At 35.2% G+C, this 144,179-nt stretch overlaps 11 protein-coding genes and 1 long non-coding RNA gene across 17 annotated transcripts; 10 read left to right on the forward strand and 2 right to left on the reverse strand.

Moving 5' to 3' along the window:
• Positions 1-17,763: 17,763 nt before the first annotated feature.
• LOC105218021 (nose resistant to fluoxetine protein 6) lies at positions 17,764-30,986 on the reverse strand. The gene is made up of 8 exons (XM_011193347.3): positions 30,475-30,986; positions 30,092-30,330; positions 29,811-30,004; positions 26,763-27,218; positions 22,985-23,104; positions 22,794-22,904; positions 18,976-19,206; positions 17,764-18,775 (listed from the first exon to the last, which is right to left on the reverse strand). Exons 1-8 carry the CDS (start codon positions 30,707-30,709, stop codon positions 18,052-18,054), a joined length of 2,310 nt encoding a protein of 769 aa, XP_011191649.1. The 5' UTR covers positions 30,710-30,986; the 3' UTR covers positions 17,764-18,051.
• Positions 30,987-39,147: 8,161 nt separating this feature from the next.
• Positions 39,148-42,087, forward strand: LOC105218022 (aquaporin AQPAn.G). The gene is made up of 3 exons (XM_029043908.2): positions 39,148-39,395; positions 40,981-41,539; positions 41,610-42,087. The coding sequence occupies exons 1-3, from the start codon at positions 39,328-39,330 to the stop codon at positions 41,793-41,795; spliced, it is 813 nt and encodes a 270-aa protein (XP_028899741.1). The 5' UTR covers positions 39,148-39,327; the 3' UTR covers positions 41,796-42,087.
• A 61-nt stretch (positions 42,088-42,148) lies between these two features.
• LOC105218034 (lens fiber major intrinsic protein-like) lies at positions 42,149-45,536 on the forward strand. Its single transcript, XM_011193370.3, has 2 exons — positions 42,149-42,667; positions 45,204-45,536. Exons 1-2 carry the CDS (start codon positions 42,149-42,151, stop codon positions 45,375-45,377), a joined length of 693 nt encoding a protein of 230 aa, XP_011191672.1. The 3' UTR covers positions 45,378-45,536.
• A 30-nt stretch (positions 45,537-45,566) lies between these two features.
• Positions 45,567-46,961, forward strand: LOC114803489 (aquaporin-like). The gene is made up of 3 exons (XM_029043909.2): positions 45,567-46,124; positions 46,177-46,430; positions 46,523-46,961. The coding sequence occupies exons 1-2, from the start codon at positions 45,597-45,599 to the stop codon at positions 46,363-46,365; spliced, it is 717 nt and encodes a 238-aa protein (XP_028899742.1). The 5' UTR covers positions 45,567-45,596; the 3' UTR covers positions 46,366-46,430; positions 46,523-46,961.
• A 24,564-nt stretch (positions 46,962-71,525) lies between these two features.
• On the forward strand, positions 71,526-73,266 carry LOC105218023 (solute carrier family 25 member 35). Its single transcript, XM_011193351.3, has 4 exons — positions 71,526-71,825; positions 71,907-72,082; positions 72,151-72,286; positions 72,549-73,266. Exons 1-4 carry the CDS (start codon positions 71,745-71,747, stop codon positions 73,071-73,073), a joined length of 918 nt encoding a protein of 305 aa, XP_011191653.1. The 5' UTR covers positions 71,526-71,744; the 3' UTR covers positions 73,074-73,266.
• Positions 73,267-73,913: 647 nt separating this feature from the next.
• On the forward strand, positions 73,914-76,352 carry LOC105218024 (solute carrier family 25 member 35). The gene is made up of 4 exons (XM_011193352.3): positions 73,914-74,259; positions 74,321-74,496; positions 74,555-74,690; positions 74,845-76,352. The coding sequence occupies exons 1-4, from the start codon at positions 74,194-74,196 to the stop codon at positions 75,373-75,375; spliced, it is 909 nt and encodes a 302-aa protein (XP_011191654.1). The 5' UTR covers positions 73,914-74,193; the 3' UTR covers positions 75,376-76,352.
• A 291-nt stretch (positions 76,353-76,643) lies between these two features.
• Positions 76,644-78,524, forward strand: LOC105218027 (solute carrier family 25 member 35). The gene is made up of 4 exons (XM_011193354.3): positions 76,644-76,831; positions 76,895-77,070; positions 77,142-77,277; positions 77,340-78,524. The coding sequence occupies exons 1-4, from the start codon at positions 76,760-76,762 to the stop codon at positions 77,856-77,858; spliced, it is 903 nt and encodes a 300-aa protein (XP_011191656.1). The 5' UTR covers positions 76,644-76,759; the 3' UTR covers positions 77,859-78,524.
• A 1,512-nt stretch (positions 78,525-80,036) lies between these two features.
• Positions 80,037-81,493, forward strand: LOC105218026 (solute carrier family 25 member 35). Its single transcript, XM_011193353.3, has 4 exons — positions 80,037-80,259; positions 80,393-80,568; positions 80,666-80,801; positions 80,853-81,493. Exons 1-4 carry the CDS (start codon positions 80,188-80,190, stop codon positions 81,378-81,380), a joined length of 912 nt encoding a protein of 303 aa, XP_011191655.1. The 5' UTR covers positions 80,037-80,187; the 3' UTR covers positions 81,381-81,493.
• Positions 81,412-82,678, reverse strand: LOC105218025 (uncharacterized). Its single transcript, XR_852031.3, has 2 exons — positions 82,214-82,678; positions 81,412-82,155 (listed from the first exon to the last, which is right to left on the reverse strand). It is a non-coding gene; the product is annotated as an uncharacterized LOC105218025 (long non-coding RNA).
• Positions 82,679-82,939: 261 nt separating this feature from the next.
• At1g61610 (uncharacterized) lies at positions 82,940-85,363 on the forward strand. Its single transcript, XM_011193355.3, has 3 exons — positions 82,940-83,163; positions 83,230-84,008; positions 84,118-85,363. Exons 1-3 carry the CDS (start codon positions 83,079-83,081, stop codon positions 84,265-84,267), a joined length of 1,014 nt encoding a protein of 337 aa, XP_011191657.1. The 5' UTR covers positions 82,940-83,078; the 3' UTR covers positions 84,268-85,363.
• Positions 85,364-92,773: 7,410 nt separating this feature from the next.
• On the forward strand, positions 92,774-105,001 carry Muc2_2 (Mucin-2 (Fragments)). 6 transcript variants are annotated; one of them, XM_011193358.3, is made up of 4 exons: positions 92,774-92,907; positions 94,161-94,405; positions 101,265-101,471; positions 103,945-105,001. In XM_011193358.3, exons 2-4 carry the CDS (start codon positions 94,354-94,356, stop codon positions 104,364-104,366), a joined length of 681 nt encoding a protein of 226 aa, XP_011191660.1. In that variant the 5' UTR covers positions 92,774-92,907; positions 94,161-94,353; the 3' UTR covers positions 104,367-105,001. The 6 variants fall into 6 exon arrangements, with proteins under 6 accessions (XP_011191660.1, XP_011191664.1, XP_011191659.1 ...); XM_011193362.3 differs by having other exon boundaries at positions 92,786-92,907; positions 94,177-94,405; XM_011193357.3 differs by having other exon boundaries at positions 92,795-92,929.
• Positions 105,002-118,381: 13,380 nt separating this feature from the next.
• On the forward strand, positions 118,382-123,067 carry LOC105218031 (U-scoloptoxin(19)-Sm1a). The gene is made up of 3 exons (XM_011193365.3): positions 118,382-119,075; positions 121,797-121,946; positions 122,433-123,067. Exons 1-3 carry the CDS (start codon positions 118,958-118,960, stop codon positions 122,552-122,554), a joined length of 390 nt encoding a protein of 129 aa, XP_011191667.1. The 5' UTR covers positions 118,382-118,957; the 3' UTR covers positions 122,555-123,067.
• The last annotated feature ends 21,112 nt before the right edge of the window (positions 123,068-144,179 follow it).

The following is a 144,179-nucleotide window of genomic DNA, read 5'->3' on the forward strand; positions in this document are numbered from 1 at the left end:
AGCAAACCCCTAAAGAAGTCAGAAAGGCTCGTATCAGCAATAATTATTCATATATGTACATCATAGCTTGCTGCTGAGGGTAGTAAAAAACTATTTTAATTATATTGAAAAACATCAGTAGAAATTAAGAAATCTATTCCTCAGTGTTTTGTTGACTTTCGCCTACCAAAATAAAAAAAGCATACATAACTGTACAGTGAAACCAAAACTAATAATATACGAGTCATCTCAATCCATTAAATAACTGTGATTACATTTACTTGGGGTTCTAGAATCAAAATATAATACTATTTTTTAGACTCTTCAACAGACCTAAATGCATTATAACATATGTATGTACATACATATATGTGAGTAAGGTGCACTCGTAATTTTAATCATCATCGGATTAGCATCCACTTTTTCGTTTAGCACTTAGATTATTTTAGAAAACATACAATTTTTCAAAAAGCTGTAAAATATAGATTTATATACAGTTTTATATACAGTGCAACCAACTTCCATAACTCGAAGATCTCCATAACTCAAACTTTTGTATTGGCAATAGCGTTTAGAAATCAAATTTCATACAAATTTCCTTCCACAACTAAAACTTCTTTAACTCGAAGTCCTCTATAACTCGAACTCTTGAATTGGCAATATAAGTAAAATTTCCTAAATCGAACTTTTCGACCAGGGTATAGGTTAGGTTAAGTGGCTGTCTAACAACGCACCTAGGCTTTTGGTAGGCCCATTATGATACCACTGGGACTGAGATCCTTCACACTATCGAGTCCTCATTGAACCACCTTGTGGTCCTGATAAATTGAAAAAGCTCACCCAATTTGACAACTCTTTGAGCAACTTCGCCCACATCCTCGAGAAAACCGCGTCCAATAGTTGCGATTCTTTTCCTGTACAGAGCATGTTTATCGATTAAGTATTTGCAGGTTGCCAAAGGTTATATTTCCTCTTTATCGGCCTCCAACTGCAGTGTGGTGCACAATCTGACTAGCTCATCTGCCACACAGTTCCCAGGGATGTCGCTATGTCCTGGGACCCATTGCAGGTGTATCGTGAAATATGACATCATTGTCAATAATAAATCCAAGCATTATTTCACTATCTTAGAAGATATTCTATGAGACTTTAATGATTTTAAAGCCGCTTGACTATCCGAGAATATGAATATTTGTCTGGTGGCTAACACTCTTTTTGACAGAACGAGAAGGCTTTCGTTAATTGCAGTGATTTCTGCTTGGAACACACTGCAATGATTCGGTAACCGGAAGGCGATTCTGGTATCTAGTTTTTCTGAGAATACCCACCTCCAACTCGTTTGTCTAGTTTTTTTAGTCTTTGTCCACTTTTCCCATATCCCCCTGCTCTCTAGAGGGGAATGATATATGTAGTTCAGATTTTAGATTCATTTCTATGGGATTGCGAAAATCCTCCTATTTGGTAGAAATGGGAACTTGCCGAGTATACTAGAATATCCCCTATTGCAGTTTTGCAGTAGTGAAGATTCTCTCAGTCGAAGTGCCGGTTTCGCAGCCTGCTGCTTACAGAATATGTCTATAGCCAGTAAGTACAGAATAACATCTAATACCTGGCTCGGCGTTGTACTGAGAGCTCCACTGATACATATACATGCCGCTCTTTGTAGACTCCCCATGCTCTTTACAACATACTTATTGTCGATTATTGGCCACCAGACCAATATATCGTATGTCATAATCGGTCTTACAACAGCTGTATAGAGCCAATGCGATACGCGGGGTGTTAGTCCCCATTTTGGTCCGACCATCCTTTTACAGGTGTATAAGGCCAAAGCCGCCTTTCTTACCCTGGCTTCTAAGTTTGGTTTCCATGATAGCTTCCTGTCTAAAATTAGTCCCAGATAGCTTGCTTTCTCACTTATTGTTAGTGTTGTGTCATTTATTGAAGGTGGTGTGAACTCTGGAATCTTATGCTTCCTAGTAAACAGCACTGTCTCAGTTTTACTTGCGTTTAGGCTTAATCCACACAATTTAGCCCATCGATTTAATTCATTTAACCTTGTTTGCATAAGGTCCGCGGGGATACTTGGGAATTTTCTTCTAATTGAAACCGCCACATCATCAGCGTAGGTCACAACATGTACTCCCCCTTTCTCTAGATGTAACAACATACTATTCATTGTTAAGCTCCATAGAAGGGGGGATAGCACGCCACCTTGAGGTGTGCCCCTACGGACAGATCTGCACATCGTTGAAACCCCCAGCGTTGAAGTTATGAACCTGCATAGAAGCATCTGTTCTATAAGCTTCGTGAGTGATTCCGACACATGCAGATCTTTAAGCGCGCTGATAATGGCCTTAGGCTGGATGTTGTTAAAAGCTCCTTCTAGGGTATAATACAAAATTAAAAATTTTACTATCAAGGGACAATTTTAAAGAGTCCCTATATTCGTATGGAGGCGAACAAGAAAAATGATATTACACTTATAGATTTCATAAATCGTGTAAGAAAGGCATGACACACAGACGTCAAGAGCCAAAGTGCAACATTCAAAATTACAGAAATACATGATTTAATGGATTTAAATAAAACTTTTTGCGAAGTAAATAACTAAAACTGTGGTGTAAAATATATACAGCTTTTTGAAAAATGTACAGTGGGAAGCTAAACTGTCCGAATGTTTTGCACTAAGAAAGTAAGGTAATGAAAATAATACAAATATAGGTGTACTATCAGAGATATGTATTTTTTTTATTTAATTGAACATTATTCTAAATTATAAAGCACAAAAACTCATATAAACTGCTTCAAATTTGTTCTATTGAAAATTTCTATAACTCGAAATTTCTCTAACTCGAAGTGTTTTTTATGGATTATTGTGATTCGAGTTAGATAAGTTTAACTGTATTTGTTTCGCATATAGTTTTATGAACATACATTAAAATAGGTATTCTGTAATTTTGTTTTTTGCAGTTTGCTATTGTTTGGCTGTTGCCGTCTATATCCAATGCCTTTGAGACTTGATTTACGCAATCCATAAGGGTGATATTATATTTCTTACACTCCTCCATACGATATAGAAGGACTCTTTTAAAATTTTTCCTCGATACTAGAATTTTAAATTTGATTTCTGGTTTGATTTCTATTTTAAATAAAAATATTTTACGATATGTCTCCATAAATCCAAAAAATCGATACACTAATTTCATTTTTCTATGTAATGTGATATTAGAATTAAATTTAAAAATGTCCTACTCAATATTTATTTACTGAATTTTCTTTCGTAATAATTTGTTATTCCAGATACCCACTGCAGAGAGCATCATGTCGAGCTACCCAGGAATACTCTTTGATATGAAGCACTTACGTCAGCGCTTCCTTCGATCGTCGGAACACTTCTAAAATCGATTTTTGGACTCTTCCAAACCGTGATATTTAAATGTTACTGTTGCATTAATTTTAAAATGAAATGAAGCTTCAACCAATTATTGTCGATTGGCCTACTATGAACTTTGTTTGAAAAGACGGGTTTCGGACTTTGCTTTATTTTTGCTTTATTATTAGCCAATACTTCATATTTAGCTTAAGGGGGTATTCTGGTCTAGGATTTTGAAAAAATCGATTTTTTTTTTGGAATATTCTGAAAGTTTAGACTTTCAAAAATATGACCTTGGCAGGATTTTGCAAAATTCGACTTATTTTCGGAGATACAGCCGATTTTGGGACATGGCGTCCGAGCCGGCCGAGCGGTCTCCTAAACTTTAAACACTTTTTTTCGAAACTACTTTTCTGAGGTGGTTGACATGATATCTCAAGTTCTACTGAACCGATTCCTTTGAAATTTAGTATATATCTTCTTTATATAATGCTCTATCGTGTCTGCCTTGGATTTCCAAAAAATTTGATTTGAAGTATTTTAAAAAAATTCAAAAAGGAAATCACGTCAACCAGGACGCACCGTTTTGTTTGAAGGCCCCATTCCACCGGCCCGTATCTCGACGAATTTTGGTTTTTTTATATTATTAAAATATCAATAAAAAACATATAATAAAATGGATAGTAAAAATGTTTTTCATTTTTTATCTTAGTTTAAAAAATGCCTAAAATTCATGCGTCTAAACCAGAATACCCCTTGCAAACCAATAGAGCTATATAAACCGAACTTTCTGCAGTCGGTTTTTTTAGCCACTTCCTAATACAGCCAAAAAATGAAAGAAATCGAATCATAACCACGCCCACCTCCCATACAAAAGTTAGGTTGAAAATTACAAAAAGTGGGTTAACTCACTAACGAAAAACGTCAGAAACACTAAATTTCACATAATAAATGGCAGATGTAAGCTGCTCTCAGATTTTTTTACAAAATGAAAAATGGGCGTGGCGTCGCCCACTTATGGGTCAAACACCATATCTCAGGAACTACTCGACCGAATTCAATGAAACTTGGTTTGTAATAGTTTCCTTACATCCCAATGAGGTGTTGTGAAAATAGGCCAAATCGCTTCACAACCACGCCTACTTCCTATATACCAGAACTTTGCAGACGATCTGAATCGGTTACTTTACAATATATAAAGTAAGTACTAGTGAAGATATCGATGCAGAACTTTGCACAAATATTATGTTAATAGTGTGGCAGCCCCGTTCTAAAAATTGCCGAAATCGGACCATAGGTTTTTAAGGCCCCATATATCGAACACGAGGATCTCGGTGCTTCTAACCTAATATTATGGTTTCCAACTTTCAATGGACTTTATACAATATATATGACGAATATGTGGGTCAAATTGTGTATTATATAATATAAATAAAGTTAAATAAATAAATTGCGAGAGTATAAAATGTTCGGTTACACCCGAACTTAGCCCTTCCTTACTTGTTATTAATTTTTTTTGGAAAATATTAAACATTTCGCACATCAAAAAGCTAATAACTCAACTAACATAGGTATGTGCAAGCACATACTGCCTTCTGCTTTTTATTTTAATTATATCTGTTATGTAAATATAGATGCGAATACAAAGCCAAAAATAATCGTAATCGAATTCCTTTTGGAAAGTAATTTAAAGCAATGCCAGACAATAGACGGACTTGCGAATACAGTTGATGCGCCCCGTTAGCAATTATGCAGCAGGTACCTCAACCTCAGACACTCCCGTCAGCGAATCAATGCATGACACTGACGCAGTCCAAAAGGCACGAGAAAGGAATCAAGTGTAGGTATGCGTGTTGATACTAGTACAAGTCGGCGGTGGTCTACTAAACACTATTGCTGTACATCACAAATACAGTCACACGCACATGTGCATATATGAGTGCCAGACCGTCTTCGTGTATTGCGTGTACCTTATTTCCAAGAAACACAAACAAAGTTGCCGCGCCAGCCAAAAGCAACACAGCTCCGGTCAGGCAATGCTCCGGTGCTGAGTAACCTTTTGTTTACCTTGCCATATTATTAACGTGCATATGGTTGAGTCTTTTGTTGCTCTTGCGAATGCTATAATCTGACATGTATTGTTGTTGTGCAAAGTTGTTGCTTCGATGTATTATATGCGAGCTGAGGATCCTTTTTTCTACGGCAACTATGTTCTTATAATATGCTCTTCTGCTATTCGGTTGAAACCGAGGATTTCTATCCCAATCAAATATAATTTTTATAATACACACGCTTACAAGGGTAACCTTCGGCTTAGAAATAGTGGTGAGCTCGTATTTTCAAATACAAAAATCTCTCAGAAATGCTCGCCCTCTTTGCGCCGCTGCTTATGGTTATAGGAAACAAAAAATCTCGTAAAACCAACAGAGACGACCTAACGGAAAATCTACCTGTTCGAGTTTGCTCAGTCACTCACTCCGACCGTCGTACCCGCCTTTGGCTCAGCACTGCTACCTTCGGGGGAAAAATGTGTAAAGTCGCTGATTTATGTACGATTTCCATCGACACTTTTGGTCCCTTCCTTTTCAGCATCCTTCGTCATGCCAACGCACTTTGTTCGGCGTGTGTGTTTCAACCAAAATACTAAAGAAATGCAATTGTTGAATCATCTTCTTTCTCCGCTTTCAGTGTGCGAACGTAAAATCACTGCCGATCATTGCTTCGCATAATAATGAATTCTACCTGCCTGGCATGCCGCTGTGCAGCGTTTCGAAACAGGTTTCTCCCCACATCGCCGGCACACACACATCTCTCTGATCACATATTGGGGTAAATAATAAAAGATTTTGAGCTCGAAAAATAATCTTTTCGCTGAAAACACACACGGGGAGCTGCTCAACGATCGACGTTAACAAATATCGGCGGTGCATGCAGACGATGCACAAAAGCCAATACACAGGAACAAACATGAGAAAACACCTGAAAGTGCACGCCGATAATAATCGATTGCATTACGCTTAACCTGATATTAAGTATGTGTGGCGAGCGGTGTGGTGGCGGGGTGAACAGCGAGCCCCATATGACGAGAAACAGTAGTGTGTCAGATTGACAGTGCAAGAAGCTCGGCGAATTGAACAGCACAGAAGCGCATATGCGTTTGTAATTGCCATCGATCGTCATGGTGTAATACACCGAAGGTTCAACTCTGCCACTGATATAGTGAAAGTATAGCCAACCACAATGAATGCAAATTTTCAGATCGTAATTAGCATAGCTGGCCGCGAATTGAGAACTGTCTGATAACCCATAATCATTTTTACACATTTCGAATATTTGAATGTAGATGACTGAATCGATAAAGGTTTTTCCCATTTTGGAAGAACCGACTTTGAGTCTTGAGTAAAGGTAAAAAGGCACTTGGTGGTGATGTCGATTTTTCAGAGATGGTGTATTCTGGAATTTTTGCACCGACACAATGGAGACCACGTTTAAAAAAAAAACGTCTATAAAGCTAAAACTGTTTAATTCATAATTTCATGTTGTCTTCTTTTAATTAAAATCATGAACAACTCATATTTATTATATCACTAAAAACACGATCTCGAAACATATTTATAGAAAATTGAACACAAGTTTTTATTCCATTGAGAACCTCATTAAGTACCTCGCATCTCAATATATTTTTTATAAAACCGTTTTCAGGCTACAATTGTGTAAGCGGGATGACATGAACTCCTATTTCCTGAGCTCATCCAAACTAGATATCAGCAACTAGATATACATACATGTGTTTTTAGCAATATATTCGATAGAAATGCAAAATTTTATAAGCGGCTATCTTGAAAGATCTGGGCTTTGACAAAAGGCCGAGTTTGTTTTATGGTAAATTTTAAATTTTGTTTTGAAAAATATTATTATAATTTGCCAGGTCACTTTTAATTGGATTGTCCAAATTAATCTTGTAACTGAGAGTTTCAGAGATATACTGTTGGATTCCATAACAAAATCTCAGAATATTCAGTTTAGTGTTATCTTACCCAAATAACTATTTAATGATTTTTCGATTTTCAATTGTTACCACTTTTTTTACTCACGCTCTCTGCAACACGTCAAAAAATCATCACAATAAAATGCTGTGGGCGTTTTACAGCATTCTCAAAAATGCTATAAAATAGCAACAACAACGTAGATTGTGATTGGCACACATTGACAGTATTGCTGCACCCAACAGATGCCACTTTCGCATTAATGCGCAACGCTACAGAACAAAGTACGCGCACGCATGCGCAGAGTTGCTGAAGTGGTTTCATACACACAAGTATATGGGACTTATGTACACATATTTATATCTGTCTGTATATTTATTGGTTACAACCGAGATAAAAGTGAAATCGGCACAATCACAAGTTTGGATCTAAAGCTTGTTTACTAAGCCTCCAATCTGGAGTTAGCCATATATGTATATATATATAAACTTATATTATATATATACATATGTAAGTGGGTAGGTGATGTACATATATGTGGGAGGTGTCTTCCACAACTAAAGTGCGAATTAAAGTTCCCCAACGCAAATCTATAGAGCCCCTGCATATATGTAATATATGAACTATTCGTATACGAGTCAAATACATAATAAATATAGTCCAAACTTCTTGGATAACATTCCCCTGTAGAGAATATATTAGGTTTTCAAATACCTCCGCCTTTTTGTCTTTGGCTATGTATACATAGCTCGTATCTGACAATACTATACATCTTTGAAAGGTTTAGATATTGCGTTCAACAGTTATAGACATTTAAACATGGAGTTCACTAACCTCGAAATTAGAGGCGATCGACCAGAAGCGTTCAGAATTGGCCAAACGGAAGGGTGTAGTGTTCCACCAGGACAACGCCAGATCACACAATTCGTTGATTACTCGCCAGCAGCTACGGGAACTCGTATGGGAGGTTTTATCGGATCCATCATGTAGCCCGGACATAGCGCCAAGTGGTGCCCGGACATAGCACCACCTGTTCCTTGTAAAACGTGGCTGTCCGCGTTCTTCGCAAATAAGGAGGAAAGGAATAAAGACCAAAAAAGCGAAATAGAGGTATTTGATAAAAGTCGTAAGTTTTTCTTCTCTAGCTGCGAATCTTATTTTAGATTTGAAAATTGGGGTCTAAACCGGCTGAAAGCAAGGTATTTTTCTAACATTTCCTCATCCACTGGAGATAACATTTCTTATATAAATTTTTTTATAGCAGGAACCATTTGGTATCTCCACCATAAATACTACCCGGTACATCGTTCTCTTGCAACCTAGAGCTGGATCTATGTACACTCACCACTTCGCTAGAGCAAATGGGACCATTCGTGACTTTTGGGGTGGGATCAGCTCGCAACGCAACCTAACTAAATAATACATATTTTACGGATCGGAATTTTAAAATTTTCGTTAAAGACCAACAAGTTATCAAGTGGATAATTAATCACGTATTCATATTAGACCTCTAAATATGCATTCCCTTCAAACAGCTACTACAGCCCTTATGGGTTTTCCTACAGGAGATGTCCATATACATATGTACATACATAAGTACTCATATGAGCCAATGTAGCTCACTCACACACGAGTATTTTGTGAGCTCAGGTGCGCAGACTAAACTCAACTATTCCTCAGCCCCACTGCCTTTAAACAGCCATCCGCCACACAGTCTGTTAGTCAGCAATTAAGTGCTATTGCTATTTTTAAACAATTGTTGTTGTTGCAGTTGTTGCGATGTGGAAAAATTTGCATGCGATGACGGTTGTTTGTATGCTTTTGTCGCGCATACTTGAGCCATAAAATGCGCGCTGTCAAGCGACTAACCGGTCGTGACAACTGTTAATGTATAACGACTGCGGCAACAACAACACAGCGATGAGAGAACGCGCAAATAAGAAATCCAGAACTACTCATACTCGAAGCAACAAGTTGCTGACCACAATAAACAGCAGCAGAATCGCCAGCATCAGCAGCATTTCAAAGGCACAGCAGCCCACCAATCGTCCATCGCTGGAACTGAGTGTGGACCGAGACTAGCTAAGCAACTAACCAATGTAAAACTCCATTTTTATGTGAAAATGGAAACAATAAAATGAAAATTACGACAACAACAAAAACAGTCAAACAGCAAAAGCAGTAAAACGAGCAATGAATGAATCAGCAACAACAAATGTTATGTAGAATAACAACAAAAACCAAGTGGGTTCACATCAGCTGGGCGACATGGTCTACACATGTACGTATGTTTGTGTGTTTGAGAATGTAAATACGATTTGTAAATTTGTTGGTCATCCGCCACGGTTGCCTGGCGTTTGTCGGCCACTGGTTGAAACTGCTCACTCGTCCGTTCGTCAGCCTCATAAAACGGCAATAAAATTGATTGGCAATGTTAGGGGCGTCATAATAAAGCAGCCAAATGATGATGCCAATAGACAGACATTCAAACTGTATTGCTCAGCTGGTTAGCCTCTCGTTTTGAATTTTGTACTTTGAGCGCTGCATTCACTAATACAACAGCTAATACAAACTCGAGCATAAACTTAAAAGTGAAATTAGTTATTCTTTCGCCTTGCGTGAAACCCCATTATTTTATAAGATCTCGGTAAAACCAAAAGTGAAATGAAATGGGGAGTTAGGCATTGCCATTGATCGTGTTGTTAACTTAATAAAAAACCAGAAGTGTGAGTATATACTTATATTATACTCTCGCAATTTATATATTTAATTTTTTTAAGATAAAACACTATTATACGCATATATTTGATATAGAGTCCGCTAGAATATGGAAGATCATTATATATACTAATTCATGAACCGATTTCACAATTTCTTGGCAAGAAGCTACAAGCAAGACTATGTATGTATGTGATTGGCGTTGCTACCATTTAGCCGGTTATAGCCGAATCGACGATAGTGCTCTCTCTCTCTCCTTCGCAGTTCGGCGTCAGTTGGAGATCCCAAGTTTAACCAGGTCGCTCTCCACCTGGTCCCTCCAACGGAGTGGAGGCCTTCCCCTTCCTCGGCTTCCTCCGGCGGCTTCCACTTCCAGTGCTGGAGTGTTTTCGTCCATTCGGACAACATGACCTAGCCAGCGTAGCCGCTGTCTTTTTATTCGCTGAACTATGTCAATGTCATCGTATAAATCGTACAGCTCATCGTTCCATCGTCTGCGGTATTCGCCGTTGCCAATGTTCTGAGGACCATAAATCTTGCGCAAAATTTTCCTCCCGAAAACTCCTAGTGTCGTCTCATCTGATGTTGACATCGTCCAAGCTTCTGCACCGTAGAGCAGGACGGGAATGATAAGCGACTTGTAGAGCTTGATTTTGGTTCGTCGAGAGAGGACTTTACTGTTCAATTGCCTACTCAGTCCAAAGTAGCACCTGTTGGCAAGAGTTATTCTGCGCTGGATTTCGAGGCTGACATTGTTCGTGTTGTTGATGCTGGTTCCCAGGTATACGAAATTATCTACGACCTCGAAGTTATGACTGTCAACAGTGACGTGGGAGCCAAGACGCGAATGCGCCGACTGTTTGCTTGATGACAGGAGATATTTCGTCTTGTCCTCATTCACCTCCAGACCCATTCGCTTCGCCTCCTTATCCATGCGGGAAAAAGCAGAACAAACGGCGCGGTTGTTGCTTCCGATGATATCAATATCATCGGCGTACGCCAGGAGCTGTACACTCTTGTAGAAGATTGTACCTTCTCGGTTTAGCTCTGCAGCTCTTATAATTTTTTCCAGCATCAGGTTAAAGAAGTCGCACGATAGTGAGTCACCTTGTCTGAAACCTCGTTTGGTATCGAACGGCTCGGAGAGGTCCTTCCCAATCATGACGGAGCTTTTGCTGTTGCTCAGCGTCAATTTACACAGCCGTATTAGTTTTGCGGGGATACCAAATTCAGACATCGCGGCGTAAAGGCAGCTCCTTTTCGTGCTGTCGAAAGCAGCTTTAAAATCGACAAAAACAAGCAAGACTATACATTCACTTAATTTTGGTAAGATATCTTACATACTATATGCGGTATAAGGGCCAATTATTGGAAGAAATGAATTTGCTCGGAATTTCTATAAAATATCTCAGAGATTTACAGCCATATATTTTCGGTCAGAAAGGAACTGAGGGTCTTCATGTTTGGTATCTGTAGCCTTGGAAAATTAATTTTCGTTATTATGTGTACTTCCTGCCGAATATATGGATAAAAGTGTTTGTATTCTTAATCAAATTAAATAATTGCGAGATTTATATTTGGTTAAACTCAATGGTCCGATTTCGGCCATCTACAATAACAATCTCCTCAGGGTGCTAAGGAACACATGTACTAAGATAAAGATATTTAAATTTTTACTCAAGTTATTGCTTGCGCGGCGAACGAACAAACAGATATTCGGTTTTCAACTGCTCTCCTCATCTTGAACACTTTGATATAATTCTGTACCTAACTCCGTTATGTCATCAAAACTATTATACTCTGTGCAGCATGTTGCGAAAGTATTTATTATTATGAGATACTATTGAAGTTAAATGTTCATATGACAGTTCATCGTTCTTCAAAAATTCAAAAACATAACAGTTCAATCATCATTAATGATATTTATAACAGTTAAATAGCCCTCCTTTTAGTTGAACTTCATCTCTTATGTTGTTAAAATTCGATCGCTCAAAGTTTTTAATAATAAACAGGGGAGCATATTTTGGATGCCGCTGAACATTGTGTATTAGGAAAATTTGTAAGAATCAAAAGAGTGGAAATATTTTAATGTGCTAACGATATTATGAATCATTTAAAATCAATCAAAAGTTCGGTAATCATGTCCAGGAACATGTTCTCTTCATTTTAACAGAATGAAATATTTAGTTACATGGGAAGTAGGAGTGGTTGTATCGATTTTCACTCTTTATCATAAATCCAGATGTCTGAATTTTTCTCAAATAATCGCTTGTTCGAACAGGCGGAAGAACAAAAGGATAAACCGGCATCTTATCATTTGATTATTCATACAGAAATAAGTATAACTCAGGTTTGGGTTTTAATTGGATGTTACAAAGAACCGTTAGACAACCTAATGTCAACCCAACAGCACATTTGCAGACTGCCGATATATTACTTTATATCTGGTTATCTATTATCAAATCTTTTCTATGAAACGATAAGTATGTACGATAGTGAATCATGAGATTTGGAGTTATTATAAAAACCTCATGTATAAAACTAATAAAACTCGGCATGCTCAAATCGGCATATGATCGCATCTAGATCATCACTAATGCTACCCGAAATGTATTTATTGGTTTCCAAAATATTAATGATCAACACTTTTGTATTAAATTAAAACAATTTTGGAAGCACATCGCTTACGACGTCAATCAAAATTTCCCATAAAAAAATCCCAGGCTCTTGTGTAATTATTCACCTATCTAAATGCTTTACACACGATTTTTTTTATACTCTCGCAACAAAAGTTGCTAAAGAGAGTATTATAGTTTTGTTCACATAACGGTTGTTTGTAACACCTAAAACTAAAAGAGTTAGATATAGAGTCATATATACCAAAGTGATCAGGGTGACGAGTGGATTTGAAATCCGGATGTCTGTCCGTTCGTCCGTCTGTCCGTCTGTCCGTCTGTGGAAGCTGTAACTTGAGTAAAAATTAAGATATCGGACCATTGCCAAGCCCACAAAATGGCGAAAACCAAAAACACATAAAGTGACATAACTAAGCCATAAATAAAGATATAAAAGTAAAATTTGGAATAAAGTTTTGGGGAAGTGGGCGTGGCCCCGCCCACAAATCGGTTATTTGTATTTAACTCGCAAACTAATAAAGCTATGTCAACCAAACTTTCTGCTGTCGGTTCTCTTACATACCCCACCACACACCATGCAAATAGTTGAAATCGGATCATAACCACTCCCACCTCCCATACAAAGGTTAGGTTGAAAATTACTAAAAATGGGTTAACTAACTAACGAAAAACGTCAGAAACACTAAATTTTGCACAAGAAATAGCAGAAGGGAGATGTACTCAGATTTTTGTACAAAATGGAAAATGGGCGTGGCATCACCCACTTATGGGTATGGACACCCTGATAACACGGACAAAAAATGGGCGAAATCGGTTCACAACCACTACTACTTTCCTTATAACTTAATTTTGAAATCCATCTTATTCCTTTACTTTATAATGTAAACATAAGGAACCAATGAAGATAACGGAATAAAACTTTACACAATTAGTGCATATCATCTCTGGCTTCACTTGTGAAAAAATTGTTGAAAACGAACCATAACTTTTCAAGGCCCCAGATATCGAACATGTTGAACTCAGCGCCTAAGGATAAATTTTAACCGAAAATATGGGTAAATCTCTCAGATATCTCAATTAAATTCAGAGGAAATTGTTTTCTTCTAATAGTGTGCCTCTGTTCCAAAAATTATTAAAATCGGGTCATAACATTTCCATATACCTCATTGTAGGTTTTTCAAAAGTATCTTCTCCTAGCTCCCATATACCTAATTAAAGGTTTTTCAAAAATAGGGTGAGCTTTATTCCGCATATATGTATTGGTTAAATTTCTTCAAAAAATTGCGAGAGTATAAAATGTTCGGTTGCACCCGAACTTAGCCTTTCCTTACTTGTTTTTTTATTAATATTTTTATATTAAAGAATGATATTATTTGTACGATAATAAACTCATTTAGTTTTCATTTACCGTACTTACATACTGCATTACCATTTTAATTCCATAAATTTCAACGATCTTTCATTGGTCGATCACTAAAATGTAATTTCAATCTGTATATTAGAATAAAGAATCGGTTAAGCGTACTTGAAACGAATGTTCAACTCAAATGTTTATGTTTAGTTTTGTTTACTGTTTTAGTGTTTTTAGTGATTTTTGTCGAGACTATTCATATGAAAGTAGTTGATATTGCTTGCAAGTTCACTTCGGTTATTTGGATTTTTATTAACTACGGTAAAACTCTTCGTTGCCTTGAACCCGAAAACGCCTCAAATACATTTCACTAATATTTGCTAAATATCTCTTATTGCCTTTATTTTCACCAAATTTAGTTTGAGTCTTTATGCACATTCTGGGCTCAGCAATTTACCCACTTCTTTAGTAACCAATTATGCTCGTTTGTGTTCGCAGGAGGAGGATACTTTTTTATTTTCAGTCATGACAATACAACAACCTCAGCGGTCTATAGAATGCAAATTGAAGGGGCGGCACGCTTGTACAGTATATAATTTTCAGGCGTTTGTTTCAATATATTTTTTTATTTTCTTGCCTACATTTGTATGTGGTATTGGTCTTCCGGAATTTTCTGTTATATAGAAATATTAGAGGAGTGAATATGATAGCAGCCATATGTAAAATTATAATATTTTTGAAAGGGTACTCTAAGTCGTTTTCTTCTTAACATTTAAAACTTTACTTCCAGCGAATAATTCAAGGTTAACAGGGCGTTTATCCCTGCTGTCCTTCGAAGATGAAAAGAACTAACAGGTAAAAATAAAAACATACATTAAAATGCAAATTTAAAAGCACCACCACATAATTCAACACACTACCTAGATACATAACATTTCTCTTTCGATTAAAGTAATAATACTGTATATCAGGTATTTGTGTAGATTAGAAAAAAATTACATTTAGTATTTGGATTATTTCTATGTTTTATGGAAGTTGGTATTTTATTAAAGCCAGTTGATTATTATCTACCTGACACACGCCCTTTATCGATAACAAAAAGAATTTCAGAAAGTTGTGGAACCGATGTGCAGTGTTTATAAAAATCATCTACAGTTCCGAAACCAGAAATTCATTAAATACAAATTTTAAGCTTAAGGAGAGGTTTTAGAATACTATTAGTATTACAATTATATATTTGATTATATGGAATAGAGTTCGTTATTTGATAATTACAACCATCGATATTGAGCGATAGTATGATCACTTACCATCGATAGCATTCTTTCTTCTTCTTACAATGGAAATCAATGAAATTAAGAAATATGTTATTAAGCATATTATAGCAAAAAATATTATTTGTTTTTGATCCAATCCAATGGTTGCCGTTACAAAGAATTACCATATTAAAATTTTCAGCTGTCTGTAATCAGCCTTCCACCCATGCTAAACCTTCGCTCCGATTTTACAGATGTTGCTGGGATACATAACGTCTCTTCGGAAAATAAAACAAAAGGTTGTTTCAATGATAACTTGATCTACTTCAACAAAAAATGCAAATGAATTAGTGAAAATATAAACTATTACTATTACTCAATATCGAATGTACGAAAATGAATAAAATTTATTAATGAATGAAATTGATATACATATAATCCAACTTGTTTAATTTTAGGTGTTACAATCAACCGTTATGCGAACAAAATTATAAGAGAGTATAATAGTGCAATATGTTGCGAGAGTATAAAAAGGAAACGCGAATTCATTCAAGAGAAATGGCTATATCGATCAGATCAATGGCAATTTCCAGCAAGATTCTGTTCCAGCACATACGGCAAAAAGATTCATATTTGTAGATGATTAACTGGCTATTTGGTAGTCTAGATGTGAATCCATTGGACTACAGTTTGTGGAAATAAGAGATACTGTAAATGGTTAAATCGTTTGAGGACTTCTGTGAAAGCAAAAGGTGACCATGTCGAATAAAAATTCTGCATCCCTCACTTAATATATGCATTATTAAATGCAATTAACCTTATTAAATGTATTATAGTTTAATTTTTATAACGGCCTGACCTTGTAACAGAACTTATGGCGGGACTAAGTTGAAAAGTTTTGGAAAAGTTTTGGAAAAGTAACAAAATAGGGGTACGTAGTTTATTCTACTATGGAATTGTGAAGTTAGAAGATATACCTAAGTACTTTCGAATCTTATTTGAAAAATTGATTTTCTAGATCGTCTCCTAGCTCGTTGACTGAAGCTATCTCATGCCACGTAATATGCTATCCTAACATAGATCAAATTTGAACAAAACTAACAAATGTCTAAATATCCCAACCGCAGCGGCACGATCAGAAACCGAAATACACAAACAGATAGTATTAGGTTAGGATTAGTGGTTATCTGTAGACAACACAAAACACAATTTATTTTATCTTTATACTTTCTCAACAAAAGGTGCTAAGAGAGTATTATAGTTTTGTTCACATAGCGGTTGTTTGTAAGTCATAAAACTCAACGAGTTAGATATAGTGTTATATATATCAAAATGATCAGGATGACCAAATCCGAATGTCTGTCTGTCCGTCCGTGCAACGGATAACTTGAGTAAAAATTGAGATATCTTAACAAAACTTGGAACACGTATTCCTCGGCAAGATGGGCGAAATCGGACCATTACCACGCCCACAAAATGGCGAAAACCAAAAACCTATAAAGTGTCATAACTAAGCCATAAATAAAGTTCTTTCTATATATCTCGCAAATCAATGAAGCTATATAAACCAAACGCAGTTTCCGCAGTCGGTTCTCTTACGTAACCCACCACACACCATGAAAATAGTTGAAATCGGATAATAACCACAACCACTTCCCACACAAAGGTTAGGTTGAAAATTACTAAAAATGGGTTAACTCACTAACCTAAAACGTCAGAAACACTAAATTTTACAGATGAAATAGCAGAAGGAAGCTTCAATCAGATTTTTTACAAAATGTAAAATGGGCGTGGCATCGCCCACTTATGGGTCAAAAACCATATCTCAGGAACTACTCGACCAATTTCAATGAAATTCGGTATATAATATTTTCTTGACACCCTGACAACACGGATAAAAATGGACGAAATCGGTTCACAACCACGTCTACTTTCCTTATAACTCAATTTTGAATTCCATCTGATTCCTTCACTTTATAATGTATACATAAGGAACCACTGAAGATAACGAAATGAAACTTTGCACTGATAGTGCATATCATCTCTGGCTTCACTTGTGAAAAAATTTTCGAAAACGGACTATAACTTTTCAAGGCCCCAGATATCGAACATGTTGAACTCAGCGCCTAAGGATTACATTTAAATTGTTTTCTTCCAATAGTGTGTCTCTGTTTCAAAAATTATTAAAATCGGGTCATAACATCCCCTAGCTCCCATATTCCTAATTATGGGTTTTTTAAAAATACGTTGGGCTTTATTCCGCATATATGTATTGGTTAAATTAAGTGAACGTATAGTCTTGGATATAGTGTACCTTGCTGGTGAAATTTAATGAAATCGTTATTCTATTAAACTTTATGCCGAATTTATGAGTATATATGTGTGTTATATTAATAAAATTTCTTCAATAAATTGCGAGAGTATAAAATGTTCAATTTCACCCGAAGTTATCTTTCCTTACTTGTTTTGTTTTTTTAATTTTTAATGGATAGTTTGTGATGAAATGGAAATACAAAAAAATACTTGTGAAAACTTAGACATATGTACATATACAATGGTACGAAAATAAAAAAAGTTTTTTTACAAATCTTATTTTATATAATATACAAACATGAAATGAAATATATTGAAGTACATGAAATACAATATATTAAATGATGCATAGAAGAACAAATTCTTATATAGTACATATATGTATCATGGTGGTGCTTCCAGGACTATCGTGTGTGTGTCACACATATCAATGAGTCTATTTTCGTTTATACAACAATTTGTTGCACACTCTTTGCACGGGCAACTCCACCAGCACATAGGCCAAAAACGAAGACACCACAGCCAACACATTCACCGCAATAAAGTCCGTGCCGGAGGAGGTCTCATTGAAGCTGGTCGGTTCATTGCGCAGACCATAGGCGACCAATGTAATTACGGGCGTTAGCAAATAAATACTGAAGCAGAATTTATTCAGCAGTAGAAAGGGGCGCGCGCTCAGCAGCGCATTCAAGCGGCCACCGTGCCCACAGGCGCACATCAGAATGCCGCCACCGATGCAGAGTGCGAAAAGCAATTTGCCAAAGGACATAATTGTCGCCACCAGCCATGTGGGTGTGCTACGCCAGTAGCTCATGAAATTCGCTACCGCATAGACGATGCCGATGAAAAGCCAAAAAGCCGCACGCCACCAACTAATATTATTGCCTGCCGCCAATGAATCGGCTGTTGCAGTTGCTGCCGATGACTCGCATGGCTGACGATGTGATGATTGCTGTTGTTGTTGCGTTTGCACGTGCGATTCCGATTGCGGCTGTTGTTGTTGCTGCTGACTTCGCTGTTGATGATTACGGTGTCGGTGTCGCCGCTGCTGGGCGAGATGGTGCAGCAGCCAGCCGCAAAGGGCGCCGCCGAGATATGGATTGATGCGCACCCATGGCTTCACGTACAGCTGAGTCAGCGTGGAATGTAGTTTATCAATGCTGTGCGTCAATAGAGTTCGACAATGTGAGTATTTATAGGTGAACTATGTATATGATTCTAGGGAAATAAGGACGATGCAAATTTGTGTGTGTGCATGTTTGTTGTTGCAGTGGGTGTAATAATTGTATCACTTTACCGCATTGTGGAACTCATGCAGCTACATACAGACATACATGTTTGCAAATTAGCTCATACTTACTCAAATGTGATGCCATTGTAGTAATTACACCACCAGCCGACCACCGGAAATCCCAACGCCAATGTGACGAAGACGACTTTGGCAAACCGTTCTTTTTTAACATACAAAAAGAGCAAAGCGGTTATGAGCACATTGAACTGCATTTCGCAGGCCAAATACCAAGTCCATGAGCAGCAGATATCTTTCATTTCCAAGAAGTTTTGTATATAGAGTACATTGTGCCACCAACTCCTAATAAAAAGCGAAAAAATCATACAGATATTAATTTGTTAGAGATTTGGTACACCGACAGTAGCGACATACAATTATAAAACATTTCCCAAACAAAGTTTCCCAAAACAATTTAAATACTTTTAGACGGTTTCTATACAACAACAATGCCGCCATCTATTTTCGGAAAATATAAATCAAAAAACTTTAAATTTAGAATAAATTAAATGCACTATTTAAATTGGACTGAGTGGTCACTACAAACCATTCTCGAATCCAGCTAAAAAGACCCAAAAATTTCATTCAAATCGGTCCAACTATTTGGAAGAAGTTCAGTGACATACACATGCTCAGAAGAATTTTATGTATAAAGATAACAAGGAGCTTGTATTTTGGGTTTTAAGATGATATTGAGGGTTTAATGCCACCCTCAACGACTAATTATTTTTTAAAAGGAGCTACTCCTAAATTATTTCAGTCATTAAAAAACTCTTCATATAATTCAAATATAATATTCTACTCTCAAATATCTTTCTATATTCTATCGAAAATGTCTTGTTATCTTAGAAATTTTTGATATTAAATTTCCCAATATAAAGGATACATTTTCTATCTAGTTTCAATAGGACTGCATAGGGATGGCCATTAAAAAAAGGTAAATGTTTTATTCGACATAATGCATCGAAACTCGACATGATGAAAAACATCGATGCATCGAAAAATTATCACTTTTATCGAAAGTTGTTAAAAATTGCTTTCACAGCAGTAAAACTGAAAATTAAGTTCTGAAATAATACTATTGAAGAAAACTTTGCTAAATATATTTCAAGTATAACAAGTTTTATTAAGGAATTTAAAAATTATGTTATTCAATAGTGTAAGTCTATAAAAATAATCTAATACAAAGTAAAACAAAACTAATTTTATATAGATTTTAGTTAGTTTCTACAACCCCCAATATTCTTTCCTAGGCGTACCTAATTAACCTTTCATGTTTTATTCTATTCCTCTGATTGCTTACTGTTTGACGAGCTTTCGAAAATAAACGTTCGGATGGAACTGGTGTAGCGACAATTGTTGATTATTTAAAAGCTACTTTATATGATTATGGACAGTGTGTTTGTAAATCTTTCCCAACATCCAGTTGGACTCCAAATACTAAAGGAGTTTTCAGCTTTATCAGAACTATCTGAAGAGTCCATGGCCATCATTTCGGCTTCTGCAATAGCATTAACCCTATTATCAATGGAGGTACACAATTTCATAAATCTTTCTAGCATATGAATTCAAGAGGTCGGTCAAAACATCTTGTATTAGTTTTTCATCGCTGGTATATGCCCGCAATTCATCACTTGTCACAATACTTTGTTTGAACCATTAACCGTTGTTAAAGTTTTTGATTACAACCGTCTGCATTTTTAAGGAAAATTCCCATCGAGAGAAATCCAATAAAAACATTGATGCATCGAAAATATCTACCACCATTCGATGCAACAAAATTAAGTAATGTATCACATCAAAAAACATCGATGTTTCGGCCATCACTAGGACTGCATAGGCTAGAATGGCACGAAAATATTATGTACAAAATATTGTTCAAAAGGGACATCTGTTTTTAAAGAAAAGGGCTTCAAAAAGAGTGACAAGCATTACTGGATAGTGATTTTCAGCTTCTTTAGTGGCTTTGAACCAATTTAGTTGAGTTATACTCCCGACAGACGGCGACGTTAATTAACTGCTTTAATCGAGATTAATTCTGGAATTATCTCAGTTAACTCCGTTTGCTAACTCCCATTTCATCCTCAAAATATTTGAGAGTTAGTGAGACTTAGTGGCATTTTCGTTGGCAACATTGTTAAACATGGCCTCTTTTAATCTATTGTGAATGGAAACAAGCAATAGTGACAGTTGTTTTTCAATTAAATGTAACCAAAAACATACACATGCAATGAAATAGTTTTTTTTTTCTAAAATGGAAGTTCTAATAATAACGTATTTATGTATATTTTTTTAATAATTAGTGATTTTATACTAATTGTGCGACTAACAACCGCAATACTTGCCCTCTATCCAATTTTATTTTACCAAACTGAAAATGTTATTGCCAATCAGCTGTTTATGGGAGTTTATAACTCGATTTCCTGCCGTCTGTCACCTACAAATTTGGAACTGATTAAAAGCGCAGTTAATCGGGGTTAACTCTCCCATCTGTCTAGACTATTAGGCGTGGTTATCGCCGTACTTTATTAATTTTTTGGCTAACATGCATATTACACTAATGTGTTGTGCATTTAAAGAACTGGGGATATGCCGAATTTATGTTCTATGAACATATGATTATAGGCTCTTTAAGATGTATAAATTACATTGTTTCCTAATTTAAAAGACTTAACCCTTTCATGCCCAATGTTGCATATAGGAAACATTGTACTTACCGGTTTCTAATTCTCGTTATTCAAATATTTTTGACCAGCGGTGTTTTCAATTTTGTAAACTTATGTGTTGTGCAAGCCAACAGTTACTTTTTCTGATACGAGCTGTGCACGTGTTCATTCAGTAAGAGTTCACCGCAGAGAGAAACCGCAAAAATCGTTTCGCGAAAAAAGTTATACAAAAGTGGTGATACAAAAAGTGTTTAAAACATAAAAATAATTTTTTTTTATTTTCACACAAAGTGAACTATATAAATAAGTATAGATAAGAGAGTTATTTAAAAAAAATGCATTACAAAAGTGTTTAGTTTATTTATAATAATTAAATTTGTGCCTATAAGCAACTTCCTGTAACTTATGAACTAGGATATGTCCTAAAAAAATGCTAGCTCCGCCCTTTTTTATTCGGGCATGAGAGGGTTAATTGTGTTTGTATATTCAGATTTCTACATAAAATAGCTGCATAATTACTGAAGCATTTTAATCAGAGCTTCTAAAATCAATCGATAATTATGAAACTGATGAATTTAACTTAAATACGTTCATTTCAATTTGCCTATTTTACCACAGTTTATAAAAAAATCCACACTAATAATCAACTAAAAAATAAAATCATTTATGCTTGATTGCATCGAGGTAATTGAATTTCAAATTCGATTACATAACCGTTACATGTGATGGAGCAGCGGTTGGCTTACAACGAGTGACAGGCGTTCAACAAATAGTTTATATAAGTGTATCTACAAGGATTACATCCATCTAAAATATGTATATACATAAGTATGTAGGTGAATGTTGAGTATAACGCAGCGGACAGAACATTTCCGTATAAAATAAATTTGACACTGTGGCTGCTATACCCTTTTTTTCGATACTGAATCGCCTTTAATTGAAAATCATTTCATTAATCAATATATATTTGATTAAATCATATGCACGCGTAACCAAATCCGATTTAAATTAATTCGGGCTGTGTGTAATACTTCCCACATGAAATTCATATGTACATACATACATATCTACTTGCAATTAACATGCATTTTCCTATTTTGTAACAATTTGAATAAATTAACGAACAAATCACCCTCAGAATTCGCCTTAAATAATCAACAAAAAATAATTAATTAATGAAAAATATATATAAAATATATAATAGATATGTATATGTATACTCACTGCTTGCAATAAAACCCGCTGTTCACTCCCAAGTAAAAGGGTGAATATGTGTTGGTCAAATCGTAGAACACATCGCTAAGAAGCATTGTAATAATGAGCATCGGCGTGAGTCTGGTGATGAAAGCAAGAAGCAATTAAAATACAATATGCAGTTTCAATTAGTACTTCGAAATGGATTGCCGCATACCCACCGCAAATACCGATGCAACAGAAGTTTTCCAAATAATTTCGAATTCTGTACGAAATCATTTTGTCTAATCTTCTCCAATCTCGACTCAGAAGAGAGGAAATTGTAGACGAGCAGTATCGCGCTGAAATTGAATAAAAGGGAATGTAATAATTATTATTTATAGCTATTTACAAAGATTTGGCGCACTTTATGATAGTGAAATGCAATGATTAATAACGTTAACTTTAAAGAAAGTAAGCCCGTTATAAAGAGTTTTTCAATAGGGACACTACAAAAGTAGATGGTTAGGGACAGCAGACGATGCCATATTTTTTCCGCGCTTTCTACATTTCTCTTCAGTAATGTTTGCAACCGAAATTCGGAGTCAGTGGCCTAGTGGCAAAATTTGAATCCACAGGCACAGTACAAAATGTTCCCGTACAAAGAAGTGTCCGTAGTGTTGCCGCTAGCGCATCAATTGAGGAAGAACCAAATCAATCTCTCACACGTCGTTCTCAAGCGTTGGGCAACGTTGTGGCGAATTTTGCGAAAAGATCTTGGCCTACATCCTTATAAGATCAAATTAACGCAAGAAGTGACCAAAATCGTCGCATGTTTGTGTTGATCACAGCTTGAAAATGATTCAGATTTTCATCGAAAAATCATCTTCAGCGATGAGGCTAATTTCTGGCTGAGTGGCTTCGTCAATAAACAAAATATAGGCAGCAATCCACACGTACTCCATGAGTCACCACTACATCCCGAAAAAATAAGGTTTGGTGCGGTTTATGGCTGGCGGCGTCATTGGGCTGTACTTCTTCCGTGATCGCTACCGCTTTTTGGCCCAAATTGGATGATATGGATTTGGACTATATGTGGTTCCAACAGGACGGCGCCACAAGCCACACAGCGAATGTCACAATCGATTTATTGAAAACCATGTTTGGTGAATGTGTTATCTCACGAAATGGCCCAGTCGATGGGCCGCCTCCATCGTATGATTTGAAGCCGTTAGACTATTTCCTGTGGGGCTACGTCAAAGCAATGGTATATACCAACAAGCCAGTGACGATTGATGAACTTCCTCCAAATATCGAACGTGAAAATGCAGCAGTATCGGCCGATCTATGCTTGAAACCCGTCGAAAATTGGGTTCAGCGTCATGACTTCTGCAAGCGTGCCTGTGGTGACCATGCAAAAGAAATCGAGTTCCATACATAATGGCATCAAATGTACAGTAGTAGTATTCACAGGAATAAAGAATTTCATTGATATCCCAAACCGCTTTTTTTATACTTTCGCAACAAAGTTGTTGAAGAGAGTATAATAGTTTTGTTCACATAGCGGTTGTTTGTATCACCCAGAAATAAAAGAGTTAGGTATGGGGTTATATATATAAATGTTCAGGATGACGAGTGGATTCGAAATCGGGATGTCTGTCTGTTCGTCCGTCTGTTCGTGCATGCGATAACTTGAGTAAAAATTGAGATATCTTAATGAAACTTGGTATACATATTCTTTGCCCTGAGGAGTTTGGTATTGAAAATGGGCGAAATATATAAAGTGTCATAACTATAACATTAGGAAGGGGCATATTTGGGTGTAATTTTATTGGGGAAGTAAGAGTTTCCCAGTTTTTTTTATATATCTCGCAAACCAATAAGGCTATATAAACAAAACTTTATGCAGTCAGTTCCCCTACGCACCCCACCACACACCATGAAAATAGTTGAAATCGGGTTATAATCATGCCCACCTCCCATACAAAGATTATGTTAAATATTACTAAAGGTGCGTTAACTCACTAACGGAAAACACCAGAAACACTAAATTTTACAGAAGAAATGGCAGAAAGAAGTTGCACTAAGATTTTTTTACAAAATGAAAAATGGGCGTGGTGTCGCCCACTTATTGGTCAAAAACGGTAACGGCACCCTGATAACACATATCAAAAATGGGCAAAATCAGCTCACAACTACGATTACTTCTCATATAACTCAATTTTGAATTCCATCTCATTTCTTACCATTCCATTTCCCATTCCAATTTCAATGAAATTCGGTATATAATATTTTCTTGGCACCCTGATAACACATATCAAAAATGGCAAAATCAGCTCACAACCACGGAACCACAAGGAACCAATGGGAAAAAACTTTGCACAAATACTGTATATGACAAGTAGCGCCACAGTACTTATGAAAAAACTTTTCAAGGCCCCGGATATTGAACATGAAGAACTCAGTGGCTAAGGTAATTTTCACCGAAAATATCGGTAAATCCCTCAGATATTTTATTGTAATTCAGATCCAAAAATTATTAAAATCGGGTTATAACTTCCTCTGGCTCCCATATATCTAATTAAAGGTTTTTCAAAAATACGGTGGCTTTACTCCGTATATATCGGTTAATATGTGAAATATCTGGTGTTGGTGGTGAAAATGAGTAAAATTGGTTCAGGAATTACCTCAGCCCTCATAAACTTTGTATGATGATTTTCGTTATTCTATTGGACTTTATGCCGAATATATGGGTCAAATTGTGTGACTCTACTTTTGTAGAACTCTTATTAAAAAACCCTTTATTATACATAAACTGCTTATTACTTCACTGAAAACTAAAATAATTTAAAAGAACACAGTTTCAAGTGGCATATACAACGTTTGGTTCAGTTTACTTTATTAGGTCATAGACAAGTTTTAACGAACTTTAAAAGTACTTATGAAACAACAACAGTATTCCACACGGAATACTGAATATTATTACCAATTGAGTGAAATTATCATATATTTTAACATACACGATTAATACTTTGTGTAACTGTTAACGGCTATTAAGTTTCGCTTTGCTGGTCAACTTCGGCATCATTCTACAAGTTCTTAATCGGGTTCAGATCAAATGATCTCCAATCTGGATATTCCGCTCTATTTTATTTTCGTCCGTAAAAAGTATATTTTTCTAAAAATATATATTTTTTCATTTATGACTATTAACGAATAGTCTAATTGACATGTTTAATTCACATTTTGTCTTCAGTTCGAGCATTATTTCCTATCCTATTAAATGGATCTGGTTAAAAAATTCTAACAAATATTTAATCCCGCGGAGATTATTTTGTAGGTATCACTTTACGAATTTTGTTCTGATTTAACAATTTAGGAACTGATTTAAAATTTTTGATGCGTTGGATAGAATTTTTCTGAAACATTTCACCATATTTGCAATTTTTACTCAGTTTGTTCCTTTTTGTAAAGGTCCCAAATACAGTATCATTCTGTTACCATTTTAGATGTAAATACGTTATTAGCTGTTGGAATATCTGTTGTATATGTTATGTATAAAGTTGGACCTAGCACAATACCCCGAGGTATATCAGCCCTTATTGCATGTTCTTCTGATATGAAATATTAAATATGACTCCAAAGTTTTATACAAATCGTTAGGTAAAACGTTATTAATCTTCCATAAAAAGCCTTCATGCCTGAAAATGGACCACTGTGAGCCACTGTATATCTAGAAAAATAGCTGAACAATACTCTCTGTGCACGAATGCTTTCCTGATTTCATAAGTAATTCTATTTACTTGCTCTACAGAGCCATGTTTTTCCCGAAACCCTATTTTTTAATTTGTGGTTTGGTATAATATTATTTCTTTCTTTTTGTAATCCTTGCTTCAGACATTGACAGCATGCTGGTTATGTCTAGAAACCTTGGAACACCGAGGTTTATAAGCATAGTGAGTACAATAGGAATTTTTACTACTCCATTTAATATAATATGATGTTTATATACATACATACCTAATAACAAAGAAAATATCCACGAAAAAAATGGCCTGTGAAAGCGGTTGGTTGAGAAAGTTTCCCATTGCCGCGAACACCACGGGCATATTGGACAGTGCGAAGATCGAGTAGTAGTATACGTGAAAAGTGGAAATCCACAAGCAAATACAGGTGCGCACGCCGGCAATAACGTCTACAAAGTTTGAATTTGAATTTGTGCGGTCGACTTGCAAAGCGCGCTGCCAATTCTCCGGCAATCGGAAACACAACAAAATCTCTTCAATTGTCGAGCTTTTAGCAGTGGTGCTTTCAATTGCTGACTCTGTCGGAGTATTTGCTATATGCACGCCGCATACCATTGCAGTAGCGATTGGAGCTTTTGTATGCAGCAGTTGTTGTAGCTTCAATTTCGCTTTAGAGCGATGTACAATTTCAGCTAAAGCCATGAGCAAAACCAGTGTGGTGAGAATAATGCTGGAAGAAGAAAAGTTTGTTAAATATTATTAAAATGCGTGGAGGGAAATTAAGTTTATACATTAAGCTGAGAGAATACATATATTCGAAGACAATTTACAGTGTTAAACTTAGAGACCAAAATAAAATTAAAGACTATATTATACCAATTATATTATAATTAAATTTAAATAGATGATGTTGCAGATAAAATATTCATATGTGCGCATACAATATTCTACACCAAAAGTTCTCTTTCAACCTTATGAACAAATGGATTTTAAGCTCTATACATATAAACAAATATAGAAGTTCCGTCTACGTACTGCTAGCAAGTGATAATTAGTCAAGTTTCTGCTGGAAAAGCGTTTCTTTACTCAAAAAATTAGCAGAAACTAGCAGAAGAGAACGTCAGCTGATCGCATGAGAGCTGTTGCTTTGTGCTCGTTGGATTTTCTCTAGCATCAGCTAGCAGCAGTCAGATGAAGAAACAGCTGCTGAATGAATGTCTAAATCAGTGCTACTTTGAGCATTTGCTTTGATTTTGTTGTTTTTAATAATTTTTGTTCATTAAATAACGATGACAGCACAATTTATGAATGTTTAAACTAATTAGAATTTAATATAATATATAATTTAATTAAAATTTTAAATATATATAATTAAAATTAAAACCAGGCAATTTACATTTGCTTAATGTTCATGTTTTCGAATACCCAAAAAGAAAGGCCCAAATATCGAACATAAGGACCTCAAAGTTTGCAGATAATATTTGCAAATATTCTAAAGAAATTCAAAGGAGATGTGTTCGTTCTAATAGTGCGCTCTGTGTCAAAATGATCAAAGTCAGGTCATTACGGATTTTCAAACTTCCAAAGGGTTTTCTACCGTATACATATATTGGTTAATATGTGAGATACCATAACAGCTTTAGGACAATATAAAATATTTAATATAATACAGCTTGGCGGCGAAAATGAATGAAATCGGTACTGGAATTACCGTTTCTGTAAACTTTATGCCGAATTTGTGGGTCCAATTGTGTGTTAACTTGTTAAAATGAAATAAATAAATTTCGAGAGTATCAAAATTTTCGGTTATATCCGCACGTAGCCCTTCCTTACTAGTTTTGGTTATAATCAACAATATTAATGTATGACATAAATATTTTATCATTATATAGCGCACGCTCGAAAACATGAACTCTCTAAAACGTGAACACTTTTTTTTCTGCATTGACTATTGGAAAATAAACAAGTAAGGAAAGGCTAAGTTCGGGTGCAACCGAACATTTTATACTCTCGCAATTTATTTAGAGATTACCTATATTTTTGGTGAAAAATTACCCTTAGGCACTGAGTTCTTCATGTTTGATATCAAGGGCCTTCAAAAGTCATGGTTCAATTTTGACAATTTTTCCGCAAGTGATGTCACAGCTCAAATCTGAGTGCAGCTTCCATCTGCCATTTGTTATGAGAAATTTGGTGTTTCTGACATTTCTCGTTAGTGAGTTAACGCACTTTTAGCCATTTTCAACCTAACCTTTGTATGGGAGGTGGGCGTGGTTGTTATCCGATTTCTTTCATTTTTAGACTGTATAAGGAAACGGCTAAAAGAAACGACTGCAGAAAGTTTAGTTTATATAGCTTTATTGGTTTGAAAGATATATACAAAAAACCTATTTGAGGGCGGGGTCACACCCACTTTTCCAAAAAAGTTACATTCAAATGTGCCCCTCCCTAATGCGATCCTATGTTCCAAATTTTGTTTTCATAACTTTTTTTATGGCTTAGTTATAGCTCTTTATGTGTTTTTGGTTATCGCCATTTTGTGCGTGTGGCAGTGGTCCGATTCCGCCCATCTTCGAACTTGACCTTCTTATGGTGCCAAGGAACACGTGTTCCAAGTTTCAATAAGATATCTCAATTTTTACTCAAGTTACAGCTTGCACGGACGGACAGACAGACATCCGGATTTGAACTTTACTCGTCACCCTGATCACTTTGGTATATATATAACCCAATATCTAACTCGTTTAGTTTTAGGACTTACAAACAACCGTTATGTGGACAAAACTATAATACTCTCTTAGCAACTTTTGTTGCGAGAGTATAAAAACACTGCGTAATTTAGAGCTGCCCAAATCGAAAACTCTATTTATCAGTTGTTTATCCGTGTGGGAAATAAAAACTGGCAGAGACTGCTTTATTGTTGAAAAAAAAACCAAAACCCTGCATTTAAATGTGTAATTAGCTTATATTTTTAGGAAAACATTAACATTTCGCAAATGTGAACTGCCTTGTTTTTAATTAGTTCACGTTTTCGAGCGTGCGCTGTACTATGTAACTATTCTACATTATCTTCATAAACAGTTGAACTAGTACTATTTTTAATGATCGGTAGCTAATTTTTTGCCCAATAAAACAGACGACTTCATCACATATATTTATCACACAGACATCTCTTTTAACTTGATTTTTTTTCATTTTTTATTATATTTTTATAATTGCGTAATTACTGCTTACAGCTTCCCCTGCGAATTTTTCCCCTTATCGACATTATTTATTCGTTACTTTCTCAATAGAAATAGTATAACAACATTGTTACACTTACATGGAAATGAGTGTTCCGGTTTGCTGGAAGAAATCCAAACCGAAAGACGGTACTCTAGCTGCGACCGACTGCATTTGAAGTTTAAAATCGCGTTGCATCGCAAACTCCCCGCGCAGAAAGTACTCATCCGTGTAGCGACGCAGAGCGGCAGTCGAGCAGGATTGTGGCAAACACAGACCGATGTGAATGAAAGACTACACGTTACACAAAAATACACATTTGACACAGATTTACATAAGCACACAATTAAAAAATTATAACGGGTTTTCCGATCGAATCACCTCATACGGAAGTCGAACGTCGATATAGTGTGGTGTGGAGAAACGCATATACACCATGGTGAGGCGCAGACGAAAAGGGCTGGTGACATTGAACGGATTAAAGGTGTAGGAGCGAAAAAACTCCGGCGAGATGCCGACAACGTACGGCCTATTTAGATCGTTGCACTGCCACTGCGGCGCAAACCAGTAGTAATTGCCCCAACTGAAGGACTTCGGCGGCGCGCCAAACGAATCGAGCACTTGCGGTGTGTCGATAAGAAACAACAAGAAATTAAGTTAAACATAAACAGATAATAATAAGATAGATGCAAAAAAAAAAATACACAATAAACACACTGATAAAGCAAGCACTTTCAGCTGAGAAACAGTGAACAGACAGAGACCTTTTAAGCTCCAAAACTCTTTGGCCGCTACAGCCTTCAGCAGAGTTTCAAGTTCTCTGCCACAGCGCGTGCCGTTTTCGCGAAGCGCGCCCAGCTGCGCGACACCAACCAGGAAGTTGAGCCGAGCCAGCGAAGTCTCCGTCGAAGAGACCGGTTCAATGCGAGGCGCGACGGTTGCCTCGATGACAACGAATACCAAATGCGCGACGATAATTACGGCTGCAATTGTCCGCATCTTGGACTATTCGTTGTGAAACGCGAAAAGTAACTGAGGAGCGCAAACGATGAAATGCAAAAATTGACGAAAATTGACGGGAGTCGCTTTGTCGTGAACGGACGCTGACGTCGCGGTTTTCCAGCTCAAGCAACTAATGCGAAAGAAGTATGATTTTGGGGAAAGATAAAGTTGCAAACAAGTAATCGTTTCAGCTAACTTGAAGGGATTCGTACAACCGCTTTTCGCACTACGCGTTTTAACTTGTGACACCAACTGCAGCAACAACGCACTTTGTAACTCCCTTTTATTAATTATTTCTCATTTTATTATGTTTACGAATGGACGCTTAATCGATTATATGTATATTTGCAATCCATTTGCACTTACTTACATAGGTATCTGTGTCGCTTTATTAAGGGTGTCTCAAAAGGGTGCTACACAATCTAATTTTTAAGCGTTGGCAATTTTTGCAAGGAGTAGGACAGTTTAGACAGAATAGAATTAGCTTAGCTAAACCTAAACTCCAACAATGTCATCCCAGAAGTTGTCTTCATTTAAAGTAACGAGAAGAATTTATATGATTACTGGTCATATAAGGCACTCGTCGAAATACATATTGTCCGAAAGCGCCGCTATTTTCATCCAGTTTAATATCGGTAATGTCGGTACGACCCCTCAGGGTTCCTAACCGTGAGTTATCCAATTTACATCCATTCAGTAAGACGAACATTCGAAGAGACTTTCTGAGCTGTTTAAAAAAGCTCTAGGTAGAATCATATCTACACTTTCCTCTGGACAGTCCAGCTTTCACTACCTTAAGGTCGAGGTAGAATAATATCGACACTTTCATCTGAGCTGTCTAGAATTCACTAAATTAAGTTTAAAACATCTTAGATGTGACACCTTCAGTCATACAACTTAATTGGCTGGATTTGTGATAGGTGTATGGCGCTGTCGATATTTATAATTAAATATTTTCTGGTTAAAAACACCAACTGGTTTTCGTCTATTCAAGTAAGATTCCACAGTGTTCAGCATCAATAGCTAACCTCTTGAAACACCCATTCTAAACATTTATGAATATGAAAATCAAATATGTATTTTAAAGTGTCAGCATTATTGCAAAATTATAATTGTTAATAAGTGTCGATTATCAATGCATATTCGTATTTGTCGGAGTCACAAACTGTGGAAAGTAAATCTATGCAATTCATCTCATTTGCGTCACTACGCACGGTGGATTTGTTTCTAGGTATTATAGAAACACAAGGTTATACAAATAAATATCTTTATTAGAATGGGTTTTGGATAATTTAGTGGAAATTAATTATAACAGTTAATGTAAAGAATTCACAGTGTCACAAAGAAATGAAAAATAGAGACAAATTGCACGTATGGGGTTTCCAATTGATCCGGATCTGCGCAACAAGCTTTTCTGATCTCAGACATCAAGAAAATACTGCTTAGAAAAAATTTAGTGCCGATTAAAAGACATTTTTGAAGAAAAGAATAAAGTTCAATTTTTAAAATAAATTTTTTTTTGTTTAATATGATAAACCTGTTTAGGTCCAGTACTTCTAAAATAACGCTTCCAAATTATTTTCTGACTTCCTATTTATCGCAACTTTACAACTTTACAATGGATACGGACAATCGAACAATCAATATCCAAAGTCCGGTCCATTGCGATACACTATTTTTCGTTTCATATATATATGTATATATGTATGTATTTCTTTTACTAAAGCCTTCCGTTAAAATTACATATACGTAATTGTTTAGTCAACTCATAACATGATGCACATGACCTTTTCCACTACTGAAACTAACTCTTTCTCGTAAATTCTTTAAAAGTAAATACACAACTGTCACAAACCAGTTTGGATGCAATTTTATTATTGACTTCGGAGTACAATGTCACTTAAGCGCGACTGTATGTGCATATATCATATATGAACGTTGCACTTCGATACCTCTGGGGATATTCCAGTAGAAACGCAAAAATAAAACATTGTCTGTTTCATTTGCCCTTAAAGTAGTTTAATTTTACTATTTGCCTTGGCTTGAACGGTCAAACTTTTATACATATATTTCTGCCTATATATAAGACTGTCCTCAACTGGTGCTAGATATCCGAACGCCTTTAGGAACAACTTAATATCGTATAATATGTTTATGTACAAATCATCAATCTCATTAACTGTTGTGAACCAAAAATCGAAAATGCATTTTTGTACTGCCTAACCCACTGTACGAAAAGAGCAACTGATCGGTTTAAAAGGGCTCGGTTTTACAAATATGTATGACTGCTTCTAAATAAAGGCATAATTGTTGTTATAAGTTCAGATATTGATATGCACCGAAATACACAAATAATCATTTGTAAAACATGGTCTAAGGTGGTTCATTATGTGAACTTAGTCTTCCACTTATCCACTTATGCAAATTTCGAGATATATCAATAACACAATTCAAAGTAAACAAAACATGTTAGTATAAATGGCATTTTGTAATTATATTGAAACATTTAATACATTGTTAGGCTCAATTATTTTAGTAAAACATCACATATCGGTTGAAGGAATTTAATGGATTTCGCTTTATCCAGTTGGGTGAGGTCGTAGGAGTAAGTGTCCTATGATGATCTTTCTGAATGTAATACGGTGGATAGACTTATCCACCATAAACATTACCCCAAAGTAATTTTTTGATGGCGTTCTAAAGCCTGATGATGCCTTTAGCATCCATTGCTACAGTTAACTATTGAATGCAGGAGCTTAACAGTTTTGAGTAGCTTATGTAAACAAGACCAACTTCCAGTCGTACTAGAGCGCGCCAACGTGTCCACTTTTTATACGTTTCAGTTCCTTAGCTATTGTATAGGTCTGGCCCCTTAATTGATGATTATCAAGTTTTCCACTCAAAATCAATCTATGGTTGTCTCTCTTTATATGACCTTCGCTTTAAACTTAAATTAGGAATAATCTATAATATTTGACTTGGTACTCGAATATTGCCTTCCAATGTTTATTGAGCACCCTTTACACATTTCCGAAAATCAATATTGAGACGATGCTACAACCGCAAATCTATTACTGTGTAAGTGAAAGCTTCAGTAAAAATTTCAAGAATATTGGCTATTTATTGACATAGAAGTCGTTAAACATCATTCGTGTTTTATTTCTAGTTACCTAATGTTGGCAAACACAAAAACCCACATTACGGTCATTTTAACTCGCCTCTATTTGCGTATACAATGCATGTACATACATACATATGTGCATTAAGGTGGAGCGATAATGTATGGAGTTAAATTTTCTCTTGTTTTTTAACGGCTTAGCTATGAAAAGTTGCCTTTTAATAAATAAAACAAACATACAAAATATCAAACAGCTGGCTTAATGTTTTGAGGTGCCCCAGTACAGTCGTAAATTCAAAAAATTTAAATTTTAAACATTTATTAAGAAAATATTATCTTACAAACTGTTTTTTGTATTGAAATAAGGCATTCGTTGACGTAAAATTAGCCCTTGCCCTTGGAATACTTTGTCAACGATTGCTTTCATATCGGAATTCAAATAACGACTTATGTTAATGGTTTAGCTCCGTTAATGCACGAGGAATTAGATTTTATTGTAAACCACATTGTTCCATAAACTTTCATAACATACGTGGCTAATACAACTAGCTTTCCTTCTGAGTCAGTTAAGTGGCATGTAATCTTAGAATTCGATTAGTGGTTCTTAGATTCTAGATTAGCCATCGAGAATAGTTAAGGGCTTCAGGTTCCATATTAGCTAAATCAGAAGAAAATATAGCAGTACTGATAGGGGTAACTATGTCGTATAAATACTTTTAGTCGGCACTAAGCTCTTCCCTAGTTATTTCAGGTAATATTGTAGGTATAACGGTAAATTCGACTGTTGGCATTGTTTGACAAATTTGTAATTGAGATCCAATGACGCCCGAAAAGCATTTAGGTCCTGTAGTTTGTCCATATAAATGTAATAAAAGATAGTGGTTACTCATTTGAATGCAATTGACAGATAAACCACTGTGATGATCTGTTGAATTCCTCCTCCATCAGCCGAATAACACCACCTTTGAAATCTGAATTCACTACAATTCCATCGCACCCAACAACAGCTAATTCATTCCTGAAAAGAGGATCGATACACATCATCTCTGTGTCGATTTTAAAGCTTCTTTCGACAGCACAAAAAGGAGTTGCCTCTATGCCGCTATGTCTGAATTTGGTATCCCTGCAAAACTAATACGGCTGTGTAAGCTGACGTTGAGCAGCACCAAAAGCTCCGTCAGGATCGGGAACGACCTCTCTGAGCTATAAAAATAATACGAACTGCAGAGCTAAATAGAGAAGGTACAATCTTCTATATGAGTGTACAGCTGCTGGCGTAAACCGATGATATCGATATTATTGGAAACAAAACCCGCGCCGTTAGGTCTGCTGTTTCCAGACTGGATAAGGAAGCGAAGCGCATGGATCTGGTGGTGAACGAGGACAAAACGAAATATCTCTTGGCATCAAACAAAAAGGCAGCGCATGACTCCGATGGAAACACGAGGTGGAGAAGGACCTGTCTTCACTTGGTGTTACCAATTGGCGCCAAACTGCCAAAAGGAGAGATGCGTGGGGCTCTGTGGTGGACTCGGCAACAACCGCGTGAGCGATGTCTACGCCAGTCAAGAAGAAGAAGGTGATAATATCCCTTGACCTTTTCTGGGTCTTTTCGGTTAGGACTAGATGGTACGACAAAACTATCACATGGGTCATCAGCCAAAGAACAAGAACTACAGGCCTTGTCAAAATAGTATAACGTTGTGTTACGCAATAAACTGCTTTCTTTTCAATCTTGTTTTTTTTTTTTTATTCTTCAAAGTTCCAACTATATCGACACTTCCTTCACAATTTTTCTGGTTGAGCTTTGGTCGAGTAAGAAACTTATTTCCTCCTTGGGAACACGACACCAACAGTTACAATTCCTAATCTTTCAGATACTTCGGCTCCTTTGTTGTTTTATCATGCTTTAATTCATGTTTTATGAAAAGATAACATTTCATGTAGGTATTTGAGAAACAGGTAATTTCTCCCTCAAACCAAAGGCAGGACAGCTCGTCGTTTGTCGTGTTTGAATTTGGGACATATTTTTGCTATTAACACAAGTAATAAGTACTAATTACAGTTATAAACTAAGCAGAAGCATCATAAAACACTACTTACAGTAAACATTTATTTCTATCTTACTCACATATAGCATTACTAAGAACATCAAATAGCGTTTATAAAATGTTTGAAACTTTATGAGTACGAGTATTTGGCATTCATTTCTAAAACTTCATGTCGATGGAGGCACCTTTAAACATTCCAGGATATTACTGATTTTTCTTGTGTATAATTTTTATCTAAAATATCAACATTCTACACGTACGCTGAAGCAAAAATAAAAAAATATATAAAAATCGCTCCACCCTAATGTATCGTATCGATTAATGAATCAATAATTGAAAAACCGAGTGACAATTGCGTTCAGTAGCCACGTGTTTGCTCTCTTATTGACATAAGTATCTACGAATGTGTACTTTTATAAAGATTTCTACATACATACGTAAATGTGAGAAGTATCTATACGAAGCTCGAAGATCAATTGAACGATTTATCGTCGAAAAGGTCATCAACATAACAATGACTAAATTGTAAATAATTGCACACTCACTTTTTTGCTTCATCACTTGCAGAGATAACAACATAATCAATATTTCAATATAACGGGAAAAGTAGTACGGGTTACAATAGACGTTAGGGGAGCATTTTACCGATCATTGACCTATCATTATATGTAATATGTGTATATGACCATTTGGGTCATTGCCCGGAACCAAATATTTCCAGTACCAAACTACAGTAGGTCCAAGATAGTTAGTTCATTTAATTAAGATAAAATATCTTACATATCATTCTATATATACGACTTTAGGCTAATAGAAATGGGGAAGTACTGAATGGATTTTATCAATTTTTAGCACTAGGCCACATTGTTATCTGATGTACAGGAGTTGTTGATCTCATTGAATCGAAAATTGGAAAGTATTTCATATAATATAGACAGTGTTTTATTGCATTAAATTGGGTAAATGAAGACTTGTTAAAGGTGTGTATCCGATTTTATCACATAGTTATTTACGAACCAAATTCAAATCGTGTAAATAGTTGCTGAGTTATCAAATTTCAATTGAAAATAGGTGGTGTCCCGTTACGCGTTTTTATTAGTTTTGTATATGATTATTGTATGGGGTGTTGGTGCATTTCACTGTGCCATGGAATGCCAGAGGTAAATGTTTGCATTAAGTTTATTTGAAATAACGTTTGTGGTTTAAGAGTTATTTCCTTCATTTATCATCATGATCATTTTGTGTGTTATAAACAACCTTTAGATGAACAGAAACAGAGAGAGTATAAAAATAGATAATTAAATCAAATTAACATCAAAGTGTAATATTATTTCAATTAATGGTTAACTTTACAGTGTGTAAATAGGCATGGATATATTTTTAATTTGTACTAAAAGAAGTTCGCAATATAGTAGTTTGGCTTCATAATAACAAAGACATTATCATGAAGCTAAAATAGTATTAAATTTTTATCCATATAACCTATGCTTATAACAAATGCATTAATATGTATAAGTACAAATCTATAGGTTACTTAACTGATAAAATAGCTTCTGAATCGGTAATTTGCCAATAAGTGGATATCGAAAGCATATTTGTTACACGCACTCAATGTGTTAATATCACAAAATATGACGAAGGTAGAGCATGTAGAGCGTTTGTTCATAAACAATTCTCAACTCTCTACTGGAAACCGATCAATTATCTGAGGTTAGCGGAAAATCTATTTTAGTCGTTTTCTTTATAAGATATACCTTTCTATCTTATTTTCATCCTCGATAGATTATGTTATGGCGTTCTAATCTGGATCAGAAGAATATCACAGCCGTACAGGTAGTGGTTATTGACCAACGCTTACCGAGATCATAAGTGATATCTTTGATTGAGAACTCCAGAAACCACTGACTTCAAACTTTGCCCTGAACTTCGATCTATCCGTGAAAAAGCTCACTGTGTAACTTCTCCAATAACTCCGACCAGCCCACATGTACCGCGGGGTATGTAAACAAAGAAGGAACGACTTAAATTCTTGGAATTCCAGAATATTCCTGTGCGGAACCATACATGTACCCATCTTTCACTAAGTGTAATAGTTGTAATTGTAATATTGATAATTTATTTAATTATTTTTATTGTTTCAATACTTTCTACTCGCTAGTATTTTCCTGTAGACATATCACTATACCTCTTCACTGCAGATTATAATGATCTGTAACATCCACTAAGATATGAGTATACGCACAAAATAGATTCTTTACCGCAAAATCTTAGGCAATATGGTGATATTTGAAGTCATTATAACTGCATATTAGTATACGTATACCTCTTTTTACAACGATTTAAACAATGATGCAATTTGTTGATAAGTAATAATGTTTGTGTATATACTTCTAGCTTATTTTAACGAAATGGGTACTTGTTTGACGCTGTCCTCTTGTGATAAACTATCACTTTAGACGTGTGGGTACAATAAATTTCTCGAACATATTCAAGGGACGTGTATCCGTCGCTTATTAAATGGTAATACTGAGAGACATATTAAGAAATCTACATAAGATGATAAAGTCTCAAAGAGAGAAATCAACACAATACTTACGTCGTTTACAAGTGCTAAAAGTAATAAAATAAAGTGACATAAAGATCATTAGTGTTTCTATTTTAAACCTTTGAAAACAACCTCAAAAGTTCTTAAAAATTAAAACTAAGCACGAACGGAAACGTGTATAGTTAGCAACTAATGAAATTAAACTTGCAATTTTCATTTGGAATGACTAAGTAAACACTCGTCTAACACTTGACTGGCTACTTATAATATACTTGGTTTAGTAAAACGATAATATACCTTAAAACACTTTAATTCCAGTATGTACTCACTAAATATCTTTAAGTACTAAGGTAATCCAAAAGAAATTTGAAGTGAAAGCTTAATGAAATAAGTTTCGCATTCATTACTCGGTACACCCTTGTTCGTTATGACATCAGTCAGATTTGTGAGAGTCTGAACAACAAGACGAAGTATGATCTTCTTACTATTTTTATGGTACTAAGAGACAAAAATACAATACATACAAAATAAATTTCAATTCAGGTATTAAGTTTGTTTCGAGTACTCAAAAGTATACTGAATTGCTGTTATTTTCTAACCAGTCTAATGTATTTGAAAGAGCACTCCATTGTAATGGTGGAGATTAAATTAAAATAAATTCAAAAGCTACGCAAAACTCAACTACCAAACACTTCAAAATATAGTAAGGCAGACAATGTGCAAATATTACGGCTATAAGTATCGATGCACCGTTATTTCAGCTGAAAATATTGTTTAATATAATCGTTCGAACAGTTTGTTAATTTACTTTCGTTCGCGTGTTTCATAGTGACAGTTTTCAATTTCATTTCAACAGTGGTCCATTGTGTTTTGATAACATCGATATACCAAAATTCAAATAATGGGCGTAGAATCCTTACAACAACCCACATATATCCTTGAACCACAACCGATTCGATGGACAAAAAGGTTTGTCTAAACAATTAATGAAAAATATGTGCTTTTGAGTGGCAACTGATTCAAGGAAAGCGGATCATGTCGAGACAGCTAAAACAAAATTATTTGTCAAAGAGCAAACTTCCTGAAACAATCTCGCAAGTGAGATGCGAAGGAAGAATTTAGAGAGGTATTATAGAGCATTACAAGAGTTCACAATTGACAGAAATCCTTCGATTTTGGTAATTTGGGTGCTTGTATTAGAGCAGGGTTGTAAAATATAAGACGGACTAAGGATTTTTATCAAAAGTGCTGGATTTCGAAAATTTAATATGACCTCTCAAGAGGCAAATTTAATAATACAATTATTATTATCAAATTTAGAACTTAACAGACTTTTAATAAAAATAAAGCAAGGCCTCCTTATAAATAAAAATAAATATTTTAAATTAAAAGCGAATTTTTTAAACTATTTTTTGTAGTAAGAACTATTTAAGCGAGTAAGGGAAACTAACAGAACTAAGGAGTCTTCCGAAATCGTTTTCCATTTATAATCCAGTCGACCTTTTCATAAATAGAGAACGGGTGAATGAATGTAGGAAATACATATTACAACAACTTCAACCCTTTACTTTTTTGGACTATATATAGAAGGAAAGAAGAGAAAGATTTTATTACCAATTATTATGAAAATTTGGTGGTTAGTGAGTTAGTTACGTCTATCGTGTCGCAACCTTGTATCAATCGTGAGAGACTTGGTTGAAAAATTAAAATGATTTTAGAGCGACTTAGAGCAACGTTGTAGAATATAGACGCCATTATAATAAATATTATTTATTATTTACTGGTGACTGGTGACTGAACTAACAACGCTATTGTTGTTTGAAAAAGAAAACTAAAGACCAAAGAGAGCCATCGTAATTCTATTAAATTATAATACGATGGCTGCTATATATATTTCTGGCCTAATAATGAAAATAGGAACATTTATCAACGAAAATGGTTTTATTGTTTTTCAAAATATTCTCCATCAAGATTTATACACTTTTGCATGCGCTCAAACCAATTTTCGAAGCACTTTTTTGAGCCTTTTTTTGAGCGATTGTCAAATTGTGCGGGTTGCAACGAGAACAAACCTTTTTTACGGTCAGGTGTTCATGCAATATCGAATGTATGCTGGTGCGAGAAATGCATAAGCATGCCTCTATCTGAAGGTATGTTACATGACGGTCTTGCATTATCAGTTCACGTACATCGATGTTTTCTGGCACAACGGCTGTAGCCATACAAAGATTTTAGTTCATCGATGCACTCTTGTCGCGATAATCCACGTCGAAAGTTGTGAAAAATGATCTCACGAAAATGTTCACGAGTGAATTCCATTTTTTGGCCGAGATGAATTTTTTAATTCCCTGTAAATAAAACTATTCACGATTAAATGACAAAACGTTCTGAGGTATGTTATGCTAAAAAATTTCAAACTTTTCAATGGAAATGTCAGATTGCACTTAGAGTTGCCTAGGCCAGAAATATATATAGCAGCCCTCGTAAACTTGACGTTCAATTACTTACTTGTATATAATATAAAACAATTTATTTATCAACCTTTATTTTACAGTTTCTTGGATAAATTGAATATAGACGTCAGCACTTTTGATAATATATGCCAGTTTATCGGCGAGCTTATCGGCACCGCAATGTTGGTATTTCTCGGTTGTATGGGATGTTCCTATAATGAGAGCTTCGAACACAGTATGTTTCAATCGGCCTTTACCGTTGGTTTAGTAGTGATGTCGATCGTGCACTGTTTCGGTTGCGTTTGTGGAGCACATTTGAATCCCGCCATCACATTGGCCGTTTACATTTACGATATGATTTCGCTCACAATGGCGATATTTTATTTTTTGGGCCAATTACTTGGCGCTTTTCTAGGTTACGCCCTTATGATGGCATTAATACCCGACAGTGCAGTGCGATTGGGTGGTGCCGCGCATGGTGTCTGCGTTGCCACACCCCATCCACAAATTACCACAATGCAGGGATTCTGGATCGAATTCATTCTCACGGCGATGCTGATATTCACCACCTGCAGTGCGGCCGATTCACGAAACATCACATTTCAAGACTCTTTGCCGATCCGCTTCGGCTTAACTGTTACGGCCCTCAGTCTTGCGGGGGTAAGTTTAAACTAAACTAAATTAACGAATATACATATATATAACTTTTCCACCATAATAACCTTTTTAGGGTCAATACACTGGTGCTATGTTGAACCCTGTTAAAGCTGTGGCTTCAGCCGTCTGGACTTCCGATTACCAGGACCATTGGGTATACTGGGCGGCGCCAATGCTCAGTGCAGCAGTTAGTGCCACCTTCTACAAAGTGATATTCAAGCGAGATATGGTGCAGCGGGATTTGAACGAAAAGCGATGACACGCCATTTTGTACGAACTTTGTATTAAACATATATCTCGAAAAAGTTAAAATGTGCTACAAAATTTTTGCATGGCCATTCAAGTATCGTTTCTACAATCAATTTGAAGTATTGTAATAGAAGGAATTTGATTTCAACTTCAATGTGTCAAATACCAAACATTTGTCAAATGTAAATATTTTTTCACTTTCATCATATCAAACATTTGTAATTTGCTTCATAAATTCTACATTATTCCGATGTCCATTTTCTCGATGTAATAAAAACATAAAAGTGTTGTGTAAAACCTGATTTTGTGCAAAGTGTTTTCTGCGTCCATCTGATCCTTGAATATTGACTACCTTCCGCGGCAATGAAGTTGAACAAGCTCTTTTTCGTACAAATTTTTGGTGAATTCTGTGCCGCTTCGATGTGGATGCAGTTACATTGTTATGGCAGTGATCCGTTAGTTGCACATGGTGGTGTACTGTCTTATGGGCTCTGTGACGGCTGCGCGCTTATGATAATTATACAGACATTCGGTTGTGTATCGGGCGCCTACTTCAATCCCTGTTTAACCATTGCCGCTGTCATTATGGGACAACTGAAGTGGGATTTGGCCATAATCTATGTGATTATGCAATACTTGGGTACGATGCTTGGCTTGGTACTGGCCTTTTACACAACACCGGCGATGACGAGATCAGATCTTTATTGTGTAAGCGATTTGGCACCACAGACCACTATAATGGGGGGTTGCTTTTTGGAATTTCTTATGACTTCGGCGTGGGTGTTGGCACAGTGCACCTGCTGGGATAAGCGCGCTCAAGGCATCCAAGAATCGATTTCGTTGCGTATGGGTTTCGTAATGGTTTCACTAGTACTTTGTGCGGTGAGTAGATTTCGGTAGTCCAGTGACTCTCAAAATCAAAATACCTGGACGATATAATTATTTTAAATATGAAAAATTACTTTACATTAGAATGAAGCCATTATAAGTAGCAAGTCATGGTTAAGTTGTAGAGAGACAGTACTCTTCTTTTCCTCTAAAAAGATTTTATTAAATTATTGTTTGTTAACTTTTTTATAGTTATTAATTTGACCATACAACTTTTATTTATGTCGTTCGCTTTAGTCTCCTACTAAAATATAGAATTCTACAAGTATAAGGTAATGTCGGTACGACTCGTGTAGTATTTTGTCAAGATATCTCACATATTATCCGGTATATTGTCATCACCATATTTGTCACGATTGGCAACTCTTCAATTTATTACAATACACATTTACTTTTATTTGTTCTACTGTATACATTCATTCATTCATTTTTTTTTAGTTTGAATAAGTTCATTTTAACATGTAAGCGAGCAGTCGCATTTTAAATTCAATAAAGAACGGTCATCTGACTCTGTCTTGAAGGACAATATACGGTTTAAAACCCACCGTTTGTTTGAAAACCCAAATATTAGGTAAATGGGCGCTAGGAGAAGTTAAGACCAGATTTTAACCATTTTTCCACAGAGGCACATTATTAAATTACACCTGGAATTTCCATACATTATTTAACTTTATTTTAGGTAGCAAATTAGCGACAGGAACTAAGGTCTATAATCAGGAGATTTAAAGCTTCACTGTCGTAAATTAAAAAAAAGAAACAAACATGTGCTCGAATGAGACGAGAAATTCTTGGATCAAAATAAAATAAAATAATTTTCCTACCAATTTGAGATACCTTTATATATAGAGGACCTTGAAGAGTTATAGTCCGATTTCGAGCGATGCCACACCTCCAACGCAGTATTTGTATAAAGTTTTGTTCCGATATCTTCAATGGTTTTAGATTTATGTATTCCAAACGAATAAGAATCGGGATTCAAATTTGTGTTATATGGGAAGTGGTCGTAGTTGTTCTCCCATTTTCAATCCGTAACATTAAGGTGTCAAATAAATATGATATACCCATCTTGGTTGAAATTGGTCGAGCAGTTTCTGAGATATGGTTTTTGACCCATAAGTGGGCGGCACCACGCCAATTTTTAATTTTATATAAATACAATTCCCTTCATTAGTGTTTCTGATGTATTTCATGAGTGAGTTAACGAAATTTTAATATTGTAGTTGACAACATAACATCCAAATTCACTCATTTCCAAGGTGTGTTTTAAGTGACTATGTCCAGAAATTTCGGTTTATGTATATAGATTTGACAATTTGAAAAAAAAAATCTTCCGAACATGCCCGTTCCTAGTTTGATCTTCTGTATTAAGTTTCACTTTTATATAATCCTTAAGTTAACTCATTTAAGTTAAAGTGTTACAAACAACCGATATTTGAACTAAACTATTATACCCGAAACTCAGATTCATTTTGAAAGAATGTATGTATGTGATTGGCGTTGCAACTGTTTAGCCGGTTATAGCCGAATCGACGATAGTGCGCCACATCTCTCTCTCCTTCGCAGTTCGGCGCCAGTTGGAGATCCCAAGTGTAACCAGGTCGCTCTCCACCTGGTCCCTCCAACGGAGTGGAGGCCTTCCCCTTCCTCGGCTTCTTCCAGCGGGTACTGCATCGAACACTTTCAGGGCTGGAGTGTTTTCGTCCATTCGGACAACATGACCTAGCCAGCGTAGCCGCTGTCTTTTTATTCGCTGAACTATGTCAATGTCGTCGTGTAACTCGTACAGCTCATCGTTCCATCGTCTGCGCTATTCGCCGTTGCCAATGTTCTGAGGACCATAAATCTTGCGCAAAATTTTCCTCTCGAAAACTCCTAGTGTCGTCTCATCTGATGTTGACATCGTCCAAGCTTCTGCACCGTAAAGCAGGACGGGAATGATAAGCGACTTGTAGAGCTTGATTTTGGTTCGTCGAGAGAGGACTTTACTGTTCAATTGCCTACTCAGTCCAAAGTACCACCTGTTGGCAAGAGTTATTCTGCGCTGGATTTCGAGGCTAACATTGTTCGTGTTGTTGATGCTGGTTCCCAGGCATCAATATTATATTGAAATATACATATTTTGCTAAGTTATTCTTGTGTTAAAAATGTATAAAATCGTTTCAGTGCTAGAGAGTTCATTGGCTGGAGGAACCCTTAATATAATTATTTTCAAACTTCCGGTTACTTTTCTTCCCTTAGCTCAAGTACATAAAAAAATGCTATAATATTAAATGGACATGTTTTCTGAAGCACAAAACTTAATGAAATCGGTTCATAATTTGATCTAGCCCTATATATCTAATTTAATCATTTCCGCTCTCTCTTCTATTTTAATGCCGAATATATCGGTTAATTTAGATTTTTAAAAACAGTGGGCAAAAATTTAAGAAATCGCTCATATAACTAATAGTATTAGATTTCTTAACATAATCTATTATAAAAGTATACATAGAAGCACTAATTAAGCATATTCTATTATTTTATTCGACAGGGTTACATGACCGGTTTAAGCATGAACCCAGCCAAGAGTTTAGCCGGCGCTCTATTCAACTGGTATTGGACGAATAATTGGATTTATCACGTTGCACCACTTCTGGCCGCCATTCTCATGCCACTCGTGCACAGATTTCTACTTAATGAAGGTTCGAAATCTGCCGAGGAGTAAAACTGTAGCTTCTAAAAATACTTAAATTATCGCCGTATGAACTCAACATATTTTTACAGACTATCAGTGGGAAATTCATCAGTTTATTTTTATAATTTTACTTTGTGACTGTCAACAATATTTGAACGGTCACATATATATTGGCATATATTTATATAATTAGAGACATTGCTTAACTAAAAATTTCACGTATTTTACTTAGTGCAAACATAGCGCAAAATGAAATTTGATAGGCATTTGTTTATGGTGTGCGTCAGCGAATTCATCGGCACCGCGATTCTCCTGTGCGTCGGCTGTTCCTCTGTAGTGGGCTTGACATTACCGTTTTATCACCGAAACTTGAGTATGGTCGGACTTGGCTTCGGCCTAGCCGTGCACATTTCCGTGCACACGCTTGGCACAATTTCTGGCTCGCACATCAATCCGAGCGTTACGATAGCAGCCCTCACGCTTGGCAATATGGAATGGCAATTGGCCTGCTTTTATATATTGTTCCAGTTTCTAGGCGGACTGACGGGTTATGCTCTGCTGTTCGTTTCTCTAACGAAGTATGTACGCACCGAAAGTTTATGCGTCACTATGCCGGAGAATGGCATCACAATTTGGCAGTCTGTCTTGCTTGAGTTCTTTTTGACAGCCATACTGGTGTATTTTTGTTGTGGCGCCTGGGACAAACGCAATATACAGGTGCACGATTCATTACCGCTACGTTTCGGCTTCTTAATTGCCGGTCTTATTTTTGCTGGGGTAAGTTTGAGCACAATAAATTAAGCTTCTGAATAAATATTTGTTTTTGTAGGCACCTTATACCGGAGCCAGCATGAATGTCGCACGCTCCTTACCGCCGGCCGTTTTCACAAATATTTGGACATCATTTTGGATATATCCCGTTGCACATGTGCCCGCTGCCATTTTAGTACCGTTAGCATGGAAATTTCTGCATACGGCTGACTCCTCCGCGGGGGGTGGCGCTGAAGGAGACGCATAAATAGCTTTAAAGAAAGATACTTATTATGCACGCTCAGGACATATGTACGTTGATTTGAGAATATGGTAAAAATTTAAAAAAACAGTATTTAAATAAAATTAAAAATGTTAACTTCATAGAACTGTGTATGAACTGCAATTACCCATATTTCTTTTAGTTTTTAGTAATTTAGAGCAAGAAAGGGGAGTACTATTTATGCACCTCGCCCACTTCTTCCGTAGTTTACCAACAATCGCAAACATAATATGATTCGACTCATCATATTCAAAAACATATTTCAGTCCTCATACCTTTCGCTGTCCAAAATCTTGGTATTTCCGATAATATCAACCAGCTAGGCAGACGGTATTCCAGGCACATATTCCTCGCGGTCTTTAAAACATTCGTCGAGATCGCTTGTAAAAATATTTTAGATATTCTTTGTAATGCATACATTTATTTGGAAACTTTACACCGATAAACTTTACCCCGCTTGCATAACTTAAATTAGAAAATAATACATATAAGCTAATAAAACGACTAAAATAAACCGTAACTAAGCATTTCTGTGAATTCTTATATTTTTTGCTCTAATAAATGAAATAATAAATCCTGAAGTTTCACTTTCCAAAGCAAAGCATTGTATGAAGTATCCTTGGTAATATCACGGAATTTGTATATTTGTTGATATTTATTATCTAAAAATTAGACAAGCGAACATTTACATTAAAACTCAAAGTTATTGCAGACAACAATGTGTATGAAATTATCACTTCAGAGAGTGAAGGTTAAACTGCTTGCATGTAGCAGCTGCTCATATTTTTCGAAAGGTTTACCTTATTATACTCTCGCAACAAAGTTGCTACACCTAAAACTAGACGAGTTAGATATAGAGTCATATATACCAAAGTGATCAGGGTGACGAATAGATTTGAAATCCGGATGTCTGTCCGCCCGTCTGTGCAAGCTGTAACTTGAGTAAAAATTAAAATATCTTGATGAAACTTGGCACACTTGTTTCTTGGCACCATAGGAAGTCTGCTTTCGAAAATGAGCAAAATCGGACCACAAAAACACATAAAGTGTCATAACTAAGCCATAAATAAAGCTATGGAAAATTTAGTACAAAGGATCGCACTAGGAAGAGGCATGTCTGGATATAATTTTTTTGGAGAACTGGGCGTGGCCCCGCCCTCTACTAAGTTTTTGTACATATCTCGTAAACTATTTGAGCTATATCAACCAAACTTTCTAGAATCGTTTCTTTTAGGTACTACCTTATACAGTCCAAAAATGGAAGAAATCAGATTACTAAAAATGCTTTAATTCAGTAAGGGAAAACACTAGAAACCTTAAATCTCATTATAAATAAGGTACAGAAGGGCTCCAACCAAATTGGTATACAAAATTTGAAGTGGGTGCGGCTCCGCCCACTTATGGTTCAAAAACCATATCTCTGAAACTACTCGACCAATATCAATGAAATTTGGTTTGTAATATTTTCCTAGCATCCCAATGAAATGTTGTGACAAAAAGGTCAAATCGGTTCACAACCTACACCTACTTCCTATATGCCGGAACTTTGAAGTCGATCTGATTAGTTTACTTTACAATATGTAAAGTAAGCACTAGTGAAGATATCGGAACATAACTTTGCATAAATACTGCATTTATAGCGTGGCAGCCCCTCGGTGCTTCTAATCTAATTTCCAAGGTTTCCAACTTTCAATGGACTTTATACTATATATATGATGAATATATGGGTAAAATTGTGCGTTAAATTAATAAAATTAAATAAATAAATTGCGAGAGTATAAAATGTTCGGTCACAACCGAACTTAGCCCTTCCTTACTTATTTAAATTAGTTTTTTTACACAATTCCGACTTATACTTCTATCTGGTGCTGATCAATAACTTAAAGCTTTTGTATCGAATACAATATTTTTGTCGTACTATTTTTTTTTTTAATTTGCACATTTATTTTGAATTTTTTCAAGTTCTTGTTTTTAATACTATACCATGATTTTATTTGATTTTTAACGTTTACTACATACATACAATCACCCACATAAGTATACATACGGTAACGGATTTTGGCCATATTTTAAAACGCCATTTCTTAAAACTAATTAATTAAAAGATAAAACGTTAAAACTCTTAATTTCTTAATAAAGATCAAATTATAATAATAATTATAATTAGGCACAAAATGTGGAATCGATAGAGCGATAAGGCAAAATAATTGCTCCCACTACTCCTTTTGATTTGAGAGGAGGTCAGGGACAGTAGTTTCAAAAAAACTTTCCAAAATTTTGCTAAAAACATTTTTGTGGAATCTATTTCTGAGACCATGATCACAGTTCTGCGTAATTTCCACAATGAGTCATCTTTTTCACTTCATCAAAAAAAACTATATCCCCTTCCTAGCGTTATATATGTCAAAATGATTAAGTTGACGAGACAAGTTGAAATCCGGATGTCTGTCTGGCCGTCCGTCTGTGCGTCTGTGCAAGCTGTAACTTGAGTAAAAATTAAGATATCATAATGAAGAAACTTGTTCCTTGGGTCGGACTATTGACACGCCCACAAAATGGTTATAATAGTAAAATTTGTATCAAATTATACCGGACGTATGAGTGACATTTAATTAGCTTTTCAAAGGGCGATCATACATATGTACATGATTACTTGACATACATATATATATGTATATAAGCAAAGAACGTATAATAATAAGAAGGAGCAAAAGTTAACTCGCAAAAATTGTGCTGGGAGTGAGTTCGAGAGACTATCCCGTGTCAAAGCATAGCTTGTTGGTTCTTTACGCATCGTTTTTAGTGCCAAATACTTGGGAAAGGCCATTCAGCAGATCCCGTAGTAGTTGGATCGAAAACTCGCCACTTTGAAAGAAAACAAGTAAGGAAAGGTTAAGTTCGGGTGCAACCGAACATTTTATACTCTCGCAATTTATTGCTATATTTTTATTATGATAACACACAATTAGACCCATATATTTGGTATAAAGTCCAATAGAAAAACGAAAATCATCATATAAGGTATATAAAGGCTGATGTAATTCCTGAACCGATTTCACTCATTTTCATCACCAACATACATTAATCTAAGATTATATGCTCATTTAATTTGGCTAAGATATTCCACATATTAACCGATTTATAAGCTATTAAGCCCATCCTATAATTTAGTATATGAGAGCTAGGGGAAGTTATGACCCGATTTTAACCATTCCTGGTACAGAGACACACAATTAGAAGAAAAAGATTTCTTCTGATTAAATTTCTGTGAAAAACTACCATAAGGCACTGAGTTCTTCATATTCGATATCCGGGGCATTGAAAAGTTATAGTCCGATTTCGACAATTTTTTCAAGTGATGCCACAGATCATATACATGGTTATATGATTCTTGACCCATAAGTGGGCGATGCCACGCCCATTTTCCATTTTGTAAAAAAATCTGAGTGCAACTTCTTTCTGCTATTTCTTCTGTAAAATTTAGTGTTTCTGTTAGTGTTTTCCGTTAGTGAGTTAACGCATTTTTAGTAATTTTCAACCTAACCTTTGTACGGGAGCTGGGCGTTGTTATTATCCGATTTCAACTATTTTCATGGTGTAAGGTGGGGTACGTAGGGGAGCCGACTGCAGAAAAGTGGTATATAGCTTTAATAATTTTCGAGATATATACAAAAATCCTATTTGGGGGCGGGGCCACGACCAATTCCCCAAATAAATTACATCCATATATGACCTTTACTAGGACGATCCTTTGTACCAAATTTTACTTTTATAACTTTACTAGCTTTTACCCGCGGCTTCGTCCGCATACGTTTTTTCGTTTTCTCCCGGCTGTAAGTCCCCCTGCAACAATGTCCAACTATCGTGTTCCGATCCTCAACTTCACATCAAAATCTCTTCAAAAGCAACCTAAATCGGTAAATCGGTTTAAAATACTACTAACTATCTGCCAACCCCCGATTCTGTGAACTTGAAATACGTGAGCAAGCCACGTATAATTGTCCGTGAGTAAAACAACTCTGTTCTAAATTAATGCCGGCTACTTTTAATGTTTGCCCCTGAGCTTTATTTATCTTCATAGCGAATGCGATTTTCAGCGGAAACTGTAATCTCTTAAACTTGAATGGCAAATCTGTCAGAATTATGGGTATACGGGGGGTTAAAACATTCTCTCCTTTTGCCATTCCAGTCCAATCATTCCAAAAGCAATCATTCTTTTACAATATTGCGACCGAGGTGTGTTACTTGCAACCGTGTGCCAATACACAGTCTTGGTGCATCTAAATTTCGCATCAAAAGGACAGGAATGCCAGCCTCAGCCTCAGTTTGTGTGAAGGTACTCCTGACAGTTCTAAAGAATAAAGAAATTCTACAGGGTATGATGTTACTTGTTCAGTATCCATTACAGTGTCTACAGACAAAAACTCAACAATATCACCTCCCACGCGTTACATAATTTGCTCGTTTATCTGTCCCACTATTTCATTCGCTAAAATTGCTCTTTCACATAACCATTCTCTATTCCTCATAATAGTTAGCATTTCGCTATAGACGAAGTTATTTAGATCATCTGGATTATGTACAACATTGCAGAATTCACGATCCAATGTAATCATGCCATTACCATCCTTTGCCATACGATCTTCTCCAATTTTAAGAAGAGCAGCAGCATATTGTCCAAATTGTACATCACTGTGTAATTGCCCTCTCATATTTGTAGACAGACTAAACGTTTTTACGTGCACCCATAACGTTGACGCTTTTAAACACCCATTTATTTCTTCTGCAGGGATGCATTTAGTGATAACCGGCTAAGTCTGTCTAAAATCGCACTTGAAAACAATACTATACCATGTAGCATAAACAATATGCTACATACATATGAACATGCACATGAATTGAGAATTAACAAATGAGAGCGACTGCAAAAATAAAGACGATTGGTTAAGAAAATACCTACATCTAACAGCTACCTTAACTACCTAATAATAAAAATGTAACTAAGTACTATAGGGGGATGGGGTCATATGTAGAAATTCAGGGGGATGGGGTCATATGTAGAAGTTCAGGGGGATGGGGTCATATGTAGAAGTTCACGCAAGTGAGGAAAGTTTCTGATTGCCATTCACTTGGGAGTGGCCAGGAACGATTCTTTTGCATATGACTCAAGCAGCTCACGACTTCCGGTTTTAGACCAAGTATCCCCTGGGTAGCTAACAGACATCCATTTGGAGGCGAGCTAAAGTGAGAAGGCGAAGCCCGCTTGTGCGTAGGGTTTGGGACCCACCACATAAAAAAATCTCCCCAATGAAAACAAACACCGAGCCTCGGATGAGAAACCCCCCTTTTGATGACGACCCCTGCAAACGTATTAAGGATCATGATTTGAGGGCATGCACCTGGAATGTCCGGACTCTCAATTGGGAAGGTGCCTCTGCCCAGCTGGTTGATGTCCTCATACAACTAAAGGCTGACATCACCGCCGTTCAAGAAGTGCGATGGACGGGACAAGGACGGAAGAAGGTGGGTCCTTGTGACATCTACTACAGCGGCCATATAAAGGAGCGCATCGGTGTTGGAATTGTAGTGGGAGAGAGACTACGTCGTCGAGTCCTGGCATTCACCCCGGTGGATGAACGTCTTGCCACAATCCGCATCAAAGCGAGGTTCTTCAACATATCGCTGATTTGCGCCCACGCCCCAACGGAAGAGAAGGACGATGTGACCAAAGATGCTTTCTATTAGCGCCTAGAACGCACCTATGAGCGCTGCCCCCGCCACGATGTCAAAATCGTGCTTGGCGATTTTAACGCCAGGGTGGGTAAAGAAGGTGTCTCTGGCACAACAGTCGGAAAATTCAGCCTCCATGACGAAACATCGCCAAACGGGCTGAGGCTGATCGACTTCGCTGGGGCCCGAAATATGGTTGTCTGTAGTACTAGATTCCAGCATAAAAAAAATCATCAAGCAACGTGGCTGTCCCCTGATCGAAACACGCGCAATCAAATCGATCACGTTGTGATATACGGAAGACATGTCTCCAGTGTTTTAGACGTGCGTACGCTCCGAGGACCAAACATTGACTCGGACCATTATCTAGTAGCAGCAAAGATACGCACTCGCCTCTGTGCAGCAAAGAACGCCCGTCAACAAACACAAGGAAGGTTCGACGTCGAAAATCTGCAATCACAACCGACAGCCGAACGATTTTCTACTCGACTTGCACTCCTGCTCTCTGAGAGCACTCATCAGCATCTCGATATAAGGGAGCTGTGGAACGGCATCTCAAACTCATTGCATACCGCTGCAGCCGAAACAATTGGTCTCCGGCAACGCCAAAAAACCAGTTGGTACGATGAGAATTGTCGTTCCGCAGTGGAGAGAAAACAGACTGCCTACCTCGCAACGTTGCGATCGACCACAACACTTACGGGGTGGGATAGATATCGAGAACTGAAGAGGGAAGCGAGACGCATTTGCAGACGTAAAAAGAAAGAGGCCGAAATGCGTGAGTATGAAAAGCTTGAAAAGCTGGCCGACATGGGTAATGCTCGAAAATTTTATGAAAAGATGAGGCGATTAACAGAAGGTTTCAAGACCGGAGCATTATCATGTAGGGACCGAGAAGGTAATCTGGTAACGGATGTCCAGAGCACACTGGGATTATGGAGGGAACACTTCTCCGACCTGCTCAATGGCAGTGAAAGTACAACACCAGGAGATGGCGAACCCGATTCCCCAATCGATGACGATGGAATAGATGTTCCATTACCCGACCATGAAGAAATTCGAATAGCAATTACCCGCTTGAAGAACAACAAAGCGGCGGGGGCCTATGGATTACCGGCCGAGCTATTCAAATACGGCGGCGAAGAACTGATAAGGTGCATGCATCAGCTTCTTTGTAGAATATGGTCGGAAGAAAGCATGCCTGACGATTGGAATCTTAGTGTGCTCTGCCCAATCCATAAGAAGGGACACCCCACAATCTGCGCCAACTACCGTGGTATAAGTCTCCTCAATATCGCATATAAGGTTTTGTCGAGCGTATTGTGTGAAAGACTAAAGCCCACCGTCAACGAACTGATTGGACCTTATCAGTGTGGCTTTAGACCTGGAAAATCCACAATGGACCAGATATTCACCATGCGCCAAATCTTGGAAAAGACCCGAGAGAGAAGAATCGATACTCACCATCTTTTTATCGATTTTAAAGCTGCCTTCGATAGCACGAAAAGGAGCTGCCTTTATGCCGCGATATCTGAATTTGGTATCCCTGCAAAACTAATACGGCTATGTAAGCTGACGTTGAGCAACACCAAAAGCTCCGTCAGGATCGGGAAGGACCTCTCCGAGCCGTTCGATACCAAACGAGGCTTCAGACAGGGTGACTCACTATCGTGCGACTTCTTCAATCTATTGCTGGAAAAAATAATACGAGCTGCAGAACTAAATAGAGAGGGTACAATCTTCTACAAGAGTGTACAGCTCCTGGCGTATGCCGATGATATTGATATCATCGGAAGCAACAACCGCGCCGTTTGTTCTGCGTTTTCCAGACTAGATAAAGAAGCGAAGCGTATGGACCTGGTGGTGAATGAGGACAAGACGAAATATCTCCTGTCATCAAACAAACAGTCAGCGCACTCGCGTCTTGGCTCCCACGTCACTGTTGACAGTCATAACTTTGAAGTTGTAGATAATTTCGTTTATCTGGGAACCAGCATTAACAACACTAACAATGTCAGCCTTGAAATCCAACGCAGAATCACTCTTGCCAACAGGTGCTACTTTGGACTGAGTAGGCAATTGAAAAGTAAAGTCCTCTCTCGACGAACCAAAATCAAACTCTATAAGTCGCTCATTATTCCCGTCCTGATGTATGGCGCTGAAGCGTGGACGATGACAACATCCGATGAGACGACTCTTGGGGTTTTCGAGAGAAAGGTTTTGCGCAAGATTTATGGTCCTCTAAACATTGGCAACGGCGAATACGGCAGACGATGGAACGATGAGCTGTACGATTTATACGACGACATTGACATAGTTCAGCGAATAAAAAGACAGCGGCGACGCTGGCTAGGTCATGTTGTACGGATGGAAGAAAACACTCCAGCTCTGAAAGTATTCGATGCAGTACCCGCTGGAGGAAGCCGCGGAAGAGGACGACCTCCACTCCGGTGGAAAGACCAAGTGCAAAGTGACCTGGCTTCACTTGGTGTTTCCAGTTGGCGCCAAAAAGCAAAAAGGAAGAATGAGTGGCGCGCTCTGGTGGATTCGGCTATAATCGCTTAAAGCGGTTCCTACGCCAAATATATATTTATATATATCTATATAAGTACTATCTATCTCCTAACTAAATTTCATCAAAATCCCTTCAGCCGTTTAGGCATGATAGAGCAAAACTCCCTGCAAAAACCATAAAAAATCACTAACTCAATTCAGTTTTCTGCCTACTTCCTACCCCCTAAGTACGATGACGTGATCATTTTGATCTTATATCCGTTTTTAGGTAACCATCTATTACCTTGCTAAATTTCATCAAAATCCGTTCAGCCGTTTCGATGTGAAAAAGCAAAAGTCCCGACAAAAACGACTAAAAATCACTAACTCAATTTAGTTATCTGCCTACTGCCTACCACCTAAGAACGATGGCGTGATTATGTATAGCCTATGACCATTTCTAGGTTATCATCCATCACCATACCAAATTTCATCAAAATCCGTTCAGTCGTTTAGGCGTGAAAGAGTAACAGATAGACAGAGTTACTTTCGCATTTATAATATTTATATGGATTTTTGCTTTGATATGACACTTAATGTGTTTTCGGGTTTCGCTATTATAATATTATTATTATGGGCGTTGCAGTGGTCCGATTTCGACCATTTTCGAAAGCAACCGTCTCACGGTCCCAAGGAACATGTGTTTCATCAAGATATCTCAATTTTTACTCAAGTTATCCGTTGCACGAACGGACGGACAGACAGACATTCGGATTTTGACTCGTCTCATCACCCTTATTAAGTTGATATACATAATCCTATATCTAACTCGTTTAGTTTTATGACTTACAAACAACCGTTATGTGAACAAAAGTACTCTCTTAGCAACTTTTGTTGCGAGAGTATAAAAATACACCACAGCATCAGGGAACAATGCTACAAACAGACGCAAATGGTCGGAACAAAACACCGGCTAAGGCTCGCGCATACCCAGTGTCCCCATAGCGCAGGTGGTTAGCGTGAAGTAGTTAAGGAAATGCGACCATTTATGTATGCTCAAATGTTTTGATAGCATTTTTTATCAAATTTTAGCAAATCCAGTTCAGATAGTCATTTAAATAGCATTTTTTCTTTGCTTTAATAATTAAAATATTTCATGCAAATATTTGCTCATCTGCCAAAAATTCAATAAAACATTTTTGCACATGAACGCAAATCATATTCCCCCACACATTCCTAATTACAAATATGTACGCTTGTTGTCACTTTTGCTTTTATGCGAATATACATATGTATGTAGTTAAAGAAGCAAGTGGGCTGGTCGCTAGCAAGGAGGGATCGGGGGCGCAATAGCCCTTAATTTTAAATAATATATATATAAATATATTAATTTATGGAAAATTATACAAAATTTAAAAGTTAGTATAAATATATTCATAATTACTGAAATAATCCCCACATATATCAATATTTTGCAATAGAAATCAAGTACTATCATTAACCCTTTCGACCCCGACGATGCCTGTGAGCAATTTCACCAGTTTAATGATTTAATACAAAAGCTGTGTTCAATTTTTTAACTTGATTTAAGTGGCTAAATATATTATGAATGAAAATCGAAACAGTTAACAACATTATTTACCGTTATTCTTAAAGTTTTTTTTTAACATAGTGCATTAATGTCGGTGATAATACGTTTGTTAGAATCCTATTATTATAATAATTTAATGTAATGAAAAAATGAGTATGTATTATTGTTCGAAATTTATTGAATAATATTTTTGAATCTCACAAAGTTGGGCCATAGTGGTTCTTGTTTTCAGTTATGCGTTCAGAGAAATATGTTCCCTAAAGTGAAATTAACAATATTTTACAGTTTGATGGGAATGTTTATGATTCGTCACACAATTAAAGAACAGAAATAACATAATAAAATTGAAAAAATGTATCTTAATTCTCTAAGATAATTATAATCAAAGGGCGAAATTACAGACAGTTTTTGAAAACAGGAATTCCATCTTACAGGTGAAAATTCTAGAATATGCGCTATATTAGAATTCTGTTTCATCTCCGTGTTCTAAAATTGCTCTTTAATATGTATGTATGCGTTGCTTATCGTATTGTATGGGAGATAAACCAATTAGAAATTGCAGACGTTGGAGCGCACTGAAAAAAAAATTTGGAGATTCCTAGGCCTGATGTTCTCGCTTCCCATAATAAACACATGCGAGGTGTAGATCTTTCGAACATAATGATGGAATCCTATAACTATAAAGTAAACCTTCAGTCAAAGAAGTCACATTTATATTAACTCCTGGCTACTTTATTGCAATCATTTGAGTGTACTTCAATCAAAACTAAAGCACACTCCATTCACTTCTATTTGATGTCGCGAATTCTCTGATGACTTCTAGTGCTGTATTCCTCGAGTCAACCAATAGAAAAGGAGGTCGCCCCTCATCAGCAACATTAATAGAAAATAGTTTATTCCTACACTTGCTAATGCGAAAAGCTACGATCAAAATGGGAATGTGAAAAAGGACGTGTAAACTATATGGCTCAAATGAGCACCACATCTCTTTACTGCAAAAACAACAAAATCTGTTTATTTTAATTTTACACACATACATTATAACGCCTTAGAGTTTTTTAACGCTTCGTACATATAACAGCCATACATAAAATCATTTAAGTAAAGAATTTTTCATGAAATTTTCGTTTTTTGATTTTTGTATACCATCATGGCCCAATTTTGCTCACAAGCAACCTTCTGTAGCGCCCATAATAAAAGGCGTGGAAACGTGAAATTTTGTTTGTAATATCTTTTTGGCATGCTTTTATGGTCCCAATGGAGAAAAAATTTTAAAACCACAGGAAAAAAGTCGGTCTCGAAAGGGTTGATAGACCCTCCATCAAAGCGCCTCTGTAGATGGTGTTATCTCGAAAAAGTAACGGAGATTTTGCGCGAAGGTAGAGTGACACACGAGTGTCTTTCCCGCTTAAGTGACCACATTTTACGCCATCGTTGTTTTTCTTTAATTTTACATATTGTAACGGATTTCCAAAATCAATCGTTAACGCTGAAACTCTACCCTGAGTTCGAACACTGGATTGTCAAATAAAAGTCACAATTTAATGGCTATACACTAATCTTTGTTTCTAATTTAAATAACTTTTTTTTCAATATACATTTATTTACCGAATCTGCTCTTTAAAGCCTAACAATAAGTTATAAAATCTTAAATCTAATTAAAACTAGACAAGCTCAACCAGGTGATTGAGTTGTTTTGGTGAAACGTTGCTCCTTAGTATGCAGGCATATCTCTTCTTTTTAGACGTGATTGATAACAGGATTGTACTAAAGCATTAGCCAATGTGTTTGGGTGATCACGGAGTTTAGATATACATATATTTCAATCTGCTGTCCTCTACTTCTTTCTTTACTATAGGGATACCAAGATCTTTATCGATATTATCATTGCCCATGTACCATGGTGAGCACGTGGTTGTTCTAAGCATTTTCGATTGGAACCTTTGTATTATATCGATATTAGTTGCACAGGTCGTACCCTACAGTTGAATGCCGTACATCCAAATCGGCTTTATGACCACATTGTATAAAAGTACTTTGTTGACTAGGCTAAGTTTAGAGTTTTTATTTATAAGCCAATTTAAATTTGCAGCTCTTATCTTCATGCTAGTTATTTTACTAGATATATGTTTTCTCCACGTAAGCCTTCTATCTAGGTGAATACCAAGATAGGTAACTTCATTCGCTTGGGGCACCAAAATATTGTTCATTTTTACTGCCGGACACATTTTTGGTCTTAGAGAAAATGTAACGTGCTTACACTTTTGTTCATTCACATTTATACGCCAGTTGGCTAGCCATTCTTCGACAGATCTTAAGTGCTCCGCTAATATTCTTGATGCTATAATGTGGCATTTGTTACGGCTCACTAAAGCTGTGTCATCTGCGAAAGTTGATGTCAAAACATTATTAGCAGGTGGAAGATCAGCAGTATATATGATGTACAGAGTTGGCCCTAAAACACTGCCTTGTGGTACACCAGCCCTTATTTGTCGTTCATCAGATATAAAGTCTCCTACTTTAACCATAAATTGTCTATTATTTAAATAAGACTCCAATATTTTATACAATTCTAAAGGTAGAATGTTTTTAATCTTATATAAAAGCCCTTCATGCCACACCTTATCAAATGCCTGAGCAACATCTAGAAATATAGCTGAACAGTACTCTCTGTGCTCAAATGCTTTTCTTATTTCGTTAGTTATTCTATTTACTTGCTCTATCGTGCTATGTTTTGCACGAAACCCGAATTGATGGGCTGGTATTACATTATTTACGTGGAGGAAAGGAGACATCTTTGATAGTAACACCTTATAAATACCAATATTTTAGAAATACAGGGTAGAAGACTGATTGGTCTGTATGAAAACGGCTGTGTCAGGTCTTTCCCAGGTTTATCTATCAGGATAATTTGCGACTTTTTCCATGAAATCGGATAGTATCCAAAACTCAAAATCGCATTAAAGAGCAAAGAGAGCACCTCTACAGCAATATTTGGTAACTCTATTAGCATTTTTGGGGTGATATTATCATGTCCTGGCGACTTTTTTTGATTTAGTTCTTTTATGATGCAATTAATTTCAGAAGGTGAAGTCTTAAAAGACTCGAGCGACTCATTTGCTGTGTTAGGTAAGATTGACAACTTAAAGTTGTTCTTTGGGCAATTAGGTTGAAATACCTTTTCCAGGTGATTTGCAAAACAATTAGCCTTTTCCTCGTCACTTCGAGCCCAATTTCCACCCAAGTCTCGTATAGGCATGTTGGAGTCGTCTGGAGGCTTCATGGACTTTTGAGCTTTCCACAGGGAATTTTGCTTTCTTGAGTTTGGACATAGCTTCTTTATATACATTTCGTTGTTGAATTCTTCCTCGCGTTTAAGCGCTTTCTTTAATTTTCTTACGGCAGATTTCAATTGAAGCTGAGTGGAAGGGGAGCGATTTATCTGCCATTCTCGTCTAGCACGTCTTTTTTCATTTACAAGCTTTTCTATTTCTCTATTAGTGGTTTGTCGACCAAGTGGCTTATAGTTTCTGTTTGGTGTTGCTAAGACAGCTGCGTTAGTTATTATATCATTGAGTTCTCTTATGCTTTCGTCAATGTCCCTTCCTGTATTTATTTTGTACTCACTATTAATGTGGCTACTCACGTATTTCTTATATTTCAACCAGTTCGTTTTATTAGATGTTAGACCCACTTTTGGATCAACGAATATGGGTTGTTCACATAACTTTATTAGTACAGGTGAATGATCAGAAGATAAGTCTGTACATGTATCAGCTGTCACAAGCGATCTATCTATATTTTTGATTACTGCGAAATCAATTAGATCTGGTATTTTGTTACGATCACTGGGCCAATATGTCGGCTTGCCAGGAGATATTATATCAAGATTATTGTGCTTATTCATAATTGTGTTGTATAGCTGTCTTCCTTTAGGGTTAATTAGACGTGAGCAACAGTACATGTGTTTTGCATTGTAATCTCCACCTGCTAGGAATCTATGACCTAGCGTTCCAAAAAAAGTTTTTAAATTCACCATCTTTAATTTTAAAACGAGGTGGACAGTATATAGCAGTTAGATTTAAATCACAACCCCGATTTTTTAATGATATTGTTGTAGCTTGTAACTGGGCTGTAGCATGATATTCTAGAGCATAGTGGTTAAGCCGATTTCTAACCAATACTGCCGTTCCACCGTGCGCTTTTCCATCCGGGTGATTTGTAACATAGTGTCTAAATCCGGGTATATTGAAGTTATTTTTGTTTGTCAGATGAGTTTCTGATATTAGCATTACATCTATATTTTTTTCAGACAGAAATCTAATAATCTCTAGTTTATGTTGGTTAACACCATTAGCATTCCATATAAATATATTTAGTACGCTCATTTTTTACTTAATAAAGTTTGCAGCATTTGGTTTTGCGATTTAATTAAATCTTGTATCATATTTTGCATAGTAGACATAAATTGCGTAAGATTAATAATCATGGTTTCAATACCACCATTTGTCGGATTTTGCGGTGGTTGCATTTGTACAATGTTACCTTTTACAACATTGGCATAGCTCCCTTGTTCACTATTATTTTTAATATTACTAGGTTTTGGAATATGGTCTGTGATATCTATAATGTCATTACGGGGAGTATGTAACATTTGGTTACGACGTGCTTGAATTCCCTGTGACAGCTTCAATTTTAAATCTTTATAAATAGGACAACCCTGTAGTTGGCAGTGTGATTTCCTCCACAATTGCTGCATTTTTTATTTAAATTTCCTTTCTTAATGGTGCATTTGGAGGTGGAATGTAAATCTCCGCATACCACACAAACACTGCGTAGAGTGCAATAGGATTTGGTATGCTCATATTCTTGGCAATTGGTGCATTCTACCGGACCATTTCTTTTGTGTGGTTCTTCTACGGTTACTCTGCGATGCAGCAAATATTTTAAATTGTATATTGGATGCACTTCGTTCTTTCTAAGCTGGTTAGAATTCGGCATCAGTTCAATTCTAAACATGGGTTGTGGTACTTTGTTTCTGTTGAAGATATTTACAACAGTTTTAATTTCAAAGCCACATTCCTCAAGAGCTTCTTTGACTTCGCTAGAATCTACGGAAGACTCTATACCTTTAATTACAATGACTAGGCCTTTAGAACTCTTCAATTGATAAGAATAATAGTTCTTATTTTTGTTTGACAAATATTTAACTATGTCCATGAAACTTTTCTCAGTGTACGACTGTATTTTAGTTTCATCCATATTGCCTTTTTTCAAAGGCACTATATGAAAATTATTAGTACCTACAATTTCACTCAATTTAGCAACAAGTGCATTTGAGCTACGCTCCCGCAAATATATTGGCGGTGGTTTAGCATTCGCGACTGTGGTGGTACCCTTCGCATCTTCGTCCGAACCTTTGCTTAATAAGGCAAATCTGTTGCCATTTAATACCTCAGGTTTGTTTTTGATTGGCTTGTCGCCTTGAAATTTTTTAGCATTGACTGCTAACTTTGAAGGACTTAACTTTCTTTTTACATTGATGTAGCGGTCAATGCCAATCTGCGCAGATAAACCTTGTTTTATTGGTACATTCTCACCTTGCGCTATGTTTTTATTGGCTGTCTGCTCATTTGCTGGTACCTGCGAATTTGTTGGTGTATTCTTGTTTGTTGCTGGCCCTTGTTGACTGCCGTTCTCTGCTGACTTTGCTGTTTGTAAGCTCTGCTTAGGCTCAGTTGTTCGCTGTGATGGGTCATCCTTCTCACCGTTGCCTTTTTTGTTGGTAGGTTTTGCAGGCTCGACAAAACTAAAGTAGGCATTCAGAGAATGCCTACGGCTTTGTTGGTCAACTTAACATTTATTTACTCATTACTCTACTTTACAACTCTGACTTATAACTCAATTACACTATAATCGACAACTCTCTCTTTAGAATTGTCCTTTACTTGACAACTCTCTTATTAGAACAGTGACTTGCTTCCAGTCCGGCAACTAATATATAGCCGATTGTTAGTAATATATCGCCACTCGAACGTTCTGGCAACTACGAATATCGATGTCTGGATAAATCTGGCAAGTTATCGATTTCGATTGTTGATCTAGTTTGTTCTGGTATCATTTTCGTTACACTGCCCTCCACTAAAGTTTAATCGTGCCGATTAGACATACTTCCCCAACCATACGTTTACATTTTTTCCTTTGATATCGTCTTAGCATTCCTTTCTCCATTGGCATTAATCCTAAACTTTAAATCATTCAGTAACCAAAGATGATTGCCGAAGATTACCTTTGCTGACGTCTGGCCCGTTGTTTCATGTACAGCAGATCGATTAACCATCAGGAACAAGTCTATATGGGTATCCCAATCCTCTTGATTCTTGTCTACCACTTTCTTTAGATCAACCTTCTGTCGAAGTTATTGTCATTAATCGGACCATCTATAATGTCTTCTTTGGCCTCAGCTCTTGAACAATGTCTACATTCCAAATTACAAGGACGACGGGACATCGCGTCCACATTCCCATGACTATTACCTTTGCGATGTTCTATAGAGAAGCCATAACTTTGGAGTCTCTCAATCCATCGTGCAAATTGTCCTTCTGGATTCTTGAATTGCAGATGTCATTTTAATGCTGCATGATCTGTCCGTACTTGAAATCGCTGGCCATAAAGGTACTTATGAAAATATTTGATGCATTTCACCAATGCAAATAATTCTCTTCGGGTTACGCAATAATTCTTCTCTGGCTTGCTTATCGTCTGGCTATAACACGCGACCACTTTCTCATTGCCGTCAATTTCTTGTGATAAAACGCCTCCTATTACATAGCTACTAGCATCCGTGACCAAGACAAACGTGGAGCATGGAACTGGATATGATAACATTGGCGCAGTACATAATCTCTCCTTCAGAGTTTAAAAGGGCAATTCCTGTTCTTCATTCCACTCAAAGGCTTTGTTTTTCTCGTGAGTTCATGGAGGCTACTAGCTACGCTGGCGAAATTTGGAACTAATCGTCGATAATAGGTACACAGTCCAAGGAAACTTCGCAATTCATGAAAATTTTTAGGTCTGGGCCAATTCTTTTCCAAAGGGCATTACAGTAAATTGCCATAGACTATCTCCAACGCTAAAAGCCGTCTTTTGTCTTCTTCGTTTACTTCCACTTGCCAATAACCACTTTTCAAATCGAGTGTTGAAAATAAATTCTTGCCTGATAACGAAACCAGAGTGTCATCGATTCTAGGTAACGTTACATCATTCCACTTCCTGTAGTCTACACAGAACCTCATGTTGCCATCTTTCTTCTTCACTAGTACTACAGGTGAACTCCATGGACTCGATGATGGTTCAATTATGCCGCTATCGCTCATTTCACGTATAGTTTGACTTACAACTTCACGTTTGGCTAAAGGAACGCTGCGAGAAGCCTGGAGGATTGGGCTTGCATCTCCGGTGTTAATGAAATGATTCGCAATTTTCGTTCTACCCGATTTGAGAAGAAGTTGTTTAGCCATCTTTTTATGGTCTATCTCTAGTTCCTCGGTCCATGCGTTAATCTCTTTTGAATTATCGTTTTTACAGGAATTTTCCTCAAGATGTGTTTCGCAATTTATCACAGCTTCAATTTCCTGACACTGCCTTAATATAGCTCCTTTGGAGAGTGAGATTGGTGACTCTTTTGTCTTGTCGCATCATAGCCAGGGTTCTTCTTACAAGTAAATTTGATGTAGATTCTGTTGCCCCTTCCACAACCCACAACGTGTTTGTCCCATAGTCTCCATCTATTTCTGCCAAAATAAGTGTTTCTGATTTTATTGTAATCTGATTTTCTGTTATTAACACTTGTCTAACGTTGCATTTGTTATCATAACCAAACATAAGAGGCACTTCCATATTGGTATAAGTCATAATTATGTTTTACATGTCTAATTTGATTCCTTTACTAGCTAGAAAGTGTACTCCAATTGTGACTTAGTCGACGATATCTGCCACTATAAAATTATGTAACACGGCTATCTTTCCTATTACTTCCCCGAGAACTTGAATGTCATCTCCAGTTGCAGTGCGTAACTTTGCCCCAGCTAGTGGTTTTACTTCCTTGTTGACCAGATCCGATCGAATTATGGAATGTGTTTCGCCAGTATTCACAGTGAGTATGCGCTTCCTACCGTCCACACATACACTAACGGTAACGTTGTTATACTCTCGCAACATGTTGCACAGAGTATAATAGTTTTGTTCACATAACGGTTGTTTGTGTCACCAAGAAATAAAAGAGCTAGATATGGGGTTATGTATATATAAATGATCAGGATGACGAGTGGATTTGAAATCCGGATGTCTGTCCGTCCGTCTGTCCGTGCAAGCGATAACTTGAATAAAAATTAAGATACCTTAATGAAACTTGGAACACATACTCCTTGGCACCCTTGCTGCCAAGATGGGCAAGGGTTGCTGGGTTGCTTTCGAAGATGGGGAAAATCGGTCCACTGCCACGCCCACAAAATGGCGGAAACCGAAAACCTTTACAGTGTCATAACTAAGCCATAAATAAAGTTATGAAAATAAAATTTGGAACATAGGATCACATTAGAGAGGGACACATTTGGATGTAATTGCTTTTGAAAAGTGGGCTTGACCCCACCCCAAATAGGTTTTTTGTATATAACTCGCAAACCAATAAAGCTATATAAACCAAACTTTCTGTAGTCGGTTCTCCTACGTGCCCCACCACAGACCATGAAAAAGGTTGAAATCGGATAATAACCACGCCCACCTCCCATACAAATGTTAGGTTGAAAAATACTAAAAGTGGCTTAACTCGACGTCGAAAAACGTCAGATACACTAAATTTTACAGAAGAAATAGCAAAAGGAAGCTTCACTCAGATTTTTTACAAAATGAAAAAATGGGCGTGGCAACGCCCACTTATGGGTCAAAAACCATATCTCAGGAACTACTGGACAGATTTCAATGAGCGAAATCAGTTCACAACCACGACTACTTTCCTTATAACTCAATTTTGAATTCCATCTGAATCATTCACTTTATAAAATATACATTAGGAACCAACGAAGATAGTGAAATAAAACTTTACACAAATACTGTATATGATCTGTGGCATCACTTGTGAAAAAATTGTCGAAAACGGACTATAACTTTTCAAGGCCCCAGATATCGAACATGTTGAACTCGGGGCCTAAGGTTAAATTTTAACAGAAAATATGGGTAAATCTCTCATATAATTTAATGTAATTCAGAGGAAATTGTTTTCTTCCAATAGTGTGTCTCTGTTCCAAAAATTATTAAAATCGGGTCACAACATCTCCTAGCTCCCATATACATAATTATAGGTTTTTCAAAAATATCATCCCCTAGCTCCCATATACCTAATTATAGGTTTTTCAAAAATTCGTTGGGCTTTATTCCGCATATATGTATTGATTAATATGTGATATATCTTAGCAAAATTAAGTGAGCGTATAGTATTGGATATAATGTACCTTGCTGGTGAAATTGAATGAAATCGTTTCAGGAATTACCTCAGCCCTTATATCTATATATGACGATTTTCGTTATTCTATTAAACTTTATGCCGAATTAATGGGTAAATTTGTGCGTTATCTTAATAAAATTTCTTCAATATTTGCGAGAGTATAAAATGTTCGGTTACACCCGAACTTAGCCTTTCCTTACTTGTTTGTATTTCTATTTAGTTGAGAGGCAGAGATTATAGGGCTTTCACTTGCGTTTCGTGCGTTAGAGCAAAGGACACCGTTTCTGCAAATCCAATTTTGGACATGCTAGTACAGCATAGCGCATATTATCGTCTCGTATACCATCAACGAAACTCTGAATTTTTATATTCCCTATGTACTCTGCCGACTTATACGCATTAGCCAAGTGAGCTAGAATTTCAACCTCCGTAGCAAATTCTTGCAAAGACTCACTAGTTTTCTGCTTACGATTTTGCTGTTCTATTTGGAAAATTTTGTCTCCTGTTCTCACTCCCATACCGCCTTTCTACAGCTCCCATCAACGCTTCGTAGCTGCTTGACTCGCAATTGGGTATTGTTTGTAGAATTTCCACAGCAACCCCTTTTAAAGCCACGAATAAGGCAGCAACTTTGTCTTTAGCGTTCCAATTATTTGTAACTGCCGTCTTTTCAAATTGGAGCTGGAAAATCTGGAACGGAGTTGTGCCGTCGAATGATGGAGTTTTAACTTTGACTGATCCTGTTGACACGATTGGTCGATTTAATTGTAGGTCACGGAACCGATCTTTCAGTTTTTCCACATCAGCCTTAATCTTGTCTTGCTCTTCTGAAATCTTTGTTGACACTTCTGTTACTTGTGAGATCACTTGAGGATATACGGGCGTCATGTTCTTTCAACAGTACAAACATTTGTGCTGACAGCTCTTTTATTTGTAAGGACACTTGCCATACATGCTTCATGTTCTTTCACTCGTGTTGATCAACGCGCGTCGTTCGCTTCAAACTGTGATGACATCTGCGACGACATCTGCAACATTTGAGCTGATATTTTAGACATTGCAGACAAAAACATGTTCATATTCAATATACCCGAGGAACATGGAGACTCTTCCTTTTCTTCTATCCATCCTCTAACACCGATTCGAAAACATATTCATCAACGTTGATGTTTTCTTCTTCCATGGACTCTCGCAACCCGGCTTGTAAAACAGCTTTCAACCCATTCGCTGCTAAGTCTCGTTGTTCCAACTCCTTTTTAAGTTGTGGTATCTTTAATTCACTGAATTTGGTCATTATCACCTTTGTTGTTTTATTTGTCAATCCCACTTCTGACACCAATTGTAACGGATTTCCAAAATAAATCGTTAACACTGAACTGTACTCTGAGTTCAATCACTGAATTGTCAAATAAAAGTCATAATTTACACTAATATTTATTTCTAATTTAAATAACTTACCGTGAGAGGGTTGCTTTCGAAGATGGCCAAAATCGGACCATAGCCACGCCTACAAAATGGCGAAAACCGAAAACACATAAAGTGTCATAACTAAGCCATAAATAATGTTATAATAGTAATATTTGGTACAAAGGATCGCCCTACTAAGGGACATATTTGGATGTAATTTTTTTTGGGGAAGTGGGCGTTACCACGCCACAAAATAGGTTTTTTGTATATATCTCGCAAACCAATAAAGCTATATAAATACAACTTTCTGGAGTCGTTTCCCTTACGTGCTACACCACACACCGTGAAAAGAGTGGAAATCGGATAATAACCACGCCCACCACGCATACAAAGGTTATGTTGAAAATTTCTATAGGTGCGTTAACTCAGTAACGGAAAAGGCCAGAATCATTAAATTTTACAGAAGATATGGCAGTAGAAGCTACACTCAGATGTTTTAAAAAAATGGAAAATGGCCAACTTATAGGTCAAAAACCATAGCTCAGAAACTACTCGACCGATTTTAATGAAATTCGGTACATAATATTTTCTTAATACCCTGATGAAACGGGCGGAATATGGTCGAAATCGGTTCACAACCACGCCTACTTCCCATACAACTCAATTTTCAATTCAGGAATTAACTTAAACCTTATATACTATGTATGATGATTATATGGGTCAAATTGTATTATCTTAACAAAATTTCATTTATAAATTGCGAGAGTATAAAATGTTCGGTTGCACCCGAACTTAGCCTTTCCTTATATATATATATTTGTTTTTACATATGTACATACTTATGTGCGTGGAGTAAAGTCGGGCTGTATATGAATTTGGATTGCCATAGACAACCGGAAAATTAAGTAATCAGTGGTCCTGTTTGTATAGGGCAAGTTTATGTTGCAACTTGAGATATTTTGCCAAAGTTCAAATCCCACCCGAAATTCTACAATTTTCTTTTTATTTTTTATGTTTTTTTATTTTATTTTACTTTAAAATTAATCAGAATTACTTTGATTATTTTTATATTCGTCCCACAAGTTAATTGGTTTTTGTTATACATTTTTCTAAAATTCCCTCATGCGAATGTGCAAGATCAGCTGCGCAAGCAATCTCTGTTCTCACTTCCTTTATATTGTGGTAAACACTTGGTTGGTTCCCTACACATAGAAGACGACAAGCGACGAACGATATCTGTCGAATATTAAGCTCCAGTTACCGATGCTTGACTTGACCTAGAGAGACTTGAGAACTGTCACATAAAAGATCCGTTTAATGGGCCTTGCATGTATTTGATTACCGAACGCGTGACTTGACTTGAAAGTCTGTTGAATTTAGAACACTAAGTTACGTTGACATTTGTACTGCTCTCCCTCTCTCACTGCTTCTCTTTTCATTCTCATTATGACACTATTCCAGTGTTGCCTGAATGTTTTCGTTTAAAATTAAATATGTTAAAATTCTAATCTTTAATATTTATAAATCTTCAAATAAAGAAAAAATTAGATAATTCAGAGGAAAATACCTTTTTCACAACATATATTTTTTAATGTGTTTAATAAAAAAATCTTTTATTTTATTTATAACGCAAATACTTGTTTAACTTTAAGTGCAATAAACAAATCAAATCAAATAGGTTCGATATGAGGATAATTTTTGCAACAGAAACATAACTATTGCGAATCTCTCCAAGAATTTGTGGTGATCTGCTCAGAAAAAAATATTTTGCGAATTTATGTAATGAAAAATTTATTGTAAATGTTCAAATACAATTTGAATAAATTATTTATTCACCTATCATTTATACGCTTGGCTGGCTCCGATTTATTACATCTTCTAACAATTCTAAATATCGAAAAACTGAACTACGCGTGCACGTTTCTTTTGTGCTATTCTGCTCAAAGCTATATTCATATATGTATTTATTAAAGAATTTTCTTTCAAACAGAAAATCTTAACGTGTTCACAGATTTCCTAATAGTGAAGTTTTTTTTTGTATACTAGTTTTAAAATCTTCAATCTTGGTGATATTTTAATTTAAAAAAACTTAGTTTTAAAGCTAAATCTGAACATCTGGCAACTCTACCCAGAAACTATAATAATGTAACGGATTTCCAAAATCTGTCGTTTACTCTAAAACTCTACCCTGAGTTCGATCACTGGATTGTCAAATAAAAGTCACACTTTAATGGCTATACACTAATCTTTATTTCCAATTCCTTAAAACTTAACACTTTATTACTCAATACTCTAATTTACAACTCTAACTTATAACTTGTTTACACTTTGGTCGACAACTCTCTCCATAGAATTGTCCTCACTCGACAACTCTCTTATCAGAACTGTGTGTTGCTGCCAGCCCGGCAGCGCTTATATAGTCGATTGCTAACATGTTATCGTCACTCAAACATTCTGGCAACTACGAATATCGATGTCTAGATAGATCTGGATTCAATTGTCAATTCTAGTTTGTTCTTGTGCCATTCTCGTTACAATAATAACATAAAGTTGAAGTTGTGTGAAGTATAACTGCAACTAAGTTTTCCAAGCCAAATTTTTCGAAGCTGAGTCAAGTCAAGCATGGGTAACTGGAGCTTTAAAATACACGCGTTCTTATGGGGCCAGCTTTTTTGACAACAGCACGACTACGCGACAACAGGCTTGTAGTTGTCGTTGTCGCCAAATTAGAAATGTTCCTAATTTTGCCGACGACAATGGCCGCTGTAGAGCTGCCACTAACATGCAAAATGTAAAATTATTCAAAGTTTTCACAAGTATGACGTTATTTTGCCAGTAAAAACGTAAAATTGCTTTGATATATCATTTATAACAACAATCTATTACTTAAAACAAATAAATCTCCAATTTTTTACGTAAATAATTTCACTTTAAACTAAATATGTAAATTTTATTGAAGTGAAAGATGTTAGTACGGCAACAATGAAATTGCTGTTTGATATGTCGCTGCCGTCTTGAAAATGTTCAAGACGCTGGCTTCAAAGCGACATTTGTGGTCAGCCGTCGCTACGTCGTGTCGTGTCGTGTCGCCGTCTTTGTGTTCAGCACTTGACAGTTGAGTTGAATACACATGTTCTTATGAGATGAGCTACATAGCTTTCGCATGTTTTCGCAACCAACGCTCCGAATTTCGAACTCGAATTCGAAGGCGCACAGAAGTTGAAAATTTTCAACTTTCAAGTGCTGAACACAAAGACGATGACACGACACGACGTAGCGACGGCTGATCACAAATGTCGCTTTGAAGCCAGCGTCTTGAACATTTTGAAGACGGCAGCGACATATCAAAAAGCAATTTCATTGTTGTCGTACTAACATCTATCACTTCAATAAAATTTACATATTTAGTTTAAAGTGAAATTATTTACGCAAAAAATGTAAAAATTGGCAATTTATTTGTTTTAAATAATCGATTGTTATTATAAATGATATATCAAAGCTATTTTACGTTTCTGCTGGCAAAATAACGTCATACTTGTGAGAACTTTGAATAATTTTACATTTCACATGTTATGGCAGCTCTACAGCGGCCATTGTCGTCGGCAAAATTAGAAACATTTCTAATTTGGCGACAGCGAAGACTTCAACCCTTTTGTGGTGAAGTCGTGCTGTTGCCAAAAAATCTGTGCTCATAAGAACGCGTGTATTTTAATATTTGACAGATGTCGCTCTCATGCGCTAACACAGCAACCTTCACATTCTTAAGAATAGCAACCGACATTATGTTACTTACAATCTTATATGTTTTAATTGTTTAAGCTCTTTTTCTTCGATACAATATAAGTATTTTGTGAAATATAATATTTATTAATTAGTTATTATTAAAGTTATTTTTAAAGATAAGGTGTGATAAAGTTTTAATAAACAAGGCAGGCAGTTTAAATTTTCCTTCCGTTGCTTAATACAAGGTATTCTATGAACACTGCTAATAAAAATCACTAAAAATTGAAAATCCTTGTCCATGTTATTTAGTTCGTTTTCAAACTCGAAAATAAAAATTGAGTCTGTGTATCACCTTGTGGACGCATTCAAAAGCGCTTTTATGGAGCTGCTCGAAATATACGCAGTCAAGAGCACTTTTACGCTTTCGCATTCGCATTCGCATACGCGAGCTATGTAGTTTCAGCTTAACATTTGCACCTTCTTATTATTATACGTTCTTTGACCAAAGAACAAAATTATTATACGTTCTTTCATTATACGTTCTTTGCTTTGGGTAAGCCAATTTATTTCGACAAATAACGTTACATAGATGTCGCTATTCTTCTTTTGGCAAGGAAAACATGCAAACAGCTGATTGAAGTGACGACTTGCCCGCGTATAAAATCAGCTGGAAGTTGAAAAGATAAGAAAATTTTTAGTAATTAAGGAACACACTGATCAACCTCAGTCGAAGTGAAATGTTGTTTTTGTATTTCATAAGTGTAAAGTGAGATGTATTTTATAAGTGTACTGTAGCTGTGATGGGTCAATAATTTTGGCACTAACAAATGTTTCACCGTTCGAAAAAACCAAATACCGTGATTTTTGTACTGTTATGAGGAAGTGTTCGATAATTCATCAGCATTTCCTTGTCGTAAAATGGTTAAAATGAATATTTCCGATTTTATAATCGGCGGTGCCGCTTCCGTTGGTGCTACATACTTTACAAATCCATTAGAGGTTGCTAAACTTGAATTAAAAGATATTTAGTAAGTTGTATGTCATATTGGAAATATAATACGTGATTTTCTTTGAGCATAGGTGATAAAGACGCGAATACAACTTCAAGGCGAGCTGTCTGCAAGTGGCACCTATGTGAAGCCTTATAAAGGAGTAATAAGTGCGTTCATTGTGGTAGGGCGTAATGAAGGAATAAGTGGTCTACAAAAGGGATTAGTGCCGGCGCTATACTTCCAATTTATATTAAATTCATTTAGGTAAGTGCGTGCATATATTACACAAACTTCTACAACATCCTTGTATAAAAATATATTTCTTTTCATAGATTAGGCTTCTACACCACGGCTATGGATAAAAAATGGATGCACAAGAAGAATGGTGATGTTTCCTTCCCATTGGGTTTGTTCTGGGGCGCGTTAGGTGGCTGCGTGGGCACATATTTTTCTAGTCCATTTTTTATGGTAAAAATTCTATAATTGACCAACTCATTCGTAAATTTATTTGCTGAGTTCATTAACAAATAATATCACCATATTTTATACATAATTTGTACATACATTTGTATGTGCGTTGTCTGAAGCAATTCACGATCATAGCAACAAAAATCACTCGTTGTGTGATAAGAATTAAATCCATTCACATATCACCACTTAGAAAATAATTACGCGTGCAAATGATTTATGACAAAATGTTCACTTATGTCTATCGTACGGATTATTTCAGATAAAAACGCAATTGCAATCGCAAGCAGCTAAAGCTATAGCAGTTGGCTACCAACACAAGCACACCGGGACTTTCCAAGCTTTGCATGAAATCTACGCGAAGGGTGGTATTACCGGCTTATGGCGTGGTTCAATGGCTGCTGTACCACGTGCAGCTTTGGGGTCCGGTGCACAAATTGCCACCTTCGGCACAACGAAATCTATGCTACGCGACTATGGCTGGGTAACGCAACCCACATTGAATTCGTTCTGCGCCGGTGGTATTGCCGGCACTATTATGGCATTAGCTATAACACCGCCAGATGTGTTAACCACTCGCCTGTACAATCAGGGAGTTGATGCCAGTGGCAAAGGTATATACTATAATGGTTGGCTGGATTGTGTAGTAAAGGTTGTGCGCACTGAGGGTTTACTTGGCTTATACAAAGGATTTTGGCCAAACTATTTGCGCATCGCACCGCATTCGACGTTAGTGCTGCTATTTTTCGACGAATTAATGGCCATTCGAGACAAATATTATAGTTAAAACTCAAAGTGTAAATGATAAGCAAATTAAATTAAGCAATATTTTTTCTACATTTCGCAATAGCTTGTTGTTGTCTTAAATATACCAATTGTTATCTCATCTTGTTACTTGTTTTAGCTTGATATAACAAACAACTGTATTTGTATATAATGTAATACAAAAATAAAAACGATTATGGAAAATAGTAAATATATATTTATGTGTGTGTATATACATATATTTATCTTAAACATTATTTATTTGGTAGCAAATAGTCTTAACTTTAGTTAAATGTTGTGACAAAATTAATTAATAACTCAACAAATTACAACAAATATTTCTAATGAAGCCCTTGAAGTTAAACTACTTTATTTTGGGTTTGAAACTGCTTATAAATTATTTTAATCGATTTATGATAGTTTAATTATATCGTCCAATTTATCTCAAAAATACTTTTTTCAAGTCACTCATAAAAAAAACAATACTATATTGTTAATTCAAGGTCTTATTAAATAGTTGTATATAAATATAATTAAGTTTCAAAATGCTTAACTAGTAAAGCTTAGTTTCTTAATTAACTCAATATAAGTATAAACATCTCTGTGATTCTAAGCAAAAGTATACTATTTGAAAGCCACTTTTTAAATATGTCACCTTCTTTAAAAAATCGCAATTCTTAGTGCATTCCATATGGCTAACATAATATATAGCGCCACCACTGTAATCATATGTTCAAAACTCACTCAAATCAGCACTCCTGATTTTATCACTAACTATCAACTATGACGTAGTTAGATAAGAGTTGCTAAAAACATAGTTAATCAGAAACTTAGTTTACGTAATGGAGAAACTTAACATAAACGTTTAGTGTTTTGTTGACGTTTGAACAGCGCTGTGGAAAGTTTAGGACCGCTGCGATATACTATTTGAATATGTAAATTATTTGCTATTTAACTATGCGCATTGCCGAGTGCTGGAGTCTCAAGAGAATTTTGTCTCATATTGCTGATGTTCTACAGTAATAAACCGTTAGATATTAAGAGTTCGACCGACATAGTCGAGTGTAGATAATTAAGTTATTAATGTGCAATCTCTAATTATTCGCCTGCGTTAAAAATTTAAACATTATTATTTAAACATTATGGCTGATTTTATGATCGGTGGTTTGGCATCTGTGGGCGCCATATGCTTCACTAATCCACTGGAGGTAACTAGAATATGTCAATTTCTGAAATACATATCAATTAAGTGGCTTATCTTTCCGGCAGGTGATTAAGACGCGCATACAACTGCAGGGTGAGCTAGCCGCGCGTGGAACCTACGATGTACGCTATAGAGGTATCTTACATGCCTTTGTGACCGTTATCAAAAACGATGGTTGGACCGGACTGCAAAAAGGGCTCGTGCCAGCAATGTATTTTCAGTTTACAATAAATTCAATACGGTAAGACTCACTATATTCAAGGGAATTAACATCGATTTTAAATATATTTTACTCACAGACTGGGAATGTACAACGCTGCAGTCAACAAACGGTGGACGCGCACAAAGGATGGTGGTGAATCATTTCTATTGGGGCTCTTTTGGGGCGCTGCTGGTGGTGCCGTGGGGGCCTATTTTTCTAGTCCGTTTTTAATGGTATGTATGCAAATTCATTTTAGTGAATTTCACAACGTCTTTTTAAAATTAATGTTATAGATACTAGCTTATGATACCTTATCTAATCTCTACTAATATGTATGCTGCTCTTCTACTCTTAATACACTCGGTAATCCCGTTAATTTGTTGACAGATAAAGACACAACTGCAATCGCAAGCGCCCAAGAAGGTGGCTGTAGGATATCAGCATCATCATACTGGCATGTTTAACGCCTTGCAGCATATATATATAAAAGGTGGACTTGCAGCATTGTGGCGCGGTTCAATCGCCTCCATACCACGAGCTGCAATTGGTTCGGGCGCACAAATCGCGACATTTGGAAAATCGAAAGCACTGCTACGCGAATACGATTTAGTTGTGCAACCCACTTTGAATTCAATGTGTGGTGGTTTTTTGGCTGGTTGTGTGGTGACATTGGCCATCACGCCGCCGGACGTTATATCGACACGTCTCTATAATCAGGGTGTGGATGTGCATGGGAAAGGCTTGTTATATAACGGTTGGTGGGATTGTCTCTTCAAAATCGCGCGAAGCGAAGGTTTATATGGTCTCTATAAGGGTTTCTGGGCGAGCTACCTACGATTTGCTCCGCACTCAACACTTTTGTTGTTATTTTTCGATGAGCTCTTAGCTTTAAAAAACAAGTATGAAATGCGCCATTAAACTGTTAATAATATTCCTAAAAGTTTCCCTCGAAATTTATTTTTATTCGTAGCATATACGAGATGTTTAAAGTAAATTACAGATACTAAAATGAGGTCATTAAATGCTCTGATTGAAATAGAACAGTGGAACTTCCATAATTCGAACTTCTACAACTCGAAGATCTCCATAACTCGAACTTTTGAATTGGCAATAGAAGTCAAATTTCATACAAATTTCTTTCTATAAATCGAACTTTTCGACCAGTGCATAATAAAAAATTTTAAATTTTACTATCAAGGCTGGATTTGAAAAGAGTCACTCTATATCGTATGTAGGAGAATAAAAAATATGATATTACACTTATAGATTTCATAAATCATGTAACAAAGCCATGGGATACAGACGTCAAGAGCCAAACAATTGCAAAGTGCAACGAACAAAATTACAGAATACATGTTTTAACGTATTTAAATAACATTTTATGCGAAGTAAATAACTAAAACTGTATATAAATCGATATTTTACAGCTTTATAAAAAAATTTATGTTTTAATGAAATTTTCTATAACTCGAAGATGTTTTGTGGATTATGGTGATTCGAGTTAGAGAAGTTCCACTGTATTATATATAACAGAGATGTTAAGAAAATATAATAGTTAAAATCAAATTAAAAGCACTGAGGCTATATAATTGTATCTGAATCGTGCCTTCATTTGTGAAGCGATATTTCCTAGAGTGGCCTACATTATTGTTTTGCATAGACCATTAAGCAAAATATAAAATAATTTAGAAAGTAATGTGATGGTAATTTACAAAATTATATATTCGTTTGTAGTTAAAAAGAAAAAATATAAAATAATTTGAATGCAGTGTTTCTTTTTCTACTTAAGGGCCATAAAAATATGATAATTTATCGTGTTATAAGAGCTACTCTCTTTAACTTTGTGGAAAGAAAAATAAGAAAAGATATAATGAAGAAAAGATGGAAAAATAAGGTATAATAGTTTCTACAGGGCAACAATTTTTTTTTTTAATTTTTGATTTCTTCACTCCATGGTTTCCAATGGCAGTGTATCCGCTCTATAAAAGCTCTAGGAACTCATGTTATGAGCAGAATGTTACTCATACACCATTTCGAATAAAATGTTAAGTTTCTTCTACGACTAAATGATCTTCAGTTTATTGTAACTTCTCTCCCGGTTTATTGGCGCCATATATTATGACTTGGATAGATAAGATTGGCAGAAGCTATTATTGAACAAAGCCGAAATTGACTCTGGTAAGGAAAACTAAACTTGGACAATTCAGTGTTTAGTTGTCGCTAAACAAAAACTGTAGTTCGTCGCTGTGCGAGTTTAAAAACTGGCTAGTTATATTGAAAACCCAAACCATTTATATACATTATGAGTCCCACGTATTTTTTGGCTGGCGGTGTTGCCTCTGTGTGCGCCATATGTATTACCAATCCACTGGAGGTGAAAAGGATCAACGTTTTTCAAATATAAAATCGTTTTCTAACGCGACAAGCTATTTCACAGGTCGTCAAGATACGCATGCAGCTGCAGGGCGAATTAGCAGCGCCCGGTACCTACGACATCCGCTATAGAAACACGATGCATGCCCTCGTGACGATTGTCAAGAACGAAGGTTGGACTGGTTTGCAAAAGGGGCTCGTACCGGCAATGAACTTTCAGTTTATTTTGAATTCAATACGGTATATAAGAGTAGCGGTTAAATACAGTGGCATCAAAAGTGTTAACATTGTTGACTTAATATTGGTTACAGGCTAGGCTTTTACCATACAGCTGTTCGAAATCAGTGGACCAGCAATAAAAGCGGTGGAGAAAGCTTCGGCAAGAATCTGCTATTATCCATATCGGCCGGTGCTGTGGGAGCTTACTTTTCAAGTCCATTTTTCATGGTTTGTTCGCCCAAAGATTTCTTTTTTATTTAAACATACCATTTACATACTACAATATACAGATCAAGACACAAATGCAGTCAGAAGCTCCAGCAAAAGTGGCCGTTGGCTATCAACATCACCACGTTGGTATGTTAAATGCCATGCGGAAGATTTATGCAAAGAATGGAATTGCCGGATTATGGCGTGGTTCCTTCGCCTCCATACCACGCGCTTCAATTGGTTCGGGGGCACAAATTGCGACATTTGCCGAGATGAAGGCATTGCTACGCGAACACAATTTGGTTGTGCAACCCTCACTGAATACCGTGTGTGGTGGTTTCTTAGCTGGCTTGATAGTATCTGTGACCATTACACCGCCGGATGTTATTGCAACACGCCTCTATAATCAGGGTGTCGATGCGAAGGGTAGAGGTTTATTTTATAACGGTTGGTTGGATTGTGCTTCAAAAATTACACGAATTGAGGGTGCTTATGGACTATATAAAGGCTTCTGGACGACTTACATACGATTGACCCCGCAATCAATATTGATTCTCCTGTTTTTCGACGAACTTATTGCGCTGAAAAATAGGTTGTAGCCCCTATTTAAGGCTCTAAGAAACATTTTTTTGTATTTTATTTTATGTTTCTATTCGACTCAATTTATCAACTTTGCGTAGTTTGCTTAGCTGATGCTGTTGCAGAACTTAAAGATGAGTGAAAATAAAAATCGGGTATTTTATTTGACAAAAAATTCAATTTGTATTGAATAAGAATAATAAAAATATATACAAATTATTACTTTATTGACAAAGTAGCTCCCTTAATTGCATTTCACCTTGCAAATTTTCTCTGCAACTACTCCTTCGCTGCAGAATTTGCGCTTTTTTGTTTATCAACCACGACTATTCAAATCTGAAGCAGATGCTAGTTTTGCTTAAGCACACTGCGAAGTTTGCATTACCGGAAAAGCACCATATTCAACCTCTAACCCTAATTCCGAAAATAATTTAACGGTATTGTTTTATCAGCGAAGTCCTCTTTGACCCATTAAAGCTGAAAAATAATTAAAACCAACAGGAGATCGAACGCAGGCGTAGAAGGCAATATGCCTCCAATATTATTATCATTAAAAAGTAAAAAAAAACAAAACCAAATAGGCACACGGCTCCAAGTGATGCAAAAAGGGGTCGAAATCATTATTCAAAAATAATGTAAACCACTTATCTTTTTAATAAAGCCGAATTCTTGGCCATAACATTAAATTATATGCGTTATTTCTTTTTTAAAACCACACTTCTAAAAAATTACTATTTTTATACTCTCGCAACAAATGTTGTTAAAGAGAGTATTATAGTTTTGTTCACATAACGGTTGTTTGTAACACCCAAAACTAAACGAGTTAGATATAGGGTTATATATACCAAAGTGATCAGGGTGAAGAGTGGAGTTCAAATCCGAATGTCTGTCTTGAGTAAAAATTAAGATATCTTGATGAAACTTGGCACACTTATTTCTTGGCACCATAGGAAGGTTGCTTTCGAAAATGAGCAAAATCGGGCCACTGCCACGCCCACAAAATGGAGAAAACCGAAAACACATAAAGTGCCATAACTAAGCCATAAATAAAGCTATGGAAATAAAATTTGGTATGAAGGATCGCACTATGGAGGGGCATATTTGGATGTAATTTTTTTGGGGAAGTGGGCGTGGCCCCGCCCCCTACCAAGTTTTTGTACATATCTCGCAAACTAATAGAGCTATATAAACCAAACTTTCTGCAGTCGTTTTTTTTAGCCACTTCCTAATACAGTCCAAAAATGAAAGAAATCGGATCATAACCACGCCCACCTCCCATACAAAAGTTAGGTTGAATATTACTAAAAGTGGGTTAACTCCCTAGCGAAAAACGTCAGAAACACTAAATTTCACATAAGAAATGGCAGATGAAAGCTGCACTCAGATTTGTTTACAAAATGGAAAATGGGCGTGGCGTCGCCCACTTATGGGTCAAAAACCATATCTCAGGAACTACTCGACCGATTTCAATGAAACTTGGTTTGTAATAGTTTCCTTACATCCCAATGATATGTTGTGAAAATAGGCAAAATCGCTTCACAACCACGCCTACTTCCTTTATACCAGAACTTTGAAAACAATCTAAATCGTTTACTTTACTATATATAAAGTAAGTACTAGTGAAGATAGGTGCTTCTAACCTAATATTATGGTTTCCAACTTTCAATGGACTTTATACAATATATATGACGAATATGTGGGTCAAATTGTGTACTATATATTATAAATAAAATTAAATAATTAAAGTGCGAGAGTTTAAAATGTTCGGCTACACCCGAACTTAGCCCTTCCTTACTTGTTGAGCTATACTCTTGTCTATTTATCCCATCAATTTAAATAAGCACATAAACGGTTTATTTATAAAGTAATTGCAGTTGATATAAAAAATTATGAAAGAGACGAACAATCATAAATATTATAAAAATTACCTCAATGGATAAATAAACTTATTCGCTTTTTGCTTTATTGCAGTGGACAAATAAAATATCTAAATTATTATTATATAAATTTATTCATGTTTGTATATTAGTTATATTCTCATATTTACAGTAATTTGCACACATATTTGTACTACATAAAGATAATTCATTTATCATCAATTGCATCCCCAACTATTATCCATAATTTACTAGTTCTCATATTCATAGATAACAGCTGTTGCATGTAACTTCTATTTTATATTGACTGCAATTATTGCATTATACAGAACGTAAATATGTGTAATGGCCGTCTGATTACGCCGATTCAAATTAGGGGAAAATTATTTGAAAATTTCTTGTGTAAATAATATAAATTTTAAACTATTCAATTAAGTTTATTTATTAGCTACAGCCTGAAACAATAAAAAATATGGCACTTTCTGATTTCCTGATTGGCGGTTGCGCAGCAATGGGGGCGATTTGCTTCACGAACCCACTTGAGGTACTAAATACTATAAATACATGCACATGGCAAACCGTGTTACTGAAATTTCAAACTGGTGCTACCGAAACTCATTGCATTTATCCAATCCCTTTATGCTGCTAAAACTTCAATTAACACTTTCTTTTTTTAGGTAATAAAAACTCGTTTACAATTGCAAGGTGAACTAGCCGCCCGGGGGTCTTATGTGGAGCCTTACAGAGGAGTTTTCAACGCTTTGATCACTGTGATAAGAAATGATGGTTGGTTGGCTTTGGAAAAGGGACTTGTGCCCGCGTTATATTTCCAGTTTATATTAAATTCAGTTAGGTGAGGTTTCTACCAACAATGATAATATTAAGTGCGATATGCAGATTGTTAAATGTTTACACCAGCAGAATCGCATTAAACAGTAAATTTAATCTAGATTAGGTGTATACCAGACAGCCATGAATAACAAATGGATGCATAACAGAAATGGTGATGTATCCTTTTTTCGCGGTATGCTATGTGGTGCTACCGGTGGAGTTGCTGGATCATTTTGTGCAAGCCCATTTTATATGGTTTGTAGGCTGAAGATATGTATCTCCAGATATAATTTATTAAAATTCCAGGTGAAAATTCAATTTCAAGCACGTTCCAATAGCAAAATAGCCGTTGGTTATCAACACCAACATAGCGGCTTTATCAATGCCTTTGGAAACATTTTAAAAGAAAGTGGATTTTTTGGTCTGTGGCGTGGAGCTACGGGTATGCTTCCACGCGTGGCGATAGGGTCAAGCACACAAATTGCAACTTTTGGCAAAACAAAAGCTATGCTACGCGATTATGAAATTGTCAGGCAACCCATGCTGAATACTTTAACAGCTGCATTTGGAGCGGGTAGTGTGGTGGCTTTCGCTATTACACCACCTGATGTAATTTCGACGAGGCTGTATAATCAAGGCATTGACTCATTCGGCAAAGGAATACTATATAAAGGATGGTGTGATTGTGCACACAAAGTATTCAGATATGAGGGAATACGTGGTTTATATAAAGGATTTTGGGCAAACTATTTGAGACAAGCCCCACATTCAACGCTGTTATTGTTGTTTTTCGATTTACTTATTGCAGCTCGAGACAAATATCAAACCAGCTAAAATATTCACTATCGATCTGAAGCAAAACACATTATTTTGATTATTTAAATCATACTATTTTGCAAAATGATTGATATATTCTATATATTAAATTAAATACTTATTACAGTTTTTTCGATGTGTTTTAATGTAACAAAAATATATGTATGAATGTTTGTGATGAATCAGAAAATCATGCTAACTATTAGATTATACTCCTCCATTATAACTCGAACATCGATTTCATACTTTAATAGAATTCTATCAAAGAATAATATGGTAGCACATATGCCATTGCTTTCCTTATAAGAAAACCAGGCTATAAACAAAATATATAACCGCACATTAGGAACACCTCCAATAATTCAATGCTTTTAGCAACACATTTCCCCTAACATTTTTAGTTTCACCGCCACCGCCCTAATACGTTATCCTTATAGGTACGAAAATTGCGGCCGATGGACTAGCAAAACAGAACTCCATGCGAAAACTTTACTGAGTTTCTCCTTGTACGCGTACAAAACGATTCAATATTGCTAAAATACCGGCCATAGCGTTAACACGGCTGTCGGTGGGAAGACGCCGTAATTGTTCAACCAAGTGTGCTGCAAATGCTGTATTATCCTCAAAGTCGGTTAATTCCAATTGCAGAGATTTATGTGCACGGTAGGCAGCTGTTAGTGCGTTCTTCTTTGCCTCAGTCATTATTGCGTATAGATTCCTTTAGTGAATAAGGAAGTCAAGAAAGTAAACTATAAGAATGTATATCAGATGTACTCCAGCAAGTAGGATGAATCTATTTAAATGGAAAGAGTAAGTTAACGAAGATAGTAAAATCAAATGTCACGAATCACCTTTTAATAAATATATTAGTTTATTCTATTGAAATATTAGATATTTTCTTTGCTTTTTAACAATTGTTTAAACGAGCAAAAATTGGCAAACTTTTTTTTAGCAATTCTTCAATTACGAATAGGAACGTAAACAAAAAATGACGTTTGAGAATGAAGCAGAATGACTGAGCACAAGTGCTACCAGTTCGTTTTTCCGTAAATATTTGTATAATAGGGTTGCCTGCAATTAACGCATTTTGGATTTGAGTCAAAATTGTTTTATCCGATTTTATGTAGAATCATATACATAATTAATTGTTTGCAATACAGTCCGGTCTATATTAAGTTCATCTCTTAAATAGGTATAAATGAAGAACTTAAAATAACTTTTTGTTGTTAATAAACATTTTGATATATAAAAAATTTCTTGTCTGTATATATGTTATGTTAAAACTGTTTTTTTACGTAATAAACATAAACATCAAGTAATTTTATTACAGCTTCACCTATAAATTATAATTTGTTATTTTTTTAATTTGTACAGTTCAGATCAGCAAATTCTTCATATCCATTGTCGTTATTCTATTATTGTATACAAATTTTACTACATATATCTCTTAAAATTTCGACACTAGTGTTTGAGTTGTTTTATAAAAATCTCACGCTATTTTTGGTCATTGATTTAGTATCACCGTGGCAACCACCTTAAGGAAAGGTCAAAAACAATATTGAATTGCAACAAATGAAGGTGAAAGAAAAAATAACAATTATAAAGAAATAAACTAATAAATGGGAGACGAAACAAATAGCTCTAGTAAAAGAAAGTTGTATTAACAGAATTAGAAAGTAAATTAAAGTCCTTGAGTGTAGTGAATGTGTTCCCAGAATGAAAACAAAACAAACTTTGTCTATACACTATTGGGTAATTTTGCTCGTGAACGCATGCAGTTTATGTGAAAGCTATAAAAATAGTAAGTTTTAATCGTAATTTCAATATCAATATGTCAATAATTAATATTTATCTCTTACTTAAATAGTAATCCTAAAAGATTATCTATGCGCTGACAAATTTTTGTTAGAGATTCAGCGATCCCTCCATGTACATCCTTCATTTACGCTAACTGAAGATCGAGATTCAGCAGCCATCATAACCCAAGTTTGGAATACAACATTACCAGGTTATTACTCTTCTAACAAGTTAACATATGATTGTTATTTTCGCGTGCAAACACCTCATCGACCGCCACGCGGAATTTTCACTGTCATCACACGCCTTAAATTTCGACGTGATCCTGTTAATAATACCTGTATAGATTATATACAATTTGTTGGTGGCAATCGTCCGGCATCTGAGAAGATATGCAACGAAATTGCAATAGATGGACCAGCGGGTCGGTTAATATTCGATGAACGTAATCGTGAAGTTAATATTCACATTTATATTGATAAACGTGTTTCGATAAAGGAACCCCTGGAACTGCGAATGGTGATGACAGCACATTCAGAATGTAAATATACTGGTGACTTTCTCTGTGATCCGAAAGACCAGTACTCGTGTATTTCTCGTCATTTTGTTCGCGATAATATAACAAATTGTATGTATCCATGTCGCGATGAAATATCATGTTTTCATGATGCAGCTCCGTCGGAGGAAGCTGACACCACATATGTAGCACTTTCAGCGCTAACTTCGCTAATTTTTACAATGTTGGGCGTTGGTTTCTGTATATGGGTCTGTTGGAAATATTGGAATTGCATAACAGTGCAACAACATGCACACGAAGCTTCAGCGGCTGCACATCGTAGGGGGCAAAGGGTTAGTAAATATCCTATTACGCTTTCAACAAAGTGTTTTACGTTTTTCATGAGTAATCATTGTTATTGCGTTTTGCATATTTCCATAATGAATTAATTCTTATCTACAGGAAACTCCCGTAGGTGAGACACCAACTGTACCGTCGTTTAGTGATGCTATTAGTTCTAGCGTTGGATACGAACAAGAAAATCGTCATCAACAACCACCGTCACCGAAAGATTTACCGCCAAGCTATGAATCATTATTCCCAGAAAGATAAACTATAGTTGGCGTTGTGGTTCAATTTTTTAAAAAAAGTTACTGCTAAACGCAAGCCAAACAACTATTATCTACATGTTTAAGGAATCTCTTTTTACAAATTAATCAAATGTGGGTGATCCAGTTTTGTGAATTAATTATCATTGAAGTGTCAAACTTGTGCCATCAACATTATCTATTGTATTATAAGTCTTTTCGTCCGTTTTAGTTATTTTTAAATTGTTGAAACATGTCGAACAAATTAATGTCTAGAGTGCCATCGATGTACAGTTAAAATTGTACTACTCTGCATTTAGTACTGATATCATTTGACTATTTACCAACTCGAATAAAATATATCTGTGCATGAATGTATGAAAATTATAACTGCCTATAAAGTATAACCATTCAATTAAAAAAGTTAGAAATCAATGTCAACCACACAAAGTCAATACAATATACATATATGTAATATTAATAAGATACTTATATATAGAAATTCGCAGTATATACATCATATGAAAAGAATCATAAAACTTACGAAAACGAATATGAAAAGTTAAAATATGTACAAAGAATCTCACTGTCTTCATAACACAACATTTAGTATTTATATATGTAAATATGACTGTAAACAAAATGCAAATTATAGTCTGTTGGAAAAAAACAAGCATAATCTTGAAAAAGATGTAAACTGTCAATGTAATAGGCAGCCTTGAAGAATCAACTATGTACATTAGTTCCCATTTCTTTATGTTTTATATTTGCATACTAACTATTTTGTTATAATTTTTTATTTTTTTTTTTATCAATCGTGTGTTCCTTGTTCTCAGTCTGTTAAGCTTATAAGCTGTCTAAATGCACGAATTTTCTACTATCAAATATTTTATTTATATTTCCTAAAACTTAAGTTTTTACTATATTTTGTACTAATATAATAATACCTCATGACTTATAAATTGATAGTTGTAATGTGTAGTTGAATAATTATATAACATGGTTAGTGTGAATTTACCTTGCATTACAATTTCTTTTATATTGACTGTAAGTGGTAAAAATAGATAATAGAAATGAACTAGAAAGACAACTTCAATAAAATTAGCGGATTGCGAACAACATTTCCTTGCATTTGTTGATGAGATTTTAATATCGTTTTAGTTGTATTTAGTAGCAGAAAACATACATGCTTACTTACATATAATATTATATACAGTAGTTTCCGAAATAACGAATATTCGTTTTGACGAAAGCCGCTTATGACGAAAATCGAACAACATGAAGAAAACATATGTAGAAAGAGTTAAAAATAAAATAAACAAGTAAGGAAAGGCTAAGTTCGGGTGGAACCGAACATTTTATACTTTCGCAATTTATTTCTATATTTTTATTAAGACCACACACAATTTGACCCATATATTCGGCATAAAGTTCAATTGAAAAATCAGCATATATAATATATAGGGTGAGGTAATTCCTGAACCGATTTCCTCATTTTCATCACCAACACACATTATATCTGAGAGTATATGCTCACTTAATTTGACTAAGATATTTTACATATTCACCGATTTATTTTTTTTATAAATTTTATTATTAGGTATATGGGAACTAGGGGAAGTTATGACCCGATTTTAACCATTTCTGGTACAAAGACACATTATTAGAAGAACAAGATTTCTTCTGATTAAATAAATATATCCGATATTTTGGGTGAAAAAATACCATAAGGCACCGAGTTCTACATTTTTGATATCCGGGGCATTGAAAAGTTATAGTCAGATTTCGACAATTTTTCACAAGTGATGCCACGGATCATATACAGTATTTGTGTAAAGTTTTATTTCGCTATCTTCATTGGTTCCTTATGTACATTTTATAAAGTGAAGGTATCAGACGGACTTCAAAATTGAATTATATGGAAAGTGAACCGCTCTCATCCATTTTCCACACGTGTCATCAGGGTGTCAAGAAAATATTATATACCGAATTTCATTGAAATCTGTAGAGTATTTCCTGAGGTATGGTTTTTGACCCATAAGTGGGCGATGCCACGCCCATTTTCCATTTTTCAAAACGATCTAAGTGCAGCTTCTTTCTGCTATTTCTTCTGTGAAATTCTTCTGTTTTTCGTTAGTGAGTTAACGCCCTTCTAGTAATTTCAACCTAACCTTTGTGTAGGTGGTGGGCGTGGTTATTATCCGATTTCAACTATTTTCATGGTGAGTGGTGAGGTACGTAGGAGAACCGACTGCAGAAAGTTTGGTTTATATAGCTTTATTGGTTTGCGAGATATATACAAATAACCGATTTGGGGGCGGGGCCACGCCCACTTCCCCAAAAAAAATTACATCAAATTATGCCCCAGTTATGTTTAGTTTATGACACATTATATGTTTTCGGTTTTCGCCATTTTGTGGGCGTGGCAGTGGCCATTTTTGAAAGCAACCTTCTCACGGACTAAAGGAACATGTGTTCCAAGTTTGACCTGGAAAAGCTTTAGACCTGGAAAATCTACAATGGACCAGATATTCACCATGCGCCAAATGGAGCTGCCTTTATGCCGCGATGTCTGAATTTGGTATCTCTGCAAAACTAATACGGCTATGTAAGCTGACGTCGAGCAACACCAAAAGCTCCGTCAGGATCGGGAAGGACCTCTCCGAGCCGTTCGATACCAAACGAGGCTTCAGACAGGGTGACTCACTATCGTGCGACTTCTTCAATCTATTGCTGGAAAAAATAATACGAGCTGCAGAGCTAAATAGAGAGGGTACACTCTTCTACAAGAGTGTACAGCTCCTGGCGTATGCCGATGATATTGATATCATCGGAAGCAACAACCACGCCGTTTGTTCTGCGTTTTCCAGACTAGATAAAGAAGCGAAGCGTATGGGTCTGGTGGTGAATGAGGACAAAACGAAATATCTCCTGTCATCAAACAAACAGTCAGCGCACTCGCGTCTTGCCTCCCACGTCACTGTTGACAGTCATAACTTTGAAGTTGTAGATAATTTCGTTTATCTGGGAACCAGCATTAACAACACCAACAATGTCAGCCTTGAAATCCAACGCAGAATCACTCTTGCCAACAGGTGCTACTTTGGACTGAGTAGGCAATTGAAAAGTAAAGTCCTCTCTCGACGAACCAAAATCAAACTCTATAAGTCGCTCATTATTCCCGTCCTGATGTATGGCGCTGAAGCGTGGACGATGACAACATCCGATGAGACGACTCTTGGGGTTTTCGAGAGAAAGGTTTTGCGCAAGATTTATGGTCCTCTAAACATTGGCAACGGCGAATACCGCAGACGATGGAACGATGAGCTGTACGATTTATACGACGACATTGACATAGTTCAGCGAATAAAAAGACAGCGGCTACGCTGGCTAGGTCATGTTGTACGGATGGAAGAAAACACTCCAGCTCTGAAAGTATTCGATGCAGTACCCGCTGGAGGAAGCCGCGGAAGAGGACGACCTCCACTCCGGTGGAAAGACCAAGTGCAAAGTGACCTGGCTTCACTTGGTGTTTCCAGTTGGCGCCAAAAAGCAAAAAGGAGGAATGAGTGGCGCGCTCTGGTGGATTCGGCTATAATCGCTTAAAGCGGTTCCTACGCCAAATATATATATATATATCCGTTGCACGGACGGACGGACGGACAGATATCCGGATTTCAACTCCACTCGTCATCCTGATCATTTATATATATATAACCCCATACCTAACTCTTTTATTTCTTGGTGACAAAAACAACCGTTATGTGAACAAAACTATAATACTCTCTTAGCAACTTTTGTTGCGAGAGTATAATAAGAGAGATATTTCGAAAAATATGAGTTGCTATAAAAAGGAAACATTCCGAAGTGGTGAATTTGCTGAATTGGTCCATTTTGGAAGAAATTAGCCGATAAAAATAAATTGTTCTGTTATGGTTTTTCTTTTTTAACAAATAATTTAACACAACAATTTATTAAACTGCTATTTATTTATTTAATTTTATTATTTAACTCATTTTTATTGAAAAACATACCTTTAAATGAGTACTCGAATTAACGAAAAGTTCGATGTAACGAACAGGCCCGACAATTAATGTGGTCGATATTTTGGAAAACTACTGTATGGGAAATATATAAGTGAACGCAAACACCGTTTAATTCATGTTACATTAGAGTTTTTACTTCGAAACAATACTGATGATTGCCAACCATGAGGAGGGAATTCCAAATAAAATTTTTGAAACACCAATTCTATTTTGGATGATGATGTTATAGCTAATATAATTGAGCGGTCCAGTGTGCGTAATGTGAAGTACTAAAACTTAAAGCGAGATTATTCCGAAACTTGATTTTTAAAAAATGTTCGTGTTGTAACACAAAAAATTATTGACCGATTTGTTTGAAACTTTGTGAGGCATTTCTCTACATTACTATCGGAAGAATACACCTAAACTTTCAATTATTTCGCGTTCATAAAATATTTTTTGGGGTAAAAAATAAAAAAAAACAAGTAAGGAAGGGCTAAGTTCGGGTGTAACCGAACATTTTATACTCTCGCAATTTATTTATTTAACTTTATTTATATTATATAATACACAATTTGACCCACATATTCGTCATATATATTGTATAAAGTCCATTGAAAGTTGGAAACCATAATATTAGGTTAGAAACACCGAGGTCCTCGATATATGGGGCCTTAAAAACCTATGGTCCGATTTCGACGATTTTTAGAATGGGGCTGCCACACTATTTACATAGTATTTGTGCAAAGTTCTGCACCGATATCTTCACTAGTACTTGCTTTATATATTGTAAAGTAAACGATTCAGATTGTCTTCAAAGTTCTGGTATATAGGAAGTAGGTGTGGTTGTGAAGCGATTTGGCCTATTTTCACAACATATCATTGGGATGTAAGGAAACTATTACAAACCAAGTTTCATTGAAATCGGTCGAGTAGTTCCTGAGATATGGTGTTTGACCCATAAGTGGGCGACGCCACGCCCATTTTCCATTTTGTAAAAAAATCTGAGTGCAGCTTTCATCTGCCATTTCTTATGTGAAATTCAGTGTTTCTGACGTTTTTCGTTAGTGAGTTAACCCACTTTTAGTTATTTTCAACCTAACTTTTGTATGGGAGGTGGGCGTGGTTATGATCCGATTTCTTTAATTTTTGGACTGTATTAGGAAGTCCCTAAAAAAACAACTGCAGAAAGTTTGGTTTATATAGCTCTATTGGTTTGCGAGATATGTACAAAAAACTTAGTAGGGGGCGGGGCCACGCCCACTTCTCCAAAAAAATTACATCCAAATATGCCCCTTCATAGTGCGATCCTTCATAGCAAATTTTATTTCCATAGCTTTATTTATGGCTTAGTTATGGCACTTTATGTGTTTTCGGTTTTCGCCATTTTGTGGGCGTGGCAGTGGTCCGATTTTGCTCAACCTTCCTATGGTGCCTAGAAATGAGTGTGCCAAGTTTCATCAAGATATCTTAATTTTTACTCAAGTTACAGCTTGCACAGACGGACGGACGGACAGACAGACATTCGGATTTGAACTCCACTCTTTACCCTGATCACTTTGGTATATATAACCCTATATCTAACTCGTTTAGTTTTGGGTGTTACAAACAACCATTATGTGAACAAAACTATAATACTCTCTTAGCAACTTTGTTGCGAGAGTATAAATATTCTGACTGTTTTTCAATGGCTTATCTTTTATGGATTTGTGTATTTATTTTCTAATAATCTAATAATAATATCAATTTTATTATCTTCAAAAATAGTTGAAGACACGATTGCTCAAAAAGTATTATTATTGCTAACTCCGATAATCTATCTATCTATAGAGTAATGTGCTACTAAATATTGACATATCCAAAGTCCATATATTGTCCCACCAGTCCGACTCGTTCAATTATACACTAATTGGATACATAAGATAAAAGAAGTGAAAGTGATCTCCATACCAAAACTGGGAAAGGAAATAACCGCCGATATAGTTTCAGTGTTCAATTGCATTGTCTAAATATTTAATTTACTTTATATGTATATTTACTTATACTTTTACAACCGATATTTGAAAAAGTCTTTTGTGCCATATAAAATCTATATTCAGGTGTATAAATATAATATTTATTTATGTACTGATGTGCATTTCAGTTTGTTGACATTGTTGTCTTATAAAGCATTGCGGTAGAAAATACTCTCCCTAGTATTGTTCCATATTCGATTTTAGTATTTTATTACTGACGGATTGCTTAATTTAGAATACTCATATGGCAATGATAAGGCTACTGGTCAAAAATCGTTTGGAAATACAACTGCCTGTGGACTTGTTTTTAAATAAAAATTGGCATTAACACAATTAAACAAAAGAAGATTTGATTGTTATCGTCAGCGTGAGTGCACTGACCAACAAATCGATTGTTTCTTAAACCATTACACATTCGCGATAATCAGCGCCTGAATGCATGCACCTTGCGTCACATATGTATATAGTATACATGTGTATATGAAGAAACAATCGTGTTCACATTACCCTGATAACCAGGGGTATCTATATAATTCAGGTGAAGAACTTAAAATTTCGACATATGTATAAATGGGCGTGTCGTTGGCATTGAACTTGCAAGGGATTGCAGTAACACTATTAAGCTGTATAAGGTAGAGTGACTCTATCGACTATTCTGCTTTTGAAAAAAAAAATGTATAATACCTTTCCGATAAAGTGCTCCCGTGTATAAACAAATGTTTTTGAACTTTTCAATTAATGAGTTCAATTAAAGTGACGCTTACTACCGGCTTCATCTGATTGCTAATGACTGTGCTTGTTATTAGTTGACTGTCTCTCTTATTCATACACTATATATTTTTCGAAAGATACTCGATTTTTATACTCTCAGTCAAAATCGGATAAGGAACTTTTTGTTTTTCTTAATGAAAGTAGAGAGAAACCTCTTCTAACGAACACCTCTGTTAAAAATACTGATACACTGATTATCTCTTGAGCCGATATTTTTTCATACACCAAGTTTTATGTTAAATTTTTTAGAACAAATTACCTTCTCTTATCCGATCTCTCTCTTGTGTGGACGCGGACAATTATTTAGTATGACGAAAAGACTCACTTAGTGGACGCGAACCTCTTCCAAACCCTTGTTGGGCGGACGTTCTCGCGAGATAAGTTTGAAAAGAGTGTAGATATTTTTTTTTTACCAGTCACACAACTTTAGAGTGTCAGCCTTCGGATCAAGGAGTTATTCAATCCTCGAAATTTAAGGGTAAAGAAATCATGGTAAGAATAGAGACTGCCTGTTTTAATTTTGATTTCTCGAAAAGTTATGAAGCGATTTTGTTAGAGTTTTGCACTACAATTTTTTAATAACCTTATCTAGTTAATGAACGAATGAATTTTCCAACGGCTGAGTTTTCGGAATCTTTAGAGCTCAACTTTCGGCTACATTTTTTTTACTGGTGGATACAGATTTAGCAATACATTAATTCAAACTAATGTTAAAAAATATTTACAAAATTATCTAAAAAGACTGAAATAGAAAATACCCAATAATAATGAAATTTAGAAAACAAATTTCTGGTCTCTCAGTTGGATATTCTTATTATAGAGAAAAGGTTTGTGGGAAAAGTTACATAAGAATTATTCGTATATAATTTTATAGCTGAAATGTCTTGAATGAAGCTTTGAGAGAGACCATATATGTATGGACCCGGTTTACAAAGGATTACTTTAGCCGCTAAGGTGTTATACGTAGCACCTTTTGCTTTTGCGGTACAAATTTATAGTTCAGTATTGTAATAACTAGCGTTCGAATACTTATAGCACATAGTGTAAATTCAGCAAAATAAACAAATCAAATCTTTGCACTTGTATTAGTGTGTTCCATGGCAAGGTAACAGCAAACAAAAAACTATGAATTACGTGGTACGTCTGATATACAGCATCTCGGCTAAGGTGATCGAATTTAAAGGTAAAAAAACAAACCGATGAAAATTTAAACTAAAATTTCTCTTTCAAATTTCATTATTAAAGAAATTAAAGGAAATTTATTTAATGCACATTTTTGTAATTAGACGTTTGTTTTGGTCCACGCAAACCAATCCAAACCCTCATTCTGTTATATTTTATTATATTACATATCTTGCTACATTTTATTAACAATGTCTTTAAAAATAATTTAAAATGAAATTGAAGCTATTCGAAGCAAAAATATTTGAATAATATAATTTTCGAATTCAATTACTATTATTTTTAATAAATGACTACTCATAATTGGCCATGTGACAGAACTCCATCTAGTATCACTACGGACTAAAACTGTTCTATGCGTGGCTTTGCGGCCCGCCAGACTAACCTAACCTAAGCTATTCATAAATAATTCATATCACTGAAGTTTTACAGATTACAAAACCGTGAAGCAAACAAAAATACCAGCTTCCAGCCGGCACTTTCGACAACCCTAATGCGTGTTGCCTAGAGATCGCCACTTCCACTGACAGCTGAGTGAACATCTGAGCTTGACTTGCGTTGCGGGCTTGGTCATTCTAGAACGTGACTCCACTTAAAGCGGGTGTGTCGTAGAAACGTACACACTGGTACAATACAAAAGTACCAATAACAAACAAAGTGATTGATATTCAGGTGACCGTGTGTGCGCATATTGGTAAATTTACGCAGTGTCAACGAAAATTGGTGCATACACAATGTCAACCGAAATCAAATAATTAAATATAAAGATTAAAACAAAAAACAGTTAATGTGATAAGCGCACATTGCGAGCGAGTGTGTGTGGGCTTAGCAAATATCAAATAGCAAAACTCGCTTACATTGTAAATATCGCTTAATTGTTTGATTAAAGTGACTTTCAATTATACTTTTATTAATTAATACACGCACGTATATACCGTTACAAATGTGTATACAACGCATATATTTGATTAGCGCTTAATTGATGTGTGCCATTAGCGCGGTGTTGATAAAGATAAGGTTTAACGGTTATTTGTCTGGATTGCATCCCGGCTCATACCTAGATATTGACGCGTACCGTGACAAATGTGTTCATAAAGCAATCAGACGACTTATGAGTATAACAGATGGCAGCCAACAGTCGAAATGATAATCGACAATAACAATTGAAAACAACAACAAAATATATAATATACTGTATAAAACGACAGTTAATCTTAAAGCAAGACACGCCGCACCGCGTTGCTCCCACGTTTCTGTATGTGCGGCCAATTGCAAAAGTCAAACACGCACATTTGACCGATATTCAAAGTAAACTTTTTTCCAATTATAAAAGGCAGTAAAGAGTGTCGACACAGCATACAATACGTCAGCCATACATACTTACACGTCTGTACATTCATAAATCGTATGAAGTATGCTGGTATATAAACGTCATTAGTCATACACATTTTGCAAACTACTATTTTTATAAAGAAAGCAACGCTTTACTGTCGTCACAGCCGCCGCGCCTCGGTTTAGCCACTAGTGATTCAGCTAACTTTTCAGGAATTCCTTAACCTCATTGCAGCCAATTCGTCCCCTTTGGCTGGGGAGCCCCGCTCAGCGGCCGTTCGACGTTTGCAAAGCGCGAAGCACATACAGTGCAGTCGTAAGCGACGCGAGATGACCAAGCGATCTACCGTTTTGCTTTGATCTTTCAGCCGGTTTTGTAACTATTCGCATTTCAGACGCTCGCCGTGATCGTCGTGTGTCGCTCATAAACAGTATTGCAAGCTTTTTATGTTTTGAGTTCGCGTGAGTGCACTTGGTTTCGTTGACTGCGCTTTATTTACATATGTATACATAAATAATATAGAATAAACAAAAGAATATTAAAAATTATAATTTTCAAATTAAAAGCAATTTTATTGTTTTTTCACGTGCAGTGTTGTTGTGTTTCAGTGTTCAAAATAACGAAGCGAGGAAGTGATCACATTGAGAATAAAGAAAAAAGAAAAAAGACAACAAAAATATTGAAAAGAGGAAAAATTGCTTTAGTTGTTTATTAAAAGATATAAAAGAAACTTATATAAGTTTTAAACTAAGTCACAAATAGCAGCAACAACAAAAATTGCAAAGATGTCAATGTACGGCAAACGAAATCAAAAATATCTGCTGCAACTAATCACAGGTGAGCAACAACAATATATTTAGCGCATGCTGCCACTTAACGCAAAACAAACACACATTGAGGTCATAGAAATTACACTAATGCGGTTGGTGATTTATATAGAATTATGCACTTTCAGCTGAAATCGCTTTAATCTGTGCAATTCATAATTAACGACCGATAAGCCACAAGTTGATGGCTTCGTTAATGAAATAACTAATTGGCAGTAAGAAACCAGATTAGATAAAACAAAAGTATGCAGATTTGTAAATGCGCTTGACTGCTTTTCTTTTAAACGATGTCTGCTCTCTTTTTGTTGTTTTATTGGCAAATCGCAATATGTATTGTGTACTATTTAAAGACAATAAGTGTCATTGCATAGATAAGGTAAACGCTTCGCGCGAATTTGTTTTTATTAAAATTTTAATTAGTGCACTTGCAAATAAAATATTAAGAATATTTGTAGTGTCATCTATCGCTACGCTGTACAGTTCGCTTTTTCAAGTGTTTTTTTAGCGAAGGAGTGGTGTCAGTTGACATTTCCGCGTATTTTGAGTTGTTTAATGAATTGAAGTGAAATGAGCTAACCACCAATTTTCATGCGAATATTATGATTTTGCAGCAAAATTAGAAATAATTTTTAATTATCACACTGATATTATCTTTATTGAAATGTGAGTGGGCGTGAGTAATCGTGGAAAATAAAGAATTATTCGTAGAAAATATAAATTAAGCCTTTTGCACTTCCACAATCTTTATAATTTGAATCACATCAATTTAATTTATTTGTTATACAGAAATCTGATTAAGTCAAAGGTTTAACTTCTCAGTAAACATTTAGGTTAGAGCGATAAATCTTGTTGTTGTTACAAGTGAACATAATCTCAAATTTTATGGGAACTATAGAGAACTATTAAATTGTATGCGGAGACCAAGTTCACAATGTTCAGTACTTTTTTTTAAATTTTCTTTATTTATACATTATAAAATCTTAAATATATTTCAAACCATACCAGCTCAAGAAAGTGATTGAGTTATTTTGGTAGAACGTTGCTCTTTGGTAAGCAGCAGTTCTCAAAGTCCAGAACTAGAATTTGTATTCAACTGTAATGATTTTAAAATTATTTTGGTTATCTGTAAGAAAGTTGCAAAAAGTGAATTATACTCATACAACGTAAACAAATGGTGTGGCCGTACGTCGAAAACACATCCACTTTAAAATATGTACATTTTAAATTCCATAACTCTAAACTCTATATTATATAACCCGAAGTTCTTCATAACTCGCAATCTTTAATAGGCAATAGAAGTAAAATTTCATACAAATTACTTTCCGTAACGTCTCTCCAACTTGAAGTTTTTTGTGGATTATGTTGATTCGAGTTAAGAAAGTTCAACTGTAATACAGATCCGAGTTGAGCGTAGGTAGGTAGGTAGGTAGATAGGTAGGTAGGTAAAGTGGATGTCTTACGGGACTAGAATGTCCTTTTGGAACCATCCTGTTCTCTTGAGAAAGTTGTTCAATTCAACAAGTTTTATAAACGCAACTTCGGAGACATCGACATCGTTGAGCATAAACACAACGATCATTGATTTTCAAAGTTATACCGACTGAACGGAATATCTACATTATGGCCATTTCCCTTTCTAACTTGTTATTACTTATTTCTGATAAGGTTTAGTGATCTTTACAGCAAAATATTTAGGAACAACTTCCCAAAAACTACATACAACATATTTTTTAAACAACGTTTGGGTTCTAATTATGTCGAACAATTCTAACCAAACATTATCATTTTATTAGGACTTTCTCTAGTTGGAATCTCTTGTAGGTTTCTAAACAAATTTCATATTTAAAATACTATCATGGAGCTACTTTAAAATAGGTTTGAGAGTTTGCGTTTGCCTGCATTCCAGTGAACTTCCGTACTATAGCGGTCGTCATTTGAACAACAAACAAGAAATTTCCTTAAAACATATTGACAATGAAATTTATAGGAGTGCCAATGAGTATAAACAAACCTAGGGAAATGAGAGGGTGTACCCATATACAGAGTTATAAATGGTATATTGACACTCATTTAAATAATCAAAAGTAAAGCTGAATGGCAATAAAGTTGAGTATATTTAGTATAAATCAATATTGATAAAGATGGAGTGTTGTTTTGTTATAAAAGTGCACTTGAGTTCATAATTTCGTCGCTCTTCTCAAAGGTGTTTGCGCACATATACACTCTGAAGTATGGTAATTGGGAATTCAAAACACTCATTTGACGCATCTGGAGCCATCTCCTTCGGACACGGTGCTATTCCACTGAGTTCAATTTGATTTCGGAGCTGTTGTTATTATTATGCCTGCATTGTGCTAATTACGAGCTCAGACACTTTCTGAATTCCACTGCCCTTTTTTATACTCTCGCAACAAATGTTGCTAAAGAGAGTATTATAGTTTTGTTCACATAACGGTTGTTTGTAACACCCAAAACTAAACGAGTTAGATATAGGGTTATATATACCAAAGTGATCAGGGTGAAGAGTGGATTTCAAATCCGAATGTCTGTCTGTTCGTCCGTCCGTCCGTCTGTGCAAGCTGTAACTTGAGTAAAAATTAATTTTGATGAAACTTGGCACACTTATTTCTTGGCACCATAGGAAGGTTGCTTTCGAAAATGAGCAAAATCGGACCACTGCCACGCCCACAAAATGGCGAAAACCGAAAACATATAAAGTGTCATAACTAAGCCATAAATAAAGCTATAGAAATAAAATTGGGTATGAAGGATCGCACTATGAAGGGGCATGTTTGGATGTAATTTTTTTGGGGTGGTGGGCGTGGCCCCGCCTCCAAATAGGTTTTTTGTACATATCTCGGAAACCAATAGAGCTATATAAACCAAACTTTCTGCAGTCGTTTTTTTTAGCCACTTCCTTATACAGTCCAAAAATGAAAGAAATCGGATCATAACCACGCCCACCTCCCATACAAAAGTTAGGTTGAAAATTACTAAAAGTGGGTTAACTCACTTACAAAAGAAAAAGTCAGAAACACTAAATTTCACATAAGAAATGGTAGATGAAAGCTGCACTCAGATTTTTTTACAAAATGGAAAATAGGCGTGTGATATATTGTGAAAATTGGCCAAATCGCTTCACAACCACGCTTACTTCCTATATACCAGAACTTTGAAGACGATCTGAATGAATACAATATATAAAGTAAGCACTAGTGAAGATATCGGTGCAGAACTTTGCACAAATACTACGTTAATAGTGTGGCAGCCCCATTCACGAACACGAGGACCTTGGTGCTTCTAACCTAATATTATACAATATATAAAACGAATATGCGTGTCAAATTGTGTATTATATAATATTAATAAAGTTAAATAAATTGCGAGAGTATAAAATGTTCGGTTACACCCGAACTTAGCTCTTCCTTACTTGTTATATGTATTTATGTGCTCCTACTTATTTACATAGATATGTATATAGGTAACATATGATTATGATGCCTCTAGTAAAATGATAATTGCTTTAATACACAAACAAATCAAATGAAACGGAGCAAGCCGTCCCACATTGCGATAATAATAATTGTATATATACATAAGTTTAAAAATGTCAGGTATACATACATGTATATAGCATGTGCGCATATGAAGTGATATTATCTAGTATGTAAATCATGTTTGTCATATATTTTATATGGCAATTAACGGCAGTTTACTTGTTGACACAACCAACCACAGATACCGTCAAGCGATCATGTGATGAGCAATTGCTCGAAAGTGGTATGCTGTTGATAATTTTGAACAACCCCAATAAAACATTTAGTTTGAGAGTAACTTGAGATCGCAGATCCTAGACATTGCTCTTAACACCAGCACTTGAGAGTTGCTATTAGCACAGCTTTCAGGGCGAAATCAACACTTTTGTTTGTATTTTAGTAAATATGCTTAACATTGAGAAAAATTTTAAAAGTTCTCAGAACTTTAACCATATTCGCTAATTGATCTCAAATACATGTTTTGTAGTTAGACCTAACTTCTGAAGGGCACGAGTGAAAATTACATCGCTTTCGAACAATACTTCGTGAAATATTGAACGACTTAGTTTGAATATTTTAAAAAGTGGATACAATAATATTTTGTAAGCTTAATATATCTACACCACCGGTTTTTGATGAGTGCTACTCGGCACTCGAAAGTAGCTTTCTATATCCATAAACACCATATGAGTCCAAAAGAGACTGGTTCGGAAGAAAACGTACAAATATCCACAAAGTACTTTTGGATGGCTATAAACCGAAGTTGGTACCGAGGTAACTGACACTTTAAAAATATCAAAGGAACGGGTACGACAAGTCATTCATTTAAATTTGGGCATGACAAAGATATGTGTTAGAAACTAGAAAGCTCAGAGTCTCAAAACGATAATACGAAACAAAACCGATTGAAAAAAAATATTTTTCTTCTTTCTTGTTGTTGATGACTCTCGTTTTTGTTTTCACAAACGCCAAATTAGTACTTACCACAAAATTTTGTCAATTCCACTCTCAGCAATATTTTCTCTCTTAATATTTTACGTAATACAGCTCAGTTGAAGCGTCAAGATTACGACTTATCACTGATTTAGAAAACAAAACGACAGATTCACCATTTTTGACTTTCATATTGTAACTAAAAATACCAAATTTCATAAAATTTGAAACTATTTAACAAAAAATGTCGTGCCGCGTGTATATGCTATCTTTAATTATACTAACGTGTTCCAATGGCATTTTGATAATAATTTTTCACTCGACACTAACATTGTTTATAAAAAAATATTATAAGAAAATCCAATTTGACAATTTGATTAATTTATCTTATAAATAATTTACAAACTGTGTACGAGTAGTATATATTAGTATATGTATGAAATATAGGGAGTTTTTAGAAGATATTGAAATGTATACTGGAGAAAGCAGTAAAATCAGCTCTCTAAATAAAACGCTAAGCGCTTACACCGGAAATATGTTCAAATTGTTTGGAAATTCATTTACGAAATTCGTGTTTTCGAACGGAAAGAAGGTTCTACATGTCCAGTCGCAGTTGACATTTTCAGCAAAATCGTCTAAATTAATGTCACTACACTTAAAACAATTAAACTAATTACATGAGATTTTTAATTACATCAATTTGACCGTTTTTTATTTAAAATAAAAGTTCTATTTCTCGAAAAAAGACCTTATATATTTTGAAAACTGTCTTTATTGAATGAATATGCAGTTTTTATATATGGAAAGCCTTGAAGTTTCTGGTTGTGGTTAATTGAGATGCAAAATAACCCAAAAATTAGGTTCCAAGTTGTATTCCGCGAAATTACTACAGTTATTATACCATAGTAAACTGTCAAGAGTCTTGAGTCTTTTTCTTGAGCAAGTCTTTGGGAAGACACTTCTTCCAATATTTGATTGATTCTTTGATTATTTGAAATTATAGAGAATCACCAGACAGTATCCATTACATCAAGCTAATTAAAATTGAGTACGTATGTCGATCAACTTTTATTTGTGACGAAATGGCCACTTATCGATCAGCTGATTCCGCCAACTGACTAACTTAAGGAACTCATAGTAAACTGAAGTGGTTTATTTGTGTTTAATGTGTCAATATTGCCTTTATATGTACGAGTATGCATCACTTGCTAAAATTACTTAGCTCACTAATGGTGCTTTCCTTTCTAGAAGAAGTAAAGTTGTCGCTACGAATGTTGTTCTCTAGAAAAAAAGGGAAAATAAAATTACATACTATTTCTATTTATTAATTTTTATTTAAGCACAAAGGTTTCATTTTTGAAATGATTGTAAATATATATTTAGATATAGGAATTTATATATATGTTTATAGAGAATTTGTTACCAAGTTGACGATTGTTATCTTTGAATAATAACAGATATACTGTCACGAGGTAGAGGGAGTGCCCGAAGCAGTTTGATGATTAGTGTTTAAATGATTTTTACGAAATAATATAGTCAATTCTTAAATTAATGTATGCCGCAATCCAAAAACACAAGACCCAGGAACTCAACTTTGTTCAGGAGTCCTTATAACCATGTGTCATGTCGAATATACATGTACTGGAACTGTAGCCACATAACCGTAAACTTGGAACTGTATTCTATTTTGATATATACATATATCTTCACGTGCTATAGATCAAATTTTAACTAGATACTTTTCGCCAACTCTAAATCCCACTTAACGGTACAATTATATATGTATACAAACACATATATAGTATGTGCTCAAGCATTGCCACTTTACATCTGCTGTGGTTAGCGATGGGCGCGCTTTGTTTACTTTTCTTATCACAACGAAAACGTACGCGTTTTCTGTCGAAAGCGTTTGTTGGACAGGTGCGGAATCAACCGTTAGCTGAACATTTTGCCGGCGCTGATACCGCTCCCCCAGACCCGTGAATCCACAAACGCTGCGTCATACTGTCGATAGCCGATTATACCAGAAGAACCTTTTCAAACGTGTTATTTTCTATTTTTGCGCTTAGATACACAAAAGTGTAGGTTGCCAATAGTAAATATTACAGTTTGTAGACTGTTTGACAACTGTAGTACAAATGCGCATATTGTTATTGTAAAATTATATTTAATTTTAGCACATGCCCATAATTTGTCTGCGCCGTCAATTATGATGGCGTTTATTCACCACCTGCCATAGATACCGTTTTTCTTTGTTTTAAAATCCACCTCAACGCGCATATCATTGTGCACACACACCCTCTACATACATACACATCCGTTTTATCATTATTTTTATTTCGTTATCATCTTTTTTCCTGAGTTTTTAATATTGATTTTCGATATGCGATTTCATTTCAGTTTTAACTGTTCTACTGCAAGGAACGCTCGGTCAATCGGTTTTACTCAGTCAGCGAAACTTTTTTGCGGAAGGCAATTCACATGAAACATTTTTGAATCAACCACTCAACGCACGTCTTAACTATACGGATACAGTGCCGAACTTACATTTGGAAACACGTGAGCAGTTTGATGATAACAACACCACGATAATTGTTATTAAGAGTAGTGAGTATTTTGTGCTTAAAAGTGCCACTTTAATTTGCGGAAATGTGTTCTAAAGTGTGCAATGAAATTACCGTTAAAATAACATCTCATAAAGTGTTTGAAATTCAAAATTAGAAGAATTGAATTTCGCGTTGTTTGGATAGTTGTTTGTGTTATCGCAAATTATTGTTGGAAGACAGAAAGCAATATCGGTGGAAATACGATAGAAATAAATAGAGTACAAATGGCTTGTGCTATTAATAAACCGTAATCAATTACGAATTAGCAACAAATATGTGTGATGACAGTGTGCAATACCTGAAAGAGTTATTTGAAAAAATTTAAATTGAACAATATTCTATATTTTTAGTTACTAAAATTCCACAGAATTTAGATGTGAAACCTGGCAATGACTCGCTGATTCCTGAAAATATAAAATTCTAAAAATTTGTCAGGAATTATTTCCACCAATTCGAAAATCTTTTAAGTGTAAACAGCTGATTTTTTTAAATGCATTTTCATGGAATTTTAACGAAGTGACTCAAATCTTAAGTCAATTAATATTTCCCAATTATATAATAAATGTATGACAAATGTACATTACCAATGGGCATTTTGACTATTTTCACATTTTTTTTTAGAGATTCTGGTTCGCACTAAATAAGATCAAAAATAGTATAAGAAAGCGATCAATACAATTGATTTGTAGTGAGATGATAACAGGGTTACATTTTCAAAAACTTTTCACGTTAACGACACATTCCGGGAGTACCAAATTGAATTTTAAGCTCATTAATAAATGTTCTTAATTATTACAATACACTTTTAACCACTGAATTCTATTTAACTCGCTACTACTTGTGATCTTCTGTTCCATTAATTGTGATCAAAAACTAGGCGCGTGGTCCTATAAATAGTGAAATGTAAAAATAAACCGATAATAAGAGTATCCATACATACACTGGTGGCCACATAATTAGGGACAAAATAAAGTTGAGTAAAACACGCGTTTCAGTTCAATGTTTTTAGCACTAAATTTTCGCCTAGAGACCCATTGTAAATTGCAACGGTATATTATAACTGTGCTCAAAAATGTAGCACGTTTTTGAGTGACAAATTTAGACACTTTTACTAAAATTCGGCGGTTTGATGAATTTATTGTATTTTGAGTGTGCTGGTGCTTGGTCACATACTTAAGGACACCAATTTTTTTTATTGGATTTTTTATTATTTTAACACAAAAACTTGCGGTAAGTTGTATAAATCATTTGTATATTAACTGAATATTCAATATCAAATAAAATAACTGTTAGATATGGGTCGAAAAAAGAGTTGTACTCCAGAATTGAGGAAAATGTTTATTTACAAGTACGTGAAGGAAAAAATGTCCATTAGAGCCGAAGCGAAGGAACTTTTATGCTCAAAATCAATGGTTCGCAATGCTTTGATTCATTACGGAGGACAGGGAGTAAAATAAGAAAAAAAAAAAACGACCCAGAAAAACTACTTCAAAGTACGATCGTGTAATTTGTAGAGTTTGCAAGGCGAATCCTTTTATAACTTCCAGGCAAATTCTTGGCACGATAAAGGATCAACTGACCAACGATGTATCAACACGAACCATCAGATGTCGTCTTCTTGAATCGCAAGAAAAAAACCGCACGTATCAAACAAAAACTTAAAGAGTCGTATTAAATTTGCAAAGGAGTATATCGGAAAACCCTTAGATTTTTGGAAACAAATACTGTTGAGCGATGAATCCAAGTTTAATTTATTTGGTTCAGATGGGAAACAATTTGTTCGTTAAATTTTCAATAAATCTATACCTTAGAAGATAATAAATTTGGTAACAGAAGTTTAAAAAAATATGTCGCTTTTAAATTATAAAATAAACCAATATTTTAAAAGAAAACGGAGTGTCCTTAATTATGTGACTACCAGTGTATGTACGTTTTTCGTCTAATCAATGAAATTATAAGCATTAAAATGGAAATCGCGATTTTTGACACTTCATAACACTTATCTTTACGAGTAGACCCATTAATTATGTTAGCATTTACAAGTGTATGTACACTTATAAAGCTATTTTTAAAAAGCCTGAAGTGGCGAACAAACCCTTGATCCATAATAATATTTATTTGCAGTGTTTTCCCACATTCGATTTTGGTAATTTTCTAGGTAATTAGTTGTGAAATTGCTGTTAGAACAAAACATAAAAAAAGTGACAAAATGCGGTTTATTTACAAGTAGAGGGTAATTTTCGCCAGTCACTGCGCGCTCCGTTCACTATTTCACCATAACGGATTAATATTAATCATAAACCCGTTTGCGAACTTGCCATTCAAGACAAATCATTATGGGTTGTAATGTGAATTCCACTGCGCACATGAACTTGTATTTACACTTTTCTATAATTAAACTTGACTAATTGACTACTGTAATTTCTCTTTGAATAAACCCTATTAACTTTGTTGTTGTTTCATTTTGTTTTCAGCAGTACACGAACAATCCAACGAATTGTCACAAACTGCCATGGACATCATCACCATCGTTTGGTATGTGGCCACATTTCTGGCGCTGGCCGCCTTCTTTCTGCTTATGGCCTGCTCGGACAGACGCTGCACTGAGAACCGTGGCAATGTATTGAGCCACGAAGCGCCCATTGCGCCGCCCACACCCTCGCCTTCGTACAGCGAATTCGCACCGCCCAGCTATGAGACCGTCATCAAAATGCAGCACGATGCCAAAACCAGCGTATTCGTTATACCCTTCCCGCCAATGGATTCAGCGGCGCACAAAGATGTGTGCAACAACAGTAATGGTGCCGGCGCGCACACACCTCACACACCACAAACACCAACAACACCGGCAATAAATTTCTATACAGTGAATGAGTTGGAGAAATTCAGTTGCTAGCTTGATTGCTAGTTTGAGGGCCAACGATCGCCAATATGTACAAATGTATCGGCATTTAATTGATTTAAATGTGACAGAATGATATGTGGGGCAGCATGAATCACACACGGTGCATCACTCGGTTATCACTTAACCATAACGATACGTAAAGCATCGTATTAGCTAACATTACTAAGTCAATTTGTGCAGTGATAGCCCTATCTAGCACACTCTCTACCTGTGTAATTGTGTATATAGTGCACATGTGTATATACATGTATATATATATAGAAGATATGTATCTTCATAAACGAATCAAATTTTCTCAAAATAACTGTGATATTAGTTAAAGTTGCACATATTTGCATTTGTTATATATATATCTTACGTATTGCAACCGAAATAGCAAACGCTATAAGTATACTTATATAATTGAAATGTATAAATAATCTAAACACCAACACACCTGTGAGTACAGTATACTCTCGAAAAGTAAATCGATTGGTATTTTAGGTAATTTACTTTTTCGAATAATTTACTTTTCCTAATATATACATTAATTATCTGTTTTTATAATATTAAATGCATTTTTAAACTTAACAGATTCATTCATTTATTTGCTTCAATAAAACATATGGATTTACATGAAAAACATATTTATATTTACATACATACATATGTATTTACTATGAGGAGAAAAATCTTGAATATTCTTTTGTTTTTTTTCTCTTGCAATATATTTTCTGACCATTTTTGTACGACAATTCAAAAAGTCTGACACCTGATTTGCATCGTTTTCATTTTTAAACCAGTGGATTAAGTAGGAGAGTTTATTTACTAAAAAGACGCGATAAACAAGAGAGTAAGTGTTTTTGCAACATCGTAAAAAACGCTGCTTGCTTCGTTTCGAATTTTTTATCACACTCTCTGAAAAGTAAATTAAAAAATTTACTTTTTCGAGGTGCATATGTAATCTTAAAGGTGATTAACTTTTCCGCGATTATTTACTTTCTGAGAATTTACTTTTCGAGAGTATACTGTATGTATTTCAGTCATAAATACATACATACATATTTTCTCTGCAAATAATATGCGTTCATATGTATCACATTTATTGCCGTAGCGTCCATTTCGTTACATAATGATATGATATCGTAATGTTTGCAATAAACGCGTAATTATGTGCATACATTCAGCGATTTAGAATTACTTGGAGTTAAGTACATATGTAAGCGAAAGACTGAATTATTTGCGAAAATATGCAGAAACCATATTTTCCATTGTAATTAGTCGGTGCTTTAAGTTTTGCTATTCCAATATTTAAGTGTTTATTTGAAATGAAAAAAATGAAAAATGTTAAAACGAGTAAATATTTTTTATTTATAATACATATATTTAATGTAAATAAGTGCACAACGTGCGAACAAGTATTATGTAGTAGTTTAAGAAAACATAATAAAATGAATTAACAAATTGAATGAAAATTAGAAATGGCATGTTTCATTGCATTAAGGGTCAGTATTATTGTATTTCTGCGCTGCTGGAGAATTCAGGGTCTACTACGGAAACAATGAACTTATATGTAGACACAATTTTTGGTGGGATTTTAGACTTACTAAAGATACAATGGAATTGATCTTGAAACTCTTAATTACTTGCTCATTCATAAATATCAACTAACTATGTACATGTTAATGAATGAAAATATACGATTCATAATGATTCAACGGATTAGTTACATCTAATATATAAAAAGCAAAGGCATTTTTATACTCTCGCAACAAATGTTGCTAAAGAGAGTATTATAGTTTTGTTCACATAACGGTTGTTTGTAACACACAAAACTAAACGAGTTAGATATAGGGTTATATATACCAAAGTGATCAGGGTGAAGAGTGGAGTTCAAATCCGAATGTCTGTCTGTCCGTCCGTCCGTCCGTCTGTGCAAGCTGTAACTTGAGTAAAAATTAAGATATCTTGATGAAACTTGGCACACTTATTTCTTGGCACCATAGGAAGGTTGCTTTCGAAAATGAGCAAAATCGGACCACTGCCACGCCCACAAAATGGCGAAAACCGAAAACACATGAAGTGCCATAACTAAGCCATAAATAAAGCTATGGAAATAAAATTTGGTATGAAGGATCGCACTATGAAGGGGCATATTTGGATGTAATTTTTTTGGGGAAGTGGGCGTGGCCCCGCCCCCTACTATGTTTTTTGTACATATCTCGCAAACCAATAGAGCTATATAAACCAAACTTTCTGCAGTCGTTTTTTTTAGTCACTTCCTAATGCAGTCCAAAAATGCAAGATATCGGATCATAACCACGCCCACCTCCCATACAAAAGTTAGGTTGAAAATTACTAAAAGTGGGTGAACTCATTAACGAAAAACGTCAGAAACACTAAATTTCACATAAGAAATGACAGATGGAAGCTGCACTCAGATTTTTTTACAAAATGAAAAATGGGCGTGGCGTCGCCCACTTATGGGCCAAAAACCATATCTCAGGAACTACTCTACCGATTTCAATGAAACTTGGTTTGTAATAGTTTCCTTACATCCCAATGATATGTTGTGAAGATAGGCCAAATCGCTTCACAACCACACCTACTTCCTATATACCAGAACTTTGAAGACGATCTGAATCGTTTACTTTACAATATATAAAGTAAGCCTAGTGAAGATATCGGTGCAGACCTTTGCCGAAATCGGACCATAGGTTTTTAAGGCCCCATATATCGAACACGAGGACCTCGGTGCTTCTAACCTAATATTATGGTTTCCAACTTTCAATGGACTTTATACAATATATATGACGAATATGTGGGTCAAATTGTGTATTATATAATATAAATAAAGTTAAATAAATAAATTGCGAGAGTATAAAATGTTCGGTTACACCCGAACTTAGCCCTTCCTTACTTGTTCGTTGTAATTTTATAACTTAAGAACGGGCTCACCGATCCAAACCAAATGTTTAGGCTTTGTTCGGATTATTTAGTAGATGGTTTATGTGGTTTTGCACAAAATCGGTGGAGCGGTTTTTCATTTATCTAGGTATATATATAAACATCAATTGTTGTACTCAAAAACAGTCCTTTTATTTTTCCCATACAAACGTTTTCTATAAATGATTTGCTGTTGGTTAGTCTCGCTAAAAGTGGAGAATAGCAGAACCGATTTGGCAAATTTTAAAGTTCTTCAAAGTTCTGGTATATAGGAAGTAGGCGTGGTTGGGAAGCGATTTGGCCAATTTTCACAACATATCATTGGGAGGTAAGGAAACTATTACAAACCAAGATTCATTGAAATCAGTCGAGTAGTTCCTGAGATATGGGTTTTGACCCATAAGTGGGCGACGCCACGCCCATTTTCCATTTTGTAAAAAAATCTGAGTGCAGCTTCCATCTGCCATTTCTTATGTGAAATTTAGTGTTTCCGACGTTTTTCGTTAGTGAGTTAACCCACTTTTAGTAATTTTCAACATAACCTTTGTACGGGAGGTGGGCGTGGTTATTATCCGATTTCTTTCATTTTTGGACTGTATTAAGAAGTGACTAAAAAAACGACTGCAGAAAGTTTGGTTTATATAGATTTATTGGTTTGCAAGATATATACAAAAAACCTATTTGAGTGCGGGGCCATGCCCACTTCTCCAAAAAGATTACATCCAAATATGCCCCTTCATAGTGCGTTCCTTTGTACCAAATTTTATTTCCATAGCTTTATTTATGGCACTTTATGTTTTTTCGGTTTTCGCCATTTTGTGGGCGTGGCAGTGGTCCGATTTTGCTCATTTTCGAAAGCAACCTTCCTATGGTGCCAAGAAATAAGTGTGTTAAGTTTCATTAAGATATCTTAATTTTTACTCAAGTTACAGATTGCACAGACGGACGGACAGACGGACGGACCTGATCATTTTGATATATATAACCCTATATCTAACTCGTTTAATTTTAGGACTTACAACCAACCGTTATGTGGACAAAACTATAATACTCTCGTAGCAACTTTGTTGCGAGAGTATAAAAATAATTCAGAAAAGTCGGAAAGTGGCAACAGAGAACTTAGAATTGCAAATGAACGATGACATCTACAATGAAACATTGGCAAACAGAAATTCATATGCCACCGCCAAATCGTCAAATCAGAAATGTACTGAATCGTACATTGGTATGTGAGCGTGCATACGGAACAACTTTAGAACAACAAGTACCAAGAAATGTTCCGTTATTGAATGAGCAGCAAAAGAGTGCCTATGATGAATCGATGAAGTTTGTCAATGATGGAAACAGTGAACTATTTTTTCTTGATGCCTGTTTGCAACGCAATCTTCTTCTTCTTGTCTGGCGTAGACAACGCTTACGCGGTTATAGCCGAGTCCACAACAGCGCGCCACGCATCTCTCCTTTTGGCAGTTTTGCGCCAATTGGTAATACCAAGTGAAGACAGGTCCTTCTCCACCTGGTCTTTCCATCGGAGTGGAGGCCTCCCTCTTCATCGGCTTCCACCAGCTGGTACTGCATCGAACACTTTCGTCCGTTCGAACAACATGACCTAGCCAACGTAGCCGCTGTCCTTTTATTCGTTGGACTATGTCTATGTCATCGAATAACACATACAGCTCATAATTCCATATTCTACGGTATTCGCCGTTGTCAATGCTTAAGGGACCATAAATTTCCGCAAAACCTTTCTCTCGAAAACTCCTAGTGACGTCTCATCGGATGTTGGCATCGTCCACGCTTCAGCACCTTAAATTAGGACGGGAATGATGAGGGACTTGTGGAGTTTAGTTTTTGTTCGTCGAGAGAGCACTTTACTTTTCAATTGCCTACTCAGCCCATAGTAGCAGCTGTTGGTAAGAGTGATTCTGCGTTGGATTTTAAAGCTGATATTATTATGGGTGTTGATGCTGGTATACGAAATTATCTACAACTTCAAAGTTATGACTGTCAACATTGACGTGGGAGCTAAGACGCGAATGTTCTGACTGTTTGTTTGATGACAGGAGATATTTCGTCTTGTTCTCGTTCACCACCAGACCCATACGCTCCGCGTTCTTATCCAGTCTGGAAAAAGCAGATCAGCTATGGCAAAAGTGTTGACGAATTGTAAATTGATAGTATGAGATGAGTTCAATCTCTAGAAGCACTTGACAGAATAATGAAAGTTCTGTGGAATAATAGTCGCCAATTTGGTGGCGTAATGCTCCTGTTATCAGGCGATTTTTGACAAACACTCCCTGATATTTCGAAATCAACAGCGGCCGATGGTTTGAACAAAAATTTCTCAAGTCATCGTATTTGTGGCGGTACATGAAAACCACAGGACTGACTATGAATATGCGATTGTACCTGCAACAGTATAGCACCGCAGAAGAACTGCTAAGAGTTGGAAATGGGCAAATTCCGGTTGATACTTTCAATGGTTTGATATCAATTCCACCAGCTATTTGTTAATTCACTTCAACGAAAGATGAACTCATCGCGAATGTTTATCCGAACATTGGCCAAAATTATCGTAACTACGATAGGTTGAGTGTACGCGCAATTTTAGCTGTCAAAAATACCGATGTTGATGACTTAAACTATACGAACAAAAATTGTTGTTTATCAAGCTGCGTTACATTATTTTCAAAACAATATAAATTCCACTTTGTTTTCGTTTCAAACCAAATAATTTCGCGCAGGCAACGTATGCGGGGTCAGCTAGTATATAATGTAATGCAAAATACAAACAAAGTATAAATATATTGTAAACATGACCTCATACTAGGCAAAGTGCAAAAAGATAAAATAAAGAATTGAGTAGCAAGTAGATAACTTTTTGCTCGTTTTATTGTCACTCTTCATGAATATAATGCGTTCGATAATTCCATGCAATTGTTTATAAAACCTGGAAATTACCAAACCCTTTACGATACCAATAAAGAAAGAGTGTTTTATACCCTTGTAACATGTTGCTTTATAATGTCAATTAACGATAATACAAATCTTGGAGATGGATATGCGGTTCCAAATATGAAAATGTCCAATACGTGAATACTGGACGTAAGCGTTCACTTGAAAATTAAACTTCAGATCTTAAGAGCTGCGTAATCGATTTGAAGAAACTTCAACCCTTCCTAGTTTTATCAGATCTTCAGTTCGACTTCATATTATTTATATCGGTGATATATAAATGATAAAACTTTCATTATTGAGAGGTACTTGAAGTCGTGGATATGAATGTATATCATGTTTTAGAACAGAATAAAAGCAACAAATGGATCGTTGGCATCTCTTACAAGACTCTTAAAATCCAAACTAATCAACAGACAATGCAAATTAGACCTGTATAGAAACGTAGTACGACCAGTACTGTGCAATGAAGCAGAAACATGGGCAATCAAGAAACAAAAAGAACAAAACAAAATTGATGATCGTCGAAATTATCCGAAAAATTTTCGGCGCAGTCAGAATTGGACCTGATAAAAGGAGGATAAGATGGAATAGCAAACTTAACTAACATATTACAAGAATGGCTTATTTAAGAGACTAAAAGAAGGTAATGGACGCGAAGGCATTCATTGGGAAAGCAACAGGAAGGTCTAGATCAGGATGGAAGGACGAATTAAACTAAAATGAAATTAAATCTGAAGAGACACGAAAATTGGAGAGAGATCGCAAAAGATAAAGTCGCTTGGAGGCCTATTGCTCAGCAGGCCAAAGCTCACAAAGAGCTGTAGAGCCAAATGAAGATGATGATGATCCTCGTCTGAAATATTTTTACATTCTCACAACAAAGTTGCTAAAGATAGTATAATAGTTTTGTTCACCCAGAAATAAAAGAGTTAGGTATATATAAATGATCAGGATGACGAGAGGAGTTGAAATCCGGATGTCTGTCCGTCCGTCTCTCCGTGCAAGGGATAACTTGAGTAAACATTGAGATATTTTAAAGAAACCTTTTACACATATTCCTTGGCCCCATGAGAATGTTGGTATTGAAAATGAGCGAAAACGAACCTTTGTCACGCCCCTCAAAATGGCGAAACCCGAAAACATATAAGTGCTATAACTAAGTCATAAATAAAGTCATAAAAGTAAAATTTGGTACAAAGGATCGCGCTATGAATATGGATATATATTTTTTTGGAAAGTGGGCGTGACCCCGCCCCCTATTAAGTGTTTTGTACATATCTTGTAAACTGCTAAAGTTATATAAACCAAACTCTCAGAGTTTTTTTTTTAACCACTTCTTTTTACAGATAAAAAATGGAACAAATCGGATCATAACCACGCCAACCTGTATGAGATAGAGGTTATTTTGGTTATAGAATTTCAAAAGGGCGTGGCTCCGCCCACTTATGGGTCCAAACACATATCCCCGAAACTGCTAGACCAATTAAATAAATAAATTGCGAGAGTATAAAATGTTCGGTTACACCCGAACTTATCCCTTACTTGTTTATTTTGTATTTCGTTTCTCTGGCTTCCTTAAAATTAACTAGTGTGGAGTAACCTACGCCAAACGACTCGGGTAGGTGCAGGGAAAGTCCTTTTTTATCTCATACAACTTATAGTCATGTAATTCGATAATTTCTCATTTAGAGGAATTGCGAATAAAATTACAAATTCAAATATACAATGTACATATGTTTTTTGATTACTGTCCACATAAATCCTTAGCAATGAAAAGATTTCGTTGTTACTGTGCTGATTGCTTCGCCACCCTAATAAAGTAATTAATTTGGCACTCATATTTGCTAAGTGAGAAGACTGACAACTCCATAAAAGTATAAGCTAAATATAAGCCAAGAATTGTTATTGTTTATTCATACGACGCCCAATTTAGATTAAATTGTGCGCTAATTTGGCGGCAAATTGTGTTGCTGATAAGAGTACGAGTATATTTTAAATTGAAGCTATTTGATTCATTATAATGGCCCTAGCGCGCAAATTAGTTAATGAAACTTATGCGGGAGATCTTGTGGGAGGATAATATGCTAGATATCAGTCAATTTTCAATGTGTTTTTACACTAGATACAAACAATTACTACGAACAGCATAAAATGCAAGAATGAAGAAGATGGGCGTATAATCTTTCATGTAATGGTTCTAATGAATGATGTTTCGAACCTATGTATATCCTCTTATACAAAGAAGAGATGCAACTCTTCGTTTAGGACAGCTAACAAATTCTTCGCATCTTGGATCAGAATGGAAACTAAACTTAATTATAAAAGCAACGGGGCATTCTTATAATCTACATACTTATACTATTCGCTTGAACTAACCTCACTCTAGTCAATTGTAAGGAAATGCTTGGTGTATTTTTTAAGTTCAAACTACTAGCTGGATCAATTTCAAGTTCATATCTTCTCTCTCAGGTTAAATTGAAAATAGTCTCTGGGGTATAAAAGCTTTTTTGTCAATTAGTCGTGAACATTTTGAAAACAAATTTGGAGTTTCATGAGCTTCAGCGTTAATTTTGCCAAAATTTCTACTCTCAATCCAACAATGTTACTCATGTGTTATACTCTTCTGATAATATATCGTGAAGGTATAATTATTAGAAAGCTTTCCATTCACTTTAACATTGGAAATTTTTATCCCAGAGCACATTTAACGTTTATTCACAGGCATATGTATCATATTATGGAAGTCCATAATGAAAACTTCATAAGAGAATGCACTCATTAGTGATTTCTTCTTAATTAAAAGTAATTCTGTTGTTTTTATAAGCACGCAGTGTTGTTGCTATATGTTTACGACTTGGGAAAAAATAGAAAATATAGAACCAGTTGAACTTGAAATGATGCAGTTCAATTTGCGTTTAATTAATTTTCCATTATTATTGCCTTTACCCAGTGCAGCAGTAGTAAGTAAATTTTGCATTGTTGCTACGCTTGCTTTATGTGCAAATTCGAATCACAAACACGTGTTGTTTACAGTAGAGATTTAATGCCGTTTAATTTTTCCTAATTAATATACGCTTTAAAAGCCGTTTTCTCCCTGCTTCCAAAGCTTACTTCTTAAAACGAGAACTAGAAGGAATCGAAAATACTATTTATTACATTATTCTGTATTATAGATTAGATTACAAAATGAGGATCACACTGCGACCTGCGATCTATTGTGCCCTCTCCTATTATCACAATATACCATCTAAACCCATCACGTTAAGAAACTTTAACAGTGTTCCAAGGCTGATGGACGCGATACTGCCTCTTTGGGAATACTGAGCCCCCATTTTTTGATAATATCATATAATACAAATTTTTATATTCTGAGCATTTTACAAACCATTATTGAAAGTTTCAAAAAGTTATTGAACAAACGTACAATGCTCCTGTCAACATGTTGCGAGAGCGTAATGAGTCTATACATATAATGTATTATAATAATACGTTTTTTGACAATATTTCCACGTGCACATACATATGTAAATAAGCATATCAAAAAGCCTGCGCGAAAGCTTATGTGTATATAGTATGTAATTACAAGTATAGACACAAACCGGAAGTAAAAGCCTCTTATCCCAAAGTTCGAGATACTTTCAAAAGCTTTGCATATTAAGCTCCAATCGGTGCATTTTGAATAGAGTGTGAACAAAATTATGGAAAACTTTAAACTACAGCGCACGCTCGAAAACGTGAACTAATTAAAGTCAAAGCAGTTCACATTTGTGAATTGTTCATGTTTTCGAAAACCCAAGAATTTAAATGTAGGCTTTTGGTTTTTTCTTTCAACAATAAAGCACTCTTTGCCAGTTCTTATTTCCCACACGGATAATCATACGATAAATAGATTTTTAAATTTTGGGCACCTCCTCATTTTCCAATAGTCAATGCACAAAAACGAGTGGTGTGGGTGTTCACGTTTTAGAGCGTTCATGTTTTCGAGCGTGCGCTGTAATGTGAAATTGCTAATTTGCATTATATGTACAAAATTAAAAGTTATGAGCTTAACATTAAATATTTTGTCTAAAACATGACAGTTTAGAGATAACTAGAAACCTTTCCCTTAACCTTCAAATAAGAGCAAGAATGGGCTAAACATTACACATAAACGCTATTCTTATCAACATTTTGACATTTCTGTTTATAAATAAATTTCAAAATAAGACAATCACTTTCAAAATATTAAACCAATTAGATGCTCTTGTTGCTTTAAAAAGCAAGCAAAGTGTTGTAGACACGGCTTGTTGTGCTTAAGATGTGCTTAGATTTCGTTCTTCGGCAAATTAGCGACGCTTTGCAACGTGCGAATTAGCTTTGTTATGTTTCCTACTTAGCAAAACTATGAAATAGTGCTAGATTTGCAAAATTTAACTCACTTTTTTCTTTTGTACAGGGAACACAATTTACTTTTTTGGTTAATGGAGTAATGGAATTTCAAATAACATTTTCTATAACATTCAAAGCGTCCATATGTTTGGCTCGACCATTTTCTGAACATATATTCCAAAGGAAAAATATGCTTTTTGCATTAAAGCTAGTATTTCCTGAAGTTTAATGTACATATTATACTTATTCATATTGTTTCGAATTTGAACCGACAATTTTCTGGCGAAGTCTGCCGAAGGAGAAATGCCATTCATATTTTATGATTTCGCTTTTCTTTTGCAATTTTGTTTTAAAGATAGTACAGATGGGTCAAAAACCATATATCCGAAACTACTCGACCAATTTCAATGAAATTCGGTTCATAATATTTTCCTGGCATCCCAATGATATGTTATTAAAAACAATTACGCCTGCTTCCCGGATTTAGTTCAAATATGTGCCGTTTCGTTCGATAATCTGTTTCCATCTAAACGGCAACTTCATAAAAAACCCCTCGTAGAAGCCTCCCTCCTTGTTTGCGAAGAACTCGGACAGCCACTTTTCACTAGCCTCTTTTGAGTTCAACTTAACACTACCAAGGGCGTTCACCATGGACAGGAACAGGTGGTAATCACTTGGCGCTATATCGAGGCTATATGGTAGATGTGATAAAACCTCCCATCCGAGCTCCCGTAGCTTCTGACGAGTCATCAACGAAGTGTGGACGCTTCTGGTCGATCGCCTGCCTCAAGCGGTCCATTTGTTCGCAGTAGATGGTAGAATTAATCGTCTGGCCATATGGGAGCAGCTCATAGTGGATGATTCCCTTCCAATCCCACCAAACACACAGCAAAACCTTGCTTGTCGACAATTCCGTCTTGACCACTGTTTGGGACGATTCACCGGCCTTCGACAACGACCGCGTTCATTTGATATTGTCGTATGTGATCCATTTTTCGTCGCCAGTCACCATCCGCTTCAAAAATGGGTCGAGTTCGTTCCGTTTCAGCAGCATATCGCAGGCGTTGATTCGGTCCAGAAGGTTTTATTTGCGTCATCATGCGGCACCCAAACATCAAGCTTTTTGTGTATCTAGCCTTCTACAGATGGTTTAAAATGGTTTGGTGACTAACTCTCATCTCCTGGGCGATGCCACGAGATGCCACATGCCGGTCTAACTCGATGTTTTCCATGATTTGATCGGTAGGGAGATATTTGTACCTAATACAGCAAATGTGTTACATTGAGCACCTTAAATACCGAACATCGGGGATTTGTAAGTACTCGGTTTAACTAACAATATGAAGAAGACATATGTAGGAAAAGTTAAACATCAAATAAAATTGTGGTAAAAGTTATAAAGGTTATGTTCGGGGGGAACAGAACATTTCATACTCTCGCAATTTATTGATGTAATTTTATAAATATAACACACAATTTGACTATATATTCGGCATAAAGTCCACTACATAGAATAACGAAAATCCTCACAAATAGTATACGAGAAGTAATGTGTACAAAGTTTCATTAAGATATCTCAATTTTTACTAGAATTATCGCTTGTACGGACAGACAGACATGTGGACAGACAGACGGACAACCGGATTTCGAATCCACTCGTCATCCTGATCATTTATATTTATATAAATACCCCATATCTAACTCTTTTATTACTGGGTACTACAAACTATCGTTATGTGAACAAAACTTTTATACTCTGTGCAAGAGTACAAGGAAAATACTGATTTTGATAGAAAAACTTAAAATTATTGATCAGAATTAATTTAAAAATGTTCACCATCTCGACTATATTAAATAATATGTTGAAGATTTCGAAAAATATGCACTGCTGCTACAAAATAGAAACATTCTGTTGTGGTATATTTACAGAATTGTCCTCCTTACTCTTCAGAGCGCCAGGGAAAAAAATATCGAAGGAAGGACTGGAGGTCATTTTATGCAGCAATTTAAGTGGCACTAAAGAAGAAGAGAAGTGACAAAGAAGAACAATATCAATTTTTCAAAACTTATTACGAGTGAAAAAATATTTTCATCTCGTATAACATGAATTTGCTTTTTCAGCAAATTACTTCTTTCAGGGCAACATTTGAATTGTTCAGTTATGGTTTTTCTTTTTTAACAAATAATTTAATAAAACAAAATAAATTGCAATTTAGGGATATTTAACTAATTTTTATTGAAAAATACACGTCTAAGTGAGTACTCGAATTAACGAAAAATTCGAAGTAATGGACAGGCACGACAATTAATGTGTTCGATATTTTGGAAAATCATTATATTAGGGTTTTCAAACTTGCAATGGACTTACTTCTCATATAGTGCAAATTTAAATCAGATTGCCTGTCTTTACAATAGATATAGAATAAACCTTTTCACATATAGTTTAACTAATATGTGAAAATTCATTTTCAAAGTAATGAAAGAGGTCAATATTTAAAATATCATATAGTACAATACATAATGATTAGTTATACTACATATATATTCGGGATTATTATGAATATACAATATAGGAAGAGTTTTATCATAAAGCTGGGTCTTACGTTTTTAATACACTAGTATGTGTGTAGTATTTATTTTTGTTTGGTATACAACATCATGGAAATCCCACATAAAATAATTCGTATGCATGTTGCATACATAAACGCGCCATTGGTGCTGTATATGCCACCGAAACAATCAAAACAAAGCCGCTTAGCAAATGGCTCTATGGGTCTACTTGACTTGTTTGTATGTAAACACTTTGACGTGATCGCTTAGTGACGGCGAATGGTCAGCGTCAGGTATACATATGTATATATGTAATACATACATTGTTCGTGGGCAATAAAAGATGCAAATATTATCGCACAGCGATATTAAGTGTTATTAATAGATAATTACAGCGTCTGTAACAGAGTTCAATAACTGCATTTTTACAACACAGTCTACACAATTCAATAGTTTCTTGAACCTTACGCGCAAACATATACTTAGCCAAATACACATTAACATACGTACATGTATATGAGCATTTTATGTGTTTATTAATTTCATTATATTATATAACTGTTTATGTATAATGTCTTACTTCGAGTGAAAAATACTCCCTCCATTTTGTTGTTATTGCTTTTGTTCTTTGGCCGATTCAATTAAAACCCAATATAACCGGAACTCTTCCTTGTCTGCTTGCTGAGCTGCTCTCGAACTATTGGCAGCGCCATTGGTTAAGGCCACGTGATGGCTTTGGTCTCATGACACAAATGAAATATTGAATTAATGAAAAAAATATGGGTAACGTTACGCCTTCAATTGCAAATAATAATCGCATATTTATTTCTGTGACACACATATGTATGTACAATAACTAACTACAAACACGCACGCGCATTCTTCTGGCATCTGCAATTGAGTAAGAATCTCCAACTGGAAGAAAATAAATAAAAATAGAGTGTGGCATGAAATATAGCATAATTCTCTGATTTCACACTGATAACTCATCAATTCATTGGGATTTCGTTGATCTTCAGTCAACAACTGAAGGAGCAGAGTTCACTAAACACACACACAACCTGGTGTGGGCAATGCGCAAGCCGAACTATGCGCTCCCATGAGTGGCGCTCTCTTTGGCATTGGCGATCGCCAATTGTCCAATACGCGCGAGCGCCAAGCGCCAGCGGCAACATTTGCCATTCATTCGCAGTGAGCAGAAATTCATTCATCGATTTGCAACGAGCCGTGAAAGAGCGTTCTTTCTTTTAGTCGCTGAGCAACAAAATATAAATAAAAAGTGGAAAATTGTGCTAAACACTAATTAATCAAATAAAATATTATAGAGCAGTGTCCACACACGCACACACACCAACCTATTTATACTTAAAAATATATATATTTACATATAGTGCACAAATACACACACACACACATACAAGTAGCGCATAAACAAAACGTTCAATATACGCGAGCAATTAAATTTGTTTGTTGTTAATTTGGAGATTTGTTTAAAAGGAAACATCGCATAATTTAGAACATTCAGTTGTGAACGAGCTGGCGCGCAGTCAAGTGTGGAAAAAATAGAAATTGAAATTTTTTATTTAAATTTCGTGTATGCCTAAAGTGTTGTTGTAATTGTATTAGAAAGCTACAAATTTGTGCCGTTAAAAATAAGTGTCAAGTGCATAGAAGCCTGCAAGTTTTGCGTTCGTAAAGTGCATTGCAAAGTATTCCCGGAAGCATTGAGCTTCGTATTGTCGAGCTAAGCCTAAGCAATTAAATAAACAAAAGAAAATATTATGTCCTGCAAAGTGTTCTCATATCTGCTAAGTGTTCTACTTATTGCACAGATACCGATAAACGGCATCAGTGCCGGCACGGATGATAACGAGATCGACAATGCGCCTGAATATTATTGTGAGTGCTCACTTTAACGCATTCGTTTAAGTTTATTTTACATTAAAATTATAATAACATCTGTTGTGGTCTCCGCAGTTTATAGAATATTTAGTGCTTTGAAAACAGAACTTTCCTGAACAGTGGCACCGAAAATTATCAGCGGCAAACTCGTGATCTAAATGACTTTTTTGGTTTATATAGCCAATATTATTTGTTTTGAGCTTGTCACTGTTTTATGAATCAATCGTGCTTTGGACATAAAAATAAAGCCCAAGTTCAAGCCTTATACGAAACGAAACTGTATACGTGCGAAGCCATCAATGTGATAAGCATAAGTTGTTAAAATGTGATTCACCGATTGTTTTTAATTGATGAAGAGAAATAATTCATTTTAGTATATAAAGACACTAAAAAGTATTTAAAACTGCATATTTTAATATTTATACTTGAATACTTTTTGGCTGACTGTAATACAATAATAATATTTAATATTATAAAATCACAATGTTTGAAACATTTTTCAGATCATCGAGCTGTAAAAAATATTAAAAAAAAAAACTAAATTCTACCAAAAATTTGCATCTGAAAAATAAGTAATTTAAAAAAATGTATCATTAAAAATTATTTATAAATATGAAAATTTTTGTTAAAACAAATCACAACTTAAAACGATCATTTTCAGCGGTTAAAAAAATTTTTAAATGTGATATTTTTCAATTACCAAATTATTTTATGTTTTTTTGAATCAACGAATTATATTGCAAAATATATTATTATAATATTCTTTGTGACGTTTTAAAAATAAAATTTTTAATATGGAAATAGTTATTATAATAAATAGAATTACAATCACACAAGATTCGATTTTTCGAAGTTTTTCAGAGGATCTAGAATTTAACTATAACTGTTTAAAACCTAATTTTTATGGAAATTATAAAGCGAGATATTTTGAAAAAGTATTGATATTATAACTTTTGAATAAATTATTGCAATAATGCTTAATTACTGTAAAACTTACACCTAAAATAATTACAAAAGATAACTAAGGTCAAAAATAATATTAATAATAATAATAATAATAATAGTAATAATAATAATAATAAAATAAATACGGAATTTATTCCAAAACCAATATTTAATACTCATGTTGAAAAGTATGATTTCAAAATGTGTAGATTTAAAACTTTAGTATTTATTTCTAAAAAACATCTGCAATTATATTTTTCAAATTTATTTATGATATCTATAAAACAAATTTATACTTAGGATTGAATTATGTGCATAAAATTTAAATCTTTACTATCTTGTTAATTCTAATTTTAATTAATTATTTACTAGAAGACCTTTGGAATTTTAAAATTAATGAAATTTAATTTAAATAATAATTTATAGTTTTTTTTTTTTATGCAGGAACTAAATATATTTAATAACCGCAAAAATATAAAAAAGTAGTATTTACGTTTAATATTATTTTTTAAATTTTTTAATATTAAATTTTATTGTCATATGTCTATTCAAATTTTGCTTCACAATGCAGCAATAAAATTATTGTATAACATTGATTGTATGAGTATGAGATTGACTAAAAAAACAAATTATATTACTTATGTCAAGCATCCGACGATCATGTTGTTAAGCAACGGAAAGTATGTACAAAACTGGGTCAACACCTTTTACCTGCACTCACACCTGCTGTTTATAGGCATACGTGCGAGTACCGTTACCGTAAAAAGCAATTTGACAGTTTTGTTTTTAAATTTCAGCTTTTAATTGACAGCTTTAATTGTTGCAAGAGTAAACAAAATATATGAAAATGAAAACCCTCATTTTCAAAGTATGTGTTGCAAAAACTGAGTAAACGAAAGAATTAAGGGGAAGACAAACCAAAAGTTTATCGACCAAATGAAACTTTATTATTTAAGCTTTATTTAAAAATTAATGAGTAGTAATCGTGATTTGATCATTGAAGATACCTGTTTTGTGGAGTAAAATATTTTTATTAGCATGGGGAGCTGCTGCTATTAAATAATGTTTTTTTTTTTACAAATATTTATATTTGTTTTGATATTCCGTATTTTTTTAAATTTCTTAGATTCTCAGAAATATTTTTTATATTTCTTTCTTAAATCAGAGCGCGACTCATTGCAGTAATCTCAGTGGTTCTATGTCTTTTTTAATAACCCTACTTCGCCTTTTATATATTTTGCTCCTCATTATTTTCGTGGATAATCGTAATAACAATCTTACCTCACAAATCTAATGTTTTAAAGTAAAGAAAACAGATAAATTAATAAATATAAAAATCTACTTTATTATATGATATACAGAAGAATTAATTAAATAGGCATTTAAAACATATCTCATCTTTTATACAAGCCAGGCAATTATGAAATGATCTATATTCATAGTATAAAAATATTCGACGATCTCAAAATCATATAGTTTATACTGGCTTGACCAAGTCTTCGGCAGTTCTCGTTTAAGACAATCTAATGAACAATCAGAAAATGCAAAGTATATCTTTCACATTCTAAGAAAGAAAAGTTCAAAATCACCATATTGATAATAAAAAACAAAAAAAATAAAACGACATTTTTACATAATCAAAATAATGCCATATATTCAAAAGGCCGAACATAATGTTGTTTCAATATCTGTTCACATTATATTAGATTAATCTATCTATTAACCTATCCCATTTATGTAAAATTATTAATTAATTTTGTTTTGGATTCTCAGTGTTACAGGGCGTGAAAGTCTACCCCGCGGACCGTGAATGCGCCTTGCTTGGTGGTTTGTGTGTGCACCACAGCGATTGCTTGGAACCGACTACAAATCGCGGACTATGCCCATCTAACAAACATCGTGGGGTGGAATGTTGCTATGAATGTAAGTATATGGGGGCACACATTACACTTCTGATGGGGACATAACTAACATTTACATAATTTTCGACAGTAAATCCTGAAAATCTCTAAACAAGTCACACAAAAACTCCCCAAAACTGAATTCCTCCACAAAACTAAATATATATCTATACTTAATCCTATTGTATACTAACAACTAAAATCGGTATTTCATTCTTAATAATCCACTTTAATATTTGTATTCTTCTACATTAATATCCCAATTGTTGCCTCCGCCTGCCACCTTCTACTATGTTACCACACTATCCAAAATCCAACAAATTCCTTTGATGATGATTTTTTGTACTGCAATCTAATCGAAAACATTCAACTTCGCCCGCGCCTTCGCCGAATTGAATGCATTCCGTGACTGAATTCACTCACCACGTTCATCGACGACACCCACCCGATAATCTGCATCGTTGCATCAACAATTCACGTCATCATCCGCATTATGCATACTGAGTAGTGCCACTGAGGCCCGCACCGTGTGAGCAGCATTTGGGCATCTGCATGGATAATTGTGCCGAGTATCTACAGCGACCCGGCACCGATTGCCAAGGCGGACAGGTCTGCTGTGTCCTAGTCTAAGCCTATGAAGGTTCTCACATCTATCGGACGTGTGCGCATATTATTAATAATACGAATATAACTAAAATATTTTGATTAAATTTATATATATGTTTATGTATACTTGTATACTCATGTACTCAAGTGAGTATAACGAATTAAACTAAACTAAGGTTTAACAAGAATCATTCGAGCCATTCGGTCGATTGAGGAAAATAGGAGGATGCATCATATGTGACTCATTTACTCGTACGAGTAATTACTGAATGTATTGTAATGTATTTTGTCCTTTATATTACTTTTTATGATGAGTTTTTAGTTTGTCTTGGTTTAATTTTAAGTTAATTAATGGCAATTGCTTATCTCCCACTTAATTTGCAACTTTTGTGCCCTATGTGGGTTGACTTGTAATTATGACACTTTAAATATACTTATATGAATAACAGTTTACTTTGACAGCAGCTAAACAAGGAAAAAATTGCAAATGTCTGTAAATAAAAATGTTGTATTTAATTATAAAAATTTATAAGGAAACGCTTTGTGTTTTGATTTCTCTGATTGGTTTGTGCATAAAAAAATAACAGGTACAGGTAGGTTTGAGAAGCAATGTGTTTGATGAATTGTCAAAAGAGCCCTTTACTCATTTCATTGAATCATGCTTGCAATATAAAGCTGAGTAAGATTGTGAGTGTTTGGAGATTGCATCCATCACTAAATTTATGCGTCTACTACGCTTTACAACTCAACTATACTTAAATATAAAAGTTTAATTTTAATATTATCTATAACAAAACAACCCGTAAAAAAGTTGAGTGTTGAGTTGTTATCGTATTTCGATATTTTTGAGGTATTCCCGTTTTCAATACATTTGTTGTAGTGATTATAGCCAATGACAATTTCAGTATTTAGTCACTATTATATAAATATTAACTATGATATTAACTAATTATATTTTACGTTTGAAATTATGGGTAGATTAATCGTCTGTCAGCCACTGTTGTCAGATTGGCAACATCAATACAACTCCAACAGAAATTAGTTGAAACTTTTAATGCCAAAAACGAGTTTGAACCGCAAAAACTCGCTAATTGTGTACTGTACTAAAATAGTTGTGAAAGATTATTTAAGCTTACTTCTCCAATCTTCAATTATTCATACAGCAAACGCTGTCCTACATGTCTCTCATTAATATCCGAATATGTTGTACGGAAACTTTAATAAGCATTTGTTCACCTAAAATTTGTCAGTGGTTAATCGAGATATAAAGTGACATATATAAAGTGGTCATGATCAGAAACACTAAATTTTACAGAAGTAATGCCAGAAGGAAGCTCCACTCAGATTTAAAAAAACGGGAAAATGAGCGTGGTGTCGCCCACTTATGGGTCAAAAACCATATCTCAGCAGTTACTCGACCGATTTCCATGAAATTCTGTATGTGATATTTTCTTGACACCCTGATAACACGGATAAAAAATGGGCGAAATCAGTTCACAACCGCGCCTACTTCCCATATAACTCAATTTTGGATTCCATCTGATTCGTTCATTTTGTAATATAATATATACATTAGGAACCAACAAAGATAGCAGAATTAAAACTTTACACAAATTCTGCATTTGGGCTGTGACATCACTTGTGAAAAAATTGTTGAAATATGACTAGGTGAAGTATCATAACTTAACAACTACGGAGCCATATTAGTCCTTGTAATTTTTATATAACAATTTGAAAGTGTATTAAATCGGACGTCAACTCGGAGACGTCAACTTTCCATTTCATACAATTTTAAATTCCATCACCTTATTTCATTTATCTATAGAAATTACTAATGAAGATATAGGAATAAAACTTAAAACTAATGGTTTTTCAAATATGTGAAACTGTTATATAAAGTCGTATAATAGTTACTTCTTTAGGACAAGCTTACAAGAGAGTGTACCCTAACAACTTTCACCTCGGAATGGGAGCGGGTTAGCTGATTTTGGACCACTTGTGCAAGTACGCTGGACATACAGAGTAGGGATCGTGTCACAGCTTGTAACAGATTTCAAGCGTTTTGCCGAATCATAAGTGTCTTTTTGATCCATTATGAGTTTATTGGTATCACAAAGGACAACGCTCAAACTTGTCCAAATGAGATCTTCCAGCTTATGCAGACCTGCCTATTAACCTAACCTAACCTTCTTCTTTAGGTCCAGTTGTTTGTTCGATTCGCTATAATGTGATACGATTTATCGAATCTAAGAAAGCATTGCTGTTCGTTGTAGTTTGTACTAGTAAAATATATACGATAATCACACTAACACTTAGTACTTAATTTTAAGAAAACGCTAAACAAATCGCATGTGGGTCAATGTCATCGGCTGGAAGTTCTCAATAAACTGGGTCAATATACACAGATTCCATAATGTAAATAAACCCATATTTACATGGATAATAAAACAGGCACACATCAAAGATATGGCCTATAAGCTTTAGTATATGGTACAATTCTCTCGGTACACAAGTACAAATATAATATATTTACGCATAAATTTTAGATTTAGACAGTGTGTGCGCCACAGGTGATAAATGTCTTCATATTTTATGTCAGAATTAAAGCTGTGCAGATTGTAAACAAATTATGGACAAATTCTTAGAATTCTTCCTAAAAATATAACAAATCTCTGATTTTCCAATTTATCATTCCAAGAAATAAGAGAATGAGATAATTTCTGTTGAACTGTCCCACTTTTCGATTTTCTTTCTGTTGTTTTTGTATATACATACATACCTAAGAATAAATCGACCTAATGACCAATTTTTTATACTTTCTGATTTCATATAGAATTTATTAGTTATATTTATGGCAATAAATAAATATATTTACATACCTATACATGCACGTAAGTGCTTAAGTTCAATGTCAAGTTCATCTTCATTGTCTACATCAGCGTCATAAGCATATATACCACTTCGATTCGCCACATCCAGTCCGAGTGAGTAGATGCATATGTATGTATGTATATATAATCGTAATGAACCGAATAAAATGATAGTAGAGTAAATCAAAATATATGTTTTCATAAGTATATACTTAATAAATAGTCGCGTGTTGTTTACGAGGCAGCAAAAATCAAATGCGTCTCAATTTGTGTAGTAAACAAAATTATATATAAAATTATAGCTACATTTGTTATTGTATAATCTATTGACTGACTAAAACACGAAGCTTCTGGAATCTTTTAAAAATTTTATTTTATACTCATTGGAATAGATGTTACAAGTACAAAGATGTAGTTATAAAGCAAATGATGCTTTTAAAAAGCTTTGGAAGCTATTATTTTTATAAATTTCGAAACGTTTTCAGAATTATTATGTTTTCAAGTACACAACATCTTTGGTACATTGAACTACATATCTTTTGGCCAATTGGTCACATCTGTCTAGTAACCTTAAGATATGGAAATAAACGACCTTGTGAAATATTTCGAAAATGCTCCAAAACAAATGAGCACGTTTTTCGGTTATTAATATGAAAGTGAGTGTTGAAAAGAGCACCGAACACGCATTCTCTCGTTCTTACATGCGTATCCAAATGGTTTTCGCTTTCGCTTTCGTTTAGAGATCATGGATAAAAATAGCTTACGAAATCGCCCCACTTGCTAATAGTTTGAGATGGTAAACTATGATTGTTTCAAACTTCTAACATTGTGTCAAATACAATTTTCGCTAGCCAATTCTAATGGCAACGGCTCGTAAAATGTTTGTAAATTTATAGTGGGCCCGTTCACAACGTCAGTGTTTAAAAAAATCGAATGGTTTTCAATGAAATCTCCAAAACAGTATGAAATAACACGGTATTTTCACGTCTCTTGTACGGATCATAATTGCGAATTTAATTTCGAATGGAATCGAATGCCCTTTCCATATTTTAAACTCAATATGTATATTGTATATTTCTTACAAAGAGGATAGCAGGGGATAACTCTGGAAAATCCAAATATATTACATATAAAAACAAACCGTATAAATCCAAATCCACTTAAAGATTTCCAGATTTATTTCTGGTTTCAAAGAAGTCATTGGATTACAACTAGCCAGAGAAAATAATTAGACTGATATGTATGTATACTATTATGAAGCGGTATGTATGGACCGTCTTCCTCTACATGGTCATAGCATCATCAAGCATTGAGCGAGTGTGAAAGAGAGAGATGTAGTGTAATGAACTAAGGAAATATCGGTAAAATTCGTTCAATTTAACCTAAAGATGCTTAATAAATTTTGGAGAATTCTGGTTACATGAAAGCTTTGTTTCTTTCACCAATATCATCAGTTGTGAATCATCATTGGAGTGAAAATGCAATTCTTGTAACAATGCGGTAAAAAATATGAATATTACTGTAGTCGGAAGACTACCAGTACAGACATTCAAATTGGATGAGTAGAAAATGAGAAAACGCAAGCATTAAGAATGAATGTTGCTGACAAAACAAAACTTGGCCGGATAAAGAGCCATGAGATTTTCTGTTATGTGGACTCGATTGGTGTGGAAACGGTTCAAAATATGCTTTGTATACCTGCTTGTCTGCGATTTTAGGAATGTTAAATCAATTCACCAGATACCTTGACCCAGACAAAAACGTTGTCTCGACTCCCACGACTCTTTTGGTAGTCTTAACCTCGAATTTTTGTAACTTAGTCGACTGGGAATTATTATATAATCTGGGTTCGTTGGCGCCTAGGTGAAACCTTACAAGACATTAAAGGACTGCATTTATTGTTCAAGCAAGTAGTCAGTCTCAACAAATTGTTCTCCTTCGTCGCGCTTGATAAGACTCAGTTAATGTAAAATACGAACTTACACACATGTAAAAGTTGGATCATTCATCATTGCGCAACTGATGGAAGAATCAGCATCGCAAAAGAAATATTAAACTAAATAAATTATATAAGAGCGAAGTAGGGAAAAGTGCATTATACCGGATGCAGTTGATTCATTGCTCACAGACTTGGGATTGTACTTGAATTCGCGCTCATTGCAAAATAAAGCTGAAACTACAACAACCACACTTGAGTAGAGGCCGTTTAGAGTGTAAACAAATTGTTAGGGATCAGAATAAATATAATAAGAAATAAGCTATAGATATAGCATAAATACTATACTTATATTAAATATAATAATTAACTGGAATGAGTATATTAAAATCTTAGAAGCTATAAATACGCAAACATGTGTTTGTATGTCATACATTCACAGATACATTTGTAAAATACAATATGATCTTCCATAGCATTGTCGTTTGTGTGGTTGTGCGTTTGATGAAATTATTATGACAGTTGACAACTCTGTTCCCTCTAACCATGCCGCGTCGCCCATTTTTGTGCTATCACGTGCCCATGTCGCCGCTCATGTGATTTTATGCCATAAGGTTTGAGGCCGGAGAGCAAATGATAAGCAAAAAGCGCACTCGTATATAATACACAATCATCGCAAGCTTTAAAATTAATATGTACTTATTTAATATACATACAGACATATTTAAAGCGTACAATAAAGCCGGAATATGAGACAGCGAATTGGAGATGAAGTTTATTTAAATACATATATGTGAAAAAGAATTGACATTAGTAGAAGAAATACCGAAATTGCTAAATATATTATCTGGAGCTGACAAAAATCTTACCAACTTTTTATATTAATACATTTTTTCTGTCCATCCATCCGTGGAATCGATGTTTACTCAAGATTCAAATATCTTAATGAAACTTGACACTTGAAACTATCAATTGCCACGCCCAAAAAATACCGTTAATCGAAAAATGGAGAAGTGAAAGGTTTAAAGTACATACCACTTCATACGATTATAATCGGTATATAATATGGACAGGAGGCGTGGCTTTGGCCCTTAAAAAATAGGAGAAGGGTATGTTCTCAAGTATAAACCTTCCCATGCACTGATATAGTGATGATATCGGTCAGCCTTCGTTATTCTATTGCTTTATGTCTTAATAAAATTAAATCCATAAATTGCGAGAGTACGAGAGAGTAAAATGTTCGGTTACACCTCGCCCTTCCCTACTTGTTTAATATACAGTTTTTCTTATACCTGAATTGTTTTTTTTTATCAAAATACGCTGCTGAGTTGTACTATCAACGACCATTTATTTTTTGAATTAAGCAAAGAAATGAGAGGACTTCATTGTACATTTTAGGTAAAACAATTGCGAGAAGGGCTAACAGAAACCAAGTAGTAGCACCCCTTTATTTTAAGAGCAGCTGTAGTTCTAGTCACTTTTTCAAAATAAGCTAAGGTCTTTGACTGTTTTGCCAGTCATTACCATTGCCATCATTCATGCTTCGATGTTAAAGTAAGTTAAAACCACGTAACAGATTGTTCGGCAATTTATCATATCTTCCATCGAATTTCAATCATAATACCTAAAGAAGAGTACTATTTATTTCTCATTCTATTGAAGTTCATTGGTTTCATAGAGCATAGCGAATAATTAGTGAAGCCATGCAATTAGAATGTTATTATTTTCTAATGTCAAGCCGTTCCGCTGTTGAAACATAAAACTGTTTAGCATTTTTGTGGACCTGTTTATACAAGTTGTTCCGGCATGAGTAGTTAGACCATTTCTTTGACGCGCTATTCACTTAAGAACCAATAATGGTATAATATGTACATCTATATGTGTCAATAATTATGAATTCTTTAAAAATACAAAATTTCAATAATTCTATTTTATTTTCTACACCGATTCGCAAGAGAACGTCATTCAAATGAAAACAAAATTAAGTCTTGTTAAAGCGCTGATAAAAAACTATTCAATAATAAGACAATATGCAAATCGAGTAGTAAAAAGCGAGAGACAAGAGGCGAGCTGAAAATACGATCACTAACACTTGACCGACTATTTTTAAAAACATACATGTACATACATATGCATGCAGATAGCTTGCTCAAAAGCTGTGGTTGTAAAAACAAAACAATTGAGTTTTGTTTTATTGTCATCTATTCCACAGTACGATTTGTTCCATCATTATCTTCGTGACTATTAATACCGTCAGCAATTTGCACATCCATTCAACCTCAAACAATGCCAAGTGAATGTGATGAATAACCTTGCTGGAGATCGCGCATATTTAGTTTGAGAAAATAATAGATTGCATTGTAGCAAAGCTTTGTGTGTGGGCACAACTGTACACACACAAACAAGGTTTCGCAATGACACTTGCAATTTCTATTAAATCTAAATGCGATTCTAGGTGCAGGGTTTCCCAAATACACTGCGACTTTAGGAGCGACTTAAGGGACTTTAAGAGAGCACGAAATATAAATAAAGTTAGGGTAACTATTGAAAAGATTTCATCCAATTTTAGTATCAGACTACATTATTGTCAGGAAAAGCTCCCTATCCTTTTTTTAGATATTCAGTATAAACTCAGCCTCTTCACATAGAAAAAAATTTGGAGTTCCAAATTTACTTTTAGATTGCAAAGTTTTCAATCTCCTAAATTCAGTGAAATACTTAGTGCATAAATATCACAAGATGGATTGATTCAATGCTTTCTCTGTAAAATGTACTCTTTTTTAACAACATATTCCCAGACATTTCCGACTTAGTCAACGTCACGAGTGCATCTTCCGTTCGGGTAAGCAAAAACGTTGTTCTCATTGTTTCCTCTTTTCTTAGATTGATAGATCGAAAATTTTATAGAATATAAAGTCGCGCTGAACGTTTTCCACAACTAACCGTTATCTTATTTGACAACCATCTCTTTGTAACGACTACGTGACACTTTCAAACTAGCTTTAGTATTGAGCACAAGTACTGAGCGGGCATACTTATATACATACATATGTATATCAGCATACTACGTGGAAGGGGAATTCTGTATTGCCTCATTTAATTTATCAACTGCGTCTTAAATTTGCATTTTCTCGTGCTTATTCGCAATTACCCAATAACGAAAGTGACTTCTTGCCAGCATAGCGTAACCTTCTATTAATTATTTTGCACTGTTACATAAATTCGACGTCGGTGGTTTCCTGGAAAAATATTGTAGTATTTTGATTATCAATTTCACTTTTTCTTATTTTTTCAATTACATATGTATGTAGGTACATTTGTATATATATATGTATAGTTCCATGTGATTCTCTTCATTCACATACCTCAGATTTAATTGTTTCTATTAAACTGAAATAATTACTAATTTGAATTATTTGCAAAATAAATTGTTTACAACTCAATTGTGAATGTGATGTTTAGATTTAGAAAATATGTACATATATACAACCGCACAGTATTCTTAATTACACATTTATAAAGTCATAATTATTTCTTGGACAACACTTTTATGTAATTTGTGGGGTCCGACCGATTAATCGGCCTTGGCATCAGCATCGGCCAGTATCGGCCACAAAATTCAGCATCGGCATCGGCCATATTTGGTCGATTCTTTCTACTTCTTTTGAATAACACTTACAGTGTGGAAAACTCATATTCGTACACCCTATTTTTCCAACGAAAATATGAAATTTTAAATCAATTTTGGAAAATAAGACTAGATTTGGATGTAAAATTACTGCAGAATTCCAAATGTATTGATTTTTATATAAAAGTAAATAACATTTCCACAAAAACTGAAATTATAACATAAACACACGCAAAATCCGAATTCGTACACCCCTGACTGATACCTATAATCAATAGCATATATTAAAATTAGAACATACTGCCGAATTCACTAAACAAATTCCAGTGAAAAATTATCTATTTCAGTTTCACCATTTGACTTAGTTTTTATTTAAATGATCTCTCTTTGTCATATAAATATGATTTAGGTATTGCCATATGTAACTATGGTTACGCTTTTCTATCAGCTGATTTCCAATTTTTTTTTCATTTTGACAAATAAATACAATGTTGAAAATCAGAAAACTTAAGTACAAAGTTCTATAAAATTTAAAATTAAATAGAACTTAATTTTCAAAGAAATTTTAAATAGAACTCAATTTCGTGAAACTGGCTGTAAGTGGAATATTCTTTTTACTACTCTCGTAACAAAAGTTGCTAAGAGAGTATTATAGTTTTAGGAATTCTGTATTGCCTCATTTAATTTATCAACTGCGTCTTAAATTTGCATATTCTCGTGCTTATTCGCAATTACCCAATAACGAAAGTGACTTCTTGCCAGCATAGCGTAACCTTCTATTAATTATTTTGCACTGTTACATAAATTCGACGTCGGTGGTTTCCTGGAAAAATATTGTAGTATTTTGATTATCAATTTCACTTTTTCTTATTTTTTCAATTACATATGTATGTAGGTACATTTGTATATATATATGTATAGTTCCATGTGATTCTCTTCATTCACATACCTCAGATTTAATTGTTTCTATTAAACTGAAATAATTACTAATTTGAATTATTTGCAAAATAAATTGTTTACAACTCAATTGTGAATGTGATGTTTAGATTTAGAAAATATGTACATATATACAACCGCACAGTATTCTTAATTACACATTTATAAAGTCATAATTATTTCTTGGACAACACTTTTATGTAATTTGTGGGGTCCGACCGATTAATCGGCCTTGGCATCAGCATCGGCCAGTATCGGCCACAAAATTCAGCATCGGCATCGGCCATATTTGGTCGATTCTTTCTACTTCTTTTGAATAACACTTACAGTGTGGAAAACTCATATTCGTACACCCTATTTTTCCAACGAAAATATGAATTTTTAAATCAATTTTGGAAAATAAGACTAGATTTGGATGTAAAATTACTGCAGAATTCCAAATGTATTGATTTTTATATAAAAGTAAATAACATTTCCACAAAAACTGAAATTATAACATAAACACACGCAAAATCCGAATTCGTACACCCCTGACTGATACCTATAATCAATAGCATATATTAAAATTAGAACATACTGCCGAATTCACTAAACAAATTCCAGTGAAAAATTATCTATTTCAGTTTCACCATTTGACTTAGTTTTTATTTAAATGATCTCTCTTTGTCATATAAATATGATTTAGGTATTGCCATATGTAACTATGGTTACGCTTTTCTATCAGCTGATTTCCAATTTTTTTTTCATTTTGACAAATAAATACAATGTTGAAAATCAGAAAACTTAAGTACAAAGTTCTATAAAATTTAAAATTAAATAGAACTTAATTTTCAAAGAAATTTTAAATAGAACTCAATTTCGTGAAACTGGCTGTAAGTGGAATATTCTTTTTACTACTCTCGTAACAAAAGTTGCTAAGAGAGTATTATAGTTTTATTCCATAACTGTTGTTTGTAAGTCATTAAACTAAACGAGTTAGTTTAGGGTTATATATATCAAAATGATCATTGTGACGACACGAGTCAAAATCCGAATATCTGTCTGTCCGTCCGTCCGTGCAACGGATAACTTGAGTAAAAATTAAGATATCTTGATGAAACTTGGAACACAAAATCGGACCATTGTCGCGACCACAAAATGGCGAAAACCGAAAACACATAAAGTGTCATAACTAAGCCATAAATAAAGTTATAAAAGTAAAATTTCGAATAAAGGATCGCACTAGGAAGGGGCATATTTGGATGTAATTTTTTTGGGGAAGTGGGCGTGGCCCCACCCCCAAATCGGTTATTTGTATATATCTCGCAAACCAATGAAGCTATATAAACCAAACTTTCAGCAGTCGGTTCTCCTACGTACCCCACCGCACACCATGAAAATAGTTGAAATCGAATAATAACCACGCCCATTTGCTAAAGTACTAAAAGTGGGTTAAATAACTAGCGAAAAAGTCAGAAACACTAAATTTCACAGAAATAATAGCAGAAGGAAGCTGCACTCAGATTTTTTACAAAATGAAAAATGGGCGTTTTTCGTAAGTTTTGGGAATAACTTCTTGCTTCAACTGGATTTATAACTGGGCTTTGTGGTGTTGATTTAGGTAAAATGGACAGTAGTACAAGATCCAAAGAGGATTATCCAGCGCAGTATGTTTGGGGTCATTATCATGGTGAAGCACACATCGACCTCCCAATCCAAGGTTATCTGCACTTAGATTAAAAATTTTCTCAAAATTTCCGTGAATTTCTTGCCATTCATTATTCCGGTGAATTGGACCCGTTTTCCTACTCCAGCTGCAACATTACATCCCCAAAACATGACGGAACCTCCACAAGCCGTTTGATTAATATTTGCATGAACCTATCATTCCTCATATATTATAGTTTTATTCACATAACGGTTGTTTGTGTCACCAAGAAATAAAATAGTTAAATATGGGATTATATACATATAAATGATCAGGATGACGACTGGAGTTGAAATCCGGATGTTTGTCCGTCTGTCCGTACAAGCGATAACTTGAGTAAAAATTAAGAAATCTTAATGAAACTTGGAACACATATTCCTTGGTACCCTGAGTTTTCGAAGACGCCCACAAAATGGCGAAAACCGAAAACCTATACAGTGTCATAACTAAGCAATAAATAAAGTTATGAAAATAAAATTTGGAACATAGGATCGCATTAGGGAGGGGCACATTTGGATGTAATTTTTTTTAAGTGGGCGTGACCCCGCCCCCAAATAAGTTCTTTGAATATAACTCGCAAACCAATGAAGCTATATAAACCAAACATTCTGTATTCATTTCTTTTAGTCATTTCCTTATACAGTCCAAAAATGAAAGAAATCGGATAATAACCACGCTCACCTCCCATACAAAGGTTATGTTGAAAATGACTAAAAGTGCGTTAACTCACTAACGAAAAACGTCAGAAACACTAAATTTTACAGGATAAATATCAGAATGAAGCTACAGTGAGATTTTTTTACAAAATGGAAAATGGACGTGGCGTCACCCACTTATGGGTCAAAAACTATATCTCCAGAGCTACTCCACCGATTCTAATGAAATTCGGTATATAATTTTTTCTTGATACCCTGATGACACGCTTGGAAAATGGATGGCATCGGTTCACAACCACGCCTACTTCCCATATAACTCAATTTTGAATTCTTCTGATTCGTTCACTTTATAATATATATATTAGGAACCAATGAAGATAGCTAGATAAAACTTTACACAAATGGTGTATTTGAGCTGTGACATCACTTGTGGAAAAATTGTAAAAATCGGACCATGACATTTCAAGGCCCTTGATATCGAACATGAAGAACTAAGTGCCTAAGGGTAATTTTTCACCGAAAATATAGGTAAATCTCTTAGATATTTTAATGTAATTCATTCCCTCAGAATTTTTTTCTTATAACAGTTTGTCTCTGCCCCAAAAATGGTTAAAATCAGGTCATAATTTCCTCCAGATCCCATATACCTAATTATAGGTAATATAAAATTATGTGAGCGTATAGTCTTCGATATATTATATCTTGATGGTGGAAGCGAGTGAAATCGGTTCAGGAACTACCTCAGTCCCCAATACTATTTATGATGATTTTCGTTATTCTATTGAACTTTATGCCGAATATATGGGTCGAATTGTGTTATCTTTATAAAATTACATCAATAAATTGCGAGAGTATAAAATGTTCGGTTGCACCCGAACCTAGCCTTTCCTTACTTGTTTTTGTTTTAAATGTATAATTACATTATTTAAAATGAACCGATTTATGTCAAATATGTACAGTTTTGTTCAACAACTTGTTGAGATTTTGAAGATAATTTAATTTTTTAATTTAAATTGCAAAACACTGGGAGAGTATATTTTTAGAAGTTTCTCGTGAGTCACGTTTCCATCATCAACATCATTCGCCATAGACAGGAACACGTAATAATCATTTGATGCTGGTTTGGACTATGAGGTGTATGTAAAGAGCCTCCCAAAAAAGCTTTCTTTCTGTCCATAAATAAAAAAGCTATATTGCTGCCGTAGCAACTTGGTTTGAGAAATGAAAAACATATTTTTTTTTATCTATATAATATTTAAATAAGTTTTTTAGTTTTGAATATTTATTGAATTAATAAACACCTTCCTATTTACATATGAACTGTTTTTTTTAGATATCTTGTGATGTTATCTGTTATCTGTTTGAAGTTCTATATGTATATCGAATGAACTTATTAATTTATGCCGCACTACGTTTAATAGTCCAAATGAAAGATGTTTCATAAATATAGCATATACAAGACCCACATTCGAGAAAAGAAAGCAAAGTTCCGAAAAGCATTTACACATCTAGAGCATTGTATTATACTTGAAGAAATAACCGCATAACTTTGTACTTTTGGATGTACATATGATTCGAACTAGAAGCACCTCTCGATAGCTTGATTGCACACACACACAACCGCACAAACATCGGCATATCACACTACGCATTATTTAAGCCATCGCTTGGAGACAGCCATTAAAAACGTTGACACCTGAAACCCAATTAAACCGCCACCGATAGCGCTGATAGGAGAATTTTGTTTCAATATCACCAATATGTGTGAGTGTTGCGCGCCAATTTACTTCTCCACCTGTTACACATTCCCATCAAATATGCAAAGCTATAGGTACATGTGTGTATGAATCTATACATATGTACGATTATACGAATTGTCTATGCGTGTAATTACAATTTTGGTTGACTTAAGCTAAGGAGTATACATACAGTTGCAATCAAAATTAAGTGAACATGCAGACCAGGGGTATTCTGTGATAAGTAACATTGGACAAAGTCGCCACAATGTCGGTGATTCACACGAAGGTAAGATATGTATGTATGGTCGGGTACAACGGAAGATTCCTTATATAAACAAGGTCAACTTGGCAAAGAAGATGAAATTTTATGTAGATCATGTCTTGAAACCAAATAATTTTTAGAAAAACATTTTTTTGGCGGACGAATCAATGAAAAGGATGAAGTACAGTGGTGGCCAAATGTATGTATGGCGTAAACAAGTTGAAGCATTGATATTCAAGTGTATAAAACTTACACTTAAAGGAGGCAATAGAGGTCTCATGGTATGGGGCTCCATTTCAGCAGAAGGAGTAGGCAAAACTGTGATACTTGAAGGGAAAGTGAACGCTCAAGTGTATCTTAATTTTATGAAAGAAGTTATCATACCAGAAGGCAGGCGATTAATTTGCGAGGATTTTATTCTTAAACAGAACAACACTCCTGTCCATAAGGCCAAAATTGTTAGTCAACACCTTGCAAATAGTAACGTGAGGTTGCTGGAATGGCCCCCACAAAGCCCCGACCTTTCCCCCATTGAAAAGGTAAGGGCGTGGTTAAAAAGTAAGGTTACCGAGAGAATGCCTCAAAATTTAAATGAATTAAAGGGTATAATTATGGAAATATGGCCAACATTTTCACATGTTTACTTAATTTTGATTTAATATATTTTCCTTTCTGTACATTTCTTTATTATTTTTTTGTTGTTATTAACATAATATGGTTTAAGTTATAACTTATAGTAAACTAGGTACAATAAGTTTAATAAATAAGTAGAAATGAATTTAATAAAAGCTATGATAAAAACAAAAATAAGTTCATAAAGATTTCTATTATAAATGTTCACTTAATTTTGATTGCAACTGTTAACATCCACTAGTTAACATGTGACGGCTCCTCTACGTACCTGTGTATAGGTATTTCTATACGAGATCAACTTGGTACAAATTATAATGCCGACAGCAATAGTTGTAGTGACTATAATCGGCACGCGAGCTTGAGCTTTCATGCACCTTTGTGCTGATTTGCCATAATCAAATATCGCTCAAATTCGAGTTGGCCTTCTTGATTTTAGAATTTAACCGATAGCCGTCAAAGCACAAAAGTAGCCTATTCTACGTTTTGTAAAGTATCGAAAATTTTTAAAAGTATCGAAGTTGAGCTTTACTATGGCCAAAATTCCTTAATATTATAACTATAATAACTGAATTTAAGACCTCTTTATGGTGATATGAAAAATATTTTCTCAAGAGAAGTGGAGCCCACTTATGTCTTCGTTTAATCAACACAATAAAAATATTGCCTTGTGTGAGCTTGTTGGCTCTCCACTATCTTTGTTTAAAGGTCTTCAGATAATTTGTTCCAGATGTAGTTAATCGAAATTAATTCTGTAATCGTCTCAGAGATTTTGGAAGAACTCAACATGTATTTTTGTTCTTGCAAGCAGATACACTCTGCACTGTCTGTATTTCCCACTGAAATAGATCTTTCCTACCAGATTTTGGTTAACATTAAACTCCTCCAAATCTGAAACTCTGAAATCTATTTAGGGGATAAGTGTGAACAAACTTTAATAAAATTCTTCTTTAGAATATTCGAAAATTCAGGGTATATTATATCTTTCACTATTCTATACCTTAATTTAGCAGTTCGAATAAGTTCAACACAAGAATTGAATGTCTGTCGATTTAAATCGAAGTAGGCTCTGTCCAATCAATTATATAAATATTCTTAAAGACAATATCCATTACTTTTTATGGTTTACCAAAGAAGATAAATCTTCTTTTGAGGTCAATTGGAGCTTATTAAATTTCGTACTTGCTTAAGGAATGCTGCCAGAAATAATTTTAAGTATACATAATTCTTCATTCTGAATGTAAGTTAAGTAGTGGTTAATCCCCTAGTTCTGTGGTCTAACATAGGTAAACAGCATAATCGCGAACAAATTTCCTTAAAGAATTCAATCCGTGTGATATTTATAATCAGATACTGATTTCATCAGACTAAAGTTATTTAGTTCCACCTACTCTTTCTTGAGACAATTTGATCTACTTCGGATTAGTATTGATAACAATATGAGCACAACTTAAATAGAGACAGTTTCTGTGCAAAATTTCAACATTTATTGATGAATGGGCCCTGTTAAGGCGATGACTGTACTACAGTACCTGGCCATCGAATTACGAACGGGCAATATATTTTTCGAATTTGATAGTTTTATTAGAACAAATTACTCAAAAAATTTATGTTTATCTGAAATTTAGTTTCTTAGACAATCATTGATCGCTGAAATGCATCAAAAACCTTAAAATTTTCGATAAATTAAACTTTGGTCTTGAATAACTTGTAAACTATTAGGTTTCTCAAAAAATTATAGGAGACCTTTTTTGTAGAGCGGTCAATTCTCTACAAAGACAATTGGAAGTCTCTTTTTTAAAATACATGACAGACTAGCAATAAAATTCAAAAAGTGCAGAGAATAATTTTTCCATGTTATTCTTACGGGAAATAGAAACACGCGATGCGGACAGTCTTAATATTAATATTAAGGGCTCAAATTTTAACTGACATCTTCTTACGTTGAATTGAAACTTTTAAGCCTGTTTGCAAGAAAAAAAAAATTTTTTTTTTTTAAAACACCCTAATATATATATATATAGGCAAAGGATGCCACCCAGGTTGTAATTTAGTAACTTTCACCATAAATTAAAAACATTGTCAAAAAAATTAAAAATATTGAATATGCTCCCCGTTCGTAATTCGATGACCAGCAGCTGTATATACATAATTAGGAGATATAGGTAGAGTATCCGAATGGATACAGACCCTAAATGTATTCCATATACATGTAGTTCTAGTTGGTAATAGCAGTAGAATAGTGATAGTGAACATGGAACTGGCGCACTGTGGGGGATTCGGCCAACATCCATTTGGAATAATCTATATTTGAATACCTCAACAGCGTAATATTGTAATAATATGCATTTCAGAAGTTTTAAGAATTATGTTATCGTTAAGCGTTCTCTGAAACATATCTTTTTCGGCGAATAAATTTGAATAATTCTAATGACACAAATAGTTAGTTTGTATTTATGTAAAAGAATACATTTTGCAACAGACAAATTTGGTCTTATTAAAAACGAATTCTCGGAAATTCTACGCCGCTTTGGGCATACCGTCTATGTTCGTTAGTTATGACATAACGCTATCGCATCGTATATTTGCATAAAATACGGGTAATAATGAGCGTTTGTAATGAACTCAGCTATCTTCGAGGCACTAAAGCGGCGACGCTGAACCACTAACGCACTGGAAGCATGGTGGTGTCACATATGTACTTGTTCCACACATAATTATCACCCGAAAAATTGCGAACAAAAATGAAAAGGACCAGTTTTGTGGTAGCAAATAAAGCCTAGTGAAATAATTGGTGGCGTTACGTAAGTGCCTATCTCTATGGCCCGCATTTGCAGATAAAAAACACAAAATTGGCACACACAGCTCTGTGGTGGGTAGTGTGTTTATGTACGCTTCTCTCATTAGTTTACAGTGGTTTGAAATGCAAGTTTTCGTCGCTAAAACATCACTCTCTTCACTGATATATGGAATCGTTGGTAGGATTATTCGGTAATTTCTTAAAACTTCTTTGTCATAATGTCTAGTATTTGACTGGATAAAACTATTCAGTGAAAATAGAGATATCGTAGACAGTTTGGTCATGCAATTAATCTTTATTCCTTTTTTAATGGCGTCCACGTTGAGAAAATGTAGAAAACTGTATACCAAAACTATCTTAGAGAAATGATAAACATTCTGAACAGCTTTTTAGAATATCGAGAAGTGAAGTGAAGAAGAAAGATGAAACAATTATAGAAATTCTTGCCCAGTCACACTATTCTCCAGTCATGCTCTCGTCATTAATATCATCATCAGTCATGCTAATCATTAATATTTGATCCAGATTGTTTTGATGAAGACCATAAAGAAATTTGCGGAGGAAGATATTCATTATACTTCCGGAGAATAAGAGTGATATTCAAAAATAGGCTTTCTACAATAAACTTTCTATCCTCACAGAGCAAATAAATCAATTGAATTATTTTATGGTTATCGATTTTAACTCTGATTTTAGGAGTATAGACATACTGTATCTGTTAAATAGTTGGATGTGCGCAAATTCAGACACATTCATACCGACGCAAAGTCTGAACACTAACAGTTTTAAATATTGGCGCAAATGAGCAAATAAGCGCCACTAACGCGGCCTGAAAGCATTGTTTTGGCATGGTGGAAGATGTTAGTAGCAGAGCAAGCAAAGGGTTATGTGTAGCGTTGCCAGCTGGAATATTAATTCCTTTGTATGTTTAATAATATTATTTTGAGATTGTATGCTTTATTAATGATGATATTTGTTGGAATTAAACGAAAGATATATTCAGATATATTGTTGAATGAGCGATATACACGGTATACGAGTATAATTATTTGGACTTCGTTAATTTGTAGATGGAATTAAAAATTATGTTATATGGGTTCTAAATATGACAGTGATCCCATTATGACATGACTGCTATTACTCCGAGAAGTGATAAATAAATGCCTACTCTCACTACCAGTGGTATGGACTTACTTTACGATTAGGCTGCTTGGATGCCTCGGTGCTACAGCGGAATCGGAGGAAATTGGTATGCTGATGGACTTGCAAGGTTAGGCGCTTCTGTCTCAATAGCTGCAAAATGGGAACAAGTAGAGACACCGGTGTCATCTTGCGACTTAATAATGGATGGCTGGGACTCAGGTGAGCTTGGTAAACGCTGATCAGTACTAGATCCTTCGGATTAAAAATGTTTTCGGACAATAGCTGAAGAAGTTGCTTGAAAGACATTGAGGTTGAGTCAATTTCATACACCTTTGTGAGATTAAGGTCCAAATATGTGTCTTAGATCTCACATATATACATATGTACATATTTGGATATCTACGTGAATTAGGGAAAAAAGAAAATAACGCCTAAACTAAGACAAGAAATATAATGTTTATTGTATTTCTCTCTAATATCATTCTCTGTGAGGCACAATTTTCGCTTTAAATGAAACTAAGTGGCAACGCTGGTGGTACATATGAATGCAATCGGGCGAAATGACAATTGCAATTGCCGCCACTCGGTTGTAATTATTGTATTGGTAACGATGCGAATAAGCTGCCAGAGTCACATGGCTGAAAATACACACGCACACAAACCGATGCCCATTAAATTGTGGCACTTCTGTGGCCATTTGCGAGTTGGCTGTTGGCCGGGCACGCAACGGCTGCGGGGCGTGACATTTGCAAGCATTGCCATTATCGCAATACGCCAAAGTCGCAATTTCAGCTTGTTACTGATCGAGGATAGACACACTAATTGCGCCATATTTTCATTTAATGCTTAATGCTGCACATTGTGGCCCTGCAAAGGCATTAGCAAATGTTCATGGTATGCATGCTCATGCTTGTGTGTATGGCTGTGTGGCAATAGCAGCGGTGCGACTTGTTGCCACCGTATCAGTAGTGGCAGTGGTCTCATATTTACCGCCAGCTTTGCGAGCGAAAATGTAACGTGAGCTTACAATTAAAAGGCCATCAATAATAGGCGAATGCTCCATTTGGTTCGCATTATCTTCTTTGTTCTTATTGTTGTCCATAAACATATATCTACAGACGTAAATATATGTGTGTTTGGGCTTTGAATGTATTGTACTCCAAGGACTTTTTATGAAATGTTTATATTTTGATAACTTTTATTAAAAGCGCATATTTGAGGGTTCTATTTTTATTCAATACACTTATAGGGACATTTTGGCTTCATAAAAAGGAATTATTCTTCTTAACCGCCTACGGCTTTCTTTGTTTTGTATGGGTCTATAATAGGACGATGATCATTTCTTCGTTTCCCAAGTTTACCCAACAGGATAATCTTAGACCTTCTCTAATTGGACTTTCCAAGAAAGAGCAAGTTTACTACCTTATACAGTCCAATCGAAATCGGATAATAACCACGCCTACCTCCCATACAAAGGTAATGTTGAAAACTACTAAAAATGTTTTATTTCAGTGAGGGCAACACCAGAAACATTAAATTTCATTATAAAGAAGGTACAGAAGGGCTGCACTCAAATTGGTATACGATATTTTAAATGGGTGTGGCTCCGCCCACTTAGGGGTCCATATCTTCGAAACTGCTTGACCAATTTCAATGAAATTCGGTTTATAATATCTTCCTAGCTTCCCTATGATATGTTGTGAAAATAGTTTAAATCGGTTCACAAACACGCCTACTTCCTATATACAAAAACTTTGAAGTCCATCGTTTACTTTACAATGTATGCAGTAAGCACTAGTGAAGATCTTTTGAAGAAATTCAGGGGGAATAATATTCTTCTAATAATATGTCTCCGTGCCAAATGAAATCGGGTCGTAACCTTCCCTAGTACTCATATACCTAATCTAAGGGTTTCCAACTTTCAATGGACTTTGTACCGGATATATGACGAATATATGGGACAAATTGTGTGTTATATTAATAAAATTAAATAAATAAATTGCGAGAGTATAAAATGTTCGGTTATACCCGAACTTAGCCTTTCCTTACTTGTTTTAGTTGACTTTATGCAGATGCTTTATGCTTTATGTTCTATACAATTTCAAATTTCTCTAGTCCCAATATAATTAGTTCACCATACACTATAAATCTTCACAAATTTTATGTCAGTGTAACTCATAATATACTACAACCAAAAAGCTAATTTACTCTATGTAGTATAATTATACTATTATAAAAGCCAAAAAATCAACGAACTTCAAAATTGGGTACGTTGTTAGCCCCCTTTCTTAGTTTAATCAGGATACTTGAGCAAGCACGTTGTACACCATTAGTATTAACTTCATTGAGGCATTTTCGGATGTAACTTGTCAACTGGTTCAAATTTTTGGCTTTCCCACCATTTTTATACATTACAGATTTGATTTCTCCAAAAAAATCTACAATCGGTCGGCACTATGATGAGTTAGTCATATTCGTTTCTTTAGGCACAAATCAAATGTTTTTGTTGACCAAAAACTCCAATGTCACATTTGCATAATGAGAAGAGGTTCTGCCTGGTCAAAGTACGATTTCATCGTTTTTATGGTGTTTACGTATGAAAGGAACCAAAATTTTGTCCAAACATTGATTAATGTACGTCTCATAACTTATTGCCTGTCCATTTGGTTTAAATACTGGCTCAGAAATAACCATAGAATAAACTTCTTTGTAGAGCAAAACTTTGGACTCAATTTTTTTTAATTTGTACTTTATCTCGGGATGTGTTGTCAACATGTCGTTTGTGTAATAAACATAGTTACCCGGCATTTTCGGGTCGATGATAGAAATTTGGCTCTTGTCATCTAAAATGAATGATTCAATTCCGCTCAAATTCTGGCACACACACCGACATTGTGATTTCACTTGATTTATCTCCTCTTCAGTGTATCCTGGACAACGCTGCTCTTATCTGGCTTTAATGTTAATGTCTATTTAACGTTTTACAGATATATGGCTGTGAGCATTTGAATTTGTGTGGGTTCGGTTTGACTTAAGCAATCCTTATTTTTAAAGACTGTCTTCAGCTTCCGAATGTTTTGGGGCGTCATAATAGTCGGCTTTTTTCCAGAATCCGGTTGTCTTTCTATTTTTAGAGTACTTAATATTGAGTACGTTGTTTTTCTGGAGACGCCTTCTGTCATAACACGCACACACGTAAGTTTTTTTCCGACGGTTTCACTTTTTAATAAAAAGGTACAGCGCAGTCACGGAGGTATTGCTGCATAGAAGCCATTTTAAGCACAAATTGAATTTATACGTATGTTATTGACGTAGAAGCCGATCAGCCGGTTATAGCCGAATTCACCAGAGCGCGCCATTCA

The sequence above is a fragment of the Zeugodacus cucurbitae genome, chromosome 6 (genome assembly GCF_028554725.1).
Source record: "Zeugodacus cucurbitae isolate PBARC_wt_2022May chromosome 6, idZeuCucr1.2, whole genome shotgun sequence".
NCBI classification, from domain to species: domain Eukaryota; kingdom Metazoa; phylum Arthropoda; class Insecta; order Diptera; family Tephritidae; genus Zeugodacus; species Zeugodacus cucurbitae.

What these genes read in the sequence shown, in the direction of transcription:
- LOC105218022 (XM_029043908.2), top strand. Translation starts at nt 39,328, where the DNA reads ATGGGCGTAGAATCCTTACAACAACCCACATATATCCTTGAACCACAA. An exon ending in CCGATTCGATGGACAAAAAG is followed by an intron (nt 39,396 to 40,980) that starts GTTTGTCTAAAC and finishes TTTATTTTACAG; the next exon opens with TTTCTTGGATAAATTGAATA. An exon ending in CGGCCCTCAGTCTTGCGGGG is followed by an intron (nt 41,540 to 41,609) that starts GTAAGTTTAAAC and finishes TAACCTTTTTAG; the next exon opens with GGTCAATACACTGGTGCTAT.
- Muc2_2 (XM_011193358.3), top strand. Translation starts at nt 94,354, where the DNA reads ATGTCAATGTACGGCAAACGAAATCAAAAATATCTGCTGCAACTAATC. An exon ending in TCTGCTGCAACTAATCACAG is followed by an intron (nt 94,406 to 101,264) that starts GTGAGCAACAAC and finishes ATTTCATTTCAG; the next exon opens with TTTTAACTGTTCTACTGCAA. An exon ending in GATAATTGTTATTAAGAGTA is followed by an intron (nt 101,472 to 103,944) that starts GTGAGTATTTTG and finishes TTTTGTTTTCAG; the next exon opens with CAGTACACGAACAATCCAAC.
- LOC114803489 (XM_029043909.2), top strand. Translation starts at nt 45,597, where the DNA reads ATGAAATTTGATAGGCATTTGTTTATGGTGTGCGTCAGCGAATTCATC. An exon ending in CCGGTCTTATTTTTGCTGGG is followed by an intron (nt 46,125 to 46,176) that starts GTAAGTTTGAGC and finishes TTGTTTTTGTAG; the next exon opens with GCACCTTATACCGGAGCCAG.
- LOC105218023 (XM_011193351.3), top strand. Translation starts at nt 71,745, where the DNA reads ATGGTTAAAATGAATATTTCCGATTTTATAATCGGCGGTGCCGCTTCC. An exon ending in ACTTTACAAATCCATTAGAG is followed by an intron (nt 71,826 to 71,906) that starts GTTGCTAAACTT and finishes CTTTGAGCATAG; the next exon opens with GTGATAAAGACGCGAATACA. An exon ending in TTTATATTAAATTCATTTAG is followed by an intron (nt 72,083 to 72,150) that starts GTAAGTGCGTGC and finishes TTCTTTTCATAG; the next exon opens with ATTAGGCTTCTACACCACGG.
- LOC105218027 (XM_011193354.3), top strand. Translation starts at nt 76,760, where the DNA reads ATGAGTCCCACGTATTTTTTGGCTGGCGGTGTTGCCTCTGTGTGCGCC. An exon ending in TTTATTTTGAATTCAATACG is followed by an intron (nt 77,071 to 77,141) that starts GTATATAAGAGT and finishes TATTGGTTACAG; the next exon opens with GCTAGGCTTTTACCATACAG. An exon ending in TTTCAAGTCCATTTTTCATG is followed by an intron (nt 77,278 to 77,339) that starts GTTTGTTCGCCC and finishes TACAATATACAG; the next exon opens with ATCAAGACACAAATGCAGTC.
- LOC105218026 (XM_011193353.3), top strand. Translation starts at nt 80,188, where the DNA reads ATGGCACTTTCTGATTTCCTGATTGGCGGTTGCGCAGCAATGGGGGCG. An exon ending in TTTATATTAAATTCAGTTAG is followed by an intron (nt 80,569 to 80,665) that starts GTGAGGTTTCTA and finishes AATTTAATCTAG; the next exon opens with ATTAGGTGTATACCAGACAG. An exon ending in GTGCAAGCCCATTTTATATG is followed by an intron (nt 80,802 to 80,852) that starts GTTTGTAGGCTG and finishes TTAAAATTCCAG; the next exon opens with GTGAAAATTCAATTTCAAGC.
- LOC105218034 (XM_011193370.3), top strand. Translation starts at nt 42,149, where the DNA reads ATGAAGTTGAACAAGCTCTTTTTCGTACAAATTTTTGGTGAATTCTGT. An exon ending in TTTCACTAGTACTTTGTGCG is followed by an intron (nt 42,668 to 45,203) that starts GTGAGTAGATTT and finishes TTTATTCGACAG; the next exon opens with GGTTACATGACCGGTTTAAG.
- LOC105218031 (XM_011193365.3), top strand. Translation starts at nt 118,958, where the DNA reads ATGTCCTGCAAAGTGTTCTCATATCTGCTAAGTGTTCTACTTATTGCA. An exon ending in CAATGCGCCTGAATATTATT is followed by an intron (nt 119,076 to 121,796) that starts GTGAGTGCTCAC and finishes TTGGATTCTCAG; the next exon opens with TGTTACAGGGCGTGAAAGTC. An exon ending in GGTGGAATGTTGCTATGAAT is followed by an intron (nt 121,947 to 122,432) that starts GTAAGTATATGG and finishes CATACTGAGTAG; the next exon opens with TGCCACTGAGGCCCGCACCG.
- LOC105218024 (XM_011193352.3), top strand. Translation starts at nt 74,194, where the DNA reads ATGGCTGATTTTATGATCGGTGGTTTGGCATCTGTGGGCGCCATATGC. An exon ending in GCTTCACTAATCCACTGGAG is followed by an intron (nt 74,260 to 74,320) that starts GTAACTAGAATA and finishes TCTTTCCGGCAG; the next exon opens with GTGATTAAGACGCGCATACA. An exon ending in TTTACAATAAATTCAATACG is followed by an intron (nt 74,497 to 74,554) that starts GTAAGACTCACT and finishes TTTTACTCACAG; the next exon opens with ACTGGGAATGTACAACGCTG.
- LOC105218021 (XM_011193347.3), bottom strand. Translation starts at nt 30,709, where the DNA reads ATGCGGACAATTGCAGCCGTAATTATCGTCGCGCATTTGGTATTCGTT. An exon ending in ACGTTCGACTTCCGTATGAG is followed by an intron (nt 30,005 to 30,091) that starts GTGATTCGATCG and finishes TGTAACGTGTAG; the next exon opens with TCTTTCATTCACATCGGTCT. An exon ending in AGCGGGTTTTATTGCAAGCA is followed by an intron (nt 19,207 to 22,793) that starts GTGAGTATACAT and finishes GCTTTTTATTAG; the next exon opens with GAGTTGGTGGCACAATGTAC.
- At1g61610 (XM_011193355.3), top strand. Translation starts at nt 83,079, where the DNA reads ATGAAAACAAAACAAACTTTGTCTATACACTATTGGGTAATTTTGCTC. An exon ending in ATGTGAAAGCTATAAAAATA is followed by an intron (nt 83,164 to 83,229) that starts GTAAGTTTTAAT and finishes TTACTTAAATAG; the next exon opens with TAATCCTAAAAGATTATCTA. An exon ending in CACATCGTAGGGGGCAAAGG is followed by an intron (nt 84,009 to 84,117) that starts GTTAGTAAATAT and finishes TCTTATCTACAG; the next exon opens with GAAACTCCCGTAGGTGAGAC.